At 52.9% G+C, this 121,896-nt stretch overlaps 8 protein-coding genes, 3 long non-coding RNA genes and 3 other non-coding genes across 24 annotated transcripts; 6 read left to right on the top strand and 8 right to left on the bottom strand.

Annotated features, from left to right (window-relative positions):
- Window positions 1–653: 653 nt before the first annotated feature.
- Kctd2 (potassium channel tetramerization domain containing 2) lies at window positions 654–12,713 on the bottom strand. Its single transcript, XM_040750045.1, has 6 exons — window positions 12,236–12,713; window positions 10,561–10,669; window positions 7,521–7,612; window positions 4,364–4,459; window positions 2,702–2,827; window positions 654–1,664 (listed from the first exon to the last, which is right to left on the bottom strand). The coding sequence occupies exons 1-6, from the start codon at window positions 12,572–12,574 to the stop codon at window positions 1,635–1,637; spliced, it is 792 nt and encodes a 263-aa protein (XP_040605979.1). The 5' UTR covers window positions 12,575–12,713; the 3' UTR covers window positions 654–1,634.
- Window positions 12,714–12,789: 76 nt separating this feature from the next.
- On the top strand, window positions 12,790–18,292 carry Atp5pd (ATP synthase peripheral stalk subunit d). Its single transcript, XM_040750046.1, has 6 exons — window positions 12,790–12,923; window positions 14,812–14,942; window positions 15,389–15,485; window positions 16,535–16,606; window positions 17,901–17,963; window positions 18,094–18,292. The coding sequence occupies exons 2-6, from the start codon at window positions 14,821–14,823 to the stop codon at window positions 18,223–18,225; spliced, it is 486 nt and encodes a 161-aa protein (XP_040605980.1). The 5' UTR covers window positions 12,790–12,923; window positions 14,812–14,820; the 3' UTR covers window positions 18,226–18,292.
- Window positions 18,293–19,834: 1,542 nt separating this feature from the next.
- Trnar-ucg lies at window positions 19,835–19,907 on the bottom strand. The gene has a single exon. It is a non-coding gene; the product is annotated as a tRNA-Arg (tRNA).
- Window positions 19,908–20,278: 371 nt separating this feature from the next.
- Window positions 20,279–20,351, top strand: Trnar-ccu. The gene has a single exon. It is a non-coding gene; the product is annotated as a tRNA-Arg (tRNA).
- Window positions 20,352–20,566: 215 nt separating this feature from the next.
- Window positions 20,567–20,639, bottom strand: Trnar-ccu. Its single transcript has one exon. It is a non-coding gene; the product is annotated as a tRNA-Arg (tRNA).
- A 2,088-nt stretch (window positions 20,640–22,727) lies between these two features.
- On the bottom strand, window positions 22,728–27,358 carry Mrpl58 (mitochondrial ribosomal protein L58). 2 transcript variants are annotated; one of them, XM_040750044.1, is made up of 6 exons: window positions 27,132–27,358; window positions 26,143–26,179; window positions 24,095–24,154; window positions 23,460–23,542; window positions 23,214–23,383; window positions 22,728–23,000 (listed from the first exon to the last, which is right to left on the bottom strand). In XM_040750044.1, exons 1-6 carry the CDS (start codon window positions 27,315–27,317, stop codon window positions 22,736–22,738), a joined length of 801 nt encoding a protein of 266 aa, XP_040605978.1. In that variant the 5' UTR covers window positions 27,318–27,358; the 3' UTR covers window positions 22,728–22,735. The 2 variants fall into 2 exon arrangements, with proteins under 2 accessions (XP_040605978.1, XP_040605977.1); XM_040750043.1 differs by having other exon boundaries at window positions 22,728–23,005; window positions 27,132–27,355.
- A 6,958-nt stretch (window positions 27,359–34,316) lies between these two features.
- On the bottom strand, window positions 34,317–47,843 carry Cdr2l (cerebellar degeneration related protein 2 like). Of its 3 annotated transcripts, none has more exons than XM_005069933.4 (5): window positions 47,337–47,843; window positions 39,030–39,142; window positions 38,566–38,714; window positions 36,654–36,818; window positions 34,317–35,470 (listed from the first exon to the last, which is right to left on the bottom strand). In XM_005069933.4, exons 1-5 carry the CDS (start codon window positions 47,413–47,415, stop codon window positions 34,576–34,578), a joined length of 1,401 nt encoding a protein of 466 aa, XP_005069990.1. In that variant the 5' UTR covers window positions 47,416–47,843; the 3' UTR covers window positions 34,317–34,575. The 3 variants fall into 3 exon arrangements, with proteins under 3 accessions (XP_005069990.1, XP_005069991.1, XP_040605976.1); XM_005069934.4 differs by having other exon boundaries at window positions 34,317–35,467; window positions 47,337–47,842; XM_040750042.1 differs by lacking the exon at window positions 47,337–47,843 and adding an exon at window positions 44,908–45,188.
- LOC121141560 lies at window positions 42,794–45,208 on the top strand. Its single transcript, XR_005878510.1, has 3 exons — window positions 42,794–42,897; window positions 44,014–44,129; window positions 45,103–45,208. It is a non-coding gene; the product is annotated as an uncharacterized LOC121141560 (long non-coding RNA).
- A 3,130-nt stretch (window positions 47,844–50,973) lies between the features above and the next one.
- LOC121141559 lies at window positions 50,974–53,800 on the bottom strand. Its single transcript, XR_005878508.1, has 2 exons — window positions 53,607–53,800; window positions 50,974–51,344 (listed from the first exon to the last, which is right to left on the bottom strand). It is a non-coding gene; the product is annotated as an uncharacterized LOC121141559 (long non-coding RNA).
- Window positions 53,801–60,610: 6,810 nt separating this feature from the next.
- Hid1 (HID1 domain containing) lies at window positions 60,611–81,198 on the top strand. Of its 3 annotated transcripts, none has more exons than XM_005069935.4 (19): window positions 60,614–60,792; window positions 67,364–67,513; window positions 68,194–68,364; window positions 68,888–69,004; window positions 69,672–69,778; window positions 69,970–70,086; window positions 71,686–71,908; window positions 72,082–72,138; window positions 73,480–73,620; window positions 73,811–73,901; window positions 74,111–74,262; window positions 74,381–74,459; window positions 76,186–76,350; window positions 78,077–78,304; window positions 78,598–78,704; window positions 79,196–79,276; window positions 79,798–79,889; window positions 79,987–80,145; window positions 80,398–81,198. In XM_005069935.4, the coding sequence occupies exons 1-19, from the start codon at window positions 60,727–60,729 to the stop codon at window positions 80,459–80,461; spliced, it is 2,367 nt and encodes a 788-aa protein (XP_005069992.1). In that variant the 5' UTR covers window positions 60,614–60,726; the 3' UTR covers window positions 80,462–81,198. The 3 variants fall into 3 exon arrangements, with proteins under 3 accessions (XP_040605975.1, XP_005069992.1, XP_005069993.1); XM_005069936.4 differs by having other exon boundaries at window positions 60,615–60,792; window positions 68,891–69,004; XM_040750041.1 differs by lacking the exons at window positions 79,798–79,889; window positions 79,987–80,145; window positions 80,398–81,198 and having other exon boundaries at window positions 60,611–60,792; window positions 79,100–79,225.
- A 1,002-nt stretch (window positions 81,199–82,200) lies between these two features.
- On the bottom strand, window positions 82,201–93,007 carry Otop3 (otopetrin 3). 2 transcript variants are annotated; one of them, XM_005069938.3, is made up of 7 exons: window positions 92,889–93,007; window positions 89,215–89,628; window positions 88,972–89,108; window positions 88,005–88,063; window positions 87,620–87,738; window positions 84,008–84,828; window positions 82,201–82,894 (listed from the first exon to the last, which is right to left on the bottom strand). In XM_005069938.3, exons 1-7 carry the CDS (start codon window positions 92,905–92,907, stop codon window positions 82,724–82,726), a joined length of 1,740 nt encoding a protein of 579 aa, XP_005069995.1. In that variant the 5' UTR covers window positions 92,908–93,007; the 3' UTR covers window positions 82,201–82,723. The 2 variants fall into 2 exon arrangements, with proteins under 2 accessions (XP_005069995.1, XP_040605970.1); XM_040750036.1 differs by lacking the exon at window positions 92,889–93,007 and adding an exon at window positions 91,491–91,678.
- A 186-nt stretch (window positions 93,008–93,193) lies between these two features.
- Window positions 93,194–97,258, top strand: LOC121141558. Of its 2 annotated transcripts, XR_005878507.1 has the most exons (5): window positions 93,194–93,429; window positions 93,622–93,858; window positions 94,069–94,166; window positions 95,699–95,802; window positions 96,998–97,258. It is a non-coding gene; the product is annotated as an uncharacterized LOC121141558 (long non-coding RNA). The 2 variants fall into 2 exon arrangements; XR_005878506.1 differs by lacking the exons at window positions 94,069–94,166; window positions 95,699–95,802; window positions 96,998–97,258 and having other exon boundaries at window positions 93,622–93,895.
- Otop2 (otopetrin 2) lies at window positions 95,891–105,067 on the bottom strand. Its single transcript, XM_021226978.2, is given in 7 exon segments — window positions 95,891–96,377; window positions 98,383–99,263; window positions 101,555–101,688; window positions 102,077–102,135; window positions 103,582–103,718; window positions 104,723–104,963; window positions 104,966–105,067. Coding segments are annotated over 7 exon segments (1,695 nt in total). The 5' UTR covers window positions 105,038–105,067; the 3' UTR covers window positions 95,891–96,206.
- Ush1g (USH1 protein network component sans) lies at window positions 104,886–112,379 on the top strand. Of its 4 annotated transcripts, XM_040750038.1 has the most exons (6): window positions 104,886–104,984; window positions 105,153–105,530; window positions 105,887–106,030; window positions 106,123–106,707; window positions 109,154–110,371; window positions 111,412–112,379. In XM_040750038.1, the coding sequence occupies exons 4-6, from the start codon at window positions 106,544–106,546 to the stop codon at window positions 111,413–111,415; spliced, it is 1,386 nt and encodes a 461-aa protein (XP_040605972.1). In that variant the 5' UTR covers window positions 104,886–104,984; window positions 105,153–105,530; window positions 105,887–106,030; window positions 106,123–106,543; the 3' UTR covers window positions 111,416–112,379. The 4 variants fall into 4 exon arrangements, with proteins under 4 accessions (XP_040605972.1, XP_040605973.1, XP_040605971.1 ...); XM_040750039.1 differs by lacking the exon at window positions 105,887–106,030; XM_040750037.1 differs by lacking the exon at window positions 105,887–106,030 and having other exon boundaries at window positions 106,053–106,707.
- The last annotated feature ends 9,517 nt before the right edge of the window (window positions 112,380–121,896 follow it).

Raw genomic sequence — 121,896 nt, 5'->3', positions numbered from 1 at the left:
GTTTCTCTGTATTGTTTTGGAGGCTGTCGGTTCAGCCTGGCCTCGAACTCACAGAGATCCGCCTGCCTCTGCCTCCCGAGTGCTGGGATTAAAGGCGTGCACCACCACTGCCCAGCCTTCTCTATTTTCTTGAAAGAAGCAACAGGATGGATATCTGGGACCCTCCAGAAGGTGGACCACTTTTCCTGAAGGCAGGTCATCTAACATGGTGTGGCTGTCAAGGTGACACAGCCAGCTGGGTAGAGGGGCCCCCACTAGTTGACATGCAGGGGCCTTGAGCAGATTCACCCCTCCGCTACACTGCAGACACAGAGAAGGAAGAGACTGCGGGAGAGCAGAGAGGCCAGCTGGGCAGTCAGCCCCACGATGAGACAGCTGGTACAGAAGGCTGCCTTTCTAGAAGTCACTCCCCTCGAGCCCGTGGTAAGCAGCTGTGCTACAGGATGCAGAGATTCCACTGCATAAGCACTGAATTCTTGTCTGCCAACATCGAATGCTCAGGACTAAGTGGGGGGCGAGAGGTGGAGACGCAAGGAGTGCCACACACACACTCACACACACACACACACACACACACACACACACACACACACACACAGCCGGGGATGATGCTTCAGGGCTGCTTTGCCACAGTTAGAAACCAAGGACACAAGTACAACCTATCAGTCAGTGCATGTTCAAGACACAATCACAAAAACACTACCAGCACTTTTAGCTATGACAACAGGACACATTTGGCAGCTTCCACAGAAACAGCCTTCCTCACCCCAAGCCATTACAGAGGGTCCACAAAGTCCATTCTCTTTGGTCCAGTTCAAGAAGCTGGGGGAGGAAGACGGGGCCAACCAGGTAAGAAATGCAGAGGCAGTTACAGCAACTGCTTAGTACCGTCGTCTGTCCAGCCCTGTTTAGGGTACACAACCTCTAGCCCCTGCACGAGGCTGGGCCACCTGGGGCCCCACCGTGGGACAGACACTGGGTGAAGCCACTCATGGGAACAGGGCGGTGCTCAGAACCGGGAGCGGCAGCCACCACACTCCCAGCACGGCACAGGACACCTCATCCTCCTGCCTTCGAGGCTCTGTTCATAGGATTGTGGGTCCTCTGGCAGCTCTAGTCTGTACCCCAAACCTCGATTCAATGCACTGAGGCTGGAGTCCTCTACACCCAGCCAACTTCAAAAAATGCTTCAGTCAGGGAAGAATGGTCACGGAGCTGCCAATGTCCATCACGGCACACGCAGGCTGAGACCAGGGCACAGCTCAGGGCCAGCCTCCTTCCTCTACTCTAGCTTCCTTGGCGTCTAGACGGCTTTCAAGGAGCTAGACCCTCCTCCTTCTCCCCTAGCTCCCCACAAGGCTCCAGCCAGGGACCCATTCCAGATGCTGCTGTGAAGGTCTGTCATAACACTGGCTAGAAAACAAAAGCAGGGTTCTGGAAAGGGGCCGTAGGGCCGGAGGCACACTATCTTCGGTCGAGGCGGGCGGGGCTCCTCTGATTTGAGCGGACACCACTTCTCTGGGACCAGGCAGCTTCGCAGTAGCTCAGTTACTGTACAGGTGCAGGATTTCCCGTCACAGCTGCTCGCCCATCGCTCTCTTGCCTTCAGGGTTCTGGAACCTCAAATTCTCTGTTTACATCCGAGAGCCTCTCTCCTGAAGAATCTAAAAGTGAGGATGGCAGAGACAGTCAGCTGAGCATCTGCTGAGGGGAGGAAAGACCGAGAGGTTGGGGTGGGGCTCAGGTAAAGCGTGTGCTCAACCTGGACAAGGCTGGGTCTCCGGCACCAGCATGTGGTGCAGGGATTGAAACACATACAACTGGTGACAGTGAAGTAAGCTAGACATCGTAATGATTTAAAGATTAAAAATCTCCCAGCGGCAGCGGCTTCCTCTGGTCCTGTGGACAGCTGTTGTCAGCCCATGTAGCAAGGCAGGCTTGGAGCCTCCACCTCACCGGGTGCCTGAGTGCAGAGAGCTCTCTTGCCAAATACAGGCCAGGTTGTTGTGGAGCAGAAGGTTGTGTGCTGTGGGATCAAAGTTTTCTAAGTTAAAGATCCCAGTTCTCGGTCACTACAGTCAGGCTCTCCGGAAGCGTGAGTGTGTTTGTGGGGCAGCGGGGGAAGAGGAGGGAATAACCGGCTGTCAAGGAGCAGGGCAGACACTGCCTGACTGAGCCGGGCAACACTGAGAAGCACCAAGGTACAAAACCCCCAGCTTCTTCAACACCGTGACTGACAGGAGGCAAAGCCACCCTCGTCCAGGCACAGTTCCCATCACAGTGCAAACCCCAGCTTCTTCAACACCGTGACTGACAGGAGGCAAAGCCACCCTTGGCCAGGCACAGTTCCCATCACTGATTTATGAATTCTGACTGTTGGCTTTTATGTGTGTGCGTGTCTGTGGGTGTGCGTGTTTGTGTGACAGCCAGAGGTCCAAGCGGGCGTCTTCCTCTATCACTCTGTACCTTATGGTTTTCTTTTTGGAGACAAGGTCTCTCACTGAAGCTGGAGCTCACCAATTTGGCTATGTTTGCCGTCTCCTACAAATCCTGATTTAAATCCAGCAGCCGAGAGAGGAGGAGAGAAAACTCATAGTGGGAAAAGGAACGGAAGGAAGCCAGGGGCAGCTTGGGCAAAGCTGGACAGAGCCGGACACAAAGGAGGCGGAGGGCAGTCTGGGGAGGGGAAGCCATGTCTTACCTTGGCCTTTTCGCTCGGCTCTATGACGATGCCATTGGTAGAGTTATTTAGTTCTCTGGAGACAACACAGAGGAACTCTGCCTGGTCTTCATTTCCATAGTTATAGGAGGAGCCAATGCTGATGAGCTGGGAAGAGAGCAGGATGCTGACTGCTCACCCACACAAGCAAGGGCTTAGCACACCTTCATCCCAGCACTGGGATGCAGAGCTGAGCACACCTCTCTGCATCCGAGGCTAGTCTCATCTATACAGTTTCAGGGAAGCCAGCGAGTTTAGTGAAACCCTGTCTCAAAAAAAGCAATCAAGGCCGGTCGTTGGTGGCGCACGCCTTTAATCCTAGCACTCGGGAGGCAGAGGCAGGCGGATCTCTGTGAGTTCGAGACCAGCCTGGACTACCAACCGAGTTCCAGGACAGCCTCCAAAGCCTCCCTTCAGCCCCGTCTGCTCCCGCTGGCTCTTTCTCTAGACCAGAGACCAGAACTCAGAAAGACCTGAGGTACCAAGTGGACCACTCTGCAGCCACTAGAAGCTACATGCCATGGTACTTTAGCCCTTTTGGAGAAACAGACTCAGCTGTAGCTCTAAACTGGAAGTTGGGAATCTGCATGAAGAGCAGCTTGGCAGCGCTGGTGCAGTGTCATAAGCACAGGGCTGAGGTTGCGGCATCCCGCTCAGGACGGCGCCCCCACGTCCAACTCCTCATCCACACCTGGAGACAGCGAGAGCACACTTCATCCTCCTTCAGGGCTACGTGCGGCTCACTGGCAGGACACCCCTAGGCTGTGCGGCCACGGGTTCAAGTGCAAGACTGGGTTAACACAAGCACCCCTTAAAATTATCTGTCACACAGACACAGACACACACACAGACAGACACAGACACCACTTAAAATAATCTCTGCTTAAGATGATGCATCAAGTTAAAGCTGTGACAATAAGCCCGTGGCGGCATCCGGCCACCCACAGCTGACTGGGAACTAGGGACTGGTTCTGCAGTGAAGACAGGCATCTCTGCCTCTAGCTATAACCTAACAGTGTCCAGACAAGCTGTAGCTTTTGCTCTGTAAGTGAGCTTCTGGTGACAGTTCAGCTGGCCTCTGCAACTCCACATAAACAGTCACCTCCAAGCAAAATCTCAGCTTCCTGGTGAGCTGAGGCAACAGAAAATGAACAAGGCTGCCATCTAGTGGAAGAAAATGGTAAAATCCAGCTCCTCAGGAGCTTTGTTTTCATAGCCTCAATTCTAAGCACAAAGCCAAAAGACATGAAGGGGAATGCTGCGAAATGACTGTGTCTGGTCCCCTCCTGGCATACCCGAGACCAATACTTCCAGAATGCAAGTTCCTGCTGAAGCCAGCTTGATGATGTCATTTTGAAAGGAATGTTCCAGGTAAAGAAAAACAAAGGGAGGGTTTGGGTCTATAAGCTCTATGACCCTGGGCACTGTCAAGTTTAAACTCTGGATGTGAAACCAAGAAATGTGCCCCTCCTCCCAACCCTTCATGACCCGACCCCACGAGCCGCTGAGCAAGTAACCCCACCAAGAGGCTCTTTCCTAATTTTGAATGGGTGGCACCTGCTCACCCGCTCCCAGGGTCACAGACTGGCTGGATGTGGCTCCCTGGAAGGAGGCGCTGGGGTCGCTGCTCTTTGAGAAATGTACCTGTTCGAATTTCCAGCCGTCAGACATGGTGGAGACCATCTGAGTGAGCTCCTCCTCTTGACACTGCAGGACCCTGTACACGTGCTTCACGGGGCCCTGCAACAACAGGCAGGCTAGGGTGGCAGCACGGGGACACCATGCTGACCCCACCATGCTGGCCCCGCCAGGACCCCGCCACCCAGGGCTGCCACGGACCACCCACCATCTCTCTCTCCAAACAGCACTGTGGGATCAATGAAAACTCACCAGTCGTAAGAACAGAAAGCAAGACCCAAGGACAAGAATCAATTCGTTCAATAACCCTGAACTCCTGAGGGACAGTTCATGTGAGCGGCTGTGAGCGGCTATGCTGACACACTCAGAGCAACCTCTCTCCAGTCGGTGGTTTACATGTGATTTGCATACTAAAATGCACATCATATTTTGGTGCTCTAGACTGGATATAAATGATTATGGAAATGACCTTTTTCAAATTAAAAAGATTTATGTGTATGTATATGTATGTCATGTGTTTCTGGGTACCCATGAAAGCTAAAGGAAGATGGGGGATCCCTTGGAGCTGGAGTTACAGGTGGTCGTGAGCCATCTAACACAGGAACCGGGAACTGAGCTCCAGTCCTTGGCCAGCCTGGCATGTGCTCTTCACCATTTAACCATCTGTCCAGCCTCACCACTTTTTCTTTTGGAGAAAGGGTTTCACTGTGTAGTCCTAGCTGTCCTGGGATTCATTATGTATAGCAGACTGGCCTTGAACTCAGATCCATTTTTCTCTGCCTCCCAAGTGCTGGGATACTGGCATGCACCACCACACCTAGCATGTTTGTCCAAGATGTCCTGGAATGCACTATTATCCCAACCTGGTCCTGGAATGCACTATTTATCCCAACTTGGTCTCAAACTCCTGGTTTTGCCCGTGCCTCAGTTTCCCATATGCTGGAATTATGGCATATAACCTGGCAATGGGCACTGCATATTAATCTATTATCACATCAAGAAGAAAACACATATTGTACAAATACTCATTAGTTTCCCTTTTTGCTGATGCTACCAAGAAGCCCTCAATGTTTAACAGTACATTCTTGTTATAGAGGTGTGGGATAATAGAAAGGACACATTTATTTTCTTGTCTGCATTCCTGGCAGAGCTTCCCAACCCCTTAGGGTTTCCTGAGTGGCTGTGGTGTGCGTGGAGCACACTGGTAATCCTCACTTAGAAGGCTCAAGCAGGAGGACTGAGCGCCCAGCTGGGACCGCACGAAGAGGCTGTCTGTCTGATACCGAGAAACAAAAAGTGTCTCTTGGGGCCGGGGGTGTGGCTCAGCAGCAGAGTCACTGTCTAGTATTTGTGAGGTCCTGGGCTCCATGCCAGACACCTGAAAAGACAACACAGTAAGCCTGGTGGCGCTAGCGCACGCCTTTAATCCCAGCACTCGGGAGGCAGAGACAGGCGGATCTCTGTGAGTTCGAGACCAGCGTGGTCTATAGAGCGAGTTCCAGGACAGCTTCCAAAGCCACAGAGAAACCCTGTCTCGAAAAACCAAAAGCCAAACAACCAAACAACAACAACAACAAAAAGAGAAAGAAAAAAAAGAAAAAGGTATCAGCCACTAAAAGAGACAAGAGACCATGCAAAAGGGGTTTAGAGGCCCCACATCTTAGGCTCTGCCTGAATGCCTGCCACGCACAACTGACAGCACACATATTCAAGGAGGCGCATCTGGAATCTACAGCCAAGTGTATCTCAGATGCATGAGGACACAGGAAGACGGAGCCTTTGAATATCAACCCATCTCTCAGAGTTCACTACATAAAAAGGGCAGATGAAAGACCAGTGAACATCAAAAGGTCTTGACATTCCTGGAACAGAAGAGCTACCAACTGGGTGTGAGTCCTCAAGCCTTCAGAATCTAGGGAACTAATTAAGTTCATTGCTGCCATCAAATAGAGATCTCAGGACGCTCTCAAGGAATCCAAAGGCAAAGGATACAGAACTCTCAGTTTCCATGATTATGGATGGTTCAATTACACAATTCAGGGTACCATCAAAATTTCTACTAAGCAATCAAGTTTATTTTAGAATGTAGGAAACTGGGGATAAAGCTAGACTTCTAAAACATCTAAGCTATTTATTAAATATCTACAAAGCAAAAGATGCCAGGGAAATGTAAGATGGCAGAGACTAGAGAGCAGAGTCCTGTTTCATGTCTACGAGGTATAAATCTACCTGTGAACAACAGGAAGCCTCCTAAGCATGGGCCAGAATAATAACAAGTCTACCTCTGCAAATGCCTGGAGAAAAAGGCTCAGCAGCGCTGACTGCCTTTCCTTTAGTAGTGACAGCCAACGCCATGACAGATGAAGGAAAAAAAGAGCCGCCATGGGGATCAGGCGGTGTAAGAAGCAACCGTGCCATCAGACAGGTGGCCACAGAGGAGGACAACCTGCCTGGTACTGCAAATCTGGAGATGCCATTTCTTAGACACAAGAGCAGGGAGTCTATTCTCCCTGCTAGACCACAAGGGCTTTCTCAGGTTACATAGTCGCCAGGCCTTCACAAACTACAACAGGTGCTCACCCACGTTACGGATGACACATGGAACAGACTAAGTCTGCCCTGTCATCTGCCCTCTCCTAACAGGAGGTATTTCTTACCCCATCTTCTGACTTAATATGAAATCCAGATACTGTAATAAGGGAGAGGCTGGGCTTCAGCTTCTCCGTGCACTGTCACACTTTTTAAAAGTGGCTTGCAGAGACTGATGTGAGGCGATCACAGCTCAAAGACGGTACAGAGTAGGAGCAAGTGAGACTGTTGGCTTTCACACTGAGGGAGGCGGAGGCTCCATCAGCAAAAACAGGCTTTGCTGGGCCCAGGAATCCCAGCACTAGGGAAGCTGAGGAGGAGAGCGCACAAGACCAGGCTGGGCTACAACCTGGAGAGCAGGTGGTGGCTCTAGAGTGGGCGGGCTCTTCCCACTACCACATGGTGAACAGTAAGGCTCTCTACATCCTAAGGGGTGGGGCTGGTTTGTTTGCTCTGCTATTCCCCTTAACTTCCCTTCTCTAAGTCAGTCTGGCCCTCCAGTTCTGAGGAGAAGGGCACCCTCCTCACATCACACAGAGACCACTGGAGAGGCTGCCTTCAGCAGACACCTTACTTGTGATGTTCTGTTCTCATTGTCCCGTATCCTTTCCTTAACCAGCCGCACGAGAGATGCGATATTGTAAAACTCTGCTTCTTCCAGCACACCTAGAACAAGGACCAGACCCGAGTCAGAGATGTGTGCGATCACCAGAAAACAGCAAGACAAGACCTGCAGATAACTCCATCTCCGTGGCAGTGTGTAATGAACATTCTTCCCCGCAGCCTGGTGCCAGAGCGTCAACCCCAAATAACACACAGAGACTCTATTACTTACAATGCTGTCGGCCAATGTCCAGGGCTTCTCATGGACTAGTTCTGTCTAAAGTAGTAACACAAAACTTACTTCCTGACACCAGATATTGAGGTAGATTAGCCTAGACAGGATAGAGATGTCACATGATATTTATTTAGGGAGAAGTCACTTACATGAGAAGCCAAGCACCCAAGGTCAGTGCTCGCTGCTCTCTGAGACCTGATGACCCCAAGGGAGAGCGCATCTCTTTCCCCTCAGCTCTTATTCCTGTGCCTTCTGCATACCTGTGACCACAGTGGCGCACGCCTTTAGCCCCGGTACTTGGGAGACAGAGGCAGATGGATCTCTGTGAGTTCAAGGCCAGCCAGGGCTACACAGAGAAACCCTGTCTAGAAAAACAAAAAACAAAAAAAACCCAACCAACCAATCAAAAAAAACCAAAACCAAACCTACCAAATAAAAAAGTCCCAAAATAGAGGGGTTTCTATGTGCATTGGTGTTTTGCTTGCATGTATGTGAAGGTGTCAGATCTCCTGGAACTGAAGTTACAGACACTTGTGAGCTGCCATGTGGGTGCTGGGAACTGAACCCAAGTCCTCTGAAAGAGCAGCCGGTGCTCCTGACCACGGAGTCGTCTCTGCAGCTCCAATACAGGGTTTCTTTGGTGTCATCTTATCCCTCCCGCTTCCTCCTGGCACCCACTCATTAGCCATCCAAAGTCAACCAGTTCCTGGAACCTGCCGGTGGACAACTCCTGACCCTGCAGCATTTACCTGTTTTCCTAAAAATGGTTCCTGTTTTCCTAAAAATGGCTGGTGGGTAGGTACACATACATAAACTTAAGAATTTAATAGGGTAATCATTACCTGAACACCATTAAAAGGCCATCAGGGCTGGGCAGTGGTAAAATGCTTGTTTAGCAAGGTTTGGTCCCCAGCTGACAAAAAAGGTGTGTGTGTGTGTGGGGGGGCAGACAATCACCGACTCCTCTCATGGTAAACAAAATCAAAGATCTTACAACAATTCTGGGACATATGACCCCGCACTAGGAAAAAATGTTCTAATGAACATTATCACAACAATTGACAAACTGGAAAGATGCAGATACACGATCAATATTTCCTGAGCTGTAAAACAGGATTATACCGGGTTCCTGTTTTTAGAGTAACACAGAGAATTACTAGGGTGAAATCAGCATCTACCCTCAAACAGTTCAGAGAAACTCGCAGGAGAATGAGGGAGATGAGGGAGGAGGAACAAAGTTCAGTGATACAAGAAAACATAGCAAAAAATGTTCAAGACTGGTTAATCTTGGTAAAGCAAACTTTATATTTTTCATGCCTTTTTCTCCAACTCCAAAATTATTTCAAAATAAAGTGTTTTTGTTTGTTTGTTTTCAAAACAAGGTTTCTCTGTATAATGGCCCTGGCTGTCCTGGAACTCACTTTGTAGACTAGGCTGGCCTTGAACTCAGAGATGCACCTACTTCTGCCTCCTGAACGCTGGGATTACAGGAGTGTGCCACCATTGTCCAGCTGAAATAAAGTGTTTTTAAAATTGCTTTTTAACATTTATTTACTTTTGTCAGGTGTGGTGGTGCACTCTTTAATCCCAGCAGAGGCAGATGGATCTAAGTTCCAGGTCAGCCAGGACTACATACTGAAACTCCATCTTATTTGTAAGCATGAGTGGGAGGGGCGTGAGCATGGAGGTCGTTTCCTTCCACCATGTTGGGACCAGGACTGAACGCGGTTGTCAGGCTTGGCCATAAGATCTGTGAGCTGCTGGCCACGTCACTGGCTCAACATGAAGTGGTTTTTATTAAAGACATGAAGAGACTGTAAGGCACCAGTTGTTAGGATATCCAGCCCATAGAATTTGCTACATGTTTCCTATTACTCAAGTAGGAATCTGAAATGATTCCCCCCTTCCCCTTTTTGGGTTTTCAAGACAGGGTTTCTCTGGTAGCTTTGGAGGCTGTCCTGGAACTCAGAGAGATCCTCATGCCTCTGCCTCCTGAGTGCTGGGATTAGAGGTGTGCACCACCACCGCCCTGCTTGAATTTTGTTTCTTACAAGGTCATTTATAGATTCCCTTCAGGGAGAGGGATGACGATGAGCAAGAATGCACATCCCTCTCCTGGCCGCACTCATTAATGAAGCGGCTTGCTATTTACTGCAAGCTTTCCTTGCTATTACAAGCTTTCCTAGCCAGAGGTTTGGGTCCTGGATTTAGGAAAGGACACCGGTGCCTCCAGAGAGACCAGGCAGGCCTTTCCCATGAAGGACTAGGCCCACTTACAATCCAAATGCCCTACAAAGCAGTGACAAGGCAGCCAGGGACTCGGCTGCCAGTGAGCTGCAGAGTGAATTGGGTCAGCTGCCCGACTTCACAGGGAAGCATGAGACCAAAGTCTTAAAGAAAGGAGGTCAGGCCTTTATTAATATTATTTTTAAAGTCCAAAGGAAAATGGGAAAATAAAAATAACCGAACGCCAGACATGTGGTGCTTCAGGCTACAAGCACTCACTGCCTCGAATAAAATCAGTGCTGCGGGCTTAGAAGCCTACAGCAATCTGCAGGCAGAGACACTCGGCTTCCCACTATGGCAGCTGAACAGAGCCCAGTGCAGCCTCCTCCAAGGCTCTCCGGGCAAGCCCTGGGAACTGCAGGCTTCCTGCCCACTTCTCCCATCACGAGTTACACTCGCACACCTCCAGTGAGGACCCCACACGAGAGCAAGCCTGGGGAGCAGCTCTATTGGACTGCAGGCTAGAAACCGCCCGGTTAGGAGCCCTTACCTTCCTCTGCCAGCTCCTTGGTAATGATGAGCTTCCCATGTCGGAGGTAGTTTAGGATAGGACCAAAGTAGGTGGGGTCTCTGTCAATCAGATAGGCTCCAGTCTCGTCCTGTCAACCAAGCACAACCGAGCACTGTGAACCACAGGAATATTTCCTAAATAGCATTTCCCCTAATCTGTCAGCGAGCGCAGGCAACACATTGATTCCATCAGCTAAAAAACAATGTCAGGTGCGGTGGTACATCCTTTAATCCCTGTTTTTTTTTCTTTTAATTGAGGCCTGTTACGCTACACAGTTTGCTTATTTTAGACTATTGGCCACAAGGCTGGCTTTAACATAATTCCAGGTCAGATGTCCTAGACGCACAGTCATCCCCATTGCTAGGCCTTAATTTACTGGGTTCTTCTGTAAGGTATCAGTTACAGGGGATGAAGGGAACGCCACCGCTGTGTTGAGCACTTTGGTTCTTGGCTGACCCTGGACTACACTCCTCATTCTAAGAAAGCCTCGGCTCTGTTGGCAACTCTCCTGAGCCCAAGGCCAACATCGGTGGGAGTCGGCACTGCCAGCTGTAACTTCACACATCTCAGCTCTATGCCCAGAGGAAGCGTGGTACTGCCGGGACTTGGCTCTGGGCGGCTTTAATCCTACTCATCTTCACAGCAAAAGAAACAAACTGGCTTCTGTGGCCATAAGGAAGACTTAGGGTATATAAAAATAGCTCCCCATAAACAGGAGTTCTAGAATCTCTTCAGACAGGATGGCTTAGGTTCCCATCAATTTGGTACCAGAGGAGAACAGATGAAATTGGTTAAGTGTTTATGCCAGTCTAACTCTGTTAACCACAGGCGTGCTTTATGGAGGGCGGTGTACAGCCAATGCATCTGAGAATCAAAGATAAACCCGCAAAAGTTACAGTTAAACTGGAAATGAATGGCATGTCTTGCCACGCTTCAACCCTTTGGTTAGCGGTCCTCCGCCCTGTCTAAGAGTATTCCTCAATCTGCACATTTGCGGAGTCCTAACTGGTCAGCCTAGATTTGCATAGGCAAGTGCAATCATCTTTCCAAGGAACCCATTTCCTTCCAAAAATGTACCGAAACCGCGATTGTTCTGGGACCAGGATTTTAGGAGAGCTGTGTAACACCGCCAAGAGTACCTCCTGCAGACTTCAGCGGTGGACGCGATCTATCGTTAAACCTCAAGTTTACTATCACTTTGCAGAGGGATCGAACAGGGAGTCCTGGGAAAAGTGACAACGATGTGGTCGTCCACCCTGACCCAGTTCTGAATGCATCTGGCACCAGCAGCGGGGGCTGTATAGCAGCCAGGGGGGGAAAAACAACAACTTATGCAGATCTGACAAGGTAGGCTCCTCGGGAGGGGCAGAGAACGCGAGAGGAGTGCGCAGGGGGCTCCCGTGGGCGCAGGTGGACGCGGCGCCTGGAAGGAGCAGCCGAGAAAAGGGCGGGGTGCGGAGGGAAGCCGGGGGGGAGGGAATGGGGAGGGGAGATCCTTCCAGGGCGGCAGGTGCTAACCCGGGGGGTCGCGAAAGCGGACCGAAGCCCGGGTGTGCAGGGCCTGCTGGAGGGGGGCGCGTCCTCCCAGAGATCGGGACCCTAGCCTAGGACGGGGGTCCCACCGCCCGGGGGCGCGCCCGAGGGCGGGGCGCACCTTGTCCGAGTCCAGCTCCGGGTCCTCCTGGCAGCACAGGCGGCAGAGGAAGGACTTGGGCTCCCGGCCGAGGGTCTGCCTGGTGGTCACGAAGTAGGTGCCGCCCACGTTGAGCCGGACCCAGCGGGCCGCCCCGCCGCCCCCCGCCCGCTCCGGAGGTCCGGGCCCCGGCTCCAACGGCTGCGCGACGGCGGCGGGCTGGCGGCCGTGCCCGCGGGGCGTGGGGCCGGCCGGCCGGGGGCTGGGGGGCCCGCGGCCCGAGCTGCCCCCGTCGCCCACCGCACTCCCGCCACCCCCTCCCAGCCCCGCCATCGCCGGGTCCAGCTGCAGCTCCGCCATCTTGGGCCGCCGCTGCCCGTCCGCCTGCCCGCCTGCCCGCCCGCCCGCCACCGGGCCGGCCCATTCCTCGGCAGGGAGAGCCGGGCCGGCCCATCGGCGGGGGTGGGGCAGGGGGAGAGGGACGGGAGCGCCCCCGACCAACCGAGACCCCGACTGCGCAGGCGCCGCGCCCGCCCGCCCGCCTTCGGAGGCGGGACTTCCTCAGTCTGGCTCCGTGCTCATTGGATGACGTGCGGAGCGAGAGCCCGTCTGCTGCTCTTTCGGATTAGCCGAAAGAGGGGAGAACTTCCGGCGGTCCACTTCCGTTCCTTGCTGCTGGAGAGACGGCGCTCCGCCGGGGTCGGCGAAGGTGAGTGGGGCTCGGGGTGTTGGGTGCGGTCTCCGCGGGCTCTTCTGCGTTAGATGCCTCCGGACCTCGCTTTGACGCTCGCTCCGCCGCCGCGGGAGGACGTCGGGTCTTCGGGCTGCCCCGCTGGCCGGGCGCCGGAGGTCACCGCTCTGCCCCCCGCTCACCTTGGCCGCCGGGCGCTGCTGGGGCCTGGCTGTGACTTGGCCCGTGGCCCTTGATTTAGATGTTGCCGCAAACCGCGCCTCACACTGAGTGGCGGGCTCAGGAGTGCCGTTTGTGGGTCGGGGGAAGCATCACGTAGCCGTAGTGATCGCTTTCTGAGGGGGCCGGGGCTCCGTCCTCCCCTCCCTGCGGTGTGGGTAACACCCGAGGTCTCTCTGGTTCGTTTTGAAAGGTTCAGGCATTACGCTGGCCCGGCCCTGTCACCTGGCAGAGTGCCCTCGGGCAGCTGTCTGGCCAGCCCAGGGTTCCTGAGAACCAGTCTGCTCGCAGGTGCAAAGGGCCCCTTGAAAAGACAGGACCCCCCCCCCCCGCCCACTTACCCTCTCTCTTACCTCTCTCTCCTTCTCTCCTCTCTCTCCACGTTCTTCTCTCCTCCCCCCTCTCGCTCTCCCGCCGCTATACTAACTAAACCGTGATTAATGTGCCCTCCATGGCTCGTGCTCCGTCCATCGCGCCGGTCCCTGCTCCGTGCTCGCACTCCTGTTTCTCCTTTCGCGCGCCCTTCTAATTCCTAATCTTAAGCAAAACAACACGTTTCCCCGGTTGGCCGAGTAACCACCGATCATTCCCCATTCTCATGACCGGTTCCAGGCGCTAGAGATGATTAGCCGGGCAACAAGGCGTCTGTGACTCCTGAGTTCCCCTCGTGCCTAGGGAAGTGCATTCGTTCTCCAGAAGCTTTCGTTCATCTGACAACTGCTTAGCCTCTCCCTTCCTAGAGATGTAAGCTGCTCTAGGAGGGAAGGAAGGGGACTGGCATTTGACAACTTTGATCGTTATCCTCCACTGCGCCTGGAAACCATGTACACACGGTTCCACTTTACCGTCCTCCGATGGTAGCGATTTCCTGTATTTTGTCTTATTTGGTTTAAGTTGCAGTCACTTTCTTCTCTCACTGTCGTTTGTGTACAATGCCTCTGGAAATGCAAGGCATGTTTGCTGTGGACAGTATGACGCGAATATGAGGGTTCAGGTGTACGGCAGGTTTTGAGAGTCCCCGAAGTGAGTATAAAACTGGGGCGAACTGACGCCCACACTTTCACCTGGTGTTTTTAACAGCTCTTTTCCCCAGTTTGCAGATGAGGAAGTTTTGTCTGCTCTTTTTGAAGCTTTGTCAAATTTTCTCAGTCAAGTTTTTGTATGGTGAAGAATCAGTGGATAAAGCACAATTGTTACTTGTTACTTATTTGGCTTTTGTGTATGAATGTCCGGTGGCAATAGTCACAAAGACACATGTAGAGCAAAAAGTAGAAATGGGTTTCTAACGATAAAGATTGGGATGAAGGAGGGGTAGTCCAGTAGAATTGTGTTCTGCGTTACACAGCTTGAACTGAGAAGCTTAACTTCCCATTTCCGATTTGTTGAGGCAGTCTCCCAGGTACCCCAGGGTGGCCTTGAACTCACTGTGTAACCAGCGATGACCCTGAACCTTGGATCTTCCTGCCTCCGCCTCAGCTTATGAGGTGCTGGAGATGGGACCCAGGGCTTTGTCCATACTGGGCAAGCATTCCAACAACTGAGCCCCAAGTCCCAATTCCTTAGCTGTGTGTAGACTGACCAAGTGTTTAAACGATGCTGGTTTAGAAAGACTTGTATTTCCCTGAAATGTTCTCCTTCGGGGGTCCTCTCCACGGGCACTGTTTAATCCGACCTGTTTTGTTTTTAGGATCCCAAGATGGCCGGGCGTAAGCTTGCCCTAAAAACCATTGACTGGGTGTCTTTTGTGGAGATCATACCCCGAAACCAAAAGACAATTGCAAACTCCCTAAAGTCGTGGAATGAGATCCTCCACACCAGGTGAGTGTGTTGTGAGATAGAGCCCCCTCTACTGGTCACTGCGCCTGGCAGCAGGGTGTGACATTTATCATCATTTTGTGTGTGTGGGTGCACCTACCACTTGCTGTGCCACGGGTACATGTGGATGGCAGAGGAAAACTTGTGGGTGGCTCTCTGCCTTCTCCACCCTGTGAGTCCAGGCATTGAGCACGTGTCCTCAGGGTCAGCAGCAACTGCCTTTACCCACTCCACTTGGCCATCTTGCCAGCACGACACAGGCATTCCTGATAGTCTAGCGCAAAGGAAGCCATGTGATTTGCGAGTGAAGGCATGTTTTTTGGCATGTTTGAGGCAGCCCTTCAGAGAAGAGTGTGCTGACACTCCGCTGTGGTAAGGACTAGGAGACTACATGTGAGTAGTGTCTTGCTCTGGGAACGGTGCTGACTTTTCCTTTTCCATATGAGCAGGTTGGCTAATCTGCCTGAGAAACCACCAGCGATTGACTGGGCTTATTACAAGGCCAACGTGGCCAAGGCTGGCTTGGTGGATGATTTTGAGAAGAAGGTGAGCCTTCAGATTACTAAAGCTTGGGTCTTGTAAGGGGCTGGCGAGTGAGTGAAAAGTGGGTGTGGCCAAAGGCCCACACAATGGGTTTAGTGAGCACCTTTAGAGGGTGGGGTCTAGTCACTCAGCAGCCAGGGCTAGCCTTGCTCCGGGAGCTAGAGGGCTACCAGGGCTAGCCCTTCTCCCGAGTTCCCCTTTACTCTAGTCTCTGGTTCCTCCCTCTTGTAAAAGAATTAATGTTGTGTGTATGGGGTTTTGCCTGCTTATATTTCTATGCACGTGGCTGGTGCCAGAAGCTTGATGAGGATATCAGTCCCCCTGGAATTGGAATTATAGACAGTTGTGAGCTGCTGTGTGGGTGCTGGGAATTGAACCTGGGTCCTCTGGAAGAGCAGCCAGTGCTCTTAACCTCTGGGACATCTCTCCAGTCCCATCAGTGATCTGTCTTCTTTTGATACTTAGACATTATGTCTCAATATCTAGAGTTCCTTTGCTTATTCGTTTGCAGATGCCTCTAGAAGGCCTGCTCTGTGTAGCTTAGCATACAGTGTCAGGGCTGTAATCCTGGGCACTCTTCTAAGGACCAGCCCTTGGGGGTTTGTGTGAAAAAGAATTTCTTAAGATTGCACGATGCTAGCCAGTCGGTGGTGGCGCACACCTTTAATCCCAGCACTCGGGAGGCAGAGGCAGGCGGATCTCTGTGAGTTCAAGACCAGCCTGGTCTACAAGAGCTAGTTCCAGGACAGTCTCCAAAGCCACAGAGAAACCCTGTCTCGAAAAACCAAAAAAAAAAAAAAATTGCAGGATGCTAAGTGGCTATTGTCAGTCTAGTAACTATTGTCACAAGAGGAAACTAACACTTGTGATAAGGAACTGTGGAAGGTCTTTTGGGTGGTGAGTGACAGGGTTGAGGAGACTTTCCAACTCGTCCTGCCATAATAGCAGAGACTGGAAGCGATGGAGTGTTTTCGTGTAGTCTATAAGGAGTAGGGGCTTTCAGTCCTTTGGGCTCTTGGGTACAAGGGTGACTACTTTGTTCTTGTTCCTAGTATAATGCCCTGAAGATCCCAGTGCCTGAGGATAAATACACAGCCCTGGTGGACAGCGAGGAAAAGGAGGATGTAAGTAGTGGGTGCTTTGTTTTTCTTCAAGATTTTCTTTGGTTTTTGTTTGTTTGTTCTAAGGTCTCACTCTGTGGCCTTGGTTGGCCTCAGAGTCAATAGTGATCCTCCTGCCTTGGCCTCCCAAGTGCGGGGATTATAGGCATGCACCACTATGATCAGATCCTGAAGTTTTTTTAATGACCACTGGTTGTCATTAGTAGGAAGAGTAGATAGTGAAATTAAAGTGAAAATTAAAGTGTTGTAGGAATTAAGAGGGATGGATTGTTAATAGTGCATTGACATGAATGAATCTAAAAATAACACTGACTAGAAGTTGATGGTGAGGACTGGAGAGATGGCTCAGAGGTTAAGAGCACTGGCTGCTCTTCTGGAGTCCTGAGTTCAATTCCCAGCAACCATATGGTGGCTCACAACCATCTGTAATGAGATCTGGAGCCCTCTTCTGGCCTGCAGGCATACATGGAGTGCTGTATACATAATAGATAAACAAAATCTTAAAAAAAAGAGAAGTCGACGATGAGGTGTACACCTTAATACCCAGTACACTGAGGGCGAGGACAGGCAGAGCTGGAGTCAGAGGCCAGCCAAAGGTACACAGTGAGGCCCTGTCTATAAATCTCTAGAAAATGCAATTAATCTTTACTAACAGAAGGCCTGAGGGGCTGCTCAGGGAGAGGTGGGGGTGAGGTGATAAATACGTCACTGTTGAGTTTGATGACGGTGTGGCCAGTGAATTACATGATCTATTGGAAGTGCTGGAAATCCATTCACCCCAGTGTCAGTTTTACACCCAACAGATCTGTTAAAAACAATCCACTCGGCCGGGCGGTGGTGGCGCACGCCTTTAATCCCAGCATTCGGGAGGCAGAGGCAGGCGGGTCTCTGTGAGTTCGAGGCCAGCCTGGTCTACAAGAGCTAGTTCCAGGACAGCCTCCAAAGCCACAGAGAAACCCTGTCTCGAAAAACCAAAAAACAAACAAACAAACAAACAAAAAACCAATCCACTCACCACCCAAACACCTTTTTGCCTGAAAATACCTCAGGCCAACAGTGGCACCAGGGTCCAGAGTCACATGACTGTTGCGACTGTTCGGTGACGGGTCCTGAGCTGCTTTCCTGCCTGGCTGCTTTGCGGGTGTTGGCAAAGCTGTGGTTTGCCTCCTTGAGCAGTGTTCTAGACCAGGTCGGCGTGCTCTTCCTAGGTGGCGGTGGGAAAGGGCAGGCCAGAGCCGCTTGCACCTCAGCGGTCAACATACATTGGTTTCAGGACAGTTTCTCCTTTCTCTTAAAGGTGAAGAACTGTGCTGCGTTCCTGTCCGAGTCCCAGGTCAGGATCCAGGAATATGAGAAGCAGGTGAGGATGAGCCGTGGCCTCTGTGAATGCTGTCTCTGTCACCCTGTGGCAGTGGCCTTCCGTGGATTCTTGCTTTGATCTTAGTGGCCTTGCCAGTTTGCTGTTGCTCACTTGCTTCTGCTGTTTCTAGCTGGAGAAGATTAAGATGATGATCCCCTTTGATCAGATGACCATTGATGACTTGAATGAAGTCTTCCCGGAAACCAAGCTGGACAAGAAGAAGTACCCGTACTGGCCTCACCAGCCCATCGAGAACCTGTGAAACAGGCCAGGAGGGAGCGCCAGCCCTTCACTGCACACTTGGACATTAAAATAAAGCATTTACGTTCTGTGGGGTGTTGTCTTTCAGTGGTGAACTCTTCTGAGGTGGCCCCACCTGGAGCATTTAATCTGTGAACAGTTGTCTAAGAGGCAGACTGTAGGGAGCCAGTGACTGTGGCCTTGGGGCTGCTGGAACTTGACCAGCAGAGCCTGGAACCACACTCTACGGTGAGGATAGTCTCTGGCCCACATCACACACACAAAAGGTGGTTGGAGGAGACGGTTGTGAGTCAGGACCTGTGCCCAGTTGCTGAGTTAACTGTCCTCACAAGCTTCAAGCCTGGCTCCAAGGTTTCTAGATATCTGAGCACCCCCATCTCACCTGCTATAGCTTAAATCACGGGACAGCATGTCATGTGAGGGTTCCAATGCACAGGCCTGAGAATGGATGACCAGTGGGACAGCAGGGTCTTCAGGGGTGCCAGTCCTGTCATTTAGGGATAGCTCTGGTGTGGTACTCTGGTATGGACATTAAAGCCATCTGTGAGCTCCAGGTCCATCTACATTTGGGGATAACCCACTTAGCAAAGACTGTATTTTATCAAATTAAACAGCCTTGCCTCAAAATCTAGAAATTACTGCTGTCCCACTTCTGTAAAAGAACAAACCCGCTGGGCCATTCTAGCACTTGGGAGACACAGGCAGGCAGGCAGATCTGAGTTTGAGGTAAGAAACCCTATCTTGAAAAAACCAAAAGGGGGAGAGAAACCCTGGAAACAACAAAAACCCAACTAACAGCCTTGTGTGAGGGTGCAGTCTAACCCCAGCACCAGGCAGATGGATTTCTGTGAATTTGAGGCAGGTTTTGCTAAAGAAAACAGGAAACAGGACATTGCATTGGTGTGTGTTACCTCTTTATGAAGGAAACAGTTAAAAAGAGGCCTTTGCCGGCCTCCCAAAGTCATGCTTTTGCCCTGCCAGACTTGTCAAGGCAGGGCTTAACCTAACCTTGTCTCCCCACCCCTGTCCTCCATAACGGGAAGGGTTGTGAGGGCTGTGGGGAAGCAGAGTTGTGCAGGGGTGAGGCATCCAAAGACTTCTCTCACTGCAGCGCCTCGGCAGCAGCAGGGGGTGAAGTTGGGCGTTTGCCCTGGTGGACTCCCTTCGGTAAGAATTCGTTACGTGTAGACATACGTTCTGATACGCATGCACGATTTAAGCCCTCAAACGGGACACGCACTCGCCTACAATCCCAGCCCTCAGGAGGCTAAGGCGGACAGGCTGCGAGTTTGAACCTAGCAAACCACATATCACAAATTTTTTGTTTTTTTGTGATAAGGTTTTTTCTGTGTAGTCCTGGCTGTCCTGGAACTCACCCTGCTTCGGCCTCCCAGGTGTTGGAATTAAAGAAATGCGCAACCACTGCCAGCCCCAAATATTAAATTTAAAAGGAGCAGCAGGAAACATTTCATCAGACTCTGAATCCAAAACCACCTGCTTAGGAGGAGTTATACATTCAAGTCTCATTGGGAAACATTTTCCGATTAAAACAAGGATTATATTCAGATACAATTAGAAGGAGCAACGAGGGGAATGAAAACATTTCCTTCCGACCACGAAGGGACTCGAACCCTCAATCTTCTGATCCGAAGTCAGACGCCTTATCCATTAGGCCACGCGGTCTCACTGCGCCGGGTTCTTCCCTAGACCGTATTATTTGATGAAGGTCAGGCTCCGCTCCAGCAGCCCGCCAAGGGGTGTGCCGAGTGGCATCGGTAACTGAGGGGCGGCATGCGGGCCCTGCTGCGGGCCGCTGGGCAGCGCGGCGGCGTGGCTTGGCTGAGAGCTCATCCGACTTCGGGCCGGTTCGGATGCTTTCGGGCCGGCCTCGTGAGCGCTTCGCGACACAGCACGTCATCGCCCGGCTTTCCTCCGCGTCTGGGGACTCCGTGACCCGGCGTTTCCTCCGTGTCTGAGGTCTCTGTTCCGGGATAGGGTTGGCCACGTCAGCGCGCCGCGCTATCACGGACCACGTGAACTTGACCTTTTATCGCGCCCCAGTGGCCTAATGGATAAGGCACTGGCCTCCTAAGCCAGGGATTGTGGGTTCGAGTCCCACCTGGGGTGGTGCAACTCTAGTTTTGGAGATGGAGTCTCGCGCAGGCACCGGCGCGCACTTCCTACCGGCTTACCGATCGGTTCTTTGGAGCTGCCTGCTTATGACTGGAGCCATTTGCTCGATTCTTCTGTCTTCCCATCTCGAGCATGCGCAGCATATCAGAATGTTTTTGTTTTGTGGACGCCATTTTTAAAAAAATGAGCTGAGAGCTCTAACCGACCTCTACCCCAGGTGGGACTCGAACCCACAATCCCTGGCTTAGGAGGCCAGTGCCTTATCCATTAGGCCACTGGGGCTGACGACACGTGGCTCGTGCCTTTTCTCTTCTAATGGGTGCTCTTACAACCGTGTCTTACACTGCCATTCACGTGCGATTTTTTTTGGTGCTTGCCCTGGAGAACTGCAAAGTCGGAAACCAAACTCCCGAGCTGGGTCAGCGCTGAGCACTCAGGGTAGCGCCTGGAGCGCCTTAAAGTGGCTCGCACTCCCGGTCGGGGAGTCAGTGGAAGTTTCCATCCGGTTAATCCCCACACCACCACCCCAGCAGTTTTGTCCCTTCTACGCCTCTAAATAACTGACAGTGAATCCCGAAAGGATGAGAAGTAAGTATCAGTCACAATATTGAAAGGCAAGCACTGAAAACTTCCCAATCCTTCATAATGATAGAAACATTTTACACAATGTATGTTCTTTGCAAATATAAAATGCACGCAGAGAGCGGGCATCAGTCCGAGGAGGCACGGGAAGGGAGGTACACAAGGAGAGAGAGGGAGTTCTTAGTACTGTGATATTAAAACACGCTCTAAAAAACAAAAAAAGTCAAGGGAATGGGGTCGCAGAGCAGTCTGGGAAGTATAGTTTTTAATTCAGGGACTTAGCAATGCCTTCATAGTAGGCGTTGAGGCTCTGGGAAAGGGCTGAGGCTTGAAAGGAGCTATGTATGATTTTTAACTGTGCAACTGAGCACAGGAAGCATTTGTTTAAATGACTTATCCATGTGGAATAATTGTTCCTCGAGGGTAATTCTAACAATTCCCTGGTCTGTTTCTCAACAATGACTTCACTAAAAGCTGCAACTGGGGTGGGGGTAGGGGGCGCGACACAATGACCCCCCCACACACACACTAATCCTAACACACTTGGAGCTAAAGCTTGATGAGGATGAAGTTTGGATGGATGTGGAGACTGGGAAGACACAGAAGTCATGGACATTGTAGGAAGGGCTCAGCCATGGCCCCAGGCAATGGCAACGAGATTAATAGAAATTGTTAGAACCCTGACCCAAGCTCATATCAACTGGAAGGTATTACATTTTAGGCACGGATTTTCTTGCATGCCAGAGCCCTGGAGTAGAATAAAATGATGGCAGAAGTATAAACCAGATTTAGAGAATGTCCTTGCAGGCCAGCGCAATGTTTCCCATCCGGTAGACAAGTGACGCCCGCCTGACACTAACGATGCTCGATTTCCAAGCTAATATGGAATTCAAATTCTGGTTTGTCTCTGGGAAATCTGACCAGGGCAGAGCTTATGTGATTAACAAAATTAAGTTATACTTGTGTGTGCACACTGAATACTTCATGGAGCTTGTGGAGGTCAGAAGCCAACTCTCTTGAGTCTCCTTCCACCTCGTGGGTACCAGGGATCAGACTCACGGCAGTCTTGGCAGCAAACCCCTTTACAGCTGAGCTACCTCACTGGGGAGGTATACAAAACAACCTGCAGGGCTGGTGAGATGGTCCAGCAGGTAAACGCGCTTGTGGCAAGCCTGACTGGTCCCTGGGATCTACATGGTGGAGGGAGAGAACTGACTTCCACAAGTTGCCCTCTGACCACCAGACATGTACTGTGGTTCAGGCAGACCCCTCCTCATAACAACAGCATCAGGACCAGTGAGATGGCTTGGCAGGTGAAGATATTTGCTTTGAGCCTAAGATGAGTTCCATTCCCGTGGTGGAAGAGGTGACTCTGCATGTCACTTGCTCTGTAACCCCTCATGTGCACGTGACACACTACCCACTGTGTCAGGAAACAAACAGACCCACACGTCTGGCCTGGGGATGCAGCTCAATGGACTTTGAGGTTCTTACATGTCTTCCTCCCAGACGCACCTCCCAAGTCTCTTGCACAACCTGTCATCCCTGGCTTCCTTGTCACCTCCTGCCACCAGCTTCCTTCCTGACCACTGTGTTCAGTTTCTTTGTGTTTTTGAAGGTCTAGCCCAAATGCCTGCTCATGTATCCCAGCCCTCCTAGCTGCATGCTCCTTGAGGACCTACCCACAATCCTCTGCTGCCCAATGTGCTGTCACAGCACTGGGCAGTAACTGTGGGATGGGCTTAGGCCGAAGCAGGAGCTCTGTTGCAAAGCTCTGAGAGGTGAGGCTCCCGTACTTAGAGGTTTATTTCAGCCAGTAATACATGAGGTGGACAACTGAGGCTGCCCCATGACCTGTAGCCTTCCCTCCTAAGGAAGGTTCTGACAAGGCTCCAGTTAATCGAGAAAAGTCTCTCCAGGTATGGCAGCTCTCTGCAGAGTTGCATGACACCCCAGTCTTTGCCGGCAGTGTGGGGTGACTTCAGTCCATAGTCACCCTCCTGCTTGTCTTTATGGAAGAGTTTATTCTTTTCTGGCGCAGCCTCTCCCGATTCATGTTTTCTATCCTGAAAACAAAAGACGGCAATGAGGCCCAGATGTGCAATCAGTGCTTTTCAAAGCTGGGGCTGATGGGGAGCAGAGCAGCCCAGTCGGCAGGATCCAGATGTGCTCCTGGGCCTGGGTCAGCACCTTGCTCCTCTCAGCAGCTTCCCTGCTGACCCTGCTGGTAGCCCCTGGTCTCTACCCTGCCCCCTCTCATCTGCCCATCTGTACCTGAGTCTCTGGAGCTGGGCGTCTTCTTTGCTTGGCTCCTTGGGCACCTGGCTGGCCTCTGCAATCATGTCTCTAATTTTCTGTAGGCATTCTGCCAAATTCCGGAACTGATAGCGACTGCTCTCGGAGGTGAGTACCAACTCTCCTGCCTTGTTGATCTTGTTTTTATGCTGCCAAGGAGGAAAATGAAGGTCCACAAGCCTACCCCCAACCCAGGGATCCACAGGGATGGAAAGGGGTGGGTACCTTGAGAGCAATCTTCTGGCGCACCGGTTCAGCAATCCAGTCTGCGCTGTCCAAGTGAAACCTGACTTCAGCCTTGGAATTCACTGTGGATGGGGAGAATGGAGTGGAATCCTGAGACCCCGAGTCACGGTGCTCAGTTCAGGGACAGTCGGGGGAGCCAACTACCCAGCCAGGAACATTCCAGCCTATGTTGGAGCTAGCTATGGAACACGTCCACCAGGCAAATACTGGGACAAATTTAGACTTCTGGTATCCAAATGTCCAGGGTTGCTCACAACAGTTTTACTGGCCTCTGAAAAGAGCAGGGGGATGGGTTTCACTAGAGCAAAGGAAACCTGTTCTCTGTGGATCCAAGCAGGCTGCCAGCTCATGCTGTGAGCTCTCTTTGTTTACCCTCAAAGCCAACCCCAGCCTTAGCAACCCACAGCTGAGAGCCAGACAACCGGACCACACTCAGAAGAGTCAAAAGGATTATTATAAGCTGGAGGTGTGTGAGTGCTGCAGAAAACCCTTATTATATTATATTATTATAAGCTGGAGGTGTGTGAGTGCTGCAGAAAACCCCTTATTCCACAGGAATGTGAATGCAGAGTTGCAGCTAACAGCCCCTCCCAGCTGAGATTTAAAGCCTGTACCTTTGTTAACATTCTGCCCCCCAGGACCGCTACTCCGACAGTAGGAAATGCTCAACCGATCTGCAAAATAGAAGAATACACGCAGGAGGGTTCCCCATGGCCGAACATGTAGACTGCTAATTTAGTCAAATGACTATTACACACACACACACACACACACACACACACACACACACACACACACCAGCATCCAAAGATATCAAAACTAAAAACAGGACAACTGACTTTCCCAAGACCTCCTAGAGAGAGGAGGAAGTAAAATTATGACCCATGTCTAGCACATTCTACCAAACCTTTCTGCTGTTTTTGTTTGTTGTTTTAAGAGAAGACTCTGAGAGGTTCAAGCTAAGGGACAGGCTCAGCTTCCCATAGTTTAAAGAGGGCTGGGCATGGAATCATGACGGACTAGAGGCTGGAGTGGACAAGAGTAGGTGGGCGGGGTGGCACACTTCTCGTAATGCTGGCACTCGGAAGTCTGAGGGAGGAGAACGTTGAGTCTGAGGCCTTCAGTTTAGACCACACAGTCAGACGGGGACAAGAGAGTATTGTTTCTGACTGTGTGCTCTCATGGTTGTTCTGGGTTGAAACCATGTGCTGGATGGATGAGAACTTGATTTTCAGTTTGGGACGTCTCACCCTGAAAGGTAGTGTGGCCACTAACTATATGATCTTGGCAAAGTCCTACAACTTCTCTTGTGTTGTAGGATAATCCTTCTGTATGCTGGGAATATGTATTACTCTCACTGGCTAATAATAAAGCTGTATGGCCTATAGCAAGGCAGGATAAAGTTAGGCAGACAATCAAACTAAAGACTGGGATGGCCGGGCATTGGTGGTGCACGCCTTTAATCCCAGCACTGGAGAGGCAGAGGCAGGCGGATCTCTGTGAGTTCGAGGCCAGCCTGGTCTACAGAGTGAGTCCAGGACAGCCTCCAAAGGAATACAGAGAAACCCTGTCTCGAAAAGCCTAAAAAAGAAAAAAAAAAAGACAGGGATGAAGAAGGGAGAAGTTGAGAGAGATGCCAGGGACTGTCCAAGAAGAGAGATGCTAGAGAACAGGTAACCCATGAGCCACACCTCAATACAGAGGTTAATAGGAGTGGGTCAATTTCAATGGAAGAGCTGGTTAGTAGTAAGCCTGTGCTAGCTATTGGCCAAACATTTTGTAATTAATTTAAGTTTTTATGTGCTTATTTGGCACCAAGCAGTTGGGACAGAAAAGCTCTGCCTCCTTTTACAGTCTTGTTAATTTATTTTAGTTTCTCAAGACAGGGTTTCTGTGTGTAGCCATGGCTGTCCTGGGCAGGGGAGACAGCGGCAGTAATCGGCAGGAAGACCAGCTGGTAACCCACTGTAGCACTCCCTGTAGCTTCTTGTGCGCCGTAGTGGCAGGAATGGTGCCCATCTTGGGACCACCTCCCAGCCTCCCGCCTTTGGAAAACAATTAAATCTTGTTCTGACTCAGTAACAAAGGTACCTGGTACTAAGGGAACGGCTGTGCTATGGAGCCCAGCAACCGTGCATGGAAGACAGATGGGTCATGCTGACTGCAGCTGAGTCTGCTGAAACAGAGTGTCGGGTGAACCTCCGGAGAGCTCGGGAGGCCGGGAGAGGTAAGCACTGTCCACCGGGCACAGCGCCTGTTTTCCAGGAGACTGATGAGGCGCGCCCCTTGGCTCCCACTCTCCTGTACCCGTCCTTCTTTCCACAGCACTCAACCCCTATGCCATAAAGACAGCTCCAAATCACAAGCACACCAAGAGCTGTTCGTGTAGGGGAGGCTGTGTAGTCTGCATGCATGGCTAAGCAGTCATTTATTCGCTAAGCTATGCTTCGAAGACTTCTCTCACACCCACGTTTGGTCTCTCTACTGTCCCTCACCGGTCTGGTGACATCTGCAAGGAACAAGTGAGGGATTCGGTGAATGGCTCTGTGTGTGTGGAGCTTGGGACTGGCTCCAGGTTCCATCTCACACCAGGCAAGTGCTCTTTGTTTCGCTGAGCCAGCCCCCTAGCCTAAAACGACTGACTTTCAAAAACACCACTTACCTAGGGGGATGTCACTGCCGGCTTGTTTCGCATGCTCCTGTAATGTAACATACACGGTGTCAAAAGAGAGAAGTCACCTGCCAGGCTACTCCTAACAGGTCCAAGACGGGGTGGGGGTGGGGGTGAGGCAGATAGTGTAAAGCTACAAGCCAAATGGTATCCATTTTATTCTGGAGTGATGGCTCGGTGGGTAAAAGCACTTCCTAAATGTCACACCTTGACAACCTGAGTTCACCCTCTGCCCCAAATTATCACTGTGTTCACAGCATGCTCTCGAGAGGAGTCTGCTGCATGAAGTGTGGGTGGAAAAATGAAAATACCGGATGCTAGCCAGGCGTTGGCGGCGCCGGCCTTCAATCCCAGCACTTGGGAGGCAGAGGCAGGCGGATCTCTGTGAGTTCAAGGCCAGCCTGGTTGTGAGTTCCGGGACAGGCTCCAAAACCACAGAAAAACCCTGTCTGGAAAACCCCCCCCCAAAAAAAAAGAAAAAAAGAAAAAGAAAATACCGGATGCTCTTTCCATCCTATAGGTGCAGCCCAGGAGGTTCCCTCCCTCCTGCTCTGGCCCAATGCAGTGTGTCTCCACAGAGCAGGCTAAGTATGGGCCCTAAAGACACAGACAAATCTCGTCTCTGGCTTCCTGACGGTCCTGGGGGGGGGGGCAAAAGAGCGGGGAAAGGTCCGTAATCCACATTTCTCACGGAATGCGGGCCTGGGGACCAGACCACGAGCGTGGGAAAGCCACCGAAGGACGCCAAGGAGGCGCGCGTTCTCCCGGGGCCGGCACAGCGACGGGAAGCGCCAGGGCTGCAGCCACACCCTAAAGTCCCAGCCCCCCAGCCCCCACCCCGGGCCCTGCCGGGTTGCTAGGACGACCAGCTCCCCCCCCCCCCCCCCCGCAGCAACCGAAACGATCCACGCCGCCCCGCTGGCTGGCGTCGCCTAGCAGCGACAAGAACCGCCCTTTCCGTCCCGCCTTGCCCGGCTCACCGGGACCTTCCAGGCCGTGTCCACGCTGTTGGACTCGGGATAGAGCTTGTCCAGGCTGTAGATGCTCTGGAATCCGGTGCCGTCTACCTGTCTGTGCAGAGCCCGGCGAGCACAGCGCGCGGGCGGCGAGAGCAACGAGGCCCCAGCTCGGCGAAGGGCCCAGCGCAGGCCCCAGGCTGCCGCCATGTTCGCCTCTCAGGGCCGCTTCCGGTCGGTGTGCACTCTCCCGTGGTCCGCAAGCTGGCGCTGCGCTCACGTCTTGAGTTCCGCCTGGTTTTTCCGAGTTCTGGGCTGGCCACCTAGGTGTGGTGGTGGTAGGGACCCAGCTGACATCTGACAGGAGGTTGACCTGCAGACAGCGGCCACCTACGGGAGATTCTTCTTAAAAAGACTCCTGTGTCTGTCTGGCTTGGTGCTCACTTGCAGTCCCATCACTGCACCCAAGGCTAAGGCAGATTCTAACTTCATGTGGTTACATAGTAAATCCCTGTTACAAAACCAGTAAATAGGTGGGAGATGGTGGCACACGCCTTTAATCCCAGCACTCCGGAGGCAGAGGCAGGCGGATCTCTGTGAGTTAGAGACCACCCTGGTCTACAGAGCAAGTTCCAGCATTTAGGAGGCAGAGGCAGGCAGATCTCTGAATTCAATTCGAGGCCAGCCTGGTCTACAGAGCAAATTCTAGGACAGCCAAGGCTACACAGAGAAACTGTGTCTCTAAAAACCAATAAATAAACAAACAAATGATCTTACCTGTTTAGCTTTGATTATTCCTGCCCTGTCCTATCCCTTTCTCAGTGTGTAGGCCATATCCCTAGCCTGTTTCACATAGAAGGGTAGATAGACAGGCAGACAGACATATAGATAGATAACCAACCAACCTGGGTGTGTAGTTTTGAGTTTAATGGTTAGTTGGTTTGTGGCATGTATGTATATACGTATGTATGTATGTATGTATGTATGTACTGAGACAGGGTCTTAGTTATGTAACCCTGGATGGCCTGGAGCTCACTATGTAGATCAGGGTGCCTGCCTCCTTCTCCAGAGCATTGGGATTAAGGGTTTATCCGACCAGGTCTGGTTTTTGTTTGTGTTTTGAAAAAGGGTTTCCTACATAGCTCAGGCTGGCCTTGAACTCCTGATCCTCTTGCTTCTACCTCCCAGATGCTGATACTACAGGTTATGCACCACCATGCAAGGCCAAGTCTTATTTTCTAATGTAATTGCCGGTCTCCTTGGTAGGAAGTAGGCTCTCTGCTGGATCCCGAGCAAGCAGAGCATGGCACATCATGGACACACCACACGTGTGGACAAGTGAATTCCATGGCGATTGGTTTTTGAAAGTTGAGTTTCAGTCCAGTTGAGTTGTAGGACTTCATGTGTTCCCCTTCCCCCCAAACAGCTGATAAGCCACCCCCACCTATGTGTGAGTTGTGATGGATGGCTTGGTTTATACTCAGTCTAGTGGGGGGAGGCAGATCATTGAAGGGAAATGTTTCTAAACACAGACCTCTTCTTTCCCTCTAGTTTTAGGGAGCAGCAGAGTGGGTTCTAGCCACTAGACAAGACAAGCTGGAGAAGCAGGTACAGAACTCAGGAGACTTCAGGTTAAGCAGAGTCATTTCATAGTGGTGTTAAGGCAAGAAACCCAGAATTGCTGAAGTTCTGATGCTAAGACTACAGGTAAAACCACTGATGTTTGAAGGCGACTAACCCCTGGCTAAGTTACTTGGTTGGGCTTGTTGGAGATGAAAGTAGAAGCCAATAAATGTTACTAATTGTTAGTAATGTTTGTGCTTAGCTTGTAATGAAGACTTTGATTTTCTAGGACAAAGTGTCATTACCTAGAAAAATATGCCCCTGGGATCACTTAGATATTCCCCCAGGACACTGGCGGATTGAAATAGGAGATTGTCATTGAAACAATCCTTTATTGTCATTGAAGCAAGCCTTTACATCTTAGCATTCCTGGGGAGATAAACCAGCCCCTAGGCACTCTGTGAACTAGGAAGCATAGGCAACTGACATATTCCTCTAGGGCCCTGGGTTGGAAGAAGTCTCCTGGGTCCCTCCCTGTCTGACTTAGTCCCAGAACCTCAGTGGGAACAGAGACGTTTCCATGGTCACCAGAATAAGCTGCTCAGGGAAGCAAACCCAGACATTGACGCGGGTTGTGGGTTATGAATAATGAAATCAGAGCTGTGTCATGCTGTCTTTGCTCCAAGGTGGGGCTGTAGCCCATGCCTGACCCACGGGTTGTAGGGAAAGGAAGCTTCGCATTTCCATGGCTCCAAATAAACACAGCCTGTTCAGGCCATCTGGTGGCCTGGATTCTGGGAGAGATGGGAACAGAGCAGAGGATGAGGCAGGTTGCCCTGCCGTGGGGGGAAGAGTAGCTGGCAGGCTCTTCTCACTGGCTGCTGACAGGCACCATTCAGTTAGGGGGCCCCTGGGGGGAGAAACGGGCTTATGAGGTAGTACCCGTTCCCCTAAGTAGGTGAGCACTAGTGGGGTTATGGGGGAGCATGCCCCCACAGGAGGCTGAGGCAGGAGGATTGCTGTGAGTTCAAGGCCAGTCTGTTACATCGTGAGTTTCATGCCAACCTGGTTATATAACAAAATAATAGCAATAGAAAGGCTGGCACTGGAGGTTGAAGCCAGAGTTCTACCTCCCCTCATTGGTCTTCCCAGGGCTGGATGGGTTGAGATGGTGCTGGGGGGGGGCATTCACTCAAAATAAGGAAAAGGAAGGAAGGATTAAGAGTCAACAAGCCAGTCCTGGAGGCTGACCCAGTTCTACAGCTTGTGGGTTGACATCTGACTGTCATATGAAGGGATCCACGCGATTTCCCTTCTCCCGTGTGGGTCAGGCTCAGGCTGTTTGTTTTCCGCAGCCACAGGGTAGGAAATCCATTCCGACAAGATCTCTAGACTTTTCCTTCCCGGAGGAATGAGCAGCACAGCACGTGCTCCGTGGCTTGAGCGAAAGGGCAGAGCTGCACCTTGGAAACAGCCTCCCTGTGTGTGTGTGTGTGTGTGTGTGTGTGTGTGTGTACAGGGTTTGCAGGGAGGCTGAGACAGGTGTGTGCCTGATTTCCTTACCACAGTGATTCACTGAGTTCAGCCTTAGATCTAGAAAGGTTTGGGTTCAATGAAAGGGAGAACCAGAGAGACCGCTGTGGCATGGTCATGGACGCCTGTCCCTGGGCACTTAGGTGGCCGCAGTAGGAGCACCCTGCCAGCCGTGCAAGCTGTCTTCTGAATTCCTCGTGCATGCTTGACATGAAGCCCCCAGGCTGTTAGCTGATGGGACACCAGCTCCCTGCTCCCCACACTGCACCTTCTTCCCTTCCAAGGAGTCTAAGTGGAGTCTTGGTGATGACTTGCCTCCCGGATAACAAGTTCACAGTGCTGTAACTGTCCTCGCCACACTGGGGGAGGAGCCAGGTCCCTGGAAGGGAGGGGGGTTGGGAGTGCTATGTGCACGGAATGTAAGTTTGAAAGCCAGGAGATAAATGGCCTCTCGTCTCTCCTATAGCTGCCTTAGAGTCTCAGCAGGCAGGGGCTGGTCCTTAGGGTCTCAGGGGGCAGGGGCTGGTCCTTAGGGTCTCAGGGGGCAGGGGCTGGTCCTTAGGGTCTCAGCGGGCAGGGGCTGGTCCGATTGCTCTTCTTTTCTGTTCCTTCAAGGGATCAGCCTCTTTCTCCCTGTCTGTCACTCTCCCTACCTCAGACGTAGCAACCCAGGAAAACTTTTTAAAACCCTGATGACCTGAGTTGGATCCTTGGAACCCACGTGGTGAAGAGATAGAATCAACTTCTGAAGGTTATCCTATGGTCTCCACATTCAGGCCATGGTATGGGAACCCTCCCCATACTAATAATAAACAGTAGTGAAAGATGGTGGTGAGGCCGGAGGAAAGATGGCCTAAGTTAAGAGCATTGGACTGCTCTTTGGAAGGACCTGGGCTCAGTCCGCGGCATCCACCTGGGGGCTTAAAATTGTCTATGACTCCAGTCCCCATGGATCTTGATGTCTTCTTCGGGTCTTCTCAGGCACCAAGCATCCACAAGGTGCACAGACATGCAGAGAAAAAGTATCCCTACATGTTTAAAAAAAAAAGGCACTGGGGCCTCTTCTCTGTGATAACACCAAAGCAAAGAAGAAAGCTCCCCTACCCCCTGCTTCAGGGCTTCTGAGCTAAAGCCAGAGTGAAGGCTTTGAACTCTAAGAAGCCCATGCTGAATGGCTGACACAGCCACATGCCACATCACCATCTTCCAGGAGCCCAGCCATCGTGGGAAGTGTCCTCTGGCGAGACCAGCCTCATCACTGATCGACATCAGCTTCCCCGGCCTTGGAGTCAGCCATGGTGAAGCCAGAAGAAATGGCATGTTAGTGGCCATTGTGGAGGTCAGGGTTAAGTCCAGATTGAGCAGCCTCGGAAGAAGCTGTGTGTAGTTGAGGTGACCAAGGTCAACGCCCTTAGGCTGGAAGGAGAGAGGGCTCGTGTTCAGCTGGGTCCCAATCATGGTGCTTTGGATGCTGCCGGTAAAACTGGGATGACCCAAACCGAGCCCTGCTGGCTAGTTCTAAATATATAATATTTTTTCACCATAAAACAATTGTAAGTAAAAAATGCCTACAGAGGCTTATTTGAGGTCGTAAAGAATGATAATGGAAAAGGAAGGTGAGCCAAGTGTGGTACTGCACACCTGTAATCTCAGCACTCTGCAGGCGCAAGAATGCCAAGTTCAAGGCCAGCCCGGACTACATATCACGTTCCGGTGGTGCAGACCTAGTTATGCAACGAAACCTTTTCTCAGCAACAACAGAACAGTGAGAGACATTGAACAAGAGTGATCTCGGGCACTCGCTGTCAGTGTGACAGTGCTGAGACCCAATGCTGGGCACAGCGTCTGGATCTGGGGTGAGGTGGGGACCACGAGTTCTAGGCCCCTGAAGGCCTGGTATGGGGACACATGCCTGTAGTCCAGGTCAGAGGACGATGTCGTGGGGTGGGTTCTCCTCTTCCAGCTTTACACGGATTCTGGGGACCAAACCCGTGTTTCCACGGCTGTGGCAAGTGCCGCTACCTGCTGAGCCGTCCTACAGCAGGTCACCATGATGCATACCGTGATGCTGGTGTGGAAGTCAGAGGACAACCCGAGTGAATCATTTTCGAGTGCTGAGCCATTTCATGGGCCCCTCCGTGACTTTTTAAAGCTTATCTTGTCATATGTTGTATCTATGATCCACACATACTAAGATAAAAAAGGTGTCAGGTGTCATCTCTTTGGACCACCAGCTCCTGAATAATGAGTAGGGCCAGAAGTTCAAGGCCACCTTCAGCAACACAGCAAGTCTGAATCTAGCCTCACATCGATGAGATCCTGTCTCAAAAAGGTAAAAAATACCCTCCCCCACTGCTGATCACGAATGTCCTGCCTGAGAGAGCTCCAGCTCCGAGGGGTGGGGTGGGGTGAGGAGTTGGGAGGAGGGGGGATGGAGTGGCGGGGTGTGGGGAGGTGTCTTCCCAAACCAGAATATAAACTCTAAGGCCTTTGTGCTTTCTTTCTTTTTGAGCATGCTTGGCATAGCTTGCTCACTCGGCAGACACAGACTTTGCCAAGAGTTCAGGGGGCAGAGTGACCTCAAAGCAGAACTTGGTGTGTGGGGGGGGGGGGCTGGAGCTCAGATACACCCCTCATCTGTAGTGGTACATGAGAGGTGTCAAACCAGTAAGACGTAGAGACAAAACCGAGGCTCCAGGGCCATTTCTGCTTTTAGAATACTGGTGCATTTTTTATTAAAGAAGAGAATAAAGCATTTGCAAATATATTTCTCTCATGTATACTTCAAAGGTGACACTGGTCGGCTGCTACAGACTGGGGAGTGAACAGGCCTGAACGCCTCCTCTACCCTAGTTGACAGAGACACGCAGAGGGCCCGGAGGTGCCCAGCCCCAAAGGACGAAAGGTTCCAAGCTGCACGAACAGAAGGATCCAGATGCCAGCTGGCATCACAGTGTCACCTGGAGCAAGGCTGCTTCTCCAGGGATGTCAGACATGCGTTATAAGAAAGCCCCTTTACCCATAAGAAGGGGGTAAGGCATGGCGGTTCCCACTGGGCTGCTGCCTCCCGCGGGATTGTACGGCTCCTTTCTTTTCTGGGGTCCCGGGAAGGGTGTCAGAAAAGAACCAGAATCCCGGAAGGACTGCTGAAGGCAAGCTGGGGTCCTGGGCATCTCTTAGACAGAGCTGGACTTGCTGAACTTTTGCAGTAAAATATTGAACCCCTGACCCAGGTTGGGCCTCAAAAGCCCCCCATAAAGGCGGGAGATAAGGAGCATTCTGTAGGAACATGGGACAGGAGGAATTTCTTCCTCAACTTATGAATACTTAACATGGAGCAAAGATGTTACAGCCCCCGGTGAAAGACAGGGATGGACACTGGGACCCGGGTTGGTGGTGACACTCGCACGGAACGTTCTGGAGGCTGCAGGTGTGAACTGTACCAGGGCTGGCCTGAGGATGTGGGGAGTGGATGAGACGTCATGGTCCCTGAGATGGGGCAGGAGCAGAGGAGGGAAGGGAAGCAGAGATGGTAGAGGCCCCCCTCCCCCACCACCCCAGCCCCTGGAAGGCTTCGAGCCCAGAAGGTATTTCCAGGGATGGAACTTGAGGAGGTCGGCTCTGACAAGAAATGGACACTACCCATGTATGGCTGTAGAGGGCCTCCCTCTTCCTGTATTCAAATTGGCTGCAGGTCTGTGGGGGAGCCGAAGGTCTTTGCCAGGGCTGGAGAGGGCCCTGCTCCACAAAGTGGGAGCTACCTGTGCCCTGCTCAGAACTCTGGGAGTGACAGTCACGGCTGGCTGAGAAAGCAGTGAGTGGTCGAGGAGACCCCAGACACCAGCAATGGCTGGCTCTGAGGTCCCTTTCAAGTGTTTCCAGTTGCCACAAGGCTCAAGGAGACCTTGCATTGCAAATCTCTCAGAAAAAGAAATTTGTGGGTAGGGGTTGGGGTGGGGGAAGCCGGCTGAGCAAGAAAGGCCTGTAGAAGACTGGCCCGAAACTGAGGGCGAGGGGGGGTGGGGAGGTGGGGTTTGGGAGGTGGGAGGGTGGGGGTGGGGAGGTGTATGTCTAGAAGCAGAGGGTGGAGAAGCCCCCCAGGGACAGTGGGGGAGGACGTTTGGCTTTTAAACTGAGCTGGGCCTTCAAACTGAAGCAAAGCGGTCAAGGGAGCAGGACAGGCGATTCAAGCCATCGGTAGGAAACATGCTGTGTCCCCAAATCAGAGAGGCCCTCCCTGCTCATGCTCCAGCCACCTGCTAGGCTATATTGCTGCTGCGTAGAGGACTGTCTTATCTGCCAAGGGGCTGCCATCCAGGCATGAGGGACCCCCTTGGCGGGGAGGCAAGGGGCGGCCGCGGGTCTAGAGGGATCACTTGCTGCTGTGCGTCTTGACTTTGGTGGCGTTGATGTCTGCCTTGGTCTTCTGGATCCTGGCGAAGATCTCTTTGAAGAGTGCCTTGTACTCAGGTTGGCTCTGTTCCAGCCGCTTATCCACAGCCTCCACGTGCTGGCTTAGGCTCTTCTCACCCGCCTTGCCCTCTCCCTGGCTCTCCTCGCCCCCCAGTAGGTCCCTCCACGAACTGTCCCTGGAGATGGGCCGCGAGGTCTGCACGCCCGCGTGCCGCACCCCGGCGCCGTGCTGCCGGCACTTGCCCAGCAGCTCCTCGTATTTCTCCAGCAGTGCGTGGTACTGCTCATCCACCTCCCTCAGGATAGACATACCACGCCTGCGCACGCTGTTGGCGTGCAGCGTGAGGTTGCCAGCGTGACGGCTGGCGGGGTCTTTGGCCACGATGGCATTGAGGGCTGTGTCACTGCAGCTTTTGCGCACGGCGTGGCTGGGGGAGGCTGCAGGTGATGAGACACCATCCTGGACACTGCTGTCATCCCCACTGCCTGGCTGGGGGTCATCGGCCTCAGGCGCCTGAGTGAGGGGCGCCAGCAAAGCCTCGGCCAGGTGCTCATCACGGGCCAGCAGGTAGGTCTTGGCCTGCTTCATCTGCTGCAGCTCCAGCAGCTCCGCCTCCAGCTCCTGCACGCGCAGGCGGCAGCCCTCCATCTCACACAGCTGCCGCTCCAGCTCCGTGTACTCCTGGAGCACCACCGTGTACTCGCGCTCGGCACGCTCCTTGCGCTGCCGCTCCTGGCTCACCTGGGAACGCAGCACCCCCACCAAGGTCTGCAGTCGTTCATTCTCCTGCTCCAGGGGCCGAGGGCCCAGCTCCAGCGAGGAACTGTGCAGGCGGAAGGCATCTTCACACCTGCTACGGGAAGTGATAGTTAAGTCATGGCCATGGCCCCGGACCAAAGTGTCAGACCCTGGGTTGTCTTGTCCACCTGTTAACTCTTCCTTCCCCCCCTACCCCCCTCCCCCCGCGCCAGCCATCCACCCCTCTAACTTTCTTTCCCGGCTGTGTCTGAGGATGCTGACTATGTGGATGGATTAATCTAGGATTCTTTAGAAATGGGAGGCACAGGGAACAGTTGAAGGTGGGAACAAAGGCAGTTCTTTGGGTATGTCTTTCCCTGGTTGGTGCTGGCTGGATAGGCTGCTCCATACCTTCTAAAGATGGTAATCTCCCTTCCTTTAAACCCTGATGCCTAGGGATGGTAGTGGCCTTTGTTCTCTTACAATCCTGGACCTAGTTTCCATACACACTTCTTAATCTTTATTTTTTAGACAGGATTTCTCTGTGTAACAGCTCTGACTGTCCTAGAACTTTCACTGTAGACCAGGCTGGCCTCGAACTCACAGAGATCCGCCTGCCTCTGCCTCCCGAGTGCTGGGATTAAAGGCGTGGCCACCACTGCCTGGCTAAGCAGCATCGTATATAGTCCAGTTTGATCTTGAACTCCCTAGCCGAGGGCGACCTCTCGACTCTCCTGCCTCCGCCTTGTGAATGCTGGGATTACAGGTGTGCTTCACCGTTCCTAGGAGGTGTCGGGAATCAAACTCAAGGCCTTGTGGATGTTAGATGGGGCTCCCAACTGAGCCCCATCTCCAGCCTCACCTTGATCCTCTTTGTTAATCTGTCTTTCCCCGTTTTAGTCTGGGGATCGAACCCAGGGTAACACACATTCTAGGTAAGTGCCTGTACAGCTGAGCTACATCCCCAGTTCTGTATTCTTATATTAAATAGTTGTTGAATTAAGATTTAATGGGAACCAAAAGGCACAGTGCTTTACTCCTCCTGGGCTAGAAGCCTGGCTGGGCCAGGTTCCAAACACATGACACATGACCAAGCTTAGATTGTCTCATCTAACTTGTAGGCAAAATGGATGTGATGACTGTTACGTTACCATAGTAACGCCCATGGCTGTCCTCAGCAAGCATCCTGATGGCTTGGACCAGACACAGTCCTCTTCCCCAGCTACTGTCCACCGCGCTCCCTCCTCATCCTTCAGCCACAACCCTTGGAATTCTAAGACACCAGGGCCCTCACCTACCGGGGGCTTGTGCACAGCTCCTTCAGGCAAGGGAAAGTATGGATGGTTCTCCTGCGCTCCCGTTTCTCCCGGCGAACCCGAAGCTGCTCCAGGCCTCTCAGCTGCTCCACCTGGGCCTGCAGCTCCTCGACCTGGGACTGCAGGCGCTCGATGGTGTCCGTCAGCCTGGAATAGGATGAAGCACACATGGGAGATGCATTTTGTTGTTTGTTTGTTTGTTTTAAAGATTTTTAGGACTGGAGAGATGGCTGAGCCATTAAGAGCTAGGCCTACAACAAAAATGTTAAGATTGATGTGCGTGCGGGTGGTGGTGGTACACGCCTTTAATCCCAGCACTTGGGAGGCAGAGGCAGGCAGATCTCTGTGAGTTCGAGGCCGGGCTGGACCAACAGCCTCCAAAACAATACAGAGAAACCCTGTCTCGTAAAAACCAAAAAAAAAAAAAAAAGATTGATGTACATGTGTGAGTGCGTGTGTGTGTGTGTGTGTGTGTGTGTGTGTGTGTGTGTGTGTGAGTGAGTGTGCAGGTGCCTTAGGAGGCCAAAAGAGAGCGCTGGATCCCCTGGAACTGGGTGATTGTGAACCACTCACTGTGAGTGCTGGGAACCAAACCCTGGCTCTAGAGCAGCAGACACTCTCAACCCCAGGGGGATGTCTTAAGGAGACAGGGGCAGTCTCCTCACTGCCACCTGGGATCTTTGTAGGTGGCGTTAAGAACAGACAGTCGCCAGCATGCTGTCTAGGGTTAAAGTCCTAGAACTCTGTGCCATATCCAAGGACCTGCCCTTCTAAAAACCCCAGGCAGAGCCAATCACTCCTCAGCTGCCTTTGGTCCTTCTGTATCCGTGTACATGCATGGATGTCCATGTGTGTGTGGACACACGTGGAGGTCAGAGGATGACCTGCTATCACACCAAAAACAAACTATCCACCTTGTTTATCCTGACAGGCTTCCACCAGGACTCAGGGGAGGCTGATTCAGCTAGGGTGGGATCCACCCATCACACCCCCCCCAGTCTGAGATTACACATGCATGCTGTTGTGCCCTACATTGTACACAGGTGCAAGGCCTTGAGCTCTGGTTCTCGCGCCTGTGCAACAGGCACTCCAGCAACCAGGCCACCTCCCCAGGCCCTCCTCAGGCTCTTGCACACCCCTCTGCCACTACTACCATGCACCGCAGTGACAACATTCACATGTGTGCCTTCCCTCCCATCTCTGAGGTCCCAGAGTCATTGAACCTTTAGTGCCTCCTACTGAGCCTACTGTTTAATTGGTGCATAACCACAGGTGGGTTATTTACTGGAGTATGGGTGACTTTTTATCCATCAGTTGTGGGGTGAGGGGGCTGGAGATGGCTCAGCGGTTAAAGGTACTTGTTGCTCTTGCAGAGGACCTGGGTTTGGTTCCCGCCACCCAAATATATGGTGACCTATGACCATCTGCAACTCTCACTGCAGAGGATCCCACACCCTCTCCTGGCCTCACAGGGCACAGCCCTCACGTGGTGCACAGACATACATGCAGGCAAAACACCCATCTGCACAGAAACAAAACATAAATCTTAAAAAGAAAGGAAGGGTTGGGCAGTGGTGTCTCACACCTTTAATCCCAGCACTCATCGGGAGGCAGAGGCAGGCTCATATCTATGAGTTCAAGGGCAGCCTGATCTATAGGGCAAGTCCCAGGACGCCAGGGCTACACAGAGAAACCCCCCATCTTGAAAAAAAAAGAAGGAAGGAGAAGGAAGGAAGGAGGGGGAACTCTAGTTGTGGGACGAATGTTTCAGCACACACAGCTGACAGAGATGGCCTCGCTACCATCCCAGGCTCTCCAGTATTGTCTTCTAGGAGTGTGTGATTCTCGACAGCGGTCCACACACCCATGCGTCCTCCCTGGGCCTGCCCCTCACCCGTGGATCTTCTGCTGGGCAGCCTTGCTTTCCAGCACCAGCCTCTGGTTGGTCAGCTCCAGGTCCCTAGCCGTCAGGTCCAGCTGCTCGTACACTTTGGCGTGCTGCTCGTTCACGAGCCGCAGCGTGTCCAGTTGCTTGGTCAAGTACTGGGGGAGGAGGTAAGGGGTGGAAGAAACCTTTACAACGAGGTAGAGGCAGGTACCTCTGCCTGGCCCCCCTACCCGCCCCCTAGACCAATGAGCTTTGAAGAGGTTTGTGTTCAACTGAGCAGGGGGTGAAGACCGGGGTTCAGTAGGCTGCGTGGGCGGCGGGGGGGGGGGTAGCCTGGGATTGGGGTAGGCTGCCTAGTGCAAACGGTGAACTATGAGAGCAAAGCTGGGGTACCTTCTTCCAGTTGCACAGAGGTACCCACAGGCCAAAGGCACCTGAAGGTGGGGGACGGGAGGAGCAGTGCCCCTCACCTCAATCTCCTGCACTTGCTCCTCATTGGTGGAGTACATCTGCTGCAGGGACTCCTCCAGTTCCTTGTTCCTCTCCAGCAGGGTCTTCCCGAGCTCAGCCGCCAGGTGCAAGTCTGGGGGAGGGAATTTGGGGGGGACAAAACAAGGAATACAGGGGGAGGAAGTCAGAGAGCCCTCATTCATGCCCTAGCGTTCATCATGGCTGGGCTCCTGGTGACTCAGTGTCACCATGACACAGGCTGTTCTCAGAAGCCCCAGCCTGGCTAGAGACGGAGACCCGGGCCTCTGTGCTGCTGTCACTCCCTTCTGAAATGCCCTTTTCCCTACAGGCTCCAGGCTCACTCCCTTCTGGCCCTTCAGGTCTCTGGCTGGTTTTGTTTGCAGGGATCTCACTGTGGAGCCCGGGCTAGCCTGGGGCTCATGATCTTCTTCTGCCTCAGCTTCCTGACTGCTGGGATTGAAGGCACGTGCTACTGACCAGCTTGGGATTTCTTTCTGCTTGATGTAGAAAACAGATAGCACAGAAAGGCTAGAAGCCAACAATGACAACAACAACAACAAAACTAGTTGAGCCGGGTGTGGTGGCGCACGCCTTTAATTCCAGTGCTCAGGAGGCAGAAGCAGGTGGGTCTCCGTGGGTGGGTCTGAGGTCAACCCGGGATACATGGTGAGGTCCTGTCTCAAAAAGAAAAAAAGCATGAGGCTCTGGAGAGGTGACTCAATACTCCAGGACTCTAGGCTGCGCTTGCAGAGAACCAGAGTTTGGTTCCCAGTAAGCAACCACGGCCGTCTGTAACTGTAGCTTCAGGGGCTGGAACATTCTCTTCCAGCTTCCACGGAAAACCTGTACACACATACACACACTTCTAAATAAAAAATACTGGACCAGTGAGATAGCTCAGTGGGAAAGGGCAATTGCTGGTAAACCTGAGTTCAGTCCCCAGGGCCCTTGTCGTGGAAGAACAGAAGCAACTTCTACAAGCTGTCCTCTGATCTCCACATGCTTGCCCATACATATATGTACACAACATGCACACAAATCACACTGTATTTTTGCCTGTACCTGCCTTTCTCCTATAGTAATATGTCACGATAGCTTTGTATGGGTAGACCAGCACACTCTGTTAGTGGAGGCACAAAATGCTATTGTCTATAGGCTCTAAACACCATCTAAATAGTTCTTATTTATTGTTGGGTGTTTAGAGTGTCTTTGAGTATTTTCTGTATTAAAAGTCAAACTATGAGCCAAGCATGTTGTGGGAAATTTGTACACCATGTAAAGATATATTGCTGTGATTGGTTTAATAAAGAGCTGAACGGCCGATAACTAGGCAGGAGGTCTAGGCGGGACTACTGGGCAGAGAGGAAACAGGAGATAATCTAGGCACTCAGGAATGCCAGGAGACTTGGAGGCAGGACGGGCAGTACAGAGATAAGGTAATGACCCTCATGGAAGAATGTAGATTAAAAAAAGGGTTAATTTAAGTTATAAGAAATAGTTACAAACAAGGCTAAGGTAAGGCTGAACTTTTTATAATTAACAATAAGTCTCTGTCAGGCTGGTGGTCCCAACAAAAAAGTACCACTACATGACTGACATGTGTGTGCATGCCTAATCCCAGGACTCAAGAAACTGAGGCAGGAGGAGCAGGAGTTTGAGGCCACTCTAAGTTACATATGATTCTGTCCCAAAACAAAAACAGGACTGGGGATGGAGCTCAGGGGGCAGAATGTTTGCCTAGCACGCGTGAAGTCTCCAGGACTACACAGATTAGGTGTGCACGTACACTGAGGAGGTACAGACAGAAGGATCAGGAGTTCAAGGTTATCCTTTGACATGTTAGGTTTGTTCAAGGCCAGCCTGAGTTTCACGAGACCTTGCTTAAAAAAGAAAAGAAACAATAACAACAGCAAAAGCAGGAAACTGTGCCCTAGGCCCAAGACCCCAACTCCCCAGGAGGCTGAGGCAAGAATACCACAAATTTAAGGCCAGTTTATACAACTCAGACACTGTCTCAAAATAAAAAGTAGTGGTACACACCTTTGATCCCAACACTCTGGAGGCAGAGCAGGTGGATCTTTGTAAGTTCAAGACCAGCCTGGTCTACAAAGCAAGTTCAGGACAGCCAGGGAGACTACACAGAGAAACCTGTCTTGGAAAACCAATAAATGAGTAGATTATAAAGTAAAATAAAATGTAAAATGACAGCAAAGATTTGGACCTGGTAGCTCATCTCTGTAATCCCAGCATTTGGGAAGCTGAGTCAGGAGGATTTCATCAAGTTCCATACTAGTCAGGCCTATAGGGTGAAACATTGTCTTAAAAACCTAACTCCACAGTGCTGGAGAAATGGCTTATGGCTTAGTGGCTAAGAGTACTTGCTGCCCTTATAGAGGACCCGAGTCCAGTTCCCAGCACGCACACGGCTGCTCACAACTGGTAGCAACACCAGCCAAGGGGATCCAATGTCTTCTTCCTGCGTCTTTGGACACTAGGCACTCACATGGCACACATACACGTGGGCAAAAAAATCACACACAAAATGTTATAATCTTTGTTAAAAACCACTAACAACAGACAGTAGAAGTCTAGGGGTGTAGCTCAGTGGTGGAAGCAGTAGTGTGACTACCTAGCATGTGTGAGGTTCTGGGTCTGAGAAATGAGTCAAACTAAGATTAATCTCTGTAATGTGATGTTTTACTCTTTTGGTTTCTGGGGGGGGGGCACCTCCCAGCTCCCAAATAGATCACACACGGAGGCTAATTCTTAGTTATAAATGCCCAGCCTTAACTTGGTTCATTTCTTGCCAGCTTTTCTTTCTTTTTTTTTTTTTTTTTTTTTTTTTTTTTTTTTTGGTTTTTCGAGACAGGGTTTCTCTGTATCTTTGGAGGCTGTCCTGAGAACTCGCTCTGTAGACCAGGCTGGCCTTGAACTCACAGAGATCCGCCTGCCTCTGCCTCCCGAGTGCTGGGATTAAAGGTGTGCGCCACCAACGCCCGGCCTTTTTTTTTTTTCAGCTTTTCTTAATTAATTATCCCAACTACCTTTTGCCTCTGGGCTTTTTCCTTCGTATATCTTACTTTCACTTATTCTGTGTGTGGCTGTGTGGCCGACCACTGATGTCTCCTCTCCCTGTTCTCTTGCTGTTCCCCTAAGTCTCCTTCTATTTATCCTCTCTGCCTGCCAGCTCCGCCCATCCTTGCTCCTGCATTGCTATTGGCCATTCAGCTCTTTATTAGCACCACCGGGTGTTTTAGACAGACACAGTAACACAGCTTTACAGAGTTAAACAAATACAGCATAAACAAAAGTCACACACCTTGAAACAATATTCCACAACAAACTTCATTGTATTAAAACCTTAGTGCAAGTCACTGTCTTTTGTGATAACTCGTGGGGCAAACAGCAGGCCTATGTGACCCAGCTGGCCCAAAGCAGGAGAGCACTGATTTTTTTATTATTGTTATTGTTCTTATTAACATTATGAGGTCGTTTGTTACACCAGCCTTCATTGTAGGCTGATGGTGTAAATCTGGAGCAGGATTCGTAAAAGCAGCTCTTCCGGGGCCAACAAGACGCAGTGCTATTTTTATACATAATGATAGTTCTGCCTTCCCTTAAAGGCACGTGCTCTCTGGTCCTCCTGAAAAGTTTTAGATGCACGGTTGTTTCGGCTACACCCTCTGCAGTGTAGTAGACAGGCCCAGCCGGGCCTTCCTCTTGCACCCTTAGAGAGCAGGGACCCTGGATGGGCAGAGAGCAGCTAAGCCTAGGATAGGACCGTGTTTCCTTGGGAAGAGCAGCCTGACCAGCCACTGGACCTACACAGAAGGCCCAGACTTAGGACCAACGTCGCTCCGCTCAAGGGTAAAGTTTTTTCTTCCTTTCTTTCCAAAACAGGGCATCTGGTATCTCAGGCAGGCCTCAAACTTGCAATGTAGCTGAGGATGACCTTGATCTCCTGTCTTCTGCCTCCACCTCCTAAGTGCTAGGATTGTTGGGATGTACCACAATTTCTGTTTTGTTTTTGCTGTTTTTTTTTTTAAGGTGTGAGCCACCACCCCCAGCTCCTGCTAACATTCTCCCCCCACCCGATTTATTTATTATGAATACAACAGCCTGCCTCCATGTCTGTCTGCACACCAGAAGAGGACACCAGAGCTCATTATAAATGGCTGTGAGCCACCATGTCATGTGGTTGCTGGGAGAATTTGAACTCAGGACCTCTGGAAGAGCAGTCAGTGCTCTTAACCTCTGAGCCATCTCTCCAGCCCCACAATCTCTGGTTTAAGTGGTGTCAGGGAGTCAAACCCAGGGCTTCCTGCATGCTAGGCAAGCATTCTACCAACTGATCTGAGTTCCCCGAAACTTTTGTTGCTGTTGTTCTGGGGTAGGGTCTTATGCAGTCAGGTTTTCCTTGATACGTAGCCGAGGATGACTTTGAACTCCCAATCCCATTGCCTCCAGCTCCCTAGGATATAGACAAGCTCAGAGCAGGGATGATGTTCTGAAATAGCCAGAACGGGGCCTCTAGAGCTAAATTAACTGGAGAGGACTTTATGTCCTGATGTCACAGACCACAGCAGCTCCTCCCTAGCTAGGCTGTCATGACACAGCCTGGAGCAAACACAGTTTTCCTGAAGGAAACAAAGCTGAATTATGCAAATTAGCTACAAATCCCATAGCCTGCCCAGTCAAGATGCCAAAATATCCAGTTACCTAATATAAACCTAGTAAGGTATTTGAGGACACTTGCTATATGAGTTTATGTATGTTGGGCCAAAGTCTGGAGGCGTCTACAAAGTTAATTTGAAGCCTGATGTTCCCATCGTTGAATGGCAGCCTTGTGATGTACCATGTGCTTGGGGATAAGGGGATAACTGGGGGTGGGGTGGGGCGTGTGGCTGACTGTGTGAGAACCTCACCACCTTCCTGGTCCATAACAGGATGGCGATGTTCAGCTCCCCTTCCTAAATATTTCAGGCCTTGGAACTGTTAGGTGATCTAGGAGGTGACCATTGCTATGCCATACACCGGGCTGGCCTGCCTCAAGATCCGGCAGCTTAACGAGAATTTCGATACCATGCTCTTCCTTCCAGGTGGGCTGGGCTCTGTGACTTCTTGCCGACTGTAGGCTGGGATGGGGACAGGGTTCATACCACACTACGAACCTAAGAGGCATTGAAGATTGCCTGCAGAGACATGGAATGTGACTTAGACACCTAGGGGTCCAAGGATGCCGAAGAAAGGAAGACAAAAAGGAAGCTTCTTGGGGGGGAGGGGGAGAATCTCAGGCGACTCGGGGAAACTGGATCCCATTGCAGGCTGGGCTGCTCAGAGCCCCCTGGAGGGGTGAGGGAAGGAGTCCAGAAGCTGGAGAGAGAGCCAGGGGACCTGGAGGAGTCAGGAAGCAGGGGAGGCAGCTTGCTGAAGGACAGTGGCAGCTCTGGACTCAGGGAGGGTGGCCTGGGAGCTCTGGGAGCTAGCTGGATTAGCAGGCGACTCTGAAGCAGACCAGGGAAGGCGCTGAGTCTGGGCCGACACCTTCCCTGCCTGAACCTAGGGGCTTTCCGGGGCTTCCCTCAGGGGGCTTTAGTGGTTATCGGTAAGGCAATGCCCCAGGGAAAACAAAAGAGACCCTGAAATCCCATGGCCCCTCTGGCTGAGCATCAGGGTGGAGCAGGACACTCTTGACAGAGAGGCAGGAAAGGGACAAGAAGCAGGAACTAGGTCAAGGTGGACAAAGGTCAAAGGTGACAGAGGTAGAAAACACCAGATGTTGGAGCTGGGGGTCCTGCCCCACAGGGCACAAGAGTCAGGAACTCAGAAAGGCCTTTGGGCGTAGCCAGGGTAGAGAAAGGGTATCATTTTCCTTACCATGCTGTCAGAGCATCCCCTGGGGTGGAGGACTCAAGGTCAGGCTAGGCAGGAGGGGAGGTCAGGTCAGAAGATCTGTGACTCAGCAGCCATCCCTCAGCCTGGACAGGGGTGGTCACAGGTGGAGGAGGGGGCAGGCAAAGAAAGAGTCAGTGCCTAATAATTAATTCATGGTGTTTTTTCTATTTTTAACAGGTGCTCACGGCAGCCAGTAGAAAGAACAGAGCAAATCCAAGGCCTCACCTGTCCTGACCACCCCAAAGTCAAATAGCATCTCCAGGGACAGTCTCTTAGGGAAGTGAAGTTGGGGCTTGGTCCACAGCAGGGGGAAAACAGGCAGGAAGGACACCCCATGTGTGGGTGAGGAAACCACTCCGCTGGCCGCCCAGCAGATAAAACACAGAGAAGGGGCGCAGGCACGGGACCTCTGATGTGACTGATGTCTTTTTGGCAGACACTTCTCCCGGTCACTCAGCTCTCCTGGGCTGGCATGCAGAGCTGAGTGGCCAGCACTTCCTTTGTCCCCTACTTCCCCTGTCCTTCATTTGGTCCCATTCCTTGGTACAAACATTTCTCCCCCCCCCAGTGCCCTCCCCTTCCTTCCTCCACCCTCCAGCTCAAAGCTCTCTTTGCTGAGGGGGCCATGCTGTCATACAGTTGTCACTTTGATCCCACTTCCGTCTCCTCTGCTGGAATGCAGGCTCAGGACAGAGATTCTGTCCCTAGACCCAGCACAGCCCCTGGCAGGGAGGTACACTTTCCCCATAGAGTGCTTCGTTACTGGGTGTCCCCCTGGTTCCTCGGTTCAGACCATGACTGGAGCTGCAGGCCAGGCCAGCAGGACCCAAGGAGTGGGGGTGTGCAGAGTTCTTCAGCCCCACCCGGATGGCAATGCCTGTCCCTCATCAGAAGCCACACATCTCCCACCCCTACTCTCCGGCTTCTTCCTCTCACATCTGGGCTGGGCATGGTGCCAAGCCTTCATTAGGGGTGCGGGAACTAAATGAGACTGCTATAGTATTAGCATCTGCCTCCCCTAGAGGCCATCTTCCACAGAACTCAGCTCTTCGTCTCTCATTCTGAGCTAGCCTCTCCCAGGAAGCCATCATTTACACTCAGAGCATACACACCCCCACCAGCCCTTGTGTACCCAGAGGTTTGGAGCTGTGACTGTTCCAAGGTCCCAGGATGATGTCTGGGACTCAGATGAGGCCAACAGATGTTTACGGAGAGGAAAAGTTTTAGGGGTAGTCGCCAGGAAAGAGAAGAAGGCACCACATGAGCAGGGGCCGCTCACTGCATAGCCACGTCTAACCCTAACCCTCCATCCTACACAGGCACCCCAAGGTTCTGAGTCTCTGACAAGCACTGGGACAGCTCCTCTTTCTGCAGGTGAAGCCTGGCAGCTTGGGGAAGTGGGTTGGGAAACGAAGGTTCCAGGATGCAAGTGAATGCTTCCCACACTTGGAAAACCAGAGCTCTGGGGCCCTGAGGATGGAGACCAGACCTCCATGGCACACTCCGTGCCAGGCTTGTGTTTTAATACCTCAGGGCTTGCAGGCGACAGTGGGAAGGTCACTTTTCCCTAGATACGTTTTCCTCACCCCCTGAAGGTATCAGCAAGAACAGGCACCTTGGCAGAGAAGAGGGTGGGGCAGACTCCACTCCAGCAGGCTTTGGCCTTGACCCTGACCCTCTCAGTCAAGACGACTCCACCTCGACTCTCAGTGATGTCACTTTAGCCACCTCATCACCAGCTTCTAAACCCCTTCCAGTCATCCTCTGGGCCCTCAGATGAGAGCCATGGAAATGGCTCCCTCTTTCCCGGGGCAGGGAGCACGTCTCAAACGACTAAAGGATGCCCGCACATCCTGAGCCCAGTGCAGGGGAGGACAAGGGATACTTTTCCCAGGAAGGCAGGCTGGAGACTCCAGGTTTCTTCCCAGGCACGCTCCCCGCACGCACCATCCCCCTCTGGGCAGAGGGAAGCAAGCTGGGGAAACTTTCACGACAGAGTCTTAGAGCTCACAAATCCAGGCCGGGACAGGTAGGTGCTGTTGATTTGGAGCGATGACAACTCAACACAGAGTACACTCCCGGCAAAAGTACCAGGGATCCCCTGCGGACTTCCATTCCACCTGGTACCCGGGCCCCCTAACAATACCCTACCAGGGATACCCGAGTAGATAGATGCTGCTACCACGATAAGAAGGGAGATGGATGCCCTGTCAACTAGACACTTTCGCAGGTCTCCCTCTACCGCGTCCGAATCTTCCGGGGCAGCGCCCCTCTCGGTTCACGTCCCCGTTCTCAAGACTCACCATGCGCACCAAGTCCAGCCCAGCCCTTTTCTAGGTGATGCCGCCCAACAATGGAGCAGCGGCCAGGGGTCTCGGGGCACACGCCACTTCCCTTCCCGCCATGCTCACCCTGCTCCAGGTCCTGATGATCGTACCAGGACTCCTCCTCCTCTGCGGAGTAGTCCTCCATCCCGGCCGCTCTCCGCATGGCCCCGCGGGTGGCGGTGGGCGGGCGCTGCGGCAGCTCAGGGCCTGGGCTCGCAGCCCGGGACAATGCGTCGGAGGCGGCCCGGGCTTCCCACGTCGCGGGCTCGGGCTGCAAAGCCCCTTCGCCCGCCCCGCGCGATCGCCATCCGCTACCGGCCGTGCGCACAGAGGGGCCTCTGGCTCCCGCGCGCCCTGGGTCCCGCCGAGCTGGGGACGTCGGGTGGCGGCGGCACAAAGGGCGGAGGGGTGGGGACTGCAAAGCGGGACGACGGCTGGGACGACCCGGGACCGCCTGCAGGGCTGCGGCGTCAGGAAAGTGTGGGTGCCGCGGCGGATACCCCCTGCCCGCCTCGGGCCCGCGCACCACCCGGCCCGCGCCGCGACACCCGGAGCCGCCGCTGCATCTCCGCCCGGCCGGCTTGCAGCGTCCCAGGCCGCCAGCTCTGCGGGGTGGGGCCTACCGCCGGAGGCCAATCATAAGGCGTATGCAAATAGGGGGTGGGGCCTATGTTGAGGACCTTCCTGGTGTCCTGGTCTGGGAATTGCTGGATCAACCTTCTGTCCTCCTTTTCCCTCCACGTCCGACTTTTGTTTACGTCCATCTGAAATTATTTTGTTTACTTGTTGTCTGTCCTGGCTTTCCTTAGAGCAAGGGTCTGTCTGTTGTCCACAGTGGTCTTCACCGCGGAGAACCGGATGACCCACGGTTACATTCCATGAATGTTCTTTAAAATGGTATTAATTTACAAATACCTTTAAGTGGCTCAGGATTGGGGGTTTGGTTACTGGAGAAAAGAATGGGGGTTAAGAGCTCTTGCTGAGAATCTGAGTTCGGGTTTCCGTACCCACATCAAGCACCTCGCAGCAGCCTGTATCTTCAGCTCCCGGGACAATCTGACAGCTCTGGCCTCTAGGTACCCGCAATCACATGAGCCTTCACACATACACACCATACATACACAAGGTTAGAAAGAGCCAGGCATGGTGGCTCCTTCCTTCCGCTGATAACAGGACTTGGGAGGTTGAAGGAGAAGGATTGTCTTGAGTTCCAGGCCAAGCTTTTTTACACAGCTTGTTCCAGGCCAGACTAAGCTACAGTGTAGGAGTCTTTCTGTAAACTAAACTAAGCAAAACTAAACATTACCTTAAGGGGTCTGAGGAGGTGGCTCGGAATACTAAAAGTGCTTACCAGCTTAAAAAAAGAAAGAAAGAAAGAAAAAGAAAGAAAGAAAGAAAGAAAGAAAGAAAAAAGCAGAGTGTGTGTCTCAATCTTGTAATCCCAGCTCTGGGGCAGGGGAAGCCCCAGATGGATCCGTGGTGGTTCACTGGCCTGCCAACCTAGCCTACTTGGTGAGTTTCAAGCCAGTGAAAAGCCCTGGTTCAAAAAACAAGGTGGAGGGCTGGAGAGATGGCTCAGAGGTTAAGAGTACTGGCTGCTCTACCAGAGGTCCTGAGTTCAATTCCCAGCAACCACCTGGTGGCTCACAACCATCTATAATGAGATCTGGTGTCCTCTTCTGACCTGAGGGGATACATTCAGGCAGAACACTATATAACTAATAAATAAATCTTTAAAAAAAAACAAGGTGGACAGCTCTTGAGAAACAACACTTGGGGGTTATCCTTTGTTTTCAGCACACACATGAACACACACACACACACACACACCCTTTAAGAACCTTTATTTTGAGCTGGAGATAGCGCAACAGTTTAGAGCACTTGTTGACTCTTGCAGAGGACCTGGGATTCATACTCAGGACTAATGTGATGGTCCAGAAACATCTGTGACTCTGGTTCCAGGGATCCATTCTCCTCTTCTGACCTCCTTGGGTACCAGGCACACGTGACATACATGCAGGCAGATACTCATACACATGAATATAAGTACAGCCGTATATCACCTTTTTGGGGGGCAGGTTTGAGACAGGGCTTCTCTGTGTGGCCTTAACTGTTCTTGCCTGTCCTGGAACTCACTGTATAGACCAGGATGGTCTTGAACTCACAGAGATCCACTTTCCTCTGCCTCCTGAGTGCTGAGATCAAAGGCATGTACCAACACTGCTTGGTAGAAATATAACATCTTAAAAAAAAGGAACTTGAATATTTAAAAAACCTGATATCTAGTAGAAACAGGCTGGAAGGAATGAAAGCTGAGAATGTTTTCTTGTGTTCTGGTCTTTCTCCTTTAAGGTTTTGTTTCTTATTGCTTGAGACACAAATCTTATCTCCAGTTACACCCTTAAAAGCGACAGTTTAATCCATCCAAGCATTTCTTCCTTCAAGGAGTTTTCATATTCAAGCACTCATTAAGCTTGTTTTTGTTGAGACCCATCATGTGTGGGCATTGTTGGAGCACTCTGAGTATGTGTTGTGATATACCCAGTAAACGACCTATATCCAGAGTACAGCAAAACCTGAAAATCCAAAGGAAAAAGGCCTACGGCCAGGAGGAAAATGTGTAAAAGACTTGACAGTTCCCAGAAAGAAATATCCAAGTGTTACTCAGCTTCTTTAGTCATCAGGAAAGGATAATTAAATCCACAACGAGGTACCACTGCTACCATGTGCTTTAACTGTCCCCCAAGGCCCATGTTAAAGGCTTGACTCCCTGAGTGGTGGTGTTGGCATGTGTGAAAATGCTTGAGAGATGGAGAAATACTGAGTAGACGTGTGTGTGTGTGTGTGTGTGTGTGTGTGTGTGTGTGTGTGTGTGTGTGTGTAATTCCAGTCCTAGATCAGATTCATTCTTCTAGCCTTCACGGATACCAGGCACTCATATGGTATGTATGAATATACCTATACATATAAAATTAAAATGAAAAAATTAATGTTCAAACCTAGCAACATCAACCAGAAAATAGTGCTTAGGTTTTGCAAGACAGGATTTCTCTATGTAGCCCTGGCTGTCTTGGAACTCTCTCTGTAGACCAGGCTGACCTCGTACTCAGAGATCCGCCTGCCTCAGCCTCCCAAGTTCTGGATTAAAGGCGTGTGCCACTACCACCTGCCCCTACCACCTTTTATTTTTATTTTTTTAAATAGAGTCTCTCTATGTAGCCCTGGCTGTCCTACAACTCACTAGGTTAACTAAATTGGCCTCGAACTCTCAGGGATCTGCCTACCTTTGCCTCCTGGGTGTTAGCATTATATGCACACACCACCATGCCTGTCTAATTCAACCATTTTTAAAATCTAATTTTTATAATTAATACGTGTGTGCTTGCATGCACGACTGTGGAGATCAGAGGAGACAGTTTAGCAGGAGTCTGCTGTCTCCTTCCACTGTGGGTTCCTGGGATCAATCTCAGGCTGTCAGGCCTGTGCAGTACCATCTGGCTGGCCTGAGCTTCACTGTTTTAATTGCAGAGCTCCGCAGGGCTAGCCACATGATGCTGTGCAGCATCACCACCATCATCTACTGAGCGCTCCGCTCACTGTCAGACCGAAACTGAATCCCTCACTCCCTGTGCATTGGGATGTTCGGTTTCCGTTCTGCGTGCTGGTTGCATGCCTCCTTTTGGGAAAACAGAGGTCTACTTGAACACCCAAGACAAATGCATTTTTCTGACGACATTTCTTTGAAGACATAGCTTAAGAAAATAAAGTAGGGGCTGGAGAGGTGGCTCCGTGGTAAAGAGCACGGACTGCTCTTCCAGAGGATCCAGGTTCAATTCCCAGCACTCACATAATGGCTTACAACCGTCTGTAACTGCAGTCCAGCACAGTCTTCTGGACTCTGCAGGCACTGCACGCAAGTGGTGCACAGACGTACGAGCAGGCAAAACACCCACGCACATAAAAGTAAAGGACGTGGCGATCCAAGTCGGAAATCTCCATCCTCATGAGGCCAGGCGGGCAGACTGCTGGGATTCGAGGCGTACGTGGTTTACACGGTGAGTACAAGGCCAGCCAGGGTGACGCGGCAAGACCCTGAAAGCAAACCCTGAGGTCATTTGAGCAGAGGGCAAAGAAGAAGTAAGGGAGGAGGAGAAGGGAGAAGACGCCCTGTGACCGGAAGCGGCTATGTCTGCTCTTGTGTAGTCACAAACTACAGTGTGTGTTAGGGAAAAGTTGGCGGGTTGTTGTTGCGTGTCTGGGGGACGCTTAGACCCAGCCTGCGGAGGTGCCACCCTCAGGGTAAAGCAGCAGCTACACTCCGTTGATCAGGAGGCTGCTCTGGATACATCCGGATGCAGGAGACAGCAAGATGAAAAACGCCTAGGCACGAAAGAGAGGGACCACGATGGGGTCTGTGGGGAATGCAGCATGGCTAGGGTTGGACGAGCAGAGAGGAATGAGGTTAGAGTCAGAATTTTATCCCCAAATGAACTGATAAAATAAAAGCCTTTTGTTTTCATTTGTGAAACATCAGCCTGATCGTTTCGGAAGTATGGGATTTTGCAGAGGAGCAAGACGGGCATAGGAACATTCGCAATGAGTGGCCTGGAATGCGGTAACGATGGGATGGGCAAGGCTGTGGGGAGGGGAGGGGAGGGGAGAGAGATGATGATGGTGACGGGGCGGGAATCAACTGGTGCATCAGAGTGATGCCCACACAGACTTGGCTCTAGAGTAGCTGAGCAGAGGTGAAGCCATCTGGAGCTGCGTGCGAGGGACCCTCGGATCCAGGGGTGGAGTTCTAAAGGGTCAGCTCAGGTGAGCCTCCCTGAATGTTTGCAATTCGGCCTGCTCCCACCCATCATGTCTTCATCTTGCAGCTCGGTGGGAAGGGACCCATGAGCCAGAGCTGCCCTAGCAGAAGTCCCAGAGGCAAGGAAGGGCTGAGGATCAGGTCTGAGGATGGCTCCCCAGCCTGGGTAGTAAGGATGCTATAGGGTATCCTCCTTGTTAGAGAAAAGAAAAAAAAGAGATTTGTTTTATTTTACTTATTTTCACCTTCCCGCAGGTTTATTTTTAATGTTTATTAGTGGGCACTATCCACAGAGGCCAGAAGCTAGCGTCAGATCCCCTGAAGCTGGAGTTACTTGTGAGCTGCCTGACGTTGGTGCTGGGACCCAAATCCCAGTCCTCTGAAAGAGTGGCAAACACTTCTCAACCACTGGGTTGTTTCTCCAGTCCCTTGCTTGGGCAATTAAAGGCAGACCCGAAACAAGAAGACTTGCGCCATCCCTTGGCACTAAAGCTGCTTCCAGTGATGAGTTAAATGTCCTCTGCACTCAGAGTCACCCAGCTCCTACTCACCTCGTCCAAGCCCTCAGCATGGCTCACCCAAATGCTTTGCTTCCCAGAGGCAGGGATGGGCATGTCATGTGTCATCCCATGGAGATGGGGGGGGGTCATGCTGGCATCTCTCTCTCTCTCTCTCTCTCTCTCTCTCTCTCTCTCTCTCTCTCTCTCTCTCTCTCTCTCTCTCTCTCCCCAAACATGCTGGTAGAAGAAAATTGGACTCTCAATGTACATCCCAGATGGCTGGCATGAGGCTAAGGCTGAAGTTGGGCCATTGGCCTGGCCAGAGTGATGGAATCTCTTGGGCCCTTTGGCAGAACACAGAGGATGCCGGTGTAGGAAATATGGATGTGAGTTGGATGGGGGACTGGCCTCAGGTTCCTGGCAGTGTAGGGGTGGTGCCTCCTCTAAGCTGGTCCATGAGGAGATAGTTCCCAGGAAGAAAGTTCCTCTACCTCCCTTAGCTACCATTGTCCCTGACATGTATTCAAAACTAGGTGGATACCAGTGCCTGGTGTAGGACAAATAAATCTGGACCAGATAACCCTTTGAACCATGTATCTCATATTTGGGTCAGAAAATCCATGCCTGGGGTCATCAAAGTGCAGCCCCAAAGGCTGGAGCCTTTGGTAGACGCAATGCCTTCCTAGATTTTGAGCAATACAATTTCTTTTGTTTTTTTCCAGGCAGAGTTTCTCAGTAGCTATGGAGTCAGTCCTGGAACTAGCTCTGTAGACCAGACTGGCCTCGAATTCACAGAGATCCACCTGCCTCTGCCTCCTGAGTGTTGGGATCAAAGGCGCACGCTACCCTTCTCCACCCCCATGAGCAGTAGAATTTCTTAGAGGTCTGTGTTGACTCCTAACAGCAAGATGTACTTCTCTGGGCCCACCCTGGATGCCCAGAAACGTGAGTTCTGGTCCTGAAGATGCCAGACCAGGTCCTGGGGACGCGAGCCCAGACTCTGAGTGCAGAACAGGTCACCAACACCAATCCGCGACTGACCTCGGAGCTCGCTAGAGTGGAACCGCCTGGCTGCCAGCTAAGCTCCCACTGGGTTGAGGCTCTGGAAGTCAATCTGACAGCCTGGGGTCGCCCAGTCGCCCAGTCCTTAGGCACGGTCCGCCGCCTCTCCTCTGCATGCAGCCCCAAACAGCTGGCCGGAAATGACGGCGCACACGCTGGCAGCGCTGACGTTGGAGGTCCGGCGCGTAGTCACACCAGCGTCTCCGGAAGAGGTCGAGGGCGTCCCACTCCCATCTCCGTGCCCTTCCGTGCCAGCAGATGCGGTGATGCATCTTGGGTTAAAGTGAAAGAGGCGACGCTAGGGATCTTTCTTTGGGATTTTTCACCTCTTCTGCAGGCGGCGCTCCCTCCCTGTCCCCGTTCCCGGTCATTCTAAGGGGCAAATGGCACCCAATGATCTCTGTCTGTCCGTTCTACCAGCATGAGGTCAGTGCCTGGCAGAGTAAAGCACTCAATACATCTGAATGGGTGAGGTCATCTGGTGTTCCTCCGCCCTCCCCCATGCACTGCTCTGGGAGAGGAGTTCTGGATTCTCACAGACCTTCTGGAAGGAAGTGTTTCCATGTGCGAGCCTCAGATCCCACAGCTCACACCCCCCAGGCTTCTCATGAGGGTGCAGACAGTGTCCATCCTTACTCAGAGGTTAATGAGGGAATTCAAAGAGTATGAAGCCAAGTACTTAGAACCAGGTCGGGGCCATGGGGCAAACGGAAATAAATGTTTGGTATTAGCACCTTACAATTATATGTAATAACACCTGCATCTATTTTCCATCTCTATTTGGTCTGGCACTCAATATGTAGAGTAGTTTGGCATCAAACTCACGGAGATATGCCTGCCTCTGCTTCCTGAGTAAGGGCTTGCGCCGCCTTGGCTGGCTCTACTTATCTCTTCTGGAGACAGGTTCTTGGGTATCCCCCGCTAGCCTCAAACTGTAGTCAAGGATGACCCTGAACTTTAAAAAATATTTACTAAACTTTATTTTATGTATGTTGGTGTGAAGGTGTCAGATCTCCTGGAACTGGAGTTACAGACAGTTGTGAGCTGCCATGTGGGAGCTGGGAATTGAACCAGGGTCCTCTGGAAGAACAGCCAGTGCTCTTGACCCCTGAGCAAAGTCTCCAACAGGGAACCCTAAACCTGATCCTTGAGTCTCTACTTCCCAAGTGCTGAGATTACAGGCATATGCCATCACTTGGATGTAGCCCCGCTGGGGTCTGAAGCTGGCAAGTTGTGGATGCAACATTGTACTAACTGAGCTAATTCCCAGTCTTTTGTGTGTTTGTTTTTTGTTTGCTTTGTTTGTAGCCCAGGTTGTCTTCCAACTCACTGTGTAGTTAAGGATGACCTTGAATTCCTAATCCTCCTTCATTCATTCACCTCCCAAGGGCTGGAATGACAGATTTGAGCCACCATGCCCAGTTAATTAATACACTTTTAAAGCTGTTCTTGGCCCTCGCTGGTAGGACTCCTGAGGCAGCTGGCTAGGGGGGCCCTGCACAGGAACCTTGCCTCCTGGTTGGCTATCTGGGCATGTGTGTGTGTGTGTGTGTGTGTGTGTGTGTGGGCGGGGGGGTGGGGTGGGGGCGGGGAGGGGGGGAAGGGCCAGGCTTTGGACTTCCGAAGGAGGGACCTGTGGAGAAGTCCCAGGTCACAGTGCTTCACTCTGGCTGCTCCGGCTCAAACTGTATCGTACCCAGTCACATCACAGCACATTGTACCATTGCCTGGAATGCCTGAGAACTCCTTGAGAGGAGGCCGTTTGTGGCACATGGCTGGTATCCGGTCAGAACAGGCATTCTACAAATCATGGCAGAAGCAAACTCCTTGGCTTTCTTCACCCTTTTCCCTGTGACCCTCTACACTTCCAAGCTCTCCTTATTGCTTCACCCCAGGGCCCCTGAAAAACTCCAAGGAGAACAAAAGATGATTCTGAAAACAGCTGATCAAAATGCTGTCATTCCCACGGCCTCAAGTGGAATGCAAATTACCCAAGACTTCATAAAATCAGTGTGTTTAGAGCAAGGGGTGCAGGGAACGAGACAGGTCCAGATCCTGCTCATGCAAAACGTAGAGATAGAAGTAGAAAAGTAGAGACAGGCTTGAAACAAAATGCAAAAAAATGTATGCACATATATTGAAAGTGGTGGTGCGTGCCTGCGTGGCTCAGAGTTGAGAATGCATATTACTCTTGCAGGGGACCTGAGTTCAGTTTCTTGTTGGTCAGTTCATTATAGCCTGTAACTTCAGCTCCTGTACTCTGGAGGTACTGTACTCAAATACGCACACAGGCACACACATATATACATAACTAAAAAGGAAATAAATCTCAGATAAAACAATACAATGATTAATTCGTTTGTATGTTGCTCGATTTGCTGTCCCTCCACAGTGAGGTGGGCTCTAGGTTCCCTTCCCTTAAATCCACTAGGCTGTGACTATTGACCTATGCAGTGCAGTATGGTACAGTAATTTCGTGTGTTATTTCCCAGGCTTGCCACTAATGGGCCTTGTAGCTTCCCCTGTTCTTTGGGAACACCCTTTTGTCATACACACTTTTGGGATATCTCCTTTCAGCTCAATGTTCTTGCTGCCGGGCTCCAAGTCACAAGGTAAGGCCACATATCAGTATATTTTTAAACATTATTTTATTTATGTGTGTCTGCGTGCGGATGTATGCTGTGTATGTTGGCTGGATGAAGGTGTTGAGTCTCCTGGAGCTGGAGCTGCCGGCTGTGTGTGTGAGCTGCTGGACACGGGCGCACTCTGAGCCACTGAGCCTGTCTTCATTCCCACGTGTTAGTATTTTACCTTCAGACCTAGCTGAGCCCAGTCCTTGGGCTTCTCCCAGCTCTGGCCTGGATGTGTGAATGCAGACATTCCCAGATGGTTCCATCCCCCAGCTCTTCTGAGATAACCCTGCTCCAGCCATTCCAGTCTTCCCAGCTGAGACCCAGTCGGGGGATGGAGACCAGCTGCATCCCAGTTGAGTCTCTAACCCGGGGAATTTAAGAGACAGTAAAATGGGTATCGTTTTATACCATTTGGTGGGGGAAGTTGTTTTGTGGAAATGCTCCTTTAAAATGCCCATCAGATTGACAACCAGATTCCAGGATCCCAAGTGCATCCTCTACGTCCATCCTTGCTGCCGCTGCTTTGGTTCAGCCCTATCTATTCTCTTGCCTACTTACTCTCAGCGTTCAGCCCACTTTATTCTTCCTGTTTCAGCCAGGGCAGTTCGCTAAGACCTAATGCCATCTGGTGACATCATTTCCCCACTTCGAAGGCTTCCTATTGGTCGTGCAATAAAATTAAAGCTTATCAGGTTGTATGTAGCTCTCTATAGTCAGCTCCTGGGATATTTCAAATGTTATCTCTCATCGCTCCCCCACCCCCGCCTGGTCTCTGGATGTTATACCAGGCTCTCTATGCTCCAGGCCTTCCTATCACTCCCCCACATCCCCCACCTGCTCCCTGGATGCTATGCTCCAGGCCTTCCTCTTGCTTGTTCTCCCAAACAGCTAGATGCTGAAAATTTTCCACTTGCCTGTGTCGATTCCCATATGTCTCCTCCACCTTGTTCCACATCTGGATGGCTGAACTTTCCTGGGCTCCATCAATGGGTTCTCTTATCCTTCTGCTTTCTGGGGGGTTCACCTGATTGGCAGGAAGCAAAAGAGGAGTGAAACGGGGTGTCCATTGGCTATCTCATCCTCTTCTGGAAGACTACAGCTTCTGTTGGAATTTTCCTATGGTGGGATCCTGTCCCTGGGTTCTGGCAACTATTTCTTTCCCTGTTCCTTAGGGGTCTCAGTGACCCATTCTGACCCCATAATGCTTCCCTGCGAATAGCCTCTTGAGCACTCCTTGAGTACCGTGTCTTCCGTCTGTGTCCAGCTGGGTCCCTCACTAACACATTCAGTTATCCTCTTACCTGTTTCTCCCAGGTCCCCTGGGCAGACATTTACTTCCAGTGTCATAGCTCTCAGACCTGTATTGCTGTGTCTTGTTCTGCAGCAGAAACATGCACAGGGTCCTAGCCCCTTCAGTGGTACCTGGCGCCTAGCGGGTTCCAAGTCAGCGTTTGTTGGATGAGTGATGGTTGACCTTAGAGAAAGGGCCACAGGAGCCATAGGCCAGTGAGTCTTTTATCCCCGGGCACAAAACAAGTACATAACATACTTTCTCATTGCCAAAAGCCTTCTAGAAGATTGCCACATCGAAGAGGAAAGAGTAATTTCTGTAAGTGTTCAAAAGTGCTATTTTATTTGCTGATGGTGTGTGTAGGCACACAGATTATTTTCGTAAAATGTTTACTGTAAAAACTTTACATGCATACAGCAGTAGAGACACCAGTGTGTTCAGTTAATTTCTTTGCTGCAGCAGTTGTTATTTTCTTTATTTTTTTGTAGGGCTGGGGATGGGGCCCAGGATCTTGTGCATGCTAAGGAAGCGGTCTACCGACAAAGCTATAGCCCATGTTCACTGTCCTTCTATTTTAAAGTCAAGTTTATGGAGGTGCAATTTACATACAGTAAAGCTCACTCTCGAGGCTTACAGTTGTGAGAACAATCAAACGGAAGGTTTTCATTGCCCCACAAAGTTCCCTCGTTACATTTCTGAGTCCACTCATCTAGCTCATGACAACCACTGGTTTGTTTTCTGCTCCCACGACTCCACTGTTTCCAGAATGTCTATAAATCATAATATAGAATATTGTAGCCAGGAATATTGTACACATTGTAATCCCAGCAGGCAGAGGGTGGGAGCAGGAAGATCAGAAATTCAAGGCCAGTCTTAGGTACATAATGAGTGCCAGGCCAGCCTGAGCTACATGATACCCTGTCTCCAGATAAACACACAAAGAAACAAAAATAATCTACTTTCAGTTAGTCAGTTAATAGCTGATCCCACCAACCATCTAAGTCACAGGGGCAGATTAATTTCCTAGTGTCTTAGGGCAAGCTGGGAAATTAAAATTTGGCGCCCTGCTTAGGAGTCTCTGAGAAGCCCACTGACCAGTGGCATTGGTGCCGGGTGCTGTGGAATGTTCCCAGATATTTTTTGTTTGTTTGTTTGAGACAGGGTCTCATTATGTTGCTCTGGCTGGTCTGGAGCCAACTATGTAGAACAGGGTGACTTTGAACTCAAGGAGATTCACCTGCCTCTGCCTTTTGTGTGCTGGGAATAAAGGCCTGTGCTGCCAAATCAGGCTATGTGGTATGTTTGTTTGTTTATCTGTTCTTCCTAATAAAGAAACAATTTATGTAGGGAAAGATCTTCTGTACCCATAGTGCTGACCATGCCCGTTTGGGGGGTTAAAGATCTGGGAGGAAGGAGATGCTCTCTCTTTGGGTTCCAGTTGTGTCTCAGAGAGCATCGTGCAAACCTTTGGTTCTCGGCTATCTTGGCTTCTCAATAAAATATCACAGGACATCCCTACTTTGTGTATCTTAATAGTTCCACGACACATTTATTATTTTTGGAGTGACAAAGAAAAGCCCTGGGCATGCTACCCATGAAGAAAAGCCAGAGCTACCCAGTGCTGTGGAATGCTCTGTGAGGGGGTGACACCGCCTTTGCACCTGCTCCAACTTCAGCATTCCTGTTTGGGATAAAGGCACCTTGTTTTGAAGTATCCAGGATTCCCAGAAGCTTGCAGACACGGTAGGATGATGGTGTGGGGAAATACCACTTTTTTTTCTCCATAGCCCTGGCTGTCCTGGCTTGCTATGTAGACCAAAAACCACTTTCTTGGGGGTGAGGGGATCTGGACTTGATTTTTTTTCAAGGCTGGCTTCAAACTTACTATGTACCAAGGATGACTGGGGCTTCTGTTCCTCCTGTCTTCACCTGAGATTTCAGGTGCATGCCAGCTACTATTATTATGTATCCAGTTATTATCCTTAATTTAAGAATTAGAGTGCGCCGGGCATTGGTGACGCACGCCTTTAATCCCAGCACTCGGGAGGCAGAGACAGGCGGATCTCTGTGAGTTTGAGACCAGCCTGGACTACCAAGCGAGTTCCAGGACAGCCTCCAAAGCCACAGAGAAACCCTGTCTCGAAAAACCAAAACCAAAAAAAAAAAAGAAAAAAAAAAAAGAATTAGAGTGCTTGCCTAGCATGCACAAGGCCCTGGGTTCGATCTCCAGCACCTCATAAGATCCATGTTGGTTTGCACACTTGTTATCCTGGCACTTGGGAAATGGATTAAAAGTTCAAAATCAGTAGCAGTGAGTTTGAGGCCAGCTTAAGATAAACTCCCAAAGCAAAGTGTACTGGGATACACCATGAGTAACTCCTGTCTTCTCCTAAGAGCAGGTTCTGTGACGTTGTTCTACAGAGACAGGGCTGTCTGCCGGCTCCTCCATACTTTAAGGAGTTGCCAGGGAAGCCAGGAGACCAGAAGAGGGGTCAAGACCCAAGCGATCCTTCATTGCTAGCAAGGTGCTCAGCTGCCTTCCGGGAACAGAGTTACTGAGTCAGCCCCTCCTTCCACACAAGCGAGGGCTGAGACCACCGCAGCGTGGTTAGAATAACTGCTGGGGTACCCATGGGTTGGACAGGTCAGAAAGGGAAACAAACAAACAAACAAAATCCCCCAAAAGTAAAAAAAAATCAGCAGCAAAAAACAAACAAACAAACAAAACCCCGCTGAAACAACAGCAACACTAATAGGGAAGCAGGAAAGTCAGGTAGAGATGGCTGGAGAAGCTGCAGGCCCCGGGACAGAACGGGAATGAAGAGGCAGGGGATGAGATGTCGGGAGGATTTTGATCTGGGAGACTGAGTGACAGGAGGGGGAGATGGAATGGGACAACACTCGATTGTAGTACGTAGGACCAGGAGTTGGGTTCCATGGAGAAGAACTCTGGACCGCTTCTCTGGAGGCCTGAACGGCAGGTGCAGAGGCGGGGCCTCTGGGTCTAGGGGCGGGGCCACAAGGGGGGTGGGGCCGACGCCGGCGGCGGGCGGGGTTCGCAGCTCCGCTCCGCTCCTCCGAGAGCAGCTGGGGCCGCCGAGCTGGAGCTAGAGCCGGAGCCCGAGTCCGCGGCAGAGTCGGAACCCGGGGCTGGGCCGGAGCCGGCTCCGTCGACATGGGGTCCGCAGACTCCAAGCTGAACTTCCGGAAGGCGGTGATCCAGCTGACCACCAAGACGCAGGTGCGCCCGGGGGCCCAGCCTCTTCATCCACCTGCCCGGCTTGGGGGCAGGGCAGTGACGGGGGCTGGGTGAACTTGGCTCACTCGAGCGTAGGGTGACCCGCTAATCCAGAGGGGGATGCTGAGACCAGCACCGGAACGGGATCTTCCCCCTGTACCTCAGGGCTCCATCTCTACCTCTGGGAGCCCACCCTAAGCCTCCTCTCCCCTGGGAACACTCTCCCGGGCACTGCTGCTGCCACCTTAGGCTGACGTGTGCCTACTCCTGAAGCCGGCGGCGGCGACAACGCTATCCGCCCCCTGTCCCGCCCCCCCAGTGCCGGCAGCCTCGCATAGCCAGCCTCTTCCCGCTCCCACCTACCCATCCATCGCCCTGTTCTCCTTCCTGCCCTCAGTGCCCACGATCCCGGACGCATAGCCCGGGCTGACTCAATGCAAACAAAGCCGGGCCGGCGCCTGCCGGGGTCGGGGAAAACAGCTGGTGTGCGGTGGCGGCGGCCGCCTCTCTGGGCCCTGGTTGATGCCTGCGGGCAGGGAAGGCCCAGGTCTTCCTGGGAGCTCACAGAGTGGCAGGCGGCGGCAGCCGGGGGGAAGAGGAGCTGTCCTCAGGCCTAGGGAAACAGCTTTCCAGTTAGGGATGCTCCAGGGGCTTCTCCGGGCCCGATGGAGCTGATTGGCTGTGCATTCTGGTACCCGAAATGGGGATTCCGGGTTCGGGCATGAGGAGGGACTCCCAGATTGCCTTTAGTCTGCTGGAGAGGAGCCATAAGTACCATCAGCCCAGTCCGTGCTCCTACATTTCCCCGAGTCCACAAGTGTCACAGAAGCCCCTCCCATCCCCAGCATACACCTCTTGACCCAGATAGGTTCCTTCCTTGTCCTCCCCTCACTCCCTATTGCTGGGACCAGGCTCCTCTGATCACGGAGCTACCCAGCCAAGCCTCTCCGAGGCCCTGGCTGTCAAAGGGCTCTGGACCTAGGGCCATCAGCCCCCCACCCCCACCCCGCTCTTCTCAGAGCTCTCTATATTGTTCTTGGCCAGTTTGAGTGGGGTCAGGAGAGCCGTCTTCCCACAGCTAGCCAATCACAGCCTCTGGGGGCAGACCTCTACTCCCACTCTGCTGCCCACCTTGGAAAGGTCAGGGGCTGGGAAACGAAATGCCAGGGCTTCTATCTAGAGAGCCCATTGCCAGCCGAGATGCCCTTGATGAAGACCAGAACTTCTCTTTGCTCCCCATGACTTGTTCCAGAACCCCAAAGATGAGGCTCTAGATCTGTGGGCAGCAGGAAAGGGTGGTTTGGGGCGCCTCACACAGTATAGGGCGACAGGGAGGGGGGAGGGCATCTCCCATGTTTACTGCCTTGCTGGAAGGTGTGATAGGCTCGGCAGGTCTTTTGGGAACAGGATGAACTCAAGACTGATCTTGGAAGGTGGGCAGCACCCTGCTTTGGCAGCTTCCCCCGAATACTGCATCTGCATCTCTTTTCCTGGCTGAGATGGTCTGTCATCCTTGGCTGAAGACAGTCGGTTGCTTGGACCAGGGCCTAGAGTAGGCTGGAGACCCAGCCTGGGCTACTCCCCGTCTTCCCCCCTCCTCCTCTCCCTCCTCTTCTTCCTCCTCTGTCACCCCTTCCTCCTCCTCCTTTTCAATTATATTATTCATTTATTGTGTGTGTGTGTGTATGTGTGTGTACACACACGTGTGCACCATGGTACGTGTATGGAGGATAACCTGTGGGAGTCAGCTTTCTTCTTCCATCCTGTGGATCCTAAGGCCTGAATTCAGGTTATTAGGCTTGCACAGCAGCGAGCAGACAGTGCCTTTACCAAGTGTTTTTACCAAGAGCCTTTACTGCTGAGCCATCTCGCCGACCCATGGGCTTTTTTGTAAGCAGGAGGCTCTCACAGGTGGGAGGGATCAAAGCCTTGGACTCTTTATAGAGATCAGCTTTGGGCAGCTGGGATTCAGGAGTCTGAGGCGGTCTCCCTGGACCTTTACCCAGTGTCCCCAGGGTGCTTCAGGTGTGTTGACCACAGAATGACCTCACTTCCAGACCCTCAGAGTGTGCTGTGGGCCTTAGGCCAGTGGACTCTTCTCCTGTAGGCCGGAGCCTGGGCGCTTGCAGGTCAGCCTTCCCTGCTTTCCTGCCCCACATCCTGTTTTTTTTCCTGCCCCGTTGGCCAGCCCTGGGCCGGGCTTAACCCTAACTCTGAGGCCAGCAACGTTGGCTGTGCTTCCTGTCTCCTTTCTTGGCCAGGGCCCCAGGGTGGGGACATTACAGGTTCAGAGACACCCCTCCCCCCAGAGCCTGCCTATTTGAAGATGCTGTGCAGCAGGCCAGAGTAAGAGCTGGTAGGCGAACGTTCCCGTGTGTGCCCTGGGTGCTTTGATCACATGTCAGGACAGGTCATCTGGCTATATCACAGCTGGTTTTGCCCCCTGCCACCCCCACTCCAGAAGGAGACTGTTAAAGCCTCAGCTGGGGGCTAATGAGATGTCTCCGTGGTTAAGAGGGCTTGTTAATCTTTCAGATGAAGAGTGGTTCACAGCACCCATATGGGTGGCTCACAGCTGCCTATGACTCCAGCTCTGGGAGACCCAACACCTTCTTCTGGTCTCTGTGGGCATCCTTACATGCACACACACACACACACACACACACACACACATATTCACACACAGACACACATACTCATAAATAAAAATAAACTATTTTTTAAAAGCTGTATCTGATTCCCTCAGCCAATGCAAATGCCTCAGGTTCAGTGGGATCAGAGGTGAAAACTGAGATTAACAGTCAGGGCCCTAGGTCAGTCTCCGTGATGAGAGAGTGGGGGTGTGATGGTGTGATGGTTTGATTTCCACAGCCAGGTGTGGTGTAATCCTAGCATTTGGGAGGTTGAGACTGGAGGGTTAGGGTTGTAAGGACAGCCTGGTCTACACAGAGAATTCCAGGCTAGCTCTGGCTGCACGAAAAGGTTGGGGTGGGCAGGAAAATAATAACTTGTTTCTGAAGGGTTTCCCCTCTGCTTCTAGGTTGAACCTCTAAGGCCCCTCTTAAGTTTCATTTGGATTTGAGTCCCTAGGTGATGCTTGCCTTCAGAACTAGGTCAGAGGTCAGGTCCATCTGGGCTCAGCTGGGCTTCTGCCCCTTTAAGGGTGGTGACTGCCTGGGAGGTCCGCTGGGTATTAGAGGTGCTCCCGATGAGGGGAGTTCCACAGGCCTTCTGAGACAGACTTCCCACTCCACTCTGGTCTCCAGGCCACTAGGACTGGGGTCCCCGCTCCTGCCCTCCCCCATGTGAAGCAGGTGGCTGTAGAGCTGAGAGCCAGCAAACCAGCTCCTGGGCCTCTCCCTAGGCCTTTGTTTACCTCTAGATAACTTGCTCTACCAGTTCTGGGACCGAGGCTGCAGCCCCAGTTATTCTAGGGCTCCCCAGAGTGGAGTGGGGGATCTTTGTTCCGGAGTGGGCACTGTAGTGAAGTGTGCAGCCCCAGCTGTAGGTTTGGGCAGTCCCCTGGCACGAAGCCTTGTCAGGATTCACGACAACTTCAGCACCTGTCATCTGCCTCCACTGCAAGACCAGGGACAGAGGGCTGCTGGGCAGGGGCAGGGGCAGGGGCAGGGGCAGGGGCAGGGGCAGGGGCAGGGGTAGGGGCAGGAGCAGGAGCATCTAGACCTGAGTCAAGAATGTGATGACTTAGCCAGGTGGTGATGGCACAGGCCTCGAATCCCTGCACTTGGGAGGCAGAGGCAAGGGGATCCCTGTAGGATCTCTGTGAGAGATCCTCTGTAAAAGGCCAACATGATCTACAGAGTGAGTTCCAGGGTAGCCAGGCCTATGCAGAGAAGCACTGTCTGGAAAAACAAAACAAAACAAAACGAATGCGATGAGCGAAGATTGGTGCTGGGGGTTCCCGAGCATGCCTATACATAGAGACGAAACACCTGACCAAAGCACCTTGGGGAGGAAAGGGTTTATGTGGCTTATGTTTCCATAGCACTGTTCATCATCAAGGTCAGGACAGGAACTCAGGGCAGGGCAGGAACCTGCAGGCAGGAGCTGATGCAGAGACCATGGAGGGCGCTGCTTACTGGCTTACTCCCAATGGTTTGCTCTGCCTGCTTTCTTAGAGAACCCAGGACCACCAGTCCAGGGATAGCTGGACTGGGCCCTCCTCATTAGTCACTAATTTTAAAAAATGTCCTACAGGCCTGCCTACAATCCAATCTATGGAGGATCTCTGTCTGTCTGTCTGTCTCCCTTTCTGTCTCTTTCTCTGTCTCTGTCTCCCTCTGTCTCTCTCTCTCTCTCTGTTTTGTTTTGTTTTTTTGAGACAGGGTTTCTCTGTGTTCTGTGTAGCTGTCCTGGAAGTCACTATGTAGACCAGGCTGGCCTTGAACTCAGAGCTCTGCCTGCCTCTGCTTCCCAAGTGCTGAGATTAAAGGTGTGGTGCACCAGTACACCCAGCTTAAGGTTCCCTCCTGTCAAACGATCCCAGTCTGCATCAAACTGATATAAAACTATCTAGCATGGTGGAGGGGTTGTCAGCACAGGGGAGGGGATTCTGGAAATGAAATTTCATCTAAACTGGTTGCCTTGGTCATTTACTTGTATGACTGTCTATGTGATTCCAAGATCACAAAATTTTTTTTTTTGGTTTTTCGAGACAGGGTTTCTCTGTAGCTTTGGAGGCTGTCCTGGAACTCACTTTGTAGACCAGGCTGGCTTCGAACTCACAGAGATCCGCCTGCCTCTGCCTCCCGAGTGCTGGGTTTAAAGGCGTGCGCCACCAACGCCCGGCTGATCACAAATTTTTAAAATTTTATTTCTGTGTATTTCTTTGTGTGTGTGCCACAAATGTGCATGAGCCCATGGAGGCCAGAAGAGGGCGTCAGATTCCCCCGGAGCTGGATTTACAGGGAACCAAGCCTGAATCAGACAGAAGGGCATGCATGTAGTCTTAAGCTCTGAACCATCTCCAGGCCCATGAGCACGTCTATTTTTTAAGGCTTGTCTCAATAGGATCTGTGGGATTTTATTTATTACCTTTTGTTTATTTGTTTTTGAGATAGGATCTCACTCTGTAGCCTGGCTGTCCTGGAACTCAGTATGTAAACCAGGCTGGCCTCAAATTCACAGAGATCCACCTGCCTCTGCCTCCCAAGTGCTGGGATTAAAGTTGTGTGCCTGTTAAAATTAGAAACAAGCAAACCTGTGTGTGTGTATGTGAAGGGGGGAGGTTTACATTAGTGCAGTGTCACATGTGTGGAAGTCAGAGGACAACTTGTGGCAGTTGGCTTACTTTTGATAAGTAGACCCTGAATTCAGTACTCAGGTCATCAGGCTTGGTGGCAAGCCCTTTTACCAGACGAGCCATCTGTCAAGCCCCAAGCCTGTAGGACTTTGTAATTATTGTTGAAATGAGAAGATTATAGTGGGAAATGGGGACAGTCTGAGCAAAAGATCTGGTTTCATTTTCTCTGTATAGCCCTGGCTGTCCTGGAACTCACTCTAGAGATGGGCTGGCCTTGAACTCACAGAACTCTGCCTGCCTCTGCCTCTGCCTCCCGAGTGCTGGGATTAAAGGTGTATGCGATCACTGCCTGGCTTATGTGTATATGCTGGGGTTTTTAAAAAAAGATTTATTTATTTATTTAATGTATACACAAGTGTTCCTTCAGCATGTACACTATTGCACCAGAAGAGGGCACCAGATCCCACTATAGATGGTCATGAGCCACCATGTAGTGGCTGGGAATTGAACTCAAGACCTTCTGGAACTCACTCACGCTGTAGTTGAGGATGGCCTTGAACTTCTAATCTTCCCAAGTGCTGGGAGTACAGGCCTTCACCACCAATGCTGATGTGTGCAGGCCTGGAGATCCGCTCCGGGGCTGTGTGCACGCTACACAGAAACTCTATTAACAGTGTTGAGCTGACGTTTAGACTTGACCTAGCAGGCGGTAGGGACCCCAAAGGTCTTTATGTGACTTTGGCCATTTGTCTGGTGCATGGGGTTGGGGCAGTGTACAGACAGCATCAAGAGGGGTAGTTCTGGAGGCTGGGGCTCCCACAAGGTGACTGGACCTGCAGCATGGACCAGCAGTGGGTGCTGCGAGGAGCTTGTGGGGAGGGGTCAGTGAGCTCGCTGGGGTTGGCACTTGGTAGATGTGCTGAGAAACGGCTGGGGGTGAGAAGGCGGCGTTGGTGACGGTAAATGGAACGTATGTGCCCTTTGTTGTTTCCTTGGCGGGGAAGCCTTGGTCTAGGTTCTAGACACTTGACCTTGGGGTATGGCCTGGAGGGGACGACAGCTTCTCTCTCAGAGGTGAATTGGGGACTTAGCCAGGGATACACAAACCCTCGGGGACTCAGTTGGCTTTAGCGCCTAGCTGACGCCTGACCATGTACCCCTACCCCACTGTCTTGTGGCAGCCCTTTATCCAGATTGGGGGCTCCTGGGTGCCGGCTGGGATGGAGGGTAGTGGCTATGGTCTCCCTGCCAGGGTTTGTCTGTGAGTATCGGGAAGGAGTCCCGATCCTGGATCCTGGATTTCCCCCGTAGCCGGTGGAAGCCACCGACGATGCTTTTTGGGACCAGTTCTGGGCGGACACGGCCACCTCGGTGCAGGACGTCTTTGCGTTGGTGCCAGCAGCAGAGATCCGGGCTGTGCGAGAGGAGTCGCCCTCTAACCTGGCCACCTTGTGCTACAAGGTAAGGGCTGCCTGGCCCCTCACTGCTGCTTTCCCCCTTCCCAGGGTGGCCCGATGACCCAGTCTGCAGTAAGACAGGGCACACACTGGAATTCCCCATCCCCAGGTCCTGGAGGACCAGTCTCTTTGACTCAAGTTCCCTTTGGTAGGTTGAGGGGAAAGTAATTGTGCCTTATCCTGCCTTGGTCTGTATTTTCCACACAGCAGCTCACTTGGCATTCTCTGTAACACACTGTTGTCATTTTCTCTCTTACAAATTAAAAAAAGTATATTTTCTGTATATGAGGGTTTTGCCTGAATGTACGTATGTTTCACATGCATGTGTGATACCTGTGGAGACCAGAAGAAGGCGTTGGATCCCCTGGACCTGGGGTGACAGACGGTTGTGAGCCACCATGTTGGTGCTGGGGCTGAACCTGGGTCCTCTGTGAGGACAAGTGGGGTTTGTTTTGTTGAGACAGGGTTTCTCTGTAGCCCTGCCTGTCCTGGAACTAGCTCTGTAGACCAGGCTGGCCTCAAACTCACAGAGATCCACCTGCCTCTGCCTCCTGAGTGCTGGGATTCAAGGTCTGCCTTTTAACTACATCTCAGTCCCTGTGAACTAGCTGACCCCGGCAGCCTGGGTGGTCTGAACTCTGAAGGCCACTTCACATGTTCCTGCCTTGCTGCCTGTCCCCACAGGCTGTGGAGAAGCTGGTGCAGGGAGCAGAGAGTGGCTGCCACTCGGAGAAGGAGAGACAGGTCGTCCTGAACTGCAGCCGGCTGCTCACCCGAGTGCTGCCGTACATCTTCGAGGACCCCGACTGGAGGGGCTTCTTCTGGTCCACAGTGCCCGGGGCAGGGCGTGGAGGGGTCTGTGGGCCTGGCCAGGGCGGGTGGGAGGCGCCTGGCAGGGAAGTATGGGGATGAGGACTAGGGTAAGGTGCCACAGAGAGGAAAGGAGCCAAGTTTTCAGGTCCTCAGTTTCCCTCCAAGGGGTCTTTGCCCCCTCTATCCCGGAGCAGGGGAGCAGGGATAGGGCCCAGTGCCCGCATTAGAAGGTTCAGAGGGATCATATTGCCTTCTCCCAGACCCCACCTGCTCTGGGCTTATTCCCAGGCAAGGGCCGAGGGTTGAGACCCCTTGATTTCCAAGAGGGCTGGCACCCCCGGTGAGGAGGGTGTCTCTTCACTGCTCCCCAATCCCTGTCTCTGCTCTCTTGTGGCTAAGGGAGGTTTGGGGTAAGCAGGAACTCATTTCCTCTTCCTTCTGTTTCTTCCTCCCTCTGTCCACGCATGCCTGCCTGCTGACACCCAGTCCCTGACCTCTACACCCCAAGCCCTGGGGCCACCGCTCCTCGGCAAGCCTCCACTGAGCAACCCTCGCCTGTCTCTAGCAGAGCGAAGATGACGATGAGACCGCTCGCCCCTTGGCCGAGTCCTTGCTCCTGGCCATCGCTGACCTGCTCTTCTGCCCGGACTTCACTGTGCAGAGCCACCGCAGGAACAACGTGGTGAGACACTCCCCCTCCCCCCGGCCCCCCTTGCACCCTGCCTGGGCGGACTCCGACCCCACCAGGGCAAGAGATACGGGGTGCAGAAGCAGGGGTGGCTCGGAGAGCGAGGCTGTACTTACCCTGGGTGGGGTCGGGGGTGGCCCAGCTGGAGAGGAGCCAGCTGGTGTCCGGCCTGCCCCTGGCTCCCAGGCAGCCAGGCACAAGCACCCATTGTCCTCTCTGCCTCGGGGGAGGGGTGCAGGGCTGGGACCAGGAACTCCGACTTTTTTTTTTTGCTCAGGGCCTCCACCAGGAATCCTTCTCCCATCTTGCCACACCCCATCTCCCCCCCAACCTTCCCCTCCCTCCTTTCCCTGCCCCAGACTGGACTCAGCAAGTAAAACAGTCGATGTGAGACTGAGGGAAAGTGAGCTTTCTAAGAAATCCAACAACATTCGTGTCTCTTCCTGTACATTAGGGCATGGGGCAGGCGGCGGGGGGGGGGGGGGCGGGGGGCGGAGGACGGGGGAGGGGGCGGGGCGGGGGCGGCGCGGTCTTTAGGAGAATACTGGGGCTTGTTGCTGCCGCTGGAGGCGGCCTGACGCTTGGGTTGTCTGGGCTCGCCTCATGTGGCTGTTTGTTTCCTGACACCCTCATCCCCCCAGCAATCACTCCCTCTCCCTAGGACTCAGCAGAAGATGTCCATTCCCTGGACAGCTGTGAATACATCTGGGAGGCTGGTGTGGGCTTTGCTCACTCCCCACAGCCTAACTATATCCACGACATGAACCGGTGAGCCTTTGGGTAGCTCATAGACCCCCAGGCCTTCCAGAAGACCCAGTCCACTTACCATCCAGTCTCGGCAGCACAGGGAGGACTGGGGTCATTTTCCTCATGGATCTTGGCCAGGGTGGTGCGCAGGGCCGGCAGCTCCTCCCTAGAGGGAGCCGGGTCCTAATGCTCCCTTCCGGTCCTTCCTGCAGAATGGAGCTGCTGAAGCTGCTTTTGACATGCTTCTCAGAGGCCATGTACCTGCCGCCATCCCCAGAAAGTGGCAGCACCAACCCCTGGGTGCAGTTCTTTTGTTCCACAGAAAACAGGTGAGAGGCTGCGGGCCTTTCTAGTATTGCAAGGCACTCGTGAGTAGAGCTCCAGCCCTGTTGGCTTTATTTGAGGAGAGGTGCCGCCCCCTGGTGGCCTGAAACAGTAATTTAGCTACACCTTTGAACCATCAAGATCCCCAGACCTCCTGGGGTCCTGGGTGGCCCAGGTCACATTGCTCACTGGGAATATAATGTGAGGGGCTTGAGATGCATCTCTGTGTGTAGAACATCTTGCTTAGTATGCACAGAGCCCACCAGCACCGTGTGAACCAGATGTGCAACGATGATCCCAGCATCCTGGAGGTGGAGGCAGAAGAAGAAAGATGTTTAGGGTCATCCTTGGCTACTAGTGAGTTTTAGGCTGGCCTGGGGGGTACATAAGACCCTGTCTCAAAAGCAAAAAGAAGATTAATGTATATATTTTATTTAATTCAGTATGTTTTAAAAAGTGAGCATTAAGTTTGTCGTGAGTTTATAGAGCTATCAAGATCATTTGAGTTTCCTTCTCTCATGCTTCTTTGCCCAAATCCGGTGTGTAGGTGTACTCCCAGCATGCTTAACTTGACCAACCACTCACTAGTACTCGGTAGCCGGCCACATTTGGCCTGTGGTTGTCTTTGGGACCGTGGGTGGAGAAGAGGGTCTGAGGACCACCCTGGTGGATGGAGAGGTCTGGGCGAGGAGTATGGGGACACCTATGATACATGTGGGTGTCACACAGTCATCAGTGGGACATATAGCACTTGAAATATTCACTCCAGCTGTGCATACCCGTGACTGTGATGCTGGCATCATAGGCTGTGGCAGACTGGCAGACTAAAACCTTTAATCTTGCTTCTGGACTCTGATCCCTGCATAGAGTGGCTGGCTTCTTGTTATCCCCAGAAGAGAAGGGCTTCCAAGTGACCCCTCTATACCAGTCACAAATCAGAGGCTGGCCAGAGTTTCTTCTCATAGCTGAGTCAGGCAAATTGCCACTTTTTTTAAAGGTTTATTTATTCTGCATACAGTATTCTGTACTGCACGTATGTAGGCCAGAAGAGGGCACCAGATCTCATTGTAGATGGTTGTGAGCCACCATGTGGTTGCTGGGAATTGAACTCAGGACCTTTGGAGGAGCAGTCAGTGCTCTTGACCTCTGAGCCATCTCTCCAGCCCCAAACTGGCACTCTTTGTTGCTCACTTAACTGCTGAATCTCAGTCTCTCTGCCTGTAAGATGAGGAACTTGAACCCTGCACGTCTTTCTGGACCCGATTCAAGTCATCCTGTGGCGTGGGGGCTGGGGGATGGAACTGGGTTCTGCTCCCCACGGGGAAGCTGCACCCCACTGCACTTCTAACCGCTTCTCGGAAGCCCCAGTGGAGGGTGTGTGCCCCTGAGAACTGAAAGGGGTGTGAGCGTGTTTTCCACAGGGTGTCCTGCGTCCTCTGCTGTTGGCTCAGCCTGGCCCTGGTCAGGGTCAGCCGCTCGCACGGAGAGGGAGGGCCTTTTCTATTCAGGAAGGCACCAGCAGCTCAGTAGCTCAGCAGCTCCCCCTGTGGCTGGAGAGGACCCACGGGAGCACCCCTGCAGCCCTGTGCTACTCTCCCCTGCAGACACGCCCTGCCTCTCTTCACCTCGCTCCTCAACACCGTGTGTGCCTATGACCCTGTGGGCTACGGGATCCCCTACAACCACCTGCTCTTCTCAGACTACCGGGAGCCCTTGGTGGAGGAGGCTGCTCAGGTGCTTATTGTCACCCTGGACCATGACAGTGCCACCAGCGCCACCCCCACCGTGGATGGTACCACCACGGGCACCGCCATGGATGACGCTGAGGTAAGGACCGGATGGAGAGATGGATGTGGGCAGATGGTACCACCTTTGACAGAGGTTCTGGGCAAGAGGCACACATGGAAGGGGCCCCATGGTGTGCCTGGGGGCATTCAAGGGGTGCTACCCAGGCAGACCAGACTGGAGGATCTGCTCACCATGGCCCCTCCCCTTGGCAGCCTCCAGGGCCTGAGAACCTGTTTGTGAACTACCTGTCCCGGATTCATCGTGAGGAGGTGAGTCAGCCATAGCTGGAGGAATCTAACTGCCCACCTTCCACAATGACCGTGGTTTTGTGGGGATAGAGGAGCCCTGTCCCCATGCATGGAAGAGCATGGTCACCCTAAGTAAAATAGTGATGGCAATACTTGGGAGACTTTTTGAAGCATAGAAAGGGTTGATGGGAGTTGGGGTGTGTGGCTTGACCGGGAGAGCGCTTGCCTAAGGTCTACAAAGCCCTCACTTCAATCTCCAGCATTACACAGTCAGGACACATGGTGCATGACTCTAAAGCCAGCATCTGGGAAGCGGAGGCAAGAGGTTTAAAAGTTTAGAGTTGTGGGCCAGGCGTTGGTGGCGCACGCCTTTAATCCCAGCACTCAGGAGACAGAGGCAGGCAGATATCTGTGAGTTCGAGACCAGCCTGGACTACCAAGCCAGTTCCAGGACAGCCTCCAAAGCCACAGAGAAACCCTGTCTCGAAAAACCAAAAAAAAAAAAAAAAAGTTTAGAGTTGTTCTTGGCTAACCTGGGCTACAGAAGACCCTGCCGTTAAAATAAACAACAACAAAAAAAACAAACAAGTAAATAAATAAACTGAGCATGGTGGCACATGCCTTTAATCCCAGCACTCAGAGGCAGGCGGATCTCTGTGAGTTTGAGACCAGCCTGGTCTACAGCCAGGACTGTTACACAGAGGAACCCTGTCTCAAAAAACCAAAACCAAGTAAATAAATAAAAGAAGGAACGAAAACAAAGGATTCATAGCCCCTGCTGGGCCAGGGTAACCAAGGCAGCTTCCCAAAGTGGGGGATTGCTGTGATGTTGGGGTTCAGAGGTGGCCTGAATGTCCAGGCATACTCAAGGAGAGTAGAGGTACTACAAACTGGGACCCTAACTTCTGCAGATGCACAGCGAGGGCCTATAACTGGGCCAGCCCCCCGTCTCCACCCCCAAGATCAAAGTAGAGCATAGCCCAGCTTGTGGTGTGTGCCCAGTAAATGACAGCTCTGTGAGAACTGGGGAGTACTTCTAATGTGTGATGGGGGGGGAGAGGTGCTGGGGGGCGGGGTGAAGGACAGTCCCTGTCAACAAGGAATCCAGGTGGTCAGGAGCCTGGTTCAGAGGTTCATCTGGGGGTTACTGGGAGCTGCAGCCTTGCATAGGGGATGCTCTGACTTGCTGGAGGGAAGGCAGGGGCTGGACTTTCCAGGGTGCTAGCAGTAATGTCCAAACCCTGACTGGAGGTTTGAAGGTTCTAGGAGATTAATTAGGATATGAGAGGATGAGGAGGCCTATATGGGGGTACCCAGAGCTGTAGGGAGCTGGGTTGGAAGGAACCCTGCTCTGCCCCCCAGGACTTCCAGTTCATCCTCAAGGGGATAGCTCGGCTGCTGTCCAACCCCCTGCTCCAGACCTACCTTCCCAACTCCACAAAGAAAATCCAGTTCCATCAGGAATTGCTCGTTCTCTTCTGGAAACTCTGTGACTTCAACAAGGTGAGTGGGCTCCGGGGCCCAGCCCGAGGGCAGCAGACAGGGAGGGATGCAGCTGATGACTTAGCAGGGTCCACGGAGTCCAAGGACTGACATATGACATAGCACTGGGGTCTCCCCAGCCTAGGTGGGAGGGGCGGGACAGAGCCATGCCTCTCACTGACTGAGGCCGCCTGTCCCCTCCCATTCCCAGAAATTCCTGTTCTTTGTCCTGAAGAGCAGTGACGTGCTGGACATCCTGGTCCCCATCCTCTGTTTCCTCAACGACGCCCGGGCAGACCAATGTATGACGCAGTGGACCTGTGATCCGGGGTCAACATGGGGGTCTTGATTTCGGGTGGGGTTCAGCCAGTCTGTCCTGCCTCCCCCAAACTCGGGCCTGGTGTCCTAACCTTCCATCAGGGGCTCCCTTGACCCCCTGGAGATGGGTCTTTGCTGAGATTCCCCCTCCCCTCCTTGCTCCTGTGACAACCCTTGTTATTGTGTACCTCAGCTCGGGTTGGCCTGATGCACATCGGAGTCTTTATCCTGCTGCTTCTGAGTGGGGAGAGGAACTTTGGGGTACGACTGAACAAGCCCTACTCAGTGCGAGTGCCCATGGACATTCCGGTCTTCACGGGCACACATGCGGATTTGCTCATTGTGGTAAGGGGGGTGTGCGTGCATGCATGCGTGCATGCGTGGTCAGCCTTGCGGGTGTGGGGGTGACATTCTCTCCTAGGATGGTGGGTAATTCGTGCCACCCTTCGCCCTTCCTGCTTAGGTGTTCCACAAAATCATCACCAGTGGTCACCAGCGGCTGCAACCCCTCTTTGACTGCCTGCTAACCATAGTGGTCAACGGTAGGGGCCCAGAGCCTGTCTTCCCCGTGGTCACCAGCAGGGGGTGCTAGGGCACAGGCCAAACAGCAATCAGGCCCCTGGCTCCATTGCCTGCTGATTTTTGTACTACAGTATAAGGGACAACCAGACGGGTGATGAAAGCTTCAGAGTGCCCACGAGACGGCTCAGCTGGTAAAAGCTCTTGCCATGCAAGCCGGGCGTAAAAGTGGAAGGAGAGAATTGACGCCACAAAGTTGTCTTATGACTTACACACACACACACACACACACACACACACACACACACACACACACACACGTGCACACAATAATAAATGACATTTCTAAACAGCTTTAGAATACACTTATCTAATCTTGGTTCGAGACACTGCCTCTTAGGTATGAAGAAACTGTAAAAGTCATTGCTATAGCTTGTGTTCTGCTTCATATCCAGTCTTCAAAGTTCTGTTCACACAGGACATCTCAGCTGAGAATGGCTGTGTTGCAGACGTGTAATGGCCACTGGCTACTTATTGGGCAGTTAAGGTTTGGGGTGTTGGAGTTTCAGTATGAACAACCAACAGCACCTTCAGGGCTGCAGGCTGCCCTGGGAATGCAGGCAGGAAGGCGCAGGCTAGCTGGCGGTCCAGCAAGATGGGTAGCAATAGTAGAATGAGTTTTATTATGTCTTTTGGGCGGTGTGATTCGTTGATAGGTCTAGTTTACATTCCTATCGCTGTAACAAATACCCTTACATTGAGTTGGCTTATAACACCAGGTCACAACTCGCCATTGAGGGGAAGTCGAGGCAGGAACTGAAGCAGCTAGTCACACGGCATCCACAGCCAGGAACAGAGAAGTTAACAGATTGTTGCTTTCTGCCTGGCTTCATGGGCGCATCTAGCTTTCCTTATGCTTAACTGTTGAGGGCCCAGCTTAGGGGATGGCACCACCCACAGTCACGGTGGGTCTTCCCACCTTAATTAACAGTCAAGACAACCCACACGTGACATGCCCGCACGTGAACGTTATCTAGATAATTCCTCGTCCAGCTCTCTTCCCAGGTGATTTCTAACTCGTGTCACATGGACGGTAAAAGCTATCATGCTGGCCCGGCTGTGATTTGAACTTCCGAGTATCTGGAGTGGCACAATGGGTCCTAAAGTCTCTAGCTAGGTTATGAGCCCTGTACTTTCCCTTAGTTGATCCACTGATTCTGCTTTTTCAAGTCCCAACTGAGTGCCCAGCAAGCAGGGGACAGCTCTGAGGATGTGACCAAGATGGTCCCACCCTCTGGGGCCTTCAATGGAGCCAGGGAAAAGGCAGGGGACAAGGATACACATAGGTCAAACTATGGCTTCCTCTCCGATTCCCACTCACAGAGCTGCCCCGAGGGATATAAATCTAAGGACAGCAGCTTGTCACTCTTGAAGGATGTCACGCATGTCCCGTGTTCACACCCCTGCCCTGTCATTTTTACTGCCGGGGAACTTGGGCTCAGTTTATAATCCTCTCTAAACCGTCTTTATCTCCATCCTCATCTCTGTCCTTCCTCCCTGTGTTGGGGAGGTGCCTGGGAGAGACGAGCTGGGTGTGCCTTTGAGGTTGCGGGGTGGTGGGGCCCTCCTCGTCTTTGGGGGGGATGGGACAGGTCGCTGGGGGCACAGGGGATCAGTGGAGGTGAGCTGCTCTGCCCTGGCCTGGAATTTCCAGGGATGGCGCAGCACCAGCTGGCCCCTCCCTTGCAGTGTCACCCTACCTCAAGAGCCTGTCCATGGTGACCGCCAACAAGCTGCTGCACCTGCTGGAGGCCTTCTCTACCACCTGGTTCCTCTTCTCGGCATCCCAGAACCACCATTTGGTCTTCTTCCTCTTGGAGGTCTTCAACAACATTATCCAGTACCAGTTTGATGGTGAGGCCTGACCGGAGGCCCTGGCTTGCCTTAGGGGAAGCCCTAGCCTGGGAATCTCGACTCTTAGTTTGCTCCTTCCGAGTGCACTTATTGAGCACCTGCAGTGTACCTGGGCCTAGGGAGTGCAGTGGGGAACCAAAAGCAGATGTTCGCCATCCCTCCTGGAGCTCACCGCTGGGCGCAGAGTCGCAGAGAGAGGCTTTAGGCTGTCCGCCCGACCCTAAAGTGTTCATTTAGAGTTGGGTGGCTGGAAAACTCAGGGCGTCAAGAGCCTTCTGGCTGTCGAAACAGGCGCCTCACCAGTATCACCCGTGCAAATCCAGACCTTGCCATCAGGTGCTCCAAGGCCATGAGTTTGTCAGTCTCTGAGCCTTGGTCCCCTCATCTGTTAGATGCTCATAGTGGCTGGGCGGTGGTGGTGCACGCCTTTAATCCCAGAACTCGGGAGGCAGAGGCAGGAGGATCTCTGTGAGATCGAGGCCAGGCTGGACCGATAGCCTCCAAAACAGTACAGAGAAACCCTGTCTCGTAAAAAAAAACCAAAAAAAAAAAAAAAAGATGCTCATAGTGATACTGCAGTAAATCTCTCTCTCAGGGCTCACGCCTTTAGTTCCAGCACTTGGGAGGCAGAGGCAGGCAGATCTCTGTGAGTTCAAGGCCAGCCTGGTCTGCAGAGTGATTTCCAGGACAGCCAGGGCTACACAGGGAAACCCTGTCTCAAAGGACAAAACAAAAACGAACAATTAAAAAGGCCCTTCCTCAGAGGTTATTGGGGGAGGGGGGATTAGTAACTCACAGAAAAAAGCACTCGGCTCAACATCTAGCAACTCAAGTATTAGCAATTATTGTTACCATTTCCAAAATAATTAAACTTTAGATGTGTGTGTGGGTGACGAGTGAGAGTAAGGTGGGCCAATGGCGTTGCACGGGAAGGGACTGTGCAAAGGCCCGAGTGGACCCTAAACCAAGCACAATCGCGTTGCACGGGAAGGGACTGTGCAAAGGCCCGAGTGGACCCTAAACCAAGCACAATCGCGTTGCACGGGAAGGGACTGTGCAAAGGCCCGAGTGGACCCTAAACCAAGCACAATCGCGTTGCACGGGAAGGGACTGTGCAAAGGCCCGAGTGGACCCTAAACCAAGCACAATCGCGTTGCACGGGAAGGGACTGTGCAAAGGCCCGAGTGGACCCTAAACCAAGGCAGGGTGGTGCAATCCAAGACTGCAGAGGGGTGAGCGGGCACTGAGGGCTCCGGAAAAGTCTGCATCTTCCCGACAGCTGTGGGAACCCAGGTAGATGACGGAGGACAGGCACATGACAGTGTCCTCCTGGACTTCTCTGTGTGTCACTGAGAGGGTTACGTATTGACATTGGGTTGGTGTACTGAGAACAAGGCTCAGATTGTCCCACCATGCGAGATGAAACCCCCTTAGTGCTGGGCGGCAAGAGGATTTCAAGATGCCTGAAGAAGGGTGCTAGGGGAGCTCAGGGCACAGCTGTTTTAACATCTGGACACCCCGCCTGCATCAACTTTTTGGTTTCTCTCATATCTGCTGTGGCCACGGACACCCATACAGCTGGGCCTGTCCTGCTCTGGGCACCCTGCACCAGTTTTTAATCCCTGGGGAAGAGACCTTCCTGTCTCACAAACTGCCCTCCAGTCCTGGAAGCCATCTCAGACATAGAGTGGGAAGCAAAGTGAGGATAGACTTGTCCCTCCCACAGGCAACTCCAACCTGGTCTATGCCATCATCCGTAAGCGTGGAGTCTTCCACCAGCTGGCCAACCTGCCCACCGACCCACCCTCCATCCACAAGGCCCTGCAGCGGCGGAGGAAGACGCCGGAGCCTCTGTCTCGAGCTGGTTCCCAGGAGGGTGCTTCCATGGAAGGTTCCCGCCCTGCTGCCCCTGCAGAACCAGGCACCCTTAAGACCAGCCTGGTGGCCACTCCAGGTCTGTGTGCTGTGAGGCTGGGAGAGAATGTGGGTCTTGAATGGAGACGGCACTGTTAGGGGGTGGGTGTGATCTCTGGGGTGTCGTTCCTGTCTAGGAAGCTGAGGAAAAGGAATTCAGTGCCATGTGGGCCTAGAAAGGTAGCTTGACAGGGGTGAGGGGAGGGGCACGGACAGGGCTCAGAGTTGAAAGTGACTCTGGGAGGGGAGGGCAGACACAGTGCCTCTGCCATTAATGGGTGGCCGGAGGGGGTACTGTGGCATGCATCCCTCTCCCTCCCGTGTCTCACCCAGGCATTGACAAGCTGACAGAGAAATCCCAGGTATCAGAAGATGGTACCTTGCGGTCCCTAGAGCCCGAATCCCAGCCAAGTTCAGCAGAAGGCAGCCCGTCTGCAGGGGTAAGGTGCTGGGGATGCCTGGAGGGTGGTCCTGAGCATCTCTTCATTGCCTTCCTCTCTGAGCCCTGAAGTGCAGGAGTGGGCAAAGCCAGGAAACACTGAGGTTGCCATTTTTAGACCAAGGGAATCAGGGCTGGCATTGCTGAGCCAGGGGAAGGGGGCCATTTACAGACCTCTCCCTGGCTCACTAGTCACGGCAAAGCCTTCTGACCTTCGGGTCCCTCATCCATCAACCTTATCTGCGTCCGGCCTTTACCCTGCCTTCTGTCTCAGCCCCTGGCCCTAAACCTGTCACTGAGCTGGGCTGGGTTGGGCTGGGCTGGGCCAGGCCTTGGCCCCAGGGCAAAGGGTACAGGACTGGACCCACCTCTCAGGTGCCGCCAACCTCCCTGTAGCCCTGTAGCGGGGGTCAGAGGAGACACGCTGTTGCTCTGTGACTGCACCCTGCACCCATTCCTTCCCGGTCACGTGCATTCCTTCCCGGGAACCAGGAGCCCAGTCAGACATGGAGAGAGCAACGGCGGTTGTCCAGTACATCAACCAATGACCAGTGGAGCCCAACATCAGATTGGGTGAGGGACCCAGCCGGAGGAGCTGGGGGCTGGGAGCTGGGTGGTCGGCATGGCGCAGGGTCTGTCAGAGCCCCAGCTCTGGATGGGGTTAGAAGACCAAACACCTTTGCCCTGGAAGCCGGGCTGAGGGACAGTCCTTCCAGCTGTGTGACCTCTCAGCGGTTGCCCGTATGACCGATTCCTTTGTCAATCATCCTTGCTCGTGCTTCCCCAAATGGCTCCCACTCCCTGCGTGTTTCCTGGGAGCCCCACTGATTGCTCTGCAAGGGGGTAATAAACACCCTTATGATCGTGCCACACAGCCATTGTAAGGATTAAAGGGGACAGTCTTCCGGAAGGCACGAGGCACAGCAGCTGGCCGGTGTCAATGCTCGGCACAGCCTGGGCTCTTCCCATTAGCAACGGTTCCCCGCCACAGGCCCTGCTTGACACAGGCTGTGCTGAGCACAAGTGTCCTGGGGAGCCCGGGACTCTGGGTCAAGGTCAAGCCTGTCCCATAGCTCTGGGTGTGGCCCCCACAGATCTTGTCCTGGAAGTCCAAGCTGCCGCTGCAGACCATCATGCGCCTGCTGCAGGTTCTGGTCCCCCAGGTAGAGAAGATCTGCATTGACAAGTGAGTCTGGAAGCTGCTGGGTGGGTGGCCCTGGAGAGGGAGGGGCCAGCCCAGGCTTGGGGTGGGTGTGACCTGGAGACCCCGCCTTTTTCTCTAGGGGCCTGACGGATGAATCTGAGATCCTGAGATTCCTGCAGCATGGCACCCTAGTGGGACTTCTGCCCGTACCCCACCCCATCCTCATCCGGAAGTACCAGGCGAACTCAGGCACTGCCATGTGGTTCCGCACCTACATGTGGGGTGTCATCTATTTGAGGTGGGCTCTGTGAGGGGGCAGGAAGTTACAGCCCGGGGTAGATATGGACGGCTACCTGAGGACTGACTTCCCACCAGGGACATAGCTCCGGGTTCCTCCATAGTGGGGCTAATGCCAACCAATCTGGTTGAGGGTGGGCACCCATCACCCGGAGTGGGGGGGGTATCAGGATGGGCGGGGACCTTGTAGCTACCTGGCTCTTTTGCTTCATGGTGCACCCTTCCAGAAGGTGACAGCCCACTCCCTCTACAGGAATGTGGACCCGCCCATCTGGTACGACACTGATGTGAAGCTGTTTGAGATCCAGCGGGTGTGAGCATGGGGACCGGAGGGAATAGGACCACGAGGGCTGGTCCTAGACCCCGGTGGTTCCCCCAACCCATTTTTTCTGAGCTTTAAAGGACCAATATCAGGGCGTGGGGCCAGTAGAGTGTTTGGTCCCGGATGGCAGGAGCCAGGTGCCCATTGTGACTGGAGACAACAGGGAGAAAAAAAGAAATGCCCCTCTGCTCTCTAGACTGTTCTCCTAGGAGCCTTTCTCTCTGGAGCCACAGCTTTTGTCCACTCTGGCTCCTCCTTCAAGACCTGCCCTTGTGTCCTCTGCTCCTAGAAGCTCCCAGGTCACTGTGCCCTAATAGGTTTTCCCAAAAGAGGAGCCATGTGCTGTCCCTTGGGGCACCTGGCCATGGCAAAGGAAGTCCTGCCTACCTAGTCTAAGACTACTGCCCCAGGGCCTTTCCTGGCCAGGGCCCTTGGGGAAAGCGTGGTTGAGCTGCTGGCCACAGAGGCTGGGGGCTGGCATCTTATAGAGCAAGATTGGTGAGTGTGCTTTAGGGAGTTGGAGGGGGTTTCAGGGTCCCCTGCTACTGTCTTTGGGCCAATGGATAGTGCCTGACTGGCAGGGCCTGAAGGATGGCAGTGTCCCTGCCCTGCCTGGGTGGTGGGGGTACCACACTCTACTGGCCCCAGCTCTGGCCTCTGGGTCGCCCTTGTGCCAGTACAATCTCTGCTTTGTACAATCGGCCACTTTACACAATAAAATGTCCCTCTCTGTTCTGTGTCTCTATGCCTGGAATTGGGGGAGAGGGGTGCATGGCTGGGGCTCTTATTTCAGGGCAGATGGGGACTCTACACCCCAGAGTTCATCCCCTGAGGGCTCTTGCCCTATGACTGGGACACTAGCTGTCATTTGGGGGAGGGGGCGTGGCACTGCAGGATTGAACTCGGTCACCCGGTGTTTGGCCTAAGGTTTTTGTTTTGTTTTGTTTTGTTTTGTTTTTTTTGGTTTTTTTCGAGACAGGGTTTCTTTGTGGGTTTGGAGGCTGTCCTGGAACTACCTCTCGTAGACCAGGCTGGTCTCAAACTCACAGAAATCCGCCTGCCTCTGCCTCCCGAGTGCTGGGATTAAAGGCGTGCGCCACCAATGCCCGGCTGGTTTTTTTGTTTTTTGTTTTTGTAGTCTTATGTAGCCAGATCCAGTGTTGACAGGGCCTGGGTCATCATCCCTGGGCTTGCCGGTGTGCGGCCTCATGGGAGTAGGGGGATTCCAGGAAGGGCAGAGCCTCGGCTGCAGGGCTTTACCCTGAGCGTATTTGTTCTGGGCTCAGAGAGACGGATGCAGTGCTGGTTTTGCCTGCTCGATCACCTTCCTGCCACGCCCAGTGGTTCAGAGGACCAGACAGGCCTGGGCACCGGGCGGGCAGTGGTTCAGAGGACCAGACAGGCCTGGGCACCGGGCGGGCAGTGGTTCAGAGGACCAGACAGGCCTGGGCACCGGGCAGGCAGAGGCCACAGTGACCACCCAATAGTGAGCCAGTTGCGAAAATGTTCCTGGGGCTCTGTTCCCAGAGACAGTGCCGGCAAAGGGCAGAGATCAGGGCTATATAAGCCTAGAATCATCTCTTCCCGCCTCTGTCCATGGATCAGACGGTGACTATCTGGGGTAGACCACTCCTGGCAGAGGAACGGGACTGTCTTGCTTGAGCGGACCATTCTCACCACACCTGGGGTGGCAGCTCTGTCCCCAGGAACAAATGCCACAAAGGCTGAATGGAATCAATCAAACAAACAGGGTTTATGGAAGCAGGAAAGAGCTGTTGAGCCCTGCCTGGCAGCTAATTAATGAGCTCATTAGGAGATGGGGTGTGTGGGGAGAGGGGCGGGGCTGCCTGCCAATCTTCCAGTGCTGGGTTCTGAGCTCCCAGTAGGAGTTCTCCAGGACGTCCAGGAGTCCCTTCCACTGGAGTGATCAGCCCCTTTCCAGCCCCCAGACTGCATGACGTCATACTGACCCTCACAGATAGTAGCCTTTTCCAGTCACCCGGGTGCATCTGTAACTACACGGACGATTGCGAAGAGGATACGGCCAGGCTTGTACTCAGGCTCCACTGCCAAGCCCTGCCCTTGGTTTTGAGCTCCAGGAGTACCCCCACCCTCAGTCATGATGAGGAGAGGTCGCTCTGGGAGCCCCAGGCAGGTTTCTGCACCTCTGTGGTGTGATGTGTCTGCCTAAATGGTCCACGCTTGCTTTCTGCCTTGGCACTTTGGGGTTTCTGCTGTGGTTGGTTTCGTTGGGCACTCAGGCCCCCAGGTAGACTTCCACCAGCCCCCCGACGGAGTGCATTCGATAGAAGACCCCCAGAGGCAGGCCGAAGTTGACAATGGTGAACCAGGTCCTGTAGCCGTAAAAATCCTTTTCCAGCCCATTCTCAAACTCAGGGTGTATGCCGAATGCAGGCATCATCCACAGCTGGGGAGAGAGAGGAGGGTTCCGGGTAAGGGCGGGGGCTCCCCCAAACCTCAAGATGCTCATGGGAGGCTGAGCTAAAACCAGCAGTTCCTCCAGCATGGTCCCCACTCCATCATCCTGGGGCTTTCAGAGCAAGATCCCCAGCCCCGATGTCTTTCTTACCCTGAACACAGAAAGTCCTGGCCACATTGGCTTGCCTGAGGCCATGCTGAGCCCCAGAGGGCTGCCTTATACGTGGCATTTGGCAGGACCTCCCAGTCAGCAATCTATACGGCCGAGCTGTGCTGCCATAAGCCCTGAGCACAGGCTTTGCTTTTTATGCTAGTTACAGCCGCCTGCATCCCCTTTGGCTCTTGGGATACACTCTCCCATCTCTGAACCCCCGACACGGTTTAAAGCCAATTTATCACTTCTCTGCATAGACAAAGCTGTTTCACATCTGGGCTGTGTTTTCAGTGCTTTTAGAGGTTTCCAGCTAAACAACCCTGAGTTGTCCCATATCTGCCACTTAGAGGTTGTGAGAGCCGGGACAGGTCAGACAACATATGCTTCAGTTTGTCCAAGGGGCGTGGGCGTGGGGGGATGGACAGCCTGTCATTTGGAGGTGCGGTGGTGATTGAAGGAGGTGTGGAGATAGTGCATGGACCTTTGGGCCTGCTACTTAGCCAACAGATGGCTAATAGACCAATGCTGACCTCCAATTCCACCAGGGATTAATAGAAAATAAGTCGTTCCCGGCTGCTCTTTTGGTCAAATTCAATGGACGATGAGTTCAGTGGTCATTTTTTAACAGGCTCCCTGGCACCTCCGCCATCAAGACCGAAAGCTTCTGGGGGCTAGAACCACACACATTTGTAAAGAGGGCTTTGCTATGGCAGATCACATTCATTCAAGCAAGGCAGCTTGCAGGGAGCTGCTGGAGATATTCCTGGCTCTCCGAGCGCCGCGCCGTCAAGCTAGAGATGAGTGACTTCCTAAGTAAGAGGCTCTGGGTCCAGACACCACCCCGCCCCCGTGCCCCAGAAGTCTCCGCCCAGACACCACTCCCGTGCCCCAGGAGTTTCTCCCCAGACACCACCCCCATGCCCCAGGAGCCTCTGCCCAGACACTCACTGTGATATTGCAGAGGATGAGGAAGAGGGAGATCTCCTTCAGCATCCTTCGTTTCCAGTTGAGGTGGCTGTAGGAGTGGATGTAGGCCCTCGAGGCCCTCCGTAGGTCCTGGCCCAGCTCCCGCAGGGAGCCTCTGCGGGGCAGCTCGGCACCCTGCTTCCCCATCACGTCCTCCGAGAGCGCAGGCTCCCAGAGGGGGCGGCGGTGCAGGCCCTCGATGATGAAGAGATTCTGGGTGATGTGCTGCAGGATAAGCAGCAGTGAGTAGGCCAGGATGAGTTGGTTGAGCAGCTCATGTGGCTGGGTGGCCACGATAGCCACGATGGAGAAGTAGGCAATGCCCATCTGGCCCAGCGCGGCCCCCATCAACAGCACTACGTCCAGGCTGCGGGTGGGGTTCTTGAGTGTGTCCAGCTCTCGCTCCTCCAGCCCATGCATGGCTGTGCCTGCCAGGCACGCCAGGCTCATGGCGGGCAGCACAACCACATAGAATGCATAGTAGAGGGTGAAGTACTGGCGGGCTATGCTTGGGCCGCTTGCCTCGATCTGGAAGAGCACGAAGACGCACACGCCAGCCACCAGTGCCAAAAGGCCCAGCAGTGGCCCAAAGATGGCCCCGTGCAGGCGGAAGGGTGGTCTGTTGGGATGATGGGCACCTGAGTGGGCTGTCAGATGGCGGCCCACATTCTTCCACATGACGAAGAGCACCGCGCAGCAGATGAGGCAGTACTCGGTGCTGAAGGGGTAGAGCATCAGGTAGCCCTTCCGGAAGACCTCGCACACGGTGGCGTTGAGGCACATGCAAGTGTTGGTATCGTTACCTGAGAGGGGGCAGGGCGGGCAGAGACAGCATCTTAGGCAGGCCACCCGCTGGGAAGCCTGGCGCCCCCTGATCACTCTCCCCCATCTCCTGGAGCACCCTGGGCTTGGGACAGGACCCAGCCAGATGTTTGTTTGGTTTACAGATGTGCAAACAGCTGAGCATAGAGGTCGGAAATCACAAAATGATTGCTCTTTTACAAAGGGAGTCAAGACTGTGGGTGCCAAGCTTTCATAAATCGTAAGGCATGCTCTCCCTGATTCCAAGCATCACCTCCGCGTGTTGCTTGGCTGGCAGAGCAAGCCCGTCATTTGCAATAAGAACTTGGGCTGCCACACCTGAATGCAGTGACCGGCCCCAGCAGGACACAGTGGGGTAATTAGAAGCCAGCTCCTCTGCAGGAGAGCATGGTGTCACTGGGGGCACATGGGTGCCAACACACTGGAGCCCAAATCCAAGTCAGACTTTTGGCTATGCGTCCAGTTCTAGGAAAAGCAGGGGAGAGGGAAGGAGCTAAATGCCACCAGTGCAAAGCAGCTAGAAAACCTCACGGTCATTTTAAAAAGGAATCTTTACCAGAGGCTGGAGAGATGACTCAGTGAACCATCGCCGCAGAGGACCCAGGTTCAGTTCTCAGCACCCACAACAGGTGCTCACAAACACCTGTAACTCAGGTTCCTGAGATCTGATGCCCTCCTGCCTCTGCAGACACCCACACTCATGTGCACAGCCACACACACACCAACACATAATTAAGAATAAAATAAAGCCGGGCGTTGGTGCATGCCTTTAATCCTAGCACTCGGTAGGCAGAGGCAGGAGGATCTCTGTGAGTTCAAGGCCAGCCTGGTCTACAGATCCAGGACAGCCTCCAAAACAATACAAAGAAACCCTGTCTCACAAAACGGTTTCTCTTTGTAACAACTCTAGCTGTCCTGGAGCTAACTGTGTAGACCATGCTGTCCTTGAACTCACAGAGATCCACCTGCCTCTGCCTCCCAAGTGCTGGGATTAAAGGTGTGTGCCACCACCACCCAGAAAAATTATTAAAATTATTTAAAAACCAGAATCTTAACCACAGTGCCACGTGTGGCGACACACACCTGTAATCCTGGAGCTTGCGAGACCAAGCCAGAAGGATCTCAAGTTCAAGGCTAGCCTGGGTTACGTAATTAAACTCTGTTTCAGAAAGTCAAGGGTTAGGAATGTGGCTCTGAGGTAGATCTTTTGTCTAACATAAAACCCTGGGTTTGAACCACCATACTGCAAAACAGCAAACAAACAAGACCTTTAATTTGGAATAGTAGCTCACACCTGTGATCCCAAAACTTGGGAAGCTGAGGCAGAAGGATTGGGAATTTGAGGTTAGCCTTGGCTAACCTGTCTCAAAAAAGTACAGTCACTATATTGTATGTTTGCAGTAGGTGTGTGTGTGTGTGTGTTATCACACTCACACGAGCATGTGTGTACATGTATGTTTGATGCTGATCTGTCTTCCTCAGTTGCTTCTCTCGCTGGACCTGGAGATCAGTGTTTTGGCTAAACTGACTGGCCGCTGGGCCCCTGGAATTGCCCAACAATATAATCAATTGAAGCCTTGGGTGTGGCTCAGTGATGGAGTGCTTGCCTAGCATGAACGAGGCTCTGTTCCAAGCCCTAGCCACAGACATACAAACACACATCCATGATGTCACTGGACCGAGGCTCCCTCTTTGCACTTCTTGTGCAAAGTGCAAAGAGAATGTAGGGACGGCCACAACACCCAGACGCGCCGTGATTCATGCTCTGGGTGTGTGAATGCATGAGAGCCGGTGCACACAGGTCAGGATGCCGCCTGTGGGTGGGGCAGACACATAGGTGCGGCTGAATCCCACAGACTGCAAGCTCCCCGTGTGGATTTAGGGGATGTTGCTTCAGAGGGCGGACTACAGAGATTCAGGATTGGCCAGAAGGGATGATCTAGGGAGAGTTGTCTACCCACAAGTCTCCTCTCCCTCCTGACATGTTTAGATATTCAGATTGCATTAGGACAGCATTCCTTTCAGCCCCAAAGGCCTTTTAGTTTCATACAAGGAAAATACAAATATAATGGGTGGGTGCTTGCCTGAGAGACTTCTTGGTAGCCAACTCAGTCAGGATTAGCTACTGGCTTGCTGGCAGCAGCATGGTCACAGGGGGTAGGACAACAGGTGCCAGTCCCTGATGGAGCGTGAAGGGGACCATTGACACAATGAACTGTGTGTGTGTGTGTACATGTGTGTACATGTGTGTACATGCATATAGAGACCGAAAGACACCCAAGAGGATGTAGTATCTTAAGAAGTATCTGCTTTGGTTTGTTTGTTTGTTTGTTTGAGATAGTCTGTCATTAGCCGACAGTTCACCAATTAGGCTGGTTGGTCAGTGAGCCCTAGGGATTGGTCTGTCAGGCTATGCATGGTCTTTTTTTTTTTTTTTTCATAGACTCTCACTGTGTAGCCCTAGCTGGCTTGGAACTCACTATGTAGTCCTTGAACTCATGGAGATCTGCCTGCCTTTGCCTCCCAAGCACTGTGGGGATTAAAAGGGTGTGCCACAATACCTGGCTATGCCTAGATTTCTTAATGTGAGCTACTAGGGTCCAAACCCAGGTCCCTGAGCTTGTGTGACAAGCACTTTATAGCCAGACCCATCTCTGCGGGCCACACTTTTCTGTTTAATAATGACCTGGCCTTGAGTGTGCCCCCAACTTCAAACTCTGTGTGTGTGTGTGTTTGTAAATGTGATGGGGGAGGTTCTGGTCCTCTTTGTACCTGAGAACTTTTCCATGAGGGCGTCGAGCTCTGCCTCAATCTCACGGTGCATGGAGTCATTGGTCACAGCCAAAACCCACAGCAACAGGTTTGTGGCCAGGGTCAGCATGAGGCCACACCTGGAGGAAGGACCACATTCTGCTCACACACATGGTTTACACAGCCTGGGTAGCTCCCAGGGTCCTGTCCTCACCATTCACTACTGCTGGGGTGATCACTCAGTCTCAGAAGCAGATCTCAAGTGGTGGCAGGGTTTTAGGAACCCTTAGGGGTCCCTTGGGATGTATCCCATGCTAACTCACAGCTTCAGGCTCCTCCTGTCTGGGGAAACCGGAGGGTGGTGGAAACAGAGCCCTAGGAGACTCCAGCTGGGGGCCCATCTTACCTGGTGAAGTTGGTCTGCACCTGAACACAGTCTTTACAGTGTCTCCAGAGCACCCATGTCTGCAAGAGAGAGGGCCTTGAGCCCAGGTGCTAGCGGCGGTGGCACATAGGGTGAGAGCCTGAGGGGTTTGTGTGTGTGTGCGTGCATGCGTGTGTGTACGTGTGTGCACGTGCATGCATGTGTGTGTACATGTGTGTGCATGTATGTGTGTATGTATGTGAGTGCACGTGTGTGTTTGTGTGTGTATGTGTGCATGCATGTGTGTACATGTGTGTATGGGTGCGTGTGTGTGCATGTATGTGTGTATGTATGTGAGTGCACGTGTGTGTTTGTGTGTGTATGTGTGCGTGCATGTGTGTGCATGTATGTGTGTGTGCATGTGCATGCATGTATGTGTGTATGTTTGTGTGTGCATGTGTGTGTTTGTGTGTGTACGTGTGTGCATGCATGCGTGCATGTGTGTGCATGCGTGTGTATGTGTGCACGTGTACACATGTGTGCATGCGCGTGTGTGCTTGTGTGTGTGTGTGTGTAATGGAAGACCCCATAAGGAAGCCTGGGCTGGAATCCTGGCTCTGCCATTTCCGTTTCCTGTGTGGTCTTGGGCCAGTAGTAAACATCCCTGTGCTGTAGCAGTGAAAGGGCCTCGATCGTCACTGCTGGGGTGAGGGAAATAGGGGTGACGTGAATACAGCACGGCAGAGACCCAACAGATGGAGAACCGTGGTCTCTGGGAGCTGGGCTCAAGAATACGCAGGCGCATACAGACGAATGTGTTTATAGGTGTCTACATCTGGGAGATGGGCATGTGCAGAGGTGCGCATGCGCAGAGGAATGTCATGGAAGTATGCATGCACGGGGGTGGGCTACACCCTGGGGGACGGAGACGTTACCCATGTGGTTGTTTTTAGTGTCGGTTGGGTGGCGTGTGTGCCCCAGAGGGATGCGGGTGTGAGAGACCCATCACCTGGACACTCATGAAGATGATCTCGATGACTGGAAAGACGAGTTCCACCTCTGACTTGCAGTGAATGTGGCTCACGTCATAGCCCATGCGAAACACATTCAGGCAGATGGTGCAGCTTCCAAAGAGCACCAGGGAGCCTGGCCGGGAGAGGATGGCCTGGTGTCTACGGCGGGCATAGACACCTGCTCCCCAACGGGTTCTCCTTCCCCCGCTCCCTCCACGCTCCTAGCTCGGAGCGCTCACCTCTCACCCAAATGGGTCCTGCGTGAGGGTCACGGTACAGCACTGCGTGGGGCTTCCGAGCGGTGCCCAGCACATAGTACAGGAGCCACAACAGGGACAAGACCTTCAGCGCAGCCAGCAGGATCCACACATCACCCAGAGTGACAGCCACATTGTTGAAGATCATGCTACAGATGAACGCCCCACCCAGGAATACCACATTGAGGGCCAGGAGCCCTGAGAAGAGCTGCCCGGCCTTCTGGGCCTGCCGGTCTCTCCTCAACAGCAGGGAGAAATGCCTCGTTAGCCAGGACTTCTGCTTTGGAGGGCACGGGAGCCCTATGGGTTTGGTTGCCATGTCTGCTTGGTCATAAGTAGATTCTGCTTCACTGGTCTTTCTTTCTGAAGATGACATTGATGCAACCTCAGCAGGGGCTGGAGAGGGAGAGAGAGTAGATACACTAACTGACAAGGGGACCTGGGTTGGAGTCCATCCCAGCTCCTAATGTCTTTGCAATGAGAGAATACTATGGAGCCCTTATGGGACCCAAGGTTGAGAATATATATATGAAAATTCCTTCATGTTTCGCATGAGCATAAAAGATTAGTTTGAATACATCGAGAGTCACCTTCCCCTCCCCACCCATGACTAGAGCATCTCACTTCTCAGCTCAACGCCTCATCCTAAAGTGGGGTAATGGCCTTATCCAGGCGGCAAGGGTAACCTGAGTACTGTCCTGTCACCGGGCAAACCTTTCATCAGCAAAAGTCAGTGTGAACCTGCTAGTTGATAGAGAAATTCCACTCATGAAGTCAGGAGGGCAGGGGCTGTCTCCCTGAAGGTGAGGTGTGATTGCCTGCAGGGTTGCACTGAGTCTGGGCTTGCTGGGAAAGAATGCTGCGTCTGGAGTAATGCTCTACTAGGGACACTGGAGTATCTGTAGATACAGGCAAGGTCTAGATGATGCCCAATAGACTGTCTTCTGGGGGAGAGATGAAGGGCTGGAGGAGAGAGAGAGCATTCCCTACAGCTTCGCTGCTCTTAGATACATTTAACAAAATGCCAGGTGGTGGTGGCTCACACACTGTCTGCCTGTAACCTTCCTCCTTTCCTTTGTCTCTTTCTCTGCCTCTTGGTTTCCCTCTTCTTAGCTTGCTTTCTTTATGTCCTGGCCCTGGAGCTCAAGCTGGCCCTGAACTCCCAATCTTCCTGCTTCTGCCTCCCCCCGAGCTGGGATTATACACACCTGCCCATACCTGTACCTCTGTACCTCTATGCCTGCCTGACTACTTAGGTTAAGCACTACTTTGGAGCCCATCTGTTCTCTCCCGCGTTGGCCTTCCTGTTCAGGGTGCCGAGAGTCCTGCAAAGACAGCCCGTCGCCCTCAGTATAAAGTCCAAGGCTTACGGGGCCTTACAGAGTGGAATGAGATAGTGTGTGCTGATGAGGGTCTGGAGCACACAGCGCTCAAGGAAGAGGGACTATCGCCACCTGCGCCTGCCTTCACTTAACCTCCCCAGCCCCCTCTGCTCTCCCCATGGGCTGCAGCATCCTGCTGTATTCCCAGAATGCCCTCTGCTCTTGCCCCCCCCCCCCGTCCTTTGTCTATGATCCCCACCTTCTTGCTCTTTGGCGACCCCAGCTGGTCCTTTAGGGGGCTGGGCGAGGGCCCCTTCTTGTCACCTCCCGGCACCCTTGCTGATTGCATTGTCCAGCGTGTTCCTCCTTCATTAAGGAGTTTTACTCTGTCTGTCCATCAAGACCCCACTAGGAGGCTCTCACCACACTGGCCCCCACCACAGCCTCCCTGGGGCCCCATTTCCCCCCACACACCCCGAGCAATTCGGAGAACTGATAACTTCTGGTGTTCTCTGTTGGGCAGTGAAGTATTAAACTTTGAACACCTTTCAGGACTTTATAAACAAGTTTCTGCCCTTTGCCAGTCCATCCTGTCAATTCTTGGAGACAATTCTACCTCCCCCCCCCCCCCGCCCCATCCAAGCCCTGGCCACAGCCCAGGCTCCCCATATCCATTCAAAGCCAAATAGAGGCCTCCATGTTTTCCATGTGTTCTCTTGGCTTCCTTTTCTGCTGTGGTTTCTCTCTTGCTGCCAGCTCCCACACCAATGACCCTCGTCCAGCCTCTTCACGCATAAGTCTTCCCTCTGCCAGAGCAGGCACGTGGCGACTTTGCTGGGCCACTCCTCAGCCGAGCATGGGTGTGCATCACCCAGAGCTGGTTCCCTCAAGATCTGGAACTCCTCCATGTCAGAGATGGGATCCTGTTCCACTCACCTCTCCAAATCGAGCAGTCCCCAAACCCAGCCAATGTTTGCCCTGGAGCCTGGCTGTCTCTTGAGGGGGATTTCAGCACCAGAGCTGCGGACAGAGACCCTGTCCCTTAACTCTTTCCACCCCAGTGCAGCCGAGGAGGCTGTCCAAATGGTTATCTTTTTACCTCCTCTACTCAGGTCGAGCAAGGTAAGACTCCCAGGACACCTCCCTGCTCCTTTTCTGCCAGTCCTGGTGGCTCCACCTCATCTGCCCCACAATCTACCCTCCCTTTCCCACTCCCTACTGATCACGAGCCCGGATGGCAATTAGCATCTCTGTGATCTTGGCCAAGTTACTTAGTTTCTGTAGTCAGTGCCCTTGTCCATCCGCGAAATCAGCGAGCAGCTATAGAATGGTAAAGCCCGGTGCTCAATAAATCTCGCTGGCTTGCTCAATAAATCTAGCTCTCATCCCCCCTCTCTTGAATGAATAAACGAAAGAATGAATACATGATACCTACCTCAGGAGTTTCATCAGAATTTAATAATATGATACACGAAAATACACGAAGAACCGTGCCCGGTAGATGTTTCTGAACTTCCCTATAGATCAAGATTCTAGGGGGGACCGAGAGGTTGGAGTTTTTGCTCAGACTGCAGGCTGTGGGGGCGGAGGTGTGTGGAGACCCAGGAGAACAAAGTTCCAGGTCTTCTCCCTTCAAAGGGCTTGCACTCTGAGGGTTTCTCGTGCTCCCACGCCCGTGGTTCAGTGCTCCACCAGCGGTTACCAAAGGGGCAAGCGTGGTTCACTGCCAGGCAAGGTACGAGGGTGGACATCAAGGGGTCCAGGGAAAAGAGCTACAACTAATGCGCTTGGAACCAGCTAGAACTCTGCCATCCTTGGCACACCTCTCGGCACGACGCCCTTCCAAGGGAGGTCCTAGACACCAAACTGGTTTATGGGTCGCGTTCAGAGGCGGGCGATGAAAGAAGACAACCGTCGGGGCGACAGGGCCAAAAGCGAAGGGCCAGCTCCGCGGGAGGCTGAGGAGCAAGCCCGGAAGCTTCGGGATTTCGTGCTGAGCCCGGGGGAGAGAAGTCTAGGCAGCCCCAACACTATACATTTTTTTAAGCAACCATCCATCCAGGTTTCTGGATTCTTTCAGGCCTGGGCACCCTCTTTGGGCTGTGAGAACCCTTGAAACAGAGGGTGAAGTAGAGATGAGGAGGTGGGCGCAGAGCCAGAGTTGGGGTGCGCGATGCATGGGAGACAGCCTTGGGCCGCCCCACTCACTCTCCCCTCTTTCCAGTCCTTGTAGCCCCCGGCTCATGAACCCCACTTTGGAGCAGTGACTGTGAGCGGTCAGCTGTCCCCGGACCCTCGGGGCGGGGGGTCCCAGCTCGAGCCGGGGAGCCCTACCTGAGGTCTGCGAAGCCATCGTCGCGGGCTCCCCCACGCCTGAACTGCAGCGCGTATCTTCCGTCCAGGTGAGGCCCCAGGAGCCCTGGGACAGATGCCTCGACGCCCTTTCCTCCCCCCCCCCCGCGAGACTGCGCAGCCGCCGCTCGGGCTCCAAGGCCCATCGATTTTTTCTGTTGACTTTGGGAATCTCATTAATCCCTCGTTAATTACTCCGCCGGGGGCTCGGACGGGTAGCCAATGGCGAGGCGACGGGCCGTGGAGGCGTGGCAGGAGGCGGGGCGGACGCCGCCTGCAGGGTCCGAGTCGGGGCAGTCCCCAAAGTTTATGGGGGGGTGCTTTGTCCTCAGCCCCGCGCCGGATGCTCGCTGTCTGCAGGCTACACTTGCCTGTGGCGTCTGAGCTGCGAACGGGACCCTCTTCTCTCCCGGTCCAGGTCGCCTCTTTCCACACCCTACCTGGCTGACCCAGCTCCAAAGCCGCGTCTCTCGGGACGCTCTGCCTGACGTCAAACCTGAAGTTGGGATGGAAGAGACCCAAGGTGGGAGATTGGATTAGAAGGCGGGGGAGGGGCGGGCTGGGGGGGAGCAGTCTTTAGGGCCTTCTCTGGTCCTCCCCTTCTCCTTCCCCTCCCCTCTCCGCCTCACATCCCCATCACCTCCAGCCTCAAAGACCTGTGGACACTCTTTCCCCTGATGCCTCCCGTGCTCTCAGCGTCTGTGCTCTCACACAGTTCTCCCAGACGCCACCACCGCCAGCACGGTCCTCACTCATCCTAATCCAGGCCTGGCTCTCCCTCCCTTCTGGCTGCGAGGTCTCCGTTCCAGTCTCTGACTCTGCTGGAGAGATGGCTCAGAGGGTAACTGCTCAGAGGGACCTGGGTTCCATCCCCGCGGACCCGTAAGGCGGAGGGAGACCACCGATCCTGCAAATTGTCCTCTGACCTCCACTGGGACACTCAGCACAGCAGGTGAACACACACGCATATAAAGAGAGAAAATAAAAAGTAATAAAAAATTAAAATAAACAAACTGAGTTGTGCACACTTGTAATTCACAGTACTTGGGTGGGGAGGTAAAAACCACGGGAGTTAAAGGTCATCCTTGGCTACATAGGGAGTTAGAGCCGTGAGACCCTGTCTCAAAAACAGAAAACCAACTCTGTCCCTCTGTCCCTCTAGCTTTCAGTTTTCCTCCCCTCTCCCTCCATCTCTGTACACAGTTGTGCGGGTCAGAAGTCTTGTGGCTTTGGACAGCTGCCTAAAGGACCCCAAGCAGAGTAAGTACTGGGAAACCCGGGGAGTAAGGACTCCCCCAACTTCTCTTAAGCTGGGGCCACCTCTTATATCTAGGCTAAGAACTCCCCATGTTCCCCAGGTGTTTGAAGAGGACACGTCCGCCGCTTAGGGTTAATGGGTTCAGGTTCAGATGGAAGGAAGGATCTCCTCCTGTGTATAGAACAATGGCTGGCAACAGTCCACTGTGTATTTCACAACAGCGAATCGAGGGGACTTTGAATGCTCCCAACACACATACACAATGGTTTTGGTCTGAGGCAACCAATGTGGCAGTACTCGGATCTGATTCTGACACAATGTACTCTGAAATGGCACACTTACAATGACCACAAATCAATTAAAAATGTTAATAACAACTACAAAAACCCCCACTGCTCATAATAAGGAAGTTTGAGGACTGGGGAGATAGCTCAGTCAGTAAAATGTTTGTCACATAAGTGTGAAAACCTGATTTGGCTCCCCAACACCACATAAAATGTTGGGTGTAGGCACACATTTATAATAAAGGGGCCGGGACTTAGATTAGAAGGGCCAGGAGGATCTCTAGAGCTTAGTGGCCAGGTAGCTGTGCTAATTTTGTGAGCTTCCCACAAGAAACCCTGTCCTACATGATCATAGCATACAGGCAGGCAAAACCATGCTGCTCACTGGTCAAAGCACTTCTATGGATTCCCAGAATTCACATAAATGATAAACACCCTGTGGCTGTGGTGACTTGCTTGTCCTTCCAGCCTTGGAAAGCCCCAGGGTTAGTGGGCTACCAAGATTAGTCATACGAAGTGAGCTCACAGAATAAGAAGAAAGTGAAAAGGTGGATGATTCCTCACACACACACACACCTGTTCACACAATACACACACACCTGTACACACACCCTCACACACCTGTACACACAACACACACACCTGTACACACAACACACACCTGTACACACACCCTCACACACCTGTACACACAACACACACACCTGTACACACACCCTCACACACCTGTTCACACACCCTCACACACCTGTACACACACCCTCACACACCTGTACACACAACACACACCTGTACACACACCCTCACACACCTGTTCACACAATACACACACCTGTACACACAATACACACACACCTGTACACACACCCTCACACACCTGTACACACACCCTCACACACCTGTACACACACCCTCACACACCTGTACACACACACCCTCACACACCTGTACACACAATACACACACACCTGTACATACACACACTCACACATGTGGAGAGCTCCCCGAGGTCCACCTCTGGCCTCTACACCCACCTGCACATATGTGCAAGCACACACACACACATGCACACACACACGCACACACACACACATGCACACACGCACGCGCGCGCGCGCACACACACACGCACACACACATAGAGGCAAGAGGCTCTGGCTCTTTCTATACATGAGCCTCACTTTCCTTCCTTGTAAAGCATGGACATTAGATTAAATCAGTCCTCCCTAACTCGTTACCCTGTATCATAGACAATCACATTCGTGTGCACTCCATTGGTCCTTCCCAGTCACCCTGTTATCCACTGCCCAGAAAGTCTGCATCTTGGACTCAGCTCAGCTCACCCACCGAAAAGGTAGGTGTCTGAAAACCCTGAATCTTTTCAGCTCAGAACCCCAGGTTCCTCTCCTGTGATCATCACAGACAAGACAAGAAGCCGGGACAAAAGTGCAGTTGCAGGTTTATTGATTCCTAACTCCAGACAGTGCACAGGTCGCATGGCTGGGATTAGAGACAGAGTCAGAGACGGTTATTTCCAGATCCTGCCTGGTCCTAGGGAATGCTGCCCTGCCTCCATCTCCCCAGGCTCCAGGGTCATGCAGGAGTAGACGGGCGGGCACATCTCGATTTTGATTTAAAAATTCATCCTGGAAAAATAAACTTTGGTGAAAATTCCAGTCTGGGGCAGGCAGAGAGTGAGCGCCAGCCTGATTCACCCCCAGAGGCGCTGGGGTTCCTCTGCCTTGTCTCTGCGGAGCTTCAGGACAGTACATAGACCTCCAGCAGACTGGAGACGGCGTGCATCCTGTAGAAGATGCCAAAAGGCAGGCAGATGTTGACGATGGCCGCCCAGAGGGAGTAACCATAAAAGTCCACCTCCACGGTATTGCTGAAGTGCGGGCGGGCGCCGAAGGCAGGCATGATCCACAGCTGTGGGGGGAGAGGGGTGCATCAGGAGCCCGCTTGTGACATCTGTGGGCTCTGCTGGGCGGAAGGGAATGGGATCCCAGCCTTCCAGTTTGGTGGCCATTAGGGACGGTCAGTCTCCAGAACTGAGGACAGGGCCTGAGTGAGGAGCTGAGGAAGTTTGTCCAACTAAACTGGGCTGGGGACTCTCTTGAAGTCGTTCCTCCCACCCTCGGCCTTCCTATCAGATGGAAATTTCAATAAGTGATGTAAGGCATTGATACGCATAGCTGAAGGGGGGGGGAGTGTGCTGGAATACTTCCTGGTGGTGGTGGAATCAATTAAGTCTAGGGTGACAGGGTGGGGTGGGTTCGAAACTCAGCCAGGAGACCACCTGCTCCTCTGCTCCGTGCCTCCTCCTTGTCCCTTCCATGGGTGACAGGAGGCCAAGGCTAGACTCCTGCTTCACCTCCAGATAGGAACTCAGACCTTCCTTATCGGCGTGGGATACTGGACAAAGGGCCAAGTCTTAAAGACTAGCCTAACCCCTATGCCAATTAACTCCGTGCTGGGGCCGGGTGGGGCTGGGCGGGGCGGGGGGACATACAGCATCACAGCCTCTCCCGAATCTGCTTCTGTTGTAGAAAATGAGCGACGGGAGATGCTGACAAGAACGATTCGGACTCAGGTACTTGCAGCAAGAACAGCCTCTTGGAAGGCATTGGAAGGCAGCTCTCAACCTCCAGGCTGGAGGCGGGAGACGGGCAGACACGCAGAGGCCATACACCCAAGTGGGCCCCGGGTACAGTGAGGTTTTGAGCCTTATTGCTTCTCCTGGTAAGGTCAGAGCCTGAAGACTGATTTTTTTTTTCTTTAAAGCAAAGTTGACTAGTGGAAGTCTGCATGGGGGGGAGGGGGTGGGGTGGGGATGATGGCCGAGTATTCCCAGCCTGGGGATATGACTACATTAGGGCGTTTCTATCTCAGGGACACTCCACTGCAGGATATACGGCTGTTTTTGTATCGAGTCTGACTTCATTGGAGATGTTTTTTCTTCTGCTTGAGATGCACAGCTATCATTTGGTGTTGGTGGGGGATTGGTTAAAGAACTGGCCTTGGAAGCAATATTTTAGGGAACCAGCGCACAAGGATGTTCAAGTCCCTTATATAAAATGACTTGCGTACATCCTCTTGTATACTTCTAATTACCGTGTTCACAATATGTATATATAGATGTTATGGAAATAATTCGTACTTTGTTTTGTTTAGGGAACAATGACGAGGGAAAGATATGTCCAATAGGATCAGATGTTTTCCCCAATATTTTCCATCTAAGGGTTGAGTAAATCCTGGGCATGGGACCTGCAGACCCAGAGGCCAACTGTCCCCACAGGTGCACATTTCTGTAGCAGACATTTCTGTGTTGAGGGTCGAGGCTACACTGGGGTATGGCTGTGCTGTGTGTAGCTATGCTAGGAATGCTTCTCTTTGGGGGTACCTCACTGAGGGTTTCTGCCTTGGGGTATTTCCTTCCAGAGAACACACTTGTACTGGATGAAGCCTCTCGATCTTTGTAGTTGGCTTTGCCAAGTCACCTGGGAGGGGCAGCTGCCGTGCACAGCCCTTGTCCCAGCCAGCCAGCCCTCCGCTGCACCCTGTCAACAGTCTGCTCACACTTAGGCTGATCTCTGCGACTTCCTGAGGCTGCTCCAATTATCCCCAGAAGCAAACGGGTCACAAGATCCTGGGAGCACTCACACCTCCCACTGGGGGTGGTGCCCTTCACCCTCCAGCTCCACCCAGCCCCCCACGTCAGCCTCCCCTGGGACTCGACCTGCCAGAGGTCGGCAGGCTCCCTGTGTCCCTGTGTGCCCTCAAGGCTGTTCGCCTAAAGGCTGCAGCTGTCCCTCTCTGGACCTACTCCTATATAAAATTCCAGAATGAGCCTTTGGCAAGACAGGGATAGCAACCCTCCCCCGATGTAGGGGCATCTCCACCACCCTCGCCCTCACACCCCTTAACTACTCACGATGGCATTACAGAGTAGGAGAAACAGAGAGATGTCCTTTAGGCACCGGCGTCGCCAGTGGCACCGGGGAGCTGAGATGATGATGGCCTCTGCGTCCTGAGGACTTTCTGGATTGGGGCTGGCCAGCCTGGGGGTGGGTGGGCAGGAGGGCAAGGTGTGGATGGCATCCAGGTTGGCAAAGGTGATACCTTGACAGGGCTCCTTGGGGGGCGTTTCACAAGGCTCAGCCCCAGGTGGTCCCCGATGCAGGCTTTCGATGATGAACACGTTCTGGAAGGTGTGCTGGGCGATCATGAGCAGGGCATGTGACAGATTGAGTGCCCCCAGCAGGTCCCTGGGCGAGCCCACCACCACAGCCACAATGGAGTAGTAGGAGATGGCATACTGGCCCAGGGCGGCGCCCATTAGCAGGGCTACATCCAGGGTACGTGTTGGGTTCTTATGGTGGTCCATGGCCCGCCGATCAAAACGATAGATGACCGAGCCACTCAAGCTGACCAAAGTCATGAGCCCCAGACAGACGATGCTGAAGGTGTAGTAAGTGACCAGGGCCTTCTGGGTCTGGTCTCTCTCTCCACTCACCTGAACCTCGTACAGGATGAAGGCAGCCAGACCCACAACAAAGAGAAGCAGGCCCAAGACTGGACCAGCAAAAAAGGTCTCCCGGAAGAGGCTGACCCTGGATGGTGCGTGGCCGTGGCCATGGGTGGGGGCCAGCAGCCTACCCACATTCTTCCACATGACGTACAGCATGGTGGAAGCGAAGAGGCTGTACTCGATGTTGAAGGGGTACAGGTAGAAGTAGCCTTGCTGGAAGATCTGACAGACGGCTGTGCTGCACGGGCACGGGTCTCCTCCGGCTGTGCCGCCCGCTCGCTGTGCTGTGGAGAGAAGCAGAGAGGGTAGGCCGGGCTCTACCCTCCTCTTCTAGTTCGTGACAAGTGAGGACAGGGGTTTGTCTCTGTCGGTTACCACTGCAGTCCAAAAGGACTTCGCAGGGTCTGGCGTCTGCTTCCCATAGTGACTTATTGTGCTGTACGCTACAAGACAAATCAGTGCCAAGAATAAAACAGTGAAAATCTGGGGCTTGGCCTGGAGACATGTCTCAGAGGTTAAGAGCACTGACTGTATTCCCAAAGAACCCGGGGTTCAGTTCCCAGCACCCAGATGGCAGCTAACAATGGTCTGTAGCTCCAAAATCTGGCACACTCACACAGACATACATGCAAGCCAACAGTCGATGCAAACAAAATAAAAGCAGTTTAAAGCACTTGGAATGCGGGCATGAGAACCTGAGTTGGAGCTGTGGAAGAAGCTTGGTGTGGTGGAACATGCCTATGATCCCCGTGCTTGGGCGGCAGAGGTAGGACGCTCCTGAAGCTTGCTGACCAGCCAGTTTAGCTGAAGCTGTGAGGTCCAGGTTTAGGGAGATAACTTGTCTCAAAAAGTAAGGTGGAGGGCCCGTCTGGTGGCTCAGCAGGTACAAAATGTGCCTGCCACCAATTGCCACTAAGCTTGGTGACCAAAGTGTAATTCCCAGAGCCCACACGGTGGAAGGAGAGCCCCAACTCTTAAAAGTTGTTTTATGATCTCTGCATGCACACGCACACGCGCATACATACACACGCATACACGCGTGTGCACACACACACAATCCATAAATTCATAAATACCCATAAAAAAGAAAAGAAAAGGAATTGAGGAACCACTTAACACTGACCTCTGGCTTGAACACACGCACACACAGGAGCACACACACACACTCAGACACATACAAAAAAAAAAAAAAAGAACTTCCTCCAGTTCCTCTTGACTCATGAGGACCTTTTGCTCCCTGAGTTAGGCAGGCTCTGGTTCCCATAAAAGGAAACCCTCTCCCCCAGGTCAGCTGCCTACAACTTCCCCCACATTTGATCCCCTCAGAGCCCCAGCTGCTGTGTCCAGACCCCCACCACGATTCCCATCACTTCAGTTCTAGCCACACCCAGGGGGATTCAGAATGTGCTGTCCAGGACGCTGGGAGCATCAGCAAATGGCTCTTTTGGCCCCAGAGCTACCCCAGCTGGATTTGTGAATGAAGAAGCTGTGGCCCAGTGAAGTCTGAGAATATAGTGGGTGAGCCGAGGAAAAATGCCTAACTCCTAACGCTGCAGCCTCTCCTACTCCAGAGTTTCATCTGTTAAGGTGACCGCCTGCCTGGGGCTGTGCTCTCCACCACCAAGAGTCCCCGTATACACCAGGTGGCTCTTTTTTTTTTTAAGATTTATTTTATTTATTACATATACAGAGGGCACCAGGTTGAATTGTAGATGGTTGTGAGCCACCATGTGGTTGCTGGGAACTGAACTCAGGACCTCTGGAAGAGCAGTCAGTGCTCTTAACCTCTGAGCCACCTCTCCAGCCCCCACCAGGTGGCTCTTATCAATCCTTCTACACTAGGATCTCTCTGCAGGCCTAGGTCATGCTTCCAATTTCCAAAGCCTCCCTTGTGACAGTAGGGGTTGTGGGTATATGTGGAAGTCTTAGTTATTTGATTTGGTCCTGGGCAGAGGAGAAGTCTAGAACCAGTGAAAGATGTTCTTTCTCTGGGTAACTCACTGGCTAACTGCCAGGGTGATTTTGAGCACTTCCATGGCAGGCTCTGTGACCTCGGGCAACTATTTAACCTCCCTGTGTTTAGTTCCTGCTTCTATAAAAGGGGAACATTAGTAATATTTATCTTCAAAGGGGAGCTGTTAAACAGAACATTTGAGGCATTTTGTACCAAGCAAGGCAGTCATATGTCCAAGTGATGTCGCTACACTGGGGGGGGCACTTATTGCCTTCCTTCCACCCCAGACTGGAAAGGCTGCCCCATTCTGTCTCCTTCCCTTCCTCCTCCTCATCACTCTTGCCCTTCCTTCTGGAAGCTTGGCTCTCTCTTGATGGAATGGAGACCTGGACGGTATGGCCAAGACTGTACCCACAAGGATGAGGAAATACACTAAATATTCTTGTTCCTTGTTGCCTCTACCCACTCTTCTGAGGGAGCGCTTGGAGGGGGAGGAGGCCCCCCCCAGACTCTACCTTTACCACCATGCCCTGGCAAAAGGCATGCTTGACTGACTATGAATACGCAAAGCACCCATCCAGTGCCTGGCAGCCACAGGGCCAGTGCTAACAGGGAACTTACGGTCAGGGGCGAGGCGGGCGTGGCTGGCGTTGCCATGAGAGCCGCTGTAGGAGTGGGCCTGGTGCACGGACTCGTCCACGACGGCCGCCATCCAGATGGCTAGGTTGGTGGTGAGGGTGAACATGAGCCCACACCTGTTTCAGAGGCACGGACGAGGCAAACGAAAGGCTCGTGAGTCTTGAGCTCACTGTGGGTCCCTGGCAGAGCCAGGCAGGGTCGGGAGCCCTCCTGAGAAACAGGGTTGCAAAATGAGGAGGCAGATGGGCCCCTACGAACGGGGGAACTGGACTTGGAAGCAAGACAGCCTGGTGGGATGCCAGACAAGAGGGGGCCAGCGGGTGTCCCGAGGCTCAGGCCCCACTAGGGGAAAGGGCACAGTCCAGGCGCTGGAAAGTAAGGACAAAGAGGAAGGGGTGGCTGAAACCCCACCCAGGACTTAGAAGAGCCACACCCAGGATGAAAAGCTTCCTCTCTCATGCCAGGTGAGCCCTTGGCCCACAGACACGGAGCTGTGGTTCTTACCGGGTCAGGTCCAGGTGGGTGTGGGTGCAGTCTTTAGCGGAGACCCAGAGAAAGTAAGTCTACAGAGAGAGGGATAGGCTCAGCCCCGTGTACATGGGCTAATCTCCAGAGCCCAGCGGCCACCCACACCCAGTATCCCTAGACTAATCAGGTTTATTTTGATTACAAGGGAGAGGGAATAACTTCTTTTTCTACTCTATACTTCAGCTTGTTAAAAAAATAGTGGCTTTGTTTCTTAAAGATTAGGAAAATATCACCTGTAAGACATTTTCATCTTGATAAGATTTGTGGGACCTGGATTGATAAAGGGGCGAGTGAAGTCTTGGCTACCAAGTGATGTATTTCTGGGAGAAGGTCAGGCTCAGACCAGATCTTGCTCAAGATTTTAATGTAAAAAGGTCTTTGGGTTTTAGTGTTGTTGAGACATGGTCTCTCCATGCAGCTCTGGTTGACCTGGAACTCCATGTGTGGACTGGGCTGGCCCCAAACTCACAGATATCTGTCTCTGCTTCCCAATGGCTAGCCTTGAACTCATTATGTAGCAGGAAGTGACCTTGAACTCCTGGCTGTCCTGTCAACACCCCTGACTCTGTGCACATTCCCTGCTACCTGCTTCCTTTGTGGATCTGAACGGCCTCGTCTGAATCCCTGTCGCCGAGTCCCTGCCATGGGACCTACCGATGTGGGGGCATTTCTGTTTTCATTTTTCCTGAGCAGTCTTCAAACTTATGAGATGTAAAAGGCTAAAGCTACATTAAGTGCCACAGCCACATGTGTGTGGCACTGTGGACATCTGGGTGCCAGGAGGATGTGTCAAAGCATGGCACCATCCCCTGGTCTTCTTGCTTGTATCACAAGGTGAGCTTCTCTTCTGGTCCCATCCAAGAGCAGTCACACCTCAACTTACTCAGCTCTTTCAAAATGGTCTTTATGCAACACATTAAAACAAAAAAACTAACAAGCCAGGTGTGGCACACACTCCTGAAATTCCCGAACTTGGGAGGTGAGAAAGGAGTTCAAGGCCAGTCTGGGCTTCATGAAGTGAGTCACAAGAGGAAAAAGAAAAGAAATTTATTTGAACTTGTCGGGGAAAAATCCTAGTTATGGGATGCCCTGCCTCCTAAACAAATACCATGCATTCAGCTATGGCTGAGATCAAACAAGCCATGGCCATGGCCACAGCACAACCCTAGGCAGCACGGACGCCCTCCATGGACACCCAAGGTTCTATCAGACGGGGCCAGCTGTCACAACTTGCACCTCCTAGGTGTTAATTACTGGCACCACTTAGATCAAAATAAAATTGCAGCATCCCTAAGTAGGAACTCACATTTAGGCATCACTCCATGAGTCAGTGTTTCCTTGTTTATGGGCTCATATGATCTCTACCACAGTCCTTTCACTGAATTGCTCAGGGTGGAGGGGGGCGGTGTGTGGGTATGTGTGGAGCTCAGATCTCCCAAGCATCAGGCTCTTCCCCATATGGGGACATTCCTTCTACCCACCTGGACAATGACAAACACAGCTTGGATGATGGGGTGTAGGATCTTGATGGCCGACTGACACTCAAAGAAACTGGAGTAGTAACCAGTTTTGAAGACGTCCATGACAAGGGTGCAAATCCCAAACAGCACCAGCCCACCTGAGAATCAGGGCCAGCAGAGAATCAGTGGATCAGAGAGGCGGGAGAGAGGGCTTTGTAGGGTGGAGGATGGGTTCTGAAGGTGAGTGGCTAGTTGGGGGTGTGTGCAGGGAACGGGTGGACAACTGGACGGAAGAATGGATGAGCGGAGAGGTTGGGAGGATGGATGGATGAATGCACGAATGGTCAAATGTGTGACTGAAAGATGAATGAATGGGTAAATTGAGGGTCGAGTGCATAAATGAACAGGTGAATGGATGGATGAGTGGAGAGGTTAGGAGGATGGATGGGTGGATGGATGGATGGATGGATGGATGGATGGATGGATGGATGGACTGAGAGGTTACTGGGCAGATGGATGAGGGTGTGAGCAGGTGGATGGATGGATGGTGAGGAGGATGAGGGCCATAAACAGATGGTGAATAGTGGCATGGATAAACAGAAGGACTGGAAGATGAACAGGTGGGTGAAAGACGAGGGCGTGGTGAGTGGGAAGAGGGTGGACATCACTCGTCCCCTCCACTGCACACAGCGGGACAGCCTGGGGACAGACCTTGTCAGCTGCTATTGTCCTTTACTTTTTTTTTTCGAGACAGGGTTTCTCTGTATTGTTTTGGAGGCTATCGGTCCAGCCCAGCCTCGAACTCACAGAGATCCGCCTGCCTCTGCCTCCCGAGTGCTGGGATTAAAGGCGTGCGCCACCACCGGCGGCTGTCCTTTACTTTTTGTTCTTGTTTTTTGTAGCTTTGCTCACAGTCAAAGGCTGTGCATGACCATCTCGGTCCAGTCTTACACAAGGCAAAGAAGCTTGTCTATCCTCTAGTTTCTCTCCTTCCACCCCGCCCCCCCCTGCATCCCACCCCAGTGAGCTCTCAGCCACATCGCTCTTCCCAGGGAACTGCACACCTGTCTACCCAAAGTCACACCCTGCAAGTCCTCCAGGAGCACCAGACAGCAGCTCCCCAGCGTGCCCACCCCTCTCTTGTCCCCATCTCCCAGGGCACCTCGGAGCCAGATGGGGCCGGCATGCGCATCCCGGTAGGGCACCGCATCCCGACAGCGCGCAGTGCGGAGGAGGTAGAAGATTATCCACAGCGTGGCCAGCAGCATCATGGTAGTGAGCAGTGCGAACACGTCGGTGTCATACACGGCCACCTTGTTGAAGGCACCACCGCTGATGAGTGTGCAGGCGAGCAGCAGCACGTTAACAGCCAACAGCACCGACAGCAAGCGGCCGCCCTTTTTTTCCACACCTCGCGGGGGCTGGTTCGTGGCGCCGGCAGGCTCTCCTTGGGGTGCTGGACCAGTTCCTCCGACATGGTGGGGGCGACCGGAGGAGGTTGAAGGGATCACTGTGGGATTGGGGTAGGGTGGGAGGGGGGGGACAGTTTTCCAGGTCAACACAGACCCAGGGGGCTTTCCTTTCCTCCTAAGTGATCCCTGGATTTTGGGACCCTGGAATGTGGGACTACGGATGCTAGACCAAGCACTGGGGAAAAAGAAGAGAAAAACTGAACTCTCCCACCTGGACCGGAAATATTGTACAGAAAGAAGCAGTGGCACAAGGTCCCACTCCCCAAATCTGACAGTCTCCTGAACAGGGACACGCACCTGGCTGCACCGGGAGCCGACACCAAGTTGGGGGTTAAGGGGCAGCAGGCGTCTCCTCTCTCCCACGCCGGGCTGGACCAGTGCTTTATACCGGAGAGGGCAGAGTGATTTACAGCCACAAGAGCTCGGCTCCATAAACCTCTCAGTCCCACTCACATGATCCATCTTTTCTCCGAGCTGAATTTAAGGAAGCCAGATAAGGTGAGATTTATTTATATTTACCTGTTAAGATCCCCTCACCCTGTCGCGTTGGCGTGACCAGGGCTCAGGCGAGGCCGCATACTGCGGTACCTAGAGGGTCTTCCTCCCCCAATGCCCACTGCAACCTGGTACTAAGAGATCGCACCCACCCAAAGCCTGCAGAGCTGGGCCCCCTACCCCCCACCCCCAGTGACCGCTTGCACTTAGACGCGGTTGCAGCTCAGGAGTCAGCTATATCTTGGATCTTGCTGGCTGCCCCGAGATCGGGGGCAACAGTTCTCCTTTTCCCAGCCTGCCCTCAGAGTGATCCAAGTTCGGTCTTCTGTATCCCTTACTACTGCTGCTTGGAGATTCAGGTTGGATGCTGCCAAGTCTGGTTCCCACGCAGTGTCCGCAGCCGGCTCGCAATCGTTTAGCGCCCCCTGCAGGAGAGCTGTGACTCCACGCGAGTAGGCTAGCTCTACCGGGACTGCTGCGCCCTGCTTCTGGATTGTCTTCAAGTGGGTCTTCCTGTTCTTCTAGACCCACTGTCCTTCGGATCAGAGCTTCCTCTCCATCCCACCCTCAGATGCCATTCTCCGACCCTTGGCAGGTTCCTTTCGACGGGTGAAGAAATCAGGGAGTCCAGCGCTCGGAGCTCTGTCGAAGACATACTAAATGTCCCTATACTGGGCCTCAAGGGGCCAGAGTAGACGCTTTGGCGCGAGAGAGCTGGACTTCACTTGAGTCACCCCCGTGTGCTGGAAAGCAGGGCGTTTAGGACCCAGGGGAAGCTCCTGGGCGGCTCCCGGTCAGTGAGAGATTTCCCCCCTCCTCCCCTGGTGCGCAGCTCAAATGTCCCGGTAGTCTTGTAGTCGCAGCTCTGGCGCTCCTCATCTCCCATCTGTGGCAGCAGGGGCGGCCCCTGCACAGTCGCTTTCCTCAAACCCATGTTTCAGTCCTAACCCGGCTGCCCTCCCCGTCGGGGGACATTCCTCGGGGCCCCTTGCCCGACCTGTCCAACGTGGGGCGCCATGAATGACCAGTATCACCGGGCCGCCAGGGATGGCTATCTGGAACTCCTCAAGGAGGCCACCCGGAAGGAGCTGAATGCCCCCGACGAGGATGGCATGACCCCCACCCTCTGGGCTGCCTACCATGGCAACCTGGAGTCGCTGCGCCTCATTGTGAGCCGAGGGTGAGTACACTCTCTACTCAGCCAGCAGGGAACCATAAGAATCCCCATGTCCCAAACCTCCCGGCATCGCTTGCCCTCCCCCTGAGATGCTGTCTTCCCATATGGATAACCCCTAAGGTGAGGCCGTGCAGCCTGCCATACTTTGAGAGACACATGTGGAGGGGACACTTGTGACACTTTGTGAAAAGTATGTAGGGCTTAGAGGAGAGGAACTGTGATGGGGGGAGGTGTCCGTGATTATGGAATGGGGACTGCAGAGTGATTCTAAGGTCAAAGGCGTTTCTGGGTTGGGGTGCCTGGAAGCAAGAAGGAAGGGAATGTGGGCGCCAGGGCTGAGAAGTCTCCGAGGGCGCAGAAGGGTGGGTCAGAAAGCAGAGACCTTCGCTGCCTACTCCCCAACCTCGGAGTCCAAAGGCTGTCCCCACAGCATCAGTGACTCCCACAGGACCAGCCTCGCACTGACCTGCGCCTTCTCACCACTCCACTCCCGAGATTTATGGGCACTGTCCACACTACCAAATGCCACTGGTTCAGCCAGGGATTAACTCTCTCTACCCCTCCCCCACCGCAGGACCCGGCAGTGAGTGGGAAGCCATGCTGTGCAGAGAGGGTATCTGGCCGCATCCTCCTTCTGGAGTTGTCCTGGAAGGGAGGGTGGGCACAGAGTCCACCCGGAAGGGGGTCAAGCAATATAGGATCCAGGGTCACCGAAATGGGCTGGGGGGGGGAAGGGACGGAATCAGCTTACTGGAAATATCATAACGCAACAGTCTGGTAAGGCTGGTGTGGCCTGGACAGGAAAAGGATGCCCCAAGAGGGTTCGTGTCAATGTCTCAGGCTCTGGGGTCAAGGGCAGTGACAGCGGCGGGGATTGTGTTGACCCGGTGTTTGGAATGCCTCCATATGTGCGGGAGGGGTTCACTGTTCCCGCTGCTGCCCCTTGGGTCTAGCAGTAGGTGGGAACTGTCTGGGGTCAGACAGCTGAGGCAGTTACAGGCCAAGACTCTTCAGGAGGGCACACAGTCGTACTATCCCCCCTGAGCATCCCTCAGAGAGACTCATGGGAGTCTCATGCAGGGGCCTGAAGGAAAAGAGGGTTTGCCTTTGGCCCTCCGAAGCCCTCGAGTCCTACAGAAGCAAGGATCTGTGCTTGTTGAGGGGGGCCTGTTACTGAGCAACACTTCCTCACAGTATCCTTGGAGACTTGGCAATCAGAGGGGAAGCCGAAGTAGGGGGTGGGAGTGGGGGGTATGCCAGGAGGTGCCGAGACAGGGGAGTGATTCTTTGCCCGGGCTCTGGGCTGGCCTTGTGGCGTCATTAGTGCGGGCCAGGGTCCGGCGCTAAGACCAGAAAGAGAGAGAGGCAAGATTGGTAGAGAAGCCAGCAGGAGCTGGGCTATGGCCTGAGCCGGACCTGGGGGGCATTAGAGAGGGCTGCTGGAGGGGGCATTAGAGAGGGCTGCTGAAGGGGCATTAGAGAGGGCTGCTGGAGGGGCCAGGCCACCGACTCCAAAAGGCGACCTGAACAAGGGAGAGCAGCACAGCCAGCCGCCAACCCTCTTCTTCTCCAGCTCTGGCTGTCCCCACGGTCCCCTTCTGGCCCAGGCCAAGACCCGACACCTGCTCTCACACTGGCATTGCCAGGCCTGGCCCCGCTCCCTGCAGACATGGCGGTGCCCACTGCATGCCAGCAGGCGCCCTCTCATGCTCTTCCAGGCTTAGGCCCAGCACACACTACCCTCTAGTCCTCCTGCACAGTCACCCTGTGACATGTGGCTTCACAAACCACCTCACCCGCCTAGAGACCCAGACTCAGCCCTGGCCCACCACCTCTCTGGGCCAGCTCCCCACAGGGCCCATGAATAATTCACACCTTTCTTTCAGCGCATCAAATATTTATCCCCTGAGATTCCCAGCCCTCAGTTCTCTAGGGGAAGGCCCGCCCCATCCCGCCTCCTAGGTAGCCCCGCCCCCTTGTGGGTTGGACCATCCCCACACCGCTGCGCAGGGCTCAATCCTGCCACATCTGTTGGCTCATCTCCTGGGAGTAGAGGTCTCAGGTCCGTGGGTTTCTTTAGGACAGTGGTCCTCAACCTTCCTAATGCTACGACCCTTTCATACAGTTCCTTGTGTTGTGGTGACCCCCAACCATATACTTACTTCGTTGCCACTTCGTAACTGTTATTTTGCTGCTGTTACAAATTGCAAGGAAAACATCTGATATTCAGAGTGTCTGATATGTGACCCTGTTGGGATCGCGACCCACATTTTGGAAACTACCGCTTTAGGGGAATGCGGTGCTGCAGGTCCAGGGAGCTCGCCATGTCTCTGGACTTCCCTTTCTTTTTCCGGTTTCCCCCAACCCAGATTCCTTATACCTCCAACCTGAGCCCACGGTTTGGTTTGCTAAAAGGACTCATCTTCCTCTCCACGTGTTGTCCCTACAGGGGTGACCCGGATAAGTGTGACATCTGGGGAAACACACCCTTGCATTTGGCAGCATCCAATGGCCATCTGCACTGCCTGTCCTTCCTTGTGTCCTTCGGGGCCAACATCTGGTGCCTGGACAATGACTACCACACGCCACTGGACATGGCCGCTATGAAGGGCCACATGGAGTGCGTTCGCTATCTGGACTCCATCGCAGCCAAGCAGAGCAGCCTCAACCCCAAGCTGGTGGGCAAGCTGAAGGACAAGGCCTTTCGAGAGGCGGAGCGGCGCATTCGCGAGTGCGCCAAGATGCAGCGCAAGCACCACGAGCGCATGGAGCGGCGCTACCGGCGAGAGCTGGCCGAGCGCTCCGACGCGCTCAGCTTCTCCAGCCTCACGTCCAGCACCCTGAGCCGCCGGCTGCAGCACATGACGCTGGGCAGCCAGCTGCCCTACTCGCAGGCCACGCTGCACGGCACCGCCAAGGGCAAGGCCAAGATCCAGAAGAAGCTGGAGAGGCGCAAGCAGGGGGGCGAGGGCACCTTCAAGGTCTCTGAGGACGGACGCAAAAGCGTCCGATCGCTCTCGGGCCTGCAGCTAGGCAGCGATGTGATGTTTGTGCGCCAGGGAACCTACGCCAACCCCAAAGAGTGGGGCCGTGCCCCGCTCAGGGACATGTTCCTCTCCGATGAGGACAGTGTCTCCCGTGCCACGCTGGCTGCCGAGCCTGCCCACTCGGAGGTCAGCACAGACTCAGGTCACGATTCCTTGTTTACTCGCCCCGGCTTGGGTACCATGGTGTTTCGAAGAAACTATTTGAGCAGCGGGTTGCACGGGCTGGGCCGCGAAGACGGGGGCTTGGATGGGGCAGGGACGCCGCGGGGTCGGCTGCAGAGTTCCCCCAGCCTGGACGACGACAGCCTGGGCAGTGCCAACAGTTTGCAGGACCGCAGTTGCGGGGAGGAGTTGCCTTGGGATGAGCTAGACTTGGGCTTGGATGAGGACCTGGAGCCCGAGACAAGCCCCTTGGAGACCTTCCTGGCCTCACTGTACTTGGAGGACTTTGCCTCCCTCCTGCGGCAGGAGAAGATTGACCTGGAGGCCCTGATGCTGTGCTCTGACCTCGACCTCCGCAGCATCAGCGTGCCCCTGGGGCCTCGGAAGAAGATTTTGGGGGCCGTGAGGAGGCGCAGGCAGGCTCTGGAGCGCCCACCTACCCTGGAGGACACAGAGCTGTGAGTTCAGTATGGGGGAGGGGTTCTACCTTTTCAGCAACTAAGCACCTTACTCCATAAAAATCAAAGCTGTAATCAACTACAAGATGTCGGTTATCACCAGCTCAGAAAAAAACAAACAAACAACAACCCGCCAGTTTAATAATTGGAGTCTTTCGTATCATAGTTGATACTCAGTTCTGGGGTAATCTAAATGGGAAAACTGAGCATTTTAGTAAGGGTAGGATACGTTTAAGAGTAATGGTGGCTAGGATTTTAAAAGCCAGGGTCTCCTGTAGCCCAAGCTGACCTTGAACTTGACCTTGAATTTCTGATCCCCCTTCCAAGTGCTGGTGTCTGAAGCCAGGGCTTTGCGCATGCTCGAATGCGAGGCAACCACTCTTTACCGGCTGCGCTACATGTCCAGCCCCAAAGCTGGCATGACTTTGAGCCCGGCCACATTCCAGGTCCTTGAGCAAATGCTTTTGTTGAATCCCGAGCTCCATTCTCTGTTCCACAGTGAGCCAGTGGAAGGTCAAGGATTAGACTGTAGCTCACCCTGCCCCGTGGCTCCCTGCGGACACAACCAGATCTTGGGCTGGGTTTGGGAGCAGCCAACTGCTCTGGGATGGAGGGAGTGGCTGATACACCTCACCTCAGCTGCCCACACCCTCAAGGCAGATGCGTTTTACCTACTGTCCCCCAAACCCTGCTCCCAGCGGGTCCAGTAGCAGTCCTGGAGGCACAGCTGTGTTTTTAGGAAAGCGATCATAGTAGTCCAAACCCTTGCCTGCGCCTCCTGTCCACCATAGCATCCCACAAGCTCACTCCCTGCCCTTTGGTATCTAAGGCCTTTTACCCCAAGTGCCCGGGTACGGCTGGCTGTGGGAAGGCAGCCTGGTTCACAGTTCAGGCAAAGGGGTAGTCACTGTCCCCATTACCGACCGCCAGCCTGCGGAGGGAGGGGCGGCTCAGCCATCAGAGTGGCTGGTCTTGGAAGAAAACGAGATCTTTGAAGGCTATCATCTAAACCTGGGTTCTGTCTGTCTCTTTTTCCACAGATGAAAGGTGCTCCTCTCCTCAGACCAAAATGAATTTCAAGTTGCCACAACCCATGGTGGGGCCCAGAGGTCCTCACAATTGCCATCCCTGCAGCCCCTTCTCCAGGAGCAAGGGTCACACGGGTCATCTCCCTGGAAACCCTGTCCACCCTCTGAAGCAGACCCAGAGGGACCACAGCCCTGCAGATCACCACTTCTGAGGGTGTTGGAGCCCCTGAGCCACCCCCATTGAAAAGCCCTGAATTACAAGATGACATCATAGCTGGATTAGAAATAGGGCAGAGATGGGGGGGCAGCTTGACCTGTTGCAGGTACATCACCTCCCCTACCCATCCTCTCCAGCCCTTCTTGGGGGTGGGGGTGGGGGTAGAGGTGGGGTCCTGTTCTTTTTCAGGCTGGAAACTTGTTGCTTCCTATTTACTGTAATGGAAGAGTTTGGGTACCCTCTCCTTGTACACCCCAGAAGGGAGGTTCTCCAGCCAGACTCTTCAGCCAAATGCCTGTTCCTTCACTACCCAGCACACGCCCTCTCACAAAAGGCCAGTCCCCCCCTGCCACCCACCGGCCACGGCCACAGCTGAGAGCTAGGCTGGGGTAGGCTGGCGTAACTGGTCCTTTCCCAGCTCATTCTGGGAGCCCAGACAGTCTCCTTAAGCTTCACCCCACTCCACTGTGCAGCCTGGTCTCCCCAGGGACTCCAGAGGACCAGCATTGTGGGCCCCAGGCCTGTAGGCTGGCTGCCTGTAGAATCACATCTGCCAACTGCCTCAGAGTCTCTCAGGCCTAGACAGGCAGGGGCTGGACACAATCTGTGTCAGGCTCAGTGTGGGAAAACTGTGAGGAAGACCCTGGAGGATGTAGAGAACACAAGGTCCCGATTGTGCCCAGGCTCCCAAGGCTCTCTCTCTCTCTCTCTCTCTCTCTCTCTCTCTCTCTCTCTCTCTCTCTCTCTCTCTCTCTCTCTCTCTCTCTCTGTCTCTCTCTCTCTCTCTGTCTCTGTCTGTCTCTCTGTCTCTGTCTCTCTCTGTGGTGTGTGTGCATATAGGGTGTGTCTATTGTGAGTGTATGTGTGTTGGGGTTGGTCAGAGGATTTGCCTCAAGGTCTGGAGGGGCCTGGGCTGCTCTTGATTCTTCATGGATCATGGAGAAGTGAGAACTCACTGTGTGTCCAACCCTGTGATGGTATGGAGACGAAAACCAGAGCGAAGGCTAGCCCAGAAGTCCTCAGAGTGTCCTCATAGCTTTTTCACCACACAAGGGTTCTAGATGTGGCTGAGTCCCTCAGGAGCCAGGTGCATGCAGCTCACACCCAGCGCGCCATGGAAACGCCCCTCCTCCTTGTCAGCAGTGAACCCCGTCCTGTACACTAGCTCAGAGAGCAGGGAGCACGCACTAGCCACTTGAGCTTCCTTGGGCAGTACCCCAAAGCCCTCTGTGTTCTGTCTGGAGGTGCAGCACCCATGCACACAGAGTTCTGAGTGTGCAGGGGGTGGTTTCTTCCCCCCCCACCCTGAGTTCACCCCCAGCCTTCTTGTTTTCTGGGCCCAAGCCTGGGGCTGCCTCCAAGTGCCGACTCGTCTTTCCCAGAGACCCCAGGTACTGCTCTTCTGATTTACTGCTCATCCCCTCCTGGTTCTCCCTGTGCTGGGGTGGCCAGATGCTGTGATTCCCCACCATTGCACCCTGAACCCTTCCTTCAGGCTCATTATAATTTTTTGTACGGCATGTTCTACACTGTTGTTGTGTTTGTGTTCTGTTCTGTGATGAAAGCCTGGGTCGGGATGTCTACTCATCGGAGGGGTCTCTGAGCCCCCCACCATCCCTGCACATGTCTGCAGGGATCACCCAGCTTCCCTGGACTATTGCCCTCCTATGCTGTGATCTTGAAATCTTCAGCAGCTGAAGGCAGGATGGCACTGTCCCTTCCCACCAGGCCCACCAGAGCTCTCTCAAAAGTGGACAAGAAGCCATTCTCCTAAGGCTGCTGCCTGTCACCCAGGGGCTGCACTTTCTTATCCTTGCAGAGTCTCCAAGGGGGTGGGGTGGGGGTGGGAGGTGTCTCAATTTCCTTACCTATCTCTGCTAAGTCTTTTGGGGTGCCAGATTTAGCACTATCTTCTCTCAAGGATGTTTTCTTAAGTGGGTGGGCAGTAGGCCCCAATTTCTTTGCTTTTAAGATTTATTTATTTATTACATATACAGTGTTCTGCCTACATACCAGAAGAGGGCACCAGACTGAATTGTAGATGGTTGTGAGCCACCATGTGGTTGCTGGGAATTGAACTCAGGACCTCTGGAAGAGAGTGCTCTTAACCTCTGAGCCATCTCTCCAGCCCCCATGGCCCCAATTTCTTAGTCAAGTCTGGGGTCACCTTGTTCTATCCCTAATGATTTGCCTGACCCAGAACCAATTAGAAAGGTACATAGGATATAGATGCTGGTGGGTTGCCTAGCAACTGTCCAGCGGTTCTAGGTAACTTGTCTCTACAGATGAGAAAATTGAGGCCTTCAAAGGTGAAAGGTCAGAGGTGAAGAACACAGGTCTTCTTGACCACACAGGCCTTACATCCAAGACACCATTCCACCAGCCAGGGTTACACAGTGTGTGCAAATGTGACCACTGCCAACCATCTTGATTACTGCACCTGCCTCTGGGAAGGCACACTGGTCCTTGCCAAGACTGTCTGGGGGAGGACATAGGGGGTGAGGAAGACTCTGAAAGACAAGACAGAGTGGCTTGTATTGTCACTGTTCGGGCAGAATGGAGGCTGTGGGAGTGTGAATCTTGAGAGGCCAGTGTGGCTCACGGATGGGATCCTAGGGCGGCAGCAGCTGGTGGAGATCCAGGAAGCAAGAGGGACTTCAGGTAAGATGAAGGGAAGGATTTCACAGCTGCTTTTGCTTTTTCCCTCATTCCCCAAAAGATTAAATTGATCCTTGCCCCATAGACCTACATCAAGCCATAGAGAGTAAGTGTTATTACACTGAGTAGATAAAGGTGCTTGCGGGCAAGTCTGGTGGCCGCTGAGTGTTGTCCCCAGGACCCATGTGGGGGAAGGAGAGAACTCGTTCCCATAGACTGCCCTCTGATCTGCTATAGCACACACACACACACACACACACACACACACACGAACACACACACGAACACACACACTAAATAAATAAGCATGATACAAACAGAATCTGCGTGTGACAGATGGAAGTTGGACAATGCAGCGTCGTCTCTCTTGAATCGGAAAAACATGCCACATTATCATTCTTCTCCATGTTCTACAAAGGGCCTGGGAAACTCCTTGTTCCATTGTCCATACAGCCTTTCATTGAAAAATAAGGGAATTCCACAAATTTAAAAAATTAATGATAAAAAACAAAAAAAAACCCTAATGATTCTTAGCTTTGGGATTAGAATCTGGTGATGTTTCCTGGAAAGCACATTTACACACAAGAATGTACACATGCGCAGGGCATTGGTGGCTCATGCCTTTAATCCCAGCACTTGGGAGACAGAGGCAGGTGGATCTCTGTGAGTTCGAGTCCAGCCTGGTCTACAAGAGCTAGTTCCAGGACAGCCTCCAAAGCCACAGAGAAACCCTGTCTCGAAAAACTAAAAAAAAAAACAAAAAACAAAAAAAAAAACAACAAAAAAACCAAATGCACACATGTGCACACTCACACACGTGTGTACATGTGCACACACACTCATATTCAATTTTACTCATAATCCTAGACAGTTTATGGCCCAAATCTGAAGAGACCCAAAGGACCCCGGATTAGAAAGCTTTGGGTTGGGACTGGAGACACAGCGCAGCGGTTAAGAGCTTTGGCTGCTCTTGCAGAGCACCTGGGTTCTGTTCCCAGCGTCCACACAGCAGCTCTCAGCCGTCTGTAACTCCCGTTCCAGGGGATCTAAATGACCCCTTCTGGCCACTGCATACACGGAGGCAAAGCATTCACATAAACAAAAGCAATTTTTAAAAAAGCTTTGTGTTACATGGGTGTAAAGTTGGTGGTGTGTTGTGTTGGAAGCAGCGGTGTGATGGAGGCGGGCAGAGGGCGAATCTGTGTCAGAAGCCACTCCCTAGTATGTGGTTAACTCATCACACAGGGGCCCAGAGGGAAGGGGCTGGTCAAATGCCATGCTACAGCCTCGGAGCAACAGCTCAACTCCTGATGCCCCATGCAGCATTCTGAGCCGCATGTCTCCATGTTATGACTGGCCACAACCCGTGGTTTCCCTGACAACACAGCGCGTGCTTGTATCAACTTCTTTTAAATAATCCTAGTGAGGAGACGGCTGGACTCCGGGGATAGCCAGGTCTGTAGAGCAGACTGTACCTGCCCCCTCCAGCTGTGTGACTTTACGTAAATGACCTCTCTCTCTTTCCTTGTGTGCAGAATAGGCATTGTAATCACAGTGGTCACCCACGGGTTATTAGCGTGAGTGTTAACGCACCCTATCCACACCCGATATTTAGTACGCCCCAGTTACTAATGATCACAGTTATTGCGGCTCTGTCAATACCCCAGGGGGTAACTACTCATATTTGTGATTCCTGCACTACCCGATAGATGGGTCCCAGACAGTCCCAGGGAGCAGCCTTCCCTCTAGGCTTGTTCCTTATTTTCCACACCACCCTGGCTCCCAGCGGAGGGAGCACTGAGGCATCTTTATCATACCAGTAAGGGGTGCTGACAACCCAGCCTAGGGGGCAGACAGAGTGTCAGAGCTGGACCTGGCCCATCTAGTGGGAGAACTCCAGGGCAGGCCAGAGGTGTGCTTGGAGTGTCCAAGGGGCTAAGTATCTTTTCTGAAGGAGGGGTTTCCCTCATTATGCCAGGATCTGAACTTGAAACTTTATCAGAGGGATCCCTTGGGAGGTAGGTAGATGGGGGTAGGTGTTAACTTCATAGTTGAAGACAAAGAACTTCACAGAAGCTATGATATATACACATATATTTTCTGATATGTATGCATGAAATATTATATATGATAAATATATGTGACTATATATGAAGTATCATATGAAAAAACTATATTTTTTTCTGAGAAAGGGTCTCTCCATGTACTGTTGACTGTCCTGGAATTTACTATTTAGACTAGACTGGCCTTGAACTCACAGAGATCTACCTGCCTCTGCACCCCAAGTACTGGGATTATAGTTTTGTGCCACCACACCTGGTTGATTTCAAGATTTTATCAATTGTTGAAATTTATGAAGTGTCCAGAACATATGTTAAGTACTGTATACCTATTTAATCCTAACAATAAAACCTCAATCCTTGGGCTGGAGAGATAGCTCAGTGGTTAAGAGCACTTCCAGAGGACGGCTCTTCTAAAGCACTCAGGTTCGGTTCCCAGCACCCACATGGCCACTCACAATCCTGTATGATCTGAGTTCCAGAGTATTCCATGCCCTCTTTTGGTCTCCATGGGCACTGCACACGTATGGCACACCTACAAACATTTGTACATATAAAATACAAATAAACTCCTGGCCCTTGTTTACGGAGCAAGTAACTGCATTGTCATTATCCCCATTTTACAGGTGGGAGGGCAGAGGCTCCAAGTGAGATTTCCCGGATGCTGAAACGGGCAGACAGAGCACAGGGCATGCTCCTTGGTGAGGGGCTCCTTTGATTTGAGAACCCTTGACCTGGGCATGCTTGAGGTCCTGAGCAGGTTCCAGACTCAGCCACAGATGGGGCTAGGGACCCAGTAAGTTCTGTAACTTAAGTGTACAGTCTTCCCCATGGTGCTCAGCGCCCTGGTGGTGGGATGGAGAGAAGGCAAGATGGGTCATGGGGTCACAGGCAGGATGCTAGGGGTGGGCGTTTGGGGAGACAAATGCATCTCAAGCCTGCTTAGATGAGGGAGGAGGCTGGGGGAAGAATTTTGTCCCAACATGGGAGCCCACCTCTCTCCTTTTTGACGTCATTCTCTTTGTCCCATTTTACTCTGGGATACCAGGCCATTGGTCTCTTTCCCCATCCCCAAATGTCTCTCTGTCTCTGTCCCTTTGTCTGTCTCTGTCTTAATGCATTGTTCAGGCTAACCCATGTCCTCAAATTCATTGTATCACCCAGGTTGGCTTTGAACTCATCCTCCTGCCTCAGCTTCCTCTCAGGTCTCTGGGACTGCAGCTGGGAACCGTCACGGGGCACTCTTGCTGTCATTCTCCCCATCCTTCTCCCATTCGCTCAGGCTCCCTGTTTCTCCTTGTGTTGTCCCTGACCGTCTCTGGTTGAGCAGGAACAGCCTGGCCTCTCCTTTAAGCACTGCTTTCTTCCCGAACCCCGACCTCACTCTCACGCCTTGGAAGTTTGTGGGGCCTCTCCGAGAGAACCCACTGTTCCCCAGGGAGTCCGGTGTGCAGAGCACTGAAGCTGCGCTTGATATCCAGCAGAAATGATCTGAGAGCTGGCCATGCCCTACATCTGATACTAAATAGCCATGACCTGGCCCCGTCACAAACGCTACAAAATGGATCTCAAGTTGTCTTCCCAGGGTGACGTTATCGTGAGGCTTCTTGACACATAGTACACGCGTGGAACCCAGTCTGGCCTCCCGTTGCTAGTGAAAGCCACACCTGTTGTCACCTAGCCACATTAGTAGTGACACTCATTTGGTCTGTTGCTGTAGAACAAACGGAAGGGCTGTTGTCATTTCCAATTTTTTTTCATATGAGGAAATTGAAGGGCAGACATAAATGTAAAAGGTATTAAACTCACACCACTGGGAAAGGGTGCTGTCAGAGATCCAACCTAGGCATCCAGGACCCACAAAACGTATGCCCTAACTTTTCTCTGGGAGACTGACTTGCTGGGTGGGAGGCCTTGGGAGGGGGGGCAGTAGGGGAAGAGGCCAGAATAATGATGCACCCCTGCAATCCTAGCACTTATAAGGACAAAGCAGGATGATTGAGAGCTCGAGGCTAGCCTGGGCTACATGGAGACAAAATAGAGCCTATGAGATGGCTTGGTGGTAAACGCACTTGCCACACAACCTAGTGATCTGAATTGGGTCCCCAGAGTCCAGGTGAAAAAGGGACGCTACTTCACGGAGTTGTCTGACCTCCGCAGATGCCCCGCCTCTGTGAGCAGAGGTGCCAGGGTGGTGAGATTTGAACCCCAAGCCCTCAGTCTTCCTCTGGCAGCCCCAGCCTCTCTCCATCTCACTCCCTAACCCTCTGCATCTCCCCTCAGTACAGGCCCTTGTCACCCCATTCACCCGCCAGGAGCAGGGACTCAGCTGGTCAGACCTGGGGAGATATGGTGGAGAACATACTGTCTCTTTGCAGATGCCCCCAAGACAGACCCTGGAGGGGGCAGCTGGCTCTGGAGCGCATGCGCGTGTGATACAGTGGGGGATGCCGTCAGGTTGGTCCTGAGCTTTCCTGGAAGGCTGTGTTTATTTGTGAGCTGAGCATGCGTGTCTAAGATTGTGCTCATTTTCTGTGCCTCAGTGTCTCCAGCTTCCCAGAATGTGTGTGTGTGTGTGTATATGTGTGTGTGAGTGTGTATATGTGTGTGCTCCCGCACGGATGTGCGTGCATTCTCACAAAGGGCTGAATCCAAGTCACTTTGCTTCGCGTCTATTTTTAGATTCTTCCTGTCTTTTATCTTCCTATCTATTATCTTCCTGTCTATTATCTTCCAGTTGGAAGGAACACTCAGCTCCTTCCAATTGGAAGATCCAAATTCCCAGACACTCTTGGCCCCACCCCTCGTCCTGAGTCAGGACCCTCATAAAATGTATGCCCTAACCACACTCTGTGGCTGGCTTGTGTATGGGGAGGTCCCCAGTCCTTGGGAGGGGGTGTATGGACAGTAGGCAGAGAAGGACCAATGTTCTAGAAGAGAGGGGTAGCATGGGACTGATTTGGGGGGCACAGAAGCTACTGGCGTCTTGGAGAGGCTCCCCTGTGTTAGGGTGTCTAGCCATCCCGCATTAGGATGGTGTGGCGGGCCCTCGTTTCCAAGCTCTCATGTTCCCACCTATGAATGGGGATAGCCAGACCCCCACTTACAGCCAGTTGTGAGATTAATGAAGAGGAGAGCTTAGCTCAGTCCTCAGTTGCCTCCAGGTGGAGGATCAGCCTGGAGGCCTAGAGGGTGGGAGTCTGGGCATCAGCCAGGCCTGGGAATCCCTGAGCTGATGACAGCGGACGTGCTGAATGGTCCCCAACCCCACATATGGTCTGTGTGGAATATTCAGTATTACAGAACAGAGCTGGGAGGAGGCATCATTCTCCTGAGGCCCCAGCTTTCTCTACGCGTTCCCGTGCACCTGTGTATAGAGTCTCCCTGTGAAACAGTCGTCTGTTGTCCGTTTCTATACCAATGCGTATTGGGTTTATATTTCAACAATTCCATAACACAATGCTGTCATTAGCACGACAGCACAACAAGCATATTTGGATGAACTCTACCTCAGGCACAAACCCGGGGTGCTCACTGATGGCCGTAGCATGGCCATCTTGCTCTTCTCTGGGGACCCAGCTTAATCCCTTCCACCTTAACCCTCTTAGGAACCTGAGGCTCAGGGAGGACTCATAGCAAGTCCAAGCCTTGCTCTAGACTCTGCTCTGGGTTTCCCTCCATGTAGTTCACAGCCCCTGCTCCCCTTCCAGCCCAGCAATTACACCCATCAGGCCCCACACACCGGGTCCGCTCATCTGTACCTCACAACAGACAGTGACAGTGCCCGGATGTGAATGGAAGGAGCCGGTGGTCCCTAGAAGATCTCACCAACAGGGAGCCCATGACGCCAGGAGGTCCAGCTCCGGGCTCTAAAGGCTCTAACTTGTCCTGTAACTTTGAGGGGCCTCCTGGGCCACAGGTCTCTCTGTGTAAGGTGAGTCTGGGAGATCTTGGAGCATCAGCAGAGCCCTGCTGGCTCCAGACCTGCTTTCTCCACATCCTCCCTCCTCCCTGCTTCCCTGAGCCGTCACTCACCGGTCCTTGTCCCCACCGAGGATCTGGCAGCCAGGAAGGCTGGCCGGAAGTAGAGGGTGCTGCCCAAGCCAGGGGCAGGGTCCTTGGAGGGGAGGCTGGTGTTGAGACTCTGTGGATATATAGTCCTGTGCTGTTGGAGCTGGCGAAGCTGGGAGAGCTTGGGGTGTTCGCCCCACTCTCAACTGTCTAGGATCTGAGCCGTGAGCCCCACTCCTTCCTTCCCGGGTTGCACAGCCCCGCCCTGGTGAATAATGCCAGTCGCCTGGGGAGCTGGGCCTCACCGGGTCTTTGATGAGGTGGGGGGGGTTAAATGGATGGGGACGAGGAAGGGCCAAAGACTCAGTCAAGTAAGCTCAGGCAGCAGAAACGGTTAGCTTGTCAGCAATAGCCCTCCAGGGCCTTATGTCCCTCTGACTCTCAGGAGCCCCACTCCGGCTCTAGGCCAGGGCGGGCACTGGCTTACCCCACCATAGCCACAACAGTAATTAACCCCATGAACTCAGCACGTAAAGATCCAAATCACAAAGGAATCATCGATGCCCCGAGAGGGGGAACCCCAGAGGCCCCAGGAGGCATCTGTGGATTTCTAGCTTCACCCTGCCTCATTGTCACTCCTGGATGACACCTCCACTCCACTCAGGGAGTGAAGGCCCTACTTGACTCTGAAGTGGACAACATTTCCGCCGTCTGATTTTGTTGTTGCTGTTCTGTTTTTTGTTTTGTCTTGTTTTTCGGAGGCAGGGTTTCTCCGTGTAGCCCTGGCTGTCCTGGAACTCACTCTGTAGACCAGGCTAGCCTCAAACTCACAGAGATCTGCCTGCCTCTGCCTCCCTTAAGGGCATGGGCCACCAATATCCCGCTGATTTTTTTTTCCCAATCTCAAACCTCCTCCTTTGTTCCCTATAGCTTATTTATCTGCACCCCTCCTCAACAAATGCCTGCCTCACGCTTCGCATGGGCTGAGCGCTGTGTGAGGCTCCAGGGCAGACAGCCGGGACTTGCTGTGGGCCCGGCTTCAGCCCCCTCCCTCTCCTAGCTTTGCGTGTCCGTTGGCTCATCTGTGCTCTCTCTGTGGTGTGCTGGCCCTGAAGGCTGAGAATGCATTAGCTGGGGATGTCTGAGATGCCATGGAGGAAGTTAGAGAATAGCAAGGAAGGCCTGGGCGGGGGGTCCTGGGCCTCAGGGGTGAGTCCATGGTGTGGTCGGCCATTGGCAAGAGACAGGACATGCAGTTTTCTTTCATTCATTTTCAAAGGTTTTGTTTTAAACTCTGTGTATATGTGTGTGGGGAGAGGGCTGTGTGCGATATTTGGAGATGAGACGTGGGTGTCTGAGGGAGTCTCAGGTGGCCACGAGCCTCCTGGTGTGGAGCTGGGAACCAAACTAGATTCCTCTGTAAGAGCAGTGTGCAAACCTTCTCTCCAGTCTCTGCCTCCCTCCCTCCCTCCCTCCCTCCCTCCCTCCCTCCCTCCCTCCCTTCCTCCCTCCCTCCCTCCCTCCCTTCATCTTCCTCCCTCCCTCCCTTCA

This window comes from Mesocricetus auratus, unplaced genomic scaffold (assembly GCF_017639785.1).
Source record: "Mesocricetus auratus isolate SY011 unplaced genomic scaffold, BCM_Maur_2.0 Super-Scaffold_100007, whole genome shotgun sequence".
In the NCBI taxonomy this organism is placed as follows: domain Eukaryota; kingdom Metazoa; phylum Chordata; class Mammalia; order Rodentia; family Cricetidae; genus Mesocricetus; species Mesocricetus auratus.
This window is presented reverse-complemented; position numbering and strand designations above follow the sequence as displayed.

Coding starts and splice junctions, on each gene's coding strand:
- Kctd2 (XM_040750045.1), bottom strand. CDS start 12,574: ATGGCGGAGCTGCAGCTGGACCCGGCGATGGCGGGGCTGGGAGGGGGT. Junction 7,613..10,560: donor CAAGGAGCTGGCAGAGGAAG/GTAAGGGCTCCT, acceptor TCCTTGTTCTAG/GTGTGCTGGAAGAAGCAGAG. Junction 1,665..2,701: donor AGCCGAGCGAAAAGGCCAAG/GTAAGACATGGC, acceptor CCTCACTTTTAG/ATTCTTCAGGAGAGAGGCTC.
- Atp5pd (XM_040750046.1), top strand. CDS start 14,821: ATGGCCGGGCGTAAGCTTGCCCTAAAAACCATTGACTGGGTGTCTTTT. Junction 16,607..17,900: donor ACAGCGAGGAAAAGGAGGAT/GTAAGTAGTGGG, acceptor TTTCTCTTAAAG/GTGAAGAACTGTGCTGCGTT. Junction 17,964..18,093: donor TCCAGGAATATGAGAAGCAG/GTGAGGATGAGC, acceptor TGCTGTTTCTAG/CTGGAGAAGATTAAGATGAT.
- Mrpl58 (XM_040750044.1), bottom strand. CDS start 27,317: ATGGCGGCAGCCTGGGGCCTGCGCTGGGCCCTTCGCCGAGCTGGGGCC. Junction 23,384..23,459: donor GCCAGAAGATTGCTCTCAAG/GTACCCACCCCT, acceptor CCTCCTTGGCAG/CATAAAAACAAGATCAACAA. Junction 23,001..23,213: donor GCCCAGCTCCAGAGACTCAG/GTACAGATGGGC, acceptor TTTTCAGGATAG/AAAACATGAATCGGGAGAGG.
- Cdr2l (XM_005069933.4), bottom strand. CDS start 47,415: ATGCGGAGAGCGGCCGGGATGGAGGACTACTCCGCAGAGGAGGAGGAG. Junction 36,819..38,565: donor GCCCAGCAGAAGATCCACGG/GTGAGGGGCAGG, acceptor ATCCTATTCCAG/GCTGACGGACACCATCGAGC. Junction 35,471..36,653: donor GAGCTGTGCACAAGCCCCCG/GTAGGTGAGGGC, acceptor CACTTCCCGTAG/CAGGTGTGAAGATGCCTTCC.
- Hid1 (XM_005069935.4), top strand. CDS start 60,727: ATGGGGTCCGCAGACTCCAAGCTGAACTTCCGGAAGGCGGTGATCCAG. Junction 70,087..71,685: donor TTTTGTTCCACAGAAAACAG/GTGAGAGGCTGC, acceptor TCTCCCCTGCAG/ACACGCCCTGCCTCTCTTCA. Junction 80,146..80,397: donor TGGGGTGTCATCTATTTGAG/GTGGGCTCTGTG, acceptor CTCCCTCTACAG/GAATGTGGACCCGCCCATCT.
- Otop3 (XM_005069938.3), bottom strand. Junction 87,739..88,004: donor GTGCAGACCAACTTCACCAG/GTAAGATGGGCC, acceptor TCCTTCCTCCAG/GTGTGGCCTCATGCTGACCC. Junction 84,829..87,619: donor CCTCATGGAAAAGTTCTCAG/GTACAAAGAGGA, acceptor GCCCCCTCTCAG/GTAACGATACCAACACTTGC.
- Ush1g (XM_040750039.1), top strand. CDS start 106,544: ATGAATGACCAGTATCACCGGGCCGCCAGGGATGGCTATCTGGAACTC. Junction 106,708..109,153: donor CGCCTCATTGTGAGCCGAGG/GTGAGTACACTC, acceptor TTGTCCCTACAG/GGGTGACCCGGATAAGTGTG.